The sequence below is a fragment of the Pyrus communis genome, chromosome 16 (assembly GCF_963583255.1).
Source record: "Pyrus communis chromosome 16, drPyrComm1.1, whole genome shotgun sequence".
Taxonomy (NCBI): Eukaryota; Viridiplantae; Streptophyta; class Magnoliopsida; order Rosales; family Rosaceae; genus Pyrus; species Pyrus communis.
The window spans coordinates 4,758,595-4,880,490 of record NC_084818.1 but is presented as its reverse complement, the minus strand read 5'-3'; the positions used below and the strand labels follow the sequence as shown (position 1 = coordinate 4,880,490).

The 121,896-nt window shown below is 37.8% G+C and overlaps 22 protein-coding genes and 1 pseudogene across 25 annotated transcripts; 11 read left to right on the top strand and 12 right to left on the bottom strand.

The window, feature by feature from the left end:
• Window positions 1–1,706: 1,706 nt before the first annotated feature.
• On the bottom strand, window positions 1,707–4,617 carry LOC137720179 (laccase-12-like). The gene is made up of 5 exons (XM_068459196.1): window positions 4,063–4,617; window positions 3,782–3,933; window positions 3,313–3,686; window positions 2,173–3,138; window positions 1,707–2,067 (listed from the first exon to the last, which is right to left on the bottom strand). The coding sequence occupies exons 1-5, from the start codon at window positions 4,189–4,191 to the stop codon at window positions 1,937–1,939; spliced, it is 1,752 nt and encodes a 583-aa protein (XP_068315297.1). The 5' UTR covers window positions 4,192–4,617; the 3' UTR covers window positions 1,707–1,936.
• Window positions 4,618–9,909: 5,292 nt separating this feature from the next.
• Window positions 9,910–14,034, top strand: LOC137720159 (sorting nexin 2A-like). The gene is made up of 5 exons (XM_068459172.1): window positions 9,910–11,439; window positions 11,733–11,942; window positions 12,045–12,305; window positions 13,541–13,627; window positions 13,753–14,034. Exons 1-5 carry the CDS (start codon window positions 10,465–10,467, stop codon window positions 13,831–13,833), a joined length of 1,614 nt encoding a protein of 537 aa, XP_068315273.1. The 5' UTR covers window positions 9,910–10,464; the 3' UTR covers window positions 13,834–14,034.
• Window positions 14,035–14,183: 149 nt separating this feature from the next.
• On the bottom strand, window positions 14,184–17,630 carry LOC137720157 (probable leucine-rich repeat receptor-like protein kinase IMK3). Its single transcript, XM_068459170.1, has 2 exons — window positions 15,675–17,630; window positions 14,184–15,574 (listed from the first exon to the last, which is right to left on the bottom strand). Exons 1-2 carry the CDS (start codon window positions 17,524–17,526, stop codon window positions 14,988–14,990), a joined length of 2,439 nt encoding a protein of 812 aa, XP_068315271.1. The 5' UTR covers window positions 17,527–17,630; the 3' UTR covers window positions 14,184–14,987.
• A 5,163-nt stretch (window positions 17,631–22,793) lies between these two features.
• LOC137720163 (PRA1 family protein B1-like) lies at window positions 22,794–23,739 on the bottom strand. Its single transcript, XM_068459177.1, has one exon. The coding sequence runs from the start codon at window positions 23,641–23,643 to the stop codon at window positions 23,005–23,007; it is 639 nt and encodes a 212-aa protein (XP_068315278.1). The 5' UTR covers window positions 23,644–23,739; the 3' UTR covers window positions 22,794–23,004.
• A 2,405-nt stretch (window positions 23,740–26,144) lies between these two features.
• On the top strand, window positions 26,145–27,966 carry LOC137720160 (uncharacterized). Its single transcript, XM_068459173.1, has 2 exons — window positions 26,145–27,068; window positions 27,169–27,966. The coding sequence occupies exons 1-2, from the start codon at window positions 26,218–26,220 to the stop codon at window positions 27,806–27,808; spliced, it is 1,491 nt and encodes a 496-aa protein (XP_068315274.1). The 5' UTR covers window positions 26,145–26,217; the 3' UTR covers window positions 27,809–27,966.
• Window positions 27,967–28,692: 726 nt separating this feature from the next.
• LOC137720161 (uncharacterized) lies at window positions 28,693–32,923 on the top strand. Of its 3 annotated transcripts, XM_068459174.1 has the most exons (10): window positions 28,693–28,937; window positions 29,811–30,020; window positions 30,351–30,424; window positions 30,904–30,957; window positions 31,330–31,584; window positions 31,709–31,771; window positions 32,217–32,285; window positions 32,372–32,417; window positions 32,559–32,643; window positions 32,687–32,923. In XM_068459174.1, exons 1-9 carry the CDS (start codon window positions 28,904–28,906, stop codon window positions 32,618–32,620), a joined length of 867 nt encoding a protein of 288 aa, XP_068315275.1. In that variant the 5' UTR covers window positions 28,693–28,903; the 3' UTR covers window positions 32,621–32,643; window positions 32,687–32,923. The 3 variants fall into 3 exon arrangements, with proteins under 3 accessions (XP_068315275.1, XP_068315277.1, XP_068315276.1); XM_068459176.1 differs by having other exon boundaries at window positions 30,360–30,424; window positions 32,559–32,691; XM_068459175.1 differs by having other exon boundaries at window positions 30,357–30,424; window positions 32,559–32,691.
• A 1,125-nt stretch (window positions 32,924–34,048) lies between these two features.
• On the top strand, window positions 34,049–38,618 carry LOC137720158 (protein RETICULATA-RELATED 5, chloroplastic-like). The gene is made up of 7 exons (XM_068459171.1): window positions 34,049–34,886; window positions 35,146–35,275; window positions 35,476–36,006; window positions 36,244–36,351; window positions 36,487–37,035; window positions 37,467–37,580; window positions 37,991–38,618. The coding sequence occupies exons 1-7, from the start codon at window positions 34,189–34,191 to the stop codon at window positions 38,147–38,149; spliced, it is 2,289 nt and encodes a 762-aa protein (XP_068315272.1). The 5' UTR covers window positions 34,049–34,188; the 3' UTR covers window positions 38,150–38,618.
• A 195-nt stretch (window positions 38,619–38,813) lies between these two features.
• LOC137720164 (cation/H(+) antiporter 15-like) lies at window positions 38,814–42,588 on the bottom strand. Its single transcript, XM_068459178.1, has 3 exons — window positions 41,410–42,588; window positions 40,173–41,174; window positions 38,814–40,080 (listed from the first exon to the last, which is right to left on the bottom strand). The coding sequence occupies exons 1-3, from the start codon at window positions 41,647–41,649 to the stop codon at window positions 38,875–38,877; spliced, it is 2,448 nt and encodes an 815-aa protein (XP_068315279.1). The 5' UTR covers window positions 41,650–42,588; the 3' UTR covers window positions 38,814–38,874.
• A 293-nt stretch (window positions 42,589–42,881) lies between these two features.
• On the top strand, window positions 42,882–43,847 carry LOC137720097 (protein EARLY RESPONSIVE TO DEHYDRATION 15-like). Its single transcript, XM_068459109.1, has 2 exons — window positions 42,882–43,268; window positions 43,513–43,847. Exons 1-2 carry the CDS (start codon window positions 42,989–42,991, stop codon window positions 43,677–43,679), a joined length of 447 nt encoding a protein of 148 aa, XP_068315210.1. The 5' UTR covers window positions 42,882–42,988; the 3' UTR covers window positions 43,680–43,847.
• An 8-nt stretch (window positions 43,848–43,855) lies between these two features.
• LOC137720098 (copper transport protein ATX1) lies at window positions 43,856–44,713 on the bottom strand. Its single transcript, XM_068459110.1, has 3 exons — window positions 44,572–44,713; window positions 44,410–44,485; window positions 43,856–44,209 (listed from the first exon to the last, which is right to left on the bottom strand). The coding sequence occupies exons 1-3, from the start codon at window positions 44,578–44,580 to the stop codon at window positions 44,070–44,072; spliced, it is 225 nt and encodes a 74-aa protein (XP_068315211.1). The 5' UTR covers window positions 44,581–44,713; the 3' UTR covers window positions 43,856–44,069.
• A 2,429-nt stretch (window positions 44,714–47,142) lies between these two features.
• Window positions 47,143–49,573, top strand: LOC137720841 (staphylococcal-like nuclease CAN2). Its single transcript, XM_068459949.1, has 9 exons — window positions 47,143–47,453; window positions 47,691–47,746; window positions 48,087–48,201; window positions 48,296–48,385; window positions 48,473–48,660; window positions 48,755–48,811; window positions 48,894–49,053; window positions 49,122–49,190; window positions 49,321–49,573. The coding sequence occupies exons 1-9, from the start codon at window positions 47,286–47,288 to the stop codon at window positions 49,417–49,419; spliced, it is 1,002 nt and encodes a 333-aa protein (XP_068316050.1). The 5' UTR covers window positions 47,143–47,285; the 3' UTR covers window positions 49,420–49,573.
• Window positions 49,574–50,420: 847 nt separating this feature from the next.
• LOC137720326 (wound-induced protein 1-like) lies at window positions 50,421–52,110 on the bottom strand. Its single transcript, XM_068459379.1, has one exon. It carries the CDS (start codon window positions 51,681–51,683, stop codon window positions 51,309–51,311), a length of 375 nt encoding a protein of 124 aa, XP_068315480.1. The 5' UTR covers window positions 51,684–52,110; the 3' UTR covers window positions 50,421–51,308.
• Window positions 52,111–54,988: 2,878 nt separating this feature from the next.
• Window positions 54,989–57,815, bottom strand: LOC137720321 (uncharacterized). The gene is made up of 2 exons (XM_068459374.1): window positions 57,476–57,815; window positions 54,989–56,920 (listed from the first exon to the last, which is right to left on the bottom strand). The coding sequence occupies exon 2, from the start codon at window positions 56,823–56,825 to the stop codon at window positions 55,182–55,184; it is 1,644 nt and encodes a 547-aa protein (XP_068315475.1). The 5' UTR covers window positions 56,826–56,920; window positions 57,476–57,815; the 3' UTR covers window positions 54,989–55,181.
• Window positions 57,816–58,750: 935 nt separating this feature from the next.
• LOC137720133 (alpha-soluble NSF attachment protein 2-like) lies at window positions 58,751–62,755 on the bottom strand. Its single transcript, XM_068459142.1, has 9 exons — window positions 62,468–62,755; window positions 61,559–61,608; window positions 61,398–61,470; window positions 60,789–60,868; window positions 60,100–60,251; window positions 59,562–59,721; window positions 59,430–59,477; window positions 59,215–59,295; window positions 58,751–59,081 (listed from the first exon to the last, which is right to left on the bottom strand). The coding sequence occupies exons 1-9, from the start codon at window positions 62,610–62,612 to the stop codon at window positions 59,001–59,003; spliced, it is 870 nt and encodes a 289-aa protein (XP_068315243.1). The 5' UTR covers window positions 62,613–62,755; the 3' UTR covers window positions 58,751–59,000.
• A 1,510-nt stretch (window positions 62,756–64,265) lies between these two features.
• LOC137720746 (amino acid transporter AVT6C-like) lies at window positions 64,266–67,056 on the top strand. The gene is made up of 5 exons (XM_068459862.1): window positions 64,266–65,036; window positions 65,465–65,617; window positions 65,709–65,912; window positions 66,010–66,475; window positions 66,572–67,056. The coding sequence occupies exons 1-5, from the start codon at window positions 64,637–64,639 to the stop codon at window positions 66,690–66,692; spliced, it is 1,344 nt and encodes a 447-aa protein (XP_068315963.1). The 5' UTR covers window positions 64,266–64,636; the 3' UTR covers window positions 66,693–67,056.
• A 5,693-nt stretch (window positions 67,057–72,749) lies between these two features.
• On the top strand, window positions 72,750–75,685 carry LOC137720172 (amino acid transporter AVT6C-like). Its single transcript, XM_068459187.1, has 5 exons — window positions 72,750–73,183; window positions 73,458–73,610; window positions 73,902–74,105; window positions 74,499–74,964; window positions 75,399–75,685. Exons 1-5 carry the CDS (start codon window positions 72,763–72,765, stop codon window positions 75,523–75,525), a joined length of 1,371 nt encoding a protein of 456 aa, XP_068315288.1. The 5' UTR covers window positions 72,750–72,762; the 3' UTR covers window positions 75,526–75,685.
• Window positions 75,686–75,795: 110 nt separating this feature from the next.
• LOC137720173 (uncharacterized) lies at window positions 75,796–77,753 on the bottom strand. The gene is made up of 6 exons (XM_068459189.1): window positions 77,635–77,753; window positions 77,457–77,532; window positions 77,243–77,350; window positions 77,025–77,123; window positions 76,621–76,746; window positions 75,796–76,133 (listed from the first exon to the last, which is right to left on the bottom strand). The coding sequence occupies exons 1-6, from the start codon at window positions 77,662–77,664 to the stop codon at window positions 75,961–75,963; spliced, it is 612 nt and encodes a 203-aa protein (XP_068315290.1). The 5' UTR covers window positions 77,665–77,753; the 3' UTR covers window positions 75,796–75,960.
• A 670-nt stretch (window positions 77,754–78,423) lies between these two features.
• On the bottom strand, window positions 78,424–81,724 carry LOC137719985 (ribosome biogenesis protein NOP53-like). The gene is made up of 12 exons (XM_068458971.1): window positions 81,538–81,724; window positions 80,687–80,859; window positions 80,563–80,608; window positions 80,427–80,452; window positions 80,104–80,184; window positions 79,885–79,995; window positions 79,664–79,752; window positions 79,424–79,543; window positions 79,219–79,341; window positions 79,072–79,138; window positions 78,887–78,963; window positions 78,424–78,764 (listed from the first exon to the last, which is right to left on the bottom strand). The coding sequence occupies exons 1-12, from the start codon at window positions 81,704–81,706 to the stop codon at window positions 78,758–78,760; spliced, it is 1,089 nt and encodes a 362-aa protein (XP_068315072.1). The 5' UTR covers window positions 81,707–81,724; the 3' UTR covers window positions 78,424–78,757.
• Window positions 81,725–81,941: 217 nt separating this feature from the next.
• LOC137719984 (pentatricopeptide repeat-containing protein At2g03880, mitochondrial-like) lies at window positions 81,942–85,065 on the top strand (annotated as a pseudogene).
• A 6,556-nt stretch (window positions 85,066–91,621) lies between these two features.
• LOC137719986 (transcription factor bHLH61-like) lies at window positions 91,622–93,848 on the top strand. Of its 2 annotated transcripts, none has more exons than XM_068458974.1 (4): window positions 91,622–91,860; window positions 92,838–92,975; window positions 93,118–93,288; window positions 93,391–93,848. In XM_068458974.1, exons 1-4 carry the CDS (start codon window positions 91,783–91,785, stop codon window positions 93,481–93,483), a joined length of 480 nt encoding a protein of 159 aa, XP_068315075.1. In that variant the 5' UTR covers window positions 91,622–91,782; the 3' UTR covers window positions 93,484–93,848. The 2 variants fall into 2 exon arrangements, with proteins under 2 accessions (XP_068315075.1, XP_068315074.1); XM_068458973.1 differs by having other exon boundaries at window positions 93,115–93,288.
• Window positions 93,849–106,656: 12,808 nt separating this feature from the next.
• On the bottom strand, window positions 106,657–108,205 carry LOC137719564 (BTB/POZ domain-containing protein At3g56230-like). Its single transcript, XM_068458601.1, has 3 exons — window positions 107,916–108,205; window positions 107,502–107,678; window positions 106,657–107,211 (listed from the first exon to the last, which is right to left on the bottom strand). Exons 1-3 carry the CDS (start codon window positions 108,075–108,077, stop codon window positions 106,756–106,758), a joined length of 795 nt encoding a protein of 264 aa, XP_068314702.1. The 5' UTR covers window positions 108,078–108,205; the 3' UTR covers window positions 106,657–106,755.
• Window positions 108,206–112,488: 4,283 nt separating this feature from the next.
• On the top strand, window positions 112,489–115,107 carry LOC137720092 (uncharacterized). Its single transcript, XM_068459103.1, has 4 exons — window positions 112,489–112,953; window positions 113,310–113,445; window positions 113,872–113,935; window positions 114,539–115,107. Exons 1-4 carry the CDS (start codon window positions 112,671–112,673, stop codon window positions 114,665–114,667), a joined length of 612 nt encoding a protein of 203 aa, XP_068315204.1. The 5' UTR covers window positions 112,489–112,670; the 3' UTR covers window positions 114,668–115,107.
• A 69-nt stretch (window positions 115,108–115,176) lies between these two features.
• Window positions 115,177–116,705, bottom strand: LOC137720091 (peroxidase P7-like). Its single transcript, XM_068459102.1, has 3 exons — window positions 116,466–116,705; window positions 116,188–116,379; window positions 115,177–115,902 (listed from the first exon to the last, which is right to left on the bottom strand). Exons 1-3 carry the CDS (start codon window positions 116,673–116,675, stop codon window positions 115,348–115,350), a joined length of 957 nt encoding a protein of 318 aa, XP_068315203.1. The 5' UTR covers window positions 116,676–116,705; the 3' UTR covers window positions 115,177–115,347.
• Between the last annotated feature and the right edge of the window lie 5,191 nt (window positions 116,706–121,896).

The window sequence follows — 121,896 nt, the reverse complement described above, 5'->3', positions numbered from 1 at the left end:
TAGATAGTTTAGATATATATAGATATATTATTTATTTCACAATTGAATCAATTTAAGAAAGAGGTAAACCTAAGGACTTATCAATAGGTAATGTTGCTTCAATATCCAACAATGGCCTATTACAAAACCAATAAATAAAAATTAAGATCATCTCCAATAAAGATAGATAAAGGTCTTAAAGTAAAAATAATGACCTAATTTGTCAAAAAACGCATTTTCAATCAATAGCTGGGCTATAATTCTATGGAGCTCATCAGACCATTATTTGACCAAATGGGCATCAGGCTATCCAAATATAGCCCCCTAGCCTCTTTTTTGGGGCCAACTCTTTAGTTGCAATAATTTATTCAAATTCAACGGCTAGATTTGAAAAAAAAATCCAATGGTGGTTTAACTAAATCAACCAATAAATTTAAAGTATAAACTCAAAACTATTAAACTATTAAGGGAGCTATGTTTAGCTCATTTGGTTGGAGATGATATATGACTATGGCCTAACACGAATCATTAACTTTGTGTTTTTTTTTTTTTTTTTTTTTTTTTTTTTTTGCAGGGCTATGTTTAGCCCTTTCGGTTGGAGATGGTCTAAGGTTGTCGCTATGAAAGGATTCACTTTATTGTGATTTTCAGTTATATGCTTCTGCATGAAGGAATAAAGTGATTTTTCAAGATTAACTTGCATTTTCACTAAAGATTTGTTCCAATAGTATATCACTTTCAAGATTAACTTGCATTTCACTAAAGATTTGCATTTTCACTAAAGATTTGTTCCAATAGTATTTTTACCAATAAAGTGATTTTTCAAAATTAACTTGCATTTTCACTAAAGATTTGTTCCAATAATATTTTTACCAAAAACACTTTCAATCATTTTTAAAACAGTTCTGAATGAGCCCTGATTCATTTTTGTAGAGTTGAAGAGAAATATCTCAATACATGTCTTATCCTTTTGAAATTCATATTTGTAGTAATGAAATAGTACTTTTCCTACCCCAAGTGATAAATGATTGATTTTTTTTTTTTTGACAAATAATAGTGTTATTAACTTAGTTGGTTAAATTATTAGTTATTAGAGAGGGGCAGGGGGTGCGGGTGGGGGAGAGGACCGGAATCGAACTCGCACCAAGATGTATAGACATCATTATTTTCCGCTACTACGGTAAAATGTCATCTACAATAAATAATTGATTACAAGACGGTATATATTCTTTATAAAGGAATCGTAATTGTTTGATTCTCAAGACATTCTTTGAACCAATCGTAGTTTTGTTACTTGAGGTACACATATCTTAAACAATAAAAAAGATCGAGTAAGAAACTAGACCCCCCAAATGCAAGGGAAACTCATACAACAATGAACTTAAACAACAATGAAATCATACAACTGACAAAAGGGAAATATCTCAATAGATGTCTTTATCTTTTTAGAAATTCATATTTGTAGTAATGAAATACTACTTTTCCTACCCCAAGTGATAAATGATTGATTTTTTTTTTTTTTTTTGACAAATAATAGTGTTATTAACTTAGTTGGTTAAATTATTAGTTGTTAGAGTGGGGGAGGGGGTGTGGGTGGGGGAGAGGACCGGAATCGAACTTGCACCAAGATGTATAGGCATCATTATTTTCCACTACTACGGTAAAATGTCATCTACGATAAATAATTGATTACAAGACAATATATATTCTTTATAAAGGAACCGTAATTGTTTGATTCTCAAGACATTCTTTGAACCAATCATAGTTTTGTTACTTGAGGTACACATATCCTAAACAATAAAAAAAGATCGAGTAAGAAACTAGACCCCCCAAATGCAGGGGAAACTCATACAACAACGAACTTAAACAACAATGAAATCATACAACTGACAAAAAGGAAATGAAAACCCGGTAATCGGGTATTACGAAAGTTGCTATCGAGATGATCTATAGATTCTTAACAAAGAGGCAGATCCGCCGGTGGTTGCTCGACTGACTGCAGTTCCCCAACTCCATTGTCCACCAAGAACACCATGGCCAAACCCCAGTTGATGTGGACATCCAAGTGACAATGCATTATCCATGCACCTACATATGTCAAATATTTATTTAAATGTATATAAATCTTAAAAACATTGACACTGAGTCATAATTTCAAAATAGAATAGCCTTTTTTAAAAGTGAAATTTTTACCTGGATTGTCAGCGACAAATCGAATGACTGCCCATCCATTCGCAGGCACTGCCACTGTGTTCCTCAGAGGTGGATCAACAAGGTTGAACTTTTTGGTATCAGTCTGAGCATTGAAATTTCCAAAACCCTCAGCAAGGATGTAAAAATCGTATCCGTGAAGATGGATAGGATGGTTTTCTGGTGTGACGATGCTTGTGTCCTGCAGCACAACCTGCACCCTTGATCCATACTTCAACTTGTATCCTCTAGTGCCTGACATTGGTTGCCAGAGAGAGCGACTCACATTGCCAGTGTAGTCGAATTTCGTCGGAGGGTTTGCTGGAAAATCAGCAGTGAAAACTCCAGGGATGTTTTGTTGGTATGCCTGAAGGATTGAAATGTTGTTTGGAAGCACGAAGGACACATTGTTCATGCTGGCTGTGAAGCGTGTCCCATTCGGGGCTTGGCACCTTTGGGATCCAAAATTTTTTGGGCAGTTGTTGAGTCCAAGACCAATTGTGAAGAAGAGATTTTCATCGATTTCAGTTGGGACTTCAACTTTTCTTGGACTTCTGAAACTCTTGGTGAAAGCAGAAGCAGTGTTTGTGTCATTGAAAGCAGGGAGTTGTGGCATAATTGGTTTGGCTGCTGAACTATTTTTGCAATTGGGGCTGCAAGGGGCAGACTTGTATTCAAGAATGGCAGTAGTGGTGGTGTTGTCGAATGCTGCATTTTGCGCACTGAAATAAGCACTCGCCGCCAAGTAGTACCGGGCTGGTGACTGGTCACCGGTGATTAAAACATCAGTGGTCTGCCCAGGCCCTAACATGAGAACCGTGGTAGTGAAAGGTTTGGTGTATGAGGCATCAGCACTAACAACGGTGAGCTTGTGGTTGGCCACGGAGAAGAAAAGAGGTTGGTTGAGTGCAGCGTTGATAACTCTAAGAAGGTTGGTCTCGCCGGAGTCTATAGGAACTATGACGGTGTCTGCGTACATAAATCATAATAAAAATTTACTAGTTTATACGTGGCACATAAGATTTACTTATTACATCAATTACCGGGTAAGTTTAAACACATATTATGTGCGTGGCACGTTAAACTTAGTTGTTACATCGATATCGTAATGTTTTATCAAGGATAGAATTGCAATTATGGTACCTTGGCTTGAGCAGTTGTAAAGATCACCAGGTTGACCATTGATGGTGTATGCATCAGAAACATTTGGAGCTCCTCCTGTCATAGTCGCCTGCCTCAAGACATCGATAGGGTTAGCGTTCCACCATTCACCGAGAAGAAGGGTTGTTTCGCGTTTCGGTTTAGTGAAGGGGTAGGAGTCTCCTTGTTTAGGATGAATGATGAGTGCTCCGTAAACGGTGGCTCTAAGCCATGAGCTGTGAGCATGCCACCACAGGGTACCTTCTTGCCCTTGAATTGTAAAGCGGTAGGTATAGCTCCCTCCTGGCCTAATTGGGCACTGAGTCACAAATTCTGGCCCATCTGCCCATCCAGTTCTCATTTGCCTAATCCCATGCCTGAAATGTTTATTTTTTATGAGAAAGTGAAGAGTAGATAATTTTTAATTTCTTACGTGACTGTTGAACAGCACAAGAAACATGTTGTTAGTTACCAGTGGATGGTGACGTTGTATTGAGCTCTGTTGGTGACTTTGACGATAAGAGTGTCACCATTGTTTACTTCCAAGGTTGGTCCAGGGAGCTGTCCATTCACTGTGATGGAGTTTTGGGTTTTGCACAGCCTCTTCACTGGTGTTGCTTGAACCTGTATAAGCGTATATCCCATTTAAATATTAAATAAATGGTGAGTAGTTTATTAAGTATATAAGAAGAAGAAACATGAAAGGGTCTAAAACATATGCAATTATACAAGCGATACAGAAATTAAACTTACAACAAACTCATGCTTGTGAATTTGGGGTCCTGCCAAGGACATTGTCGATGAAGCCACGAGAAGGCAAAGGCCGAAAAGGCATAACGTGAAGCGAATCTTGTTGACGAAAATAGCGTTGAGTGCCTCCATTTGTTTGAATGATAGAGAGAATGTGGTAGTTTGAGTGCTGAAGTGATAGAGTGGGGGATGCTTTTATAGTAAAATTTTGAGGAGAGAGACTGTTGTTTGGGGTCAGCAGATTAGGTTTTGATTCGAAAAATGGTCAGATTCTTGAGCAAACTTAGTTCAACCCTGAGGGAGTTGTTGCACCCACTGGCCTATACATACCAAGCGAATTATTTCTTCAATGCTTGCTTCTCAAGTCTTCCTTCTAGATGGGATTGAATAATAATTCAATAAAAGCATGAATATTGGTAATATATATTGTATTTTTGCATGTATTTTATGTTAATGCAAATACAAAAAGAGGGAAACTCCACATTTTTCCAACGCGAAAACAATCGCAACGGTCCACCGACCATAACTAAATTAGAGGCATAATTTATCAATGGTTCGTTCTTTCTCTAGTGGCAAAAAGCTGTGCATGTATACCTGCACAGTTAGCTATACCCTTAGAAAATATTTAACAGATCGACATTCGTCACATTCTGTGTTGACCATGCATATATATAGTCTTTTCTTGAAGTTAATTACATGAAGAATCAAGAGGGAAAGAGTATAAAAACCATATAAATCTTGCATGAATTTGTCGCACTATCTCCTTCCTTCCTACTGTGGTACGCGGAATCAAAAAGCAATGCGCGTAAAGTTCATGCTTTCGGGAAAAAGTAATGCTAGATAGACTAATTTGTTATACCATATTTGCATATCATGTGATGTACATGTGTCATCAATAAAAAATAAACACGGTCATCAACACTTAAATAATAATTTAATCATTAATAGCTACATATGTATAATTTATAAAATATAATTTAATTAGATGATCTCTCTAGTATTACTCAAAAAAAAAAAAAAAGTGGAAAATAAAGTAGAAATGGTCGAGGATTTAGCTAGGTTATTATTAATTAATGTTATTAAAAGTGGACCAACCAGGATCAAAACTCAAGTTTGCCGTTTGAAAGGGAAAACGAGTAAATTAAGTCATCTCTCTACCATATTATAGGTGGAGTGTGTTGCATGCACATTACAATATGTCAAGATTTTGTTAGGTCTAAGAACAACTCGGTTACAGAGAGATAGATACTTAAACAGAAAACTTAATAAATATTTACATTAATTTTCTTTAAATTAGGTAGCCTGTCACACAGCAGATACACTGGGAAGATATCATCCATGTAACTAACGTTCGTATTTCTTTTTTTTTTTTTTTTTGGGTAATTAAAAGTTTAGGGGAGGGGAAAATACCATATTTCAGGGTCAGGGCATACTACAAGCTTCTTTGAGGACTTAAGAGGTCTTAGCCTTTTTTTTGATATTTTACAGATCGTCCACTAAGAGGGATTGCTAGCAGCGGGACTCGAACCTAAATCTTAGTCTAGCAAATAGAACGATATTTACCAACTCAACCATATATAACTAGGTTTTGTATAGCTATATATGGGAAACCCTTAAGGGAAGAGATCCTCATTTTTTTTTTTTTTTATTTTTATAAAAATGGGGATTAGTTATGGAGTCTACACCACATCAAACTTTAACGATCTGAACCATCTATTTTTCAAGTTACACCTCATAGATCATCCTTGCAAAGTATTAGCCAAATCGGAAATGTTTAAGACATCTAATTGAGTTCAAAAAAAATTTACGAATACCTAGTTATACAAGAAACAATGAAATTTTATCTTAATTAAATAGACAAATGGTTTCAGATTAAACTGAATTTTTGTAAGAATGATCTATAAAACGAGACTTACAAAATAGACGGTTCATATCGTTAAAGTTCGATGTGAAGTGAGCCTCACACCTAATCTCCATTTTTATTTTTGAAAAAATAAGCATCCTTTTGCATAAAGGGCTTGCGCGCGCACACACACCAAAAGAATGAAAGATTGAGACATAGCTCGCGCGCGCACACACACCAAGAGATGAAAGATTGAGACTATAGCTATGCCCCAGCGTTTATCTTTTAGGATAAAGTAGAAGTTAGAGGAAGCTAGGAAACGACATCCTATACATATACGTTGTATATGTTTTACTATATTGATTGTAAGGGTTTGTCTCTAAGCCATTAATGGAACAATAGCATCTCAAGATTAGAAGATATTAGCAATGCTTAGTTTAGCTACAACATTTTGATTCGTGTTGTCAACTACAGTGCTTTAACTTGTAGGCAAAAAATAAAGATGTAAGGAGATTAATTGTCCCGTCAATGATTGTATAGAGACGTAAGAAGAATATATGACCTATAATGATTGTGTACATATCAATCGACGAGTCTATCACTCTTATTTATCACGTATGTGATTAGTTATTACATATAGTACATTTCGTAATACTTATTAAAATATAATTTTACTTTTGTTTTGACCGCAAATTAGGAAGCCATCATTTTTCTCTATTGTAATGGCTGGGTATGTCACTTTGTATTAATGTACAACATTTTTCAAACCGAGTCGAAGACATGCAGTATATATTGATTGGCCATAAAACTTACGTACTTCGATGTGATGGGATGATGATTTCGGAAGAGGATCCTTTTCAGATCTACTTTTTAGGAATCCTTGCATCTTAACCGTTCATCGTACATTATATGACCATATTTTTTCAGGTACTATTTATGTTTAGTTTTAAATAAAAAAGGTGAAATGGTTTCTAACTGTACGATGCATGGCGCACGATGAATGACTAAGATGTGAGAATTCCTAGAATCCCCACAATTTAGATCCACATGGGATCCAAATCTACCATACTATCATGTCACATGTACCAATGCATGTGACGAACGCTTTTAAAACGTTAACAAATGCCCCGCCACTCCCTTATAAATATAGGTATATCTTCCACTTCTAAAATTAATGTACATCTTGGCATAAAGATTTATCTCACTTTCTTATTTTTTTTTTCCTAACCTTGTGGTGTTGTTCGACTTGTTTTGTAGGTTTAGACCTTTTAAGTTTGACTTTAGAGAGATTAGGTTTCATGTCCTCCTGTTGAAATGTCACACATCAATCGTATCTATTAGAAAAGAAGAGTTTAAATACCCTAATCCCCTCTAACTAATACTGAGGTCTTTTGTAGTAAAACTGTACACCTGACGGATTGTGTATGTAATAATTACCAAGTTGGGGATAATATCGGTGTTGCTGGAAGTGGGTTATCGGCCCATCTCTTTGATAATTCTACACCCCATCCTCTCTTTTTTCATGTATATATATTTTTTTCTTTGTTTTATGAGGAGTAAAGTTTATATTCCTCCTAACTAAATGTAACTTCTTCTTTTCGTTATCAATAAAATTCCCGTCGTATTGCCGAGATTTTCTATTAAAAAAATTAGTACGTGCAAGCTTGCAAGTGATAACAATTGACAAAGCCAAATCGACCAACTAATTACCTAATTACTTGCAGACAGGAATTCAGTTAGTCGTCACTTTGAATGGAAGCATGTCATCTGATGTCCACACACCAGAAACTCGATCAGAAAGTGAAAGAAAGGAAGAAGATCGAGAGGGAGGGGAGGTGTTAGATAATTGGATTAGATAGGTAAACAAGATTACATGACAGCAATTAACATGTAGTTGGTAGAGTTTGTTATATATTGACTTTTAATTTCAGAATCTTCCCTTGACAATCCCACCCCACCACAAGTACAATAATAGAATTCGTTATGCTAAGAAACCACAAGTTTCCTTGTCAAACTTTGTCCATCTAGTACTTTTGTCTTGCTTTTTTCAAATGGGTCGATTTTTTTTTTTTTAATTTAATAAATTATTTTTATTTTTTAATGTGACCGGTTCACAAGGTGGTATACTATGTGTTATTATACAAATGGTGTAATATATGTGTTAAAAAGTTAATAACTTAAAAAATAAAATTTTTCATCACTTATATAAAAATATATAATGTACCACTCGTGTTCCGGTCATAATAAAAAATTTCTCATTTTCTTGGGTTTTCGATCGTTTTCATTGGTAGTTGCCGGTGGGTGTGAAGTTAATTACAATTCTAATTATGTCGTTAGTGCTTGCTTGACCCTAAAAGAGGACTTTTGCAAGCTTTTCACACCCTAAATGACGTGTGGGATACTTCCTTTCTTTTTTTGTGAAATGTATTAATTCTTATATCCTATAATGCTGCTCTCCTAAGCCCTCGTGTGAGAACTAAATTCATGTTAACTAAAATATTATATTAGTTTAGATTCAAATGTTTAAAATATTTAACAACTTAATAAAGTAAAATTAATTTAAAATTCATGAACCATTAGAGAAATTATAGTCTATTTTGTATTCTACTTGAATCCAACGTTTTACACTCAAAACCACTTTTTAAGTTTTACAACTTGAATACTTGTTTGAAAGGATTGTTTTCCAAAAACTGAATTCAAAACAAACTTGAAAATTAGTCTACTTCTAAAAAACACATAAAGTGAATTTTTAAAGGTTTTAAACTCCAAAATTCACTGTTACTTAGTATTACGGTCTAGTGGTATTCCTCTTCACTTGTAAGTGAGAGGTCTTAGGTTCGATTCTCGCCAAAGGCGAATTTGAACCACATTATTGCTAGCCCATTGTGAGGTTAAGCCCACACTCCCCCTCCCTTTAATGTAAATAATATCGTTTGTTCAAAAAAAAAAATTTCAAAATCCACTACTGTTTCTCTCTTCTCTTCTCACTCCCTCTTTTTCTCTCTACCATATCTCTCCTCTCTCTTGTTCTCTCTAATCTCCCCTCTCCTCTGACCCTCCAATTGAGTTGTTGTAGATATTTTATTTCCTTTTCAATTATTAAAATTTAAAAAAAAATTCAGTCTCATAGCAAACAAGTTTTTGGATCTCAAATAAAAGTGTTCTTAAAACATGTTCTCAAGAAATGTTTTGAGAAACTATGATTTTTTTTTTAAATACGACACCAAACATGCCCTCATTTTCTCGTTTTGCTTTATTAAGTTGTTAAACATTTCAAGCATTTAATCTAAACTAATATACTATTGTGACTAATATGTATATGGTCATCACAGGTGTTTCATAGTTCATACTATGCAATAAAATCCATCAAAGACTAATGCTCTATCCTTTTGTGATTCAATCATATATCTCTTCAAGTTAATCTGCAATTTGGATTGAAACTACGTGCTTCCTTATAACTAATTATGTGTTTTTGAAAAACATATGAAAAACAAAGATACGTAACGTAATAAAAGATGATACAGAATTTAACAGTGAAACTAAAAATCGGACACACTGAAACATGGTGTTCCACTTAGGGCTTTGTCAAGTGAATCATAATTGTATGGCCTCTCAACCGATCATTTATCTGTCGAATAGAATTTGTAAGTGTCCACTACCAAGTTCAATCATGCGTTAATATTGCTTCCAACTTAACCAAATAGACTCAACAATAGTGATAGGTGATAGCTCTCACTCATGCTCTAAATTATTTCGAAATGTCTCGGTACAATTAGAAGTGCGTGGCCTACTTTTAAACTTTAGTATATTGTTAATTTGAATTGACCCAAACATAAAACTCAGTTTGAATCCTTGTGAAGTCAAATCTTGTAGGCCCAACCCTACAAGATTATGATTCACTTGACAAAGCCCTAAGTGGAACACCATGTTCAATCATGCATTAATATTGCTTCCAACTTAACCAAATAGACTCAACAACAATGATAGGTGATAGCTCTCACTCATGCCTAAATTATTTCGAAATGTCTCGGTACAATTAGAAGTGCGTGGCCTACTTTTAAACTTTAGTATATTGTTAATTTGAATTGACCCAAACATAAAACTCAGATTGAGTCCTTGTGAAGTCAAATCTTGCAGGCCCAACCCTACAAAAGCTTCCATTCCGGCCCACACTGTTTCATTCCGGACTTTTTACGTTGATGCCCAACCACCTTATAATATATATTGGGCTGTCGACAAAGCCCAATCAAAGCTCAATCAAGCCTACTTGGGCCTCTCAACAGAAGCCCAATAAAAGCCCAACTCCTCATGCAGTGTCGTTAACACGTGGCAGCCTATGTGGCGGAAGCAGCGTCATAACCGCCACGTACGCAAAAGAGGTTGCCCATTGGGCCGCCCGAGTCACTCAACTCGCTACTCACTAAAAACTCACTACCTTTGCCGTGTCATCCCCGGCTTCACACGCAGCAACAGCTCTTCCACCGCCACCACCACCACCTCCCTCCATTTATTCATTTATTTATCATTAATTTTTAATTTCCCGGCAAAAAATAAGAGGGAAAATGATGAGGCAGGAAAACCACGGCGATCAGGAGGCCGACCTACATGCATCCCAAGATGACATGGAATCTCTCGTCCTTGACGAGCCACCCTCATCCAACGGCCAATCCTCGCCCTCCGCGTCCACCTCCGTGGACCGCCACTCCGCCACCGGAACAACGGCCACATCCTCGCAAGGCTTCAATTCCATCCTTGAACCCCCGTCTTACGCTGACGCCATCTTCACCTCGTTCGATTCCTCCTCATCCAACGGCCACGAAAGCCCTAGGCCCTCATCTTATCAATCGGAGCCTCCGACAAGATCCGAATTTCTCAAGATATGGGTCTCGGACCCTCAGAAGGAGCTCGAGCTCAACAATTCGCTCGTTCCCGGCGGGACCTCGTACTACACGTACCTGATCACCACCCGGACCAACATGCCCGAGTACGGCGGGCCCGGATCCGAATTCACCCTACGGAGGCGGTTCAAGGACGTGGTGACGCTGTCGGACCGGCTATCCGAATCGTTCCGTGGGTTCTTCATCCCGATCCGACCCGATAAGAGCGTGGTGGAGAGCCAGGTGATGCAAATCGAGCAGTTCGTGGAGCTGCGGAGGGCGGCACTGGCGAAGTACCTGAACAAGCTCGCGGTGCATCCGACGATCAAGAAGAGCGAGGAGCTGAGGCTGTTTTTGGTGGTGAAGGGGAAGCTACCGCTAACAAGAAGCATCGACATGGCGTCGCGGGTGCTCGATGGAGCAGTGAGGCTACCAAGGCAGCTGACGGGGGAGGTGGCTGTCGTGACAGATGTGAATGAGGCTGCGCAGCCGGCCAAGGGCGGCAGGGACTTGCTGAGGATCTTCAGGGAGCTGAAGCAGGCGGTGGTGAACGATTGGGGCGGAGTGAAGCCGATGGCGGTTGAGGATGATAAAGAATTTTTGGAGAGGAAGGAGAAGGTGGCGGAGTTTGAGCAGCAGCTTAGCAATTTGTCTCAGCAGGTATTGTTGCTAATTTATGGGTTCTTTCTGGTAATTCAACATAATTAGTCTGTTCAAATTCAAATGGTAGTTAATCATTATGATGCACGTCAAGATTTAGATGGTTGCAAGTGCCAACTGAACTAGCGTGATCATTTCGATCAAAATGTATGAAATATTTCGACTCCAGTAGGATTAGTAACGGGATTATGAAGTTAAGAGCTTACCATTTCTGTTGATGAGCATTGTCTGTTCTAAATTTGGCAATTTAGAATACGGTAGAGGAGAATGAACGAGATTTTCGGTTTTTGCAGGCTGAATCACTAGTAAAAGCTCAGCAGGACATGGGAGAGACTCTGGGGGAATTGGGGTTGGCATTTGTGAAGCTGACCAAGCTTGAGACGGAGGGAGCCATGTTCGAACCTCAAACAGTACGAGCCAATGACATGAAAAATGTGGCTACTGCTTCTGTTAAAGCAAGCCGATTGTACCGGGAGTTAAATGCACAAACGGTCAAACATTTGGTAACGTACATAAGCTATATATGCCTAGACATTAAATTTGCGGAAAAGGAGTCATATTTGATTCTCTTGTTATCTTAGCCTAATGTTACATATTTATCGCAGGACAAACTCCATGAATATCTTGGAGTAATGCTGGCAGTCAATAGTGCATTTTCAGACAGATCAAGTGCTTTACTGACGGTTCAGACTCTTTCATCGGAATTACTTTCGTTGCAGTCCAGGATTGAGAAGCTTGAAGCTGCAGCATCCAAAATATTTGGTGGAGACAGGTCAAGGATGCGGAAAATAGAGGAGCTTAAAGAAACTTTAAAGATTAGTGAGGATGCTAAATCTTGTGCAGTCAGAGAGTATGAACGCATCAAGGTAACCTCTTAAGGCATCTAGAAATTTGGCAATTCAGTTTGCATCTACGAGTTCTAGATTCATTTTGATGATAGTTAGGAGCACCCTATATAGATTTCCCCTCTTCCTTTTTATGACCTAAAATCTGCAAACAGTTATGCATTGTGCTAGTATTAGTTATTTTTAGCAATCTTACGTTTTTAAGTATATATGATGTAGTATATAGCTTGATTAAGACAATAAGCGGCTTAGCGGAAGCAAAACAAATAAAAGCAACAAATAGAAATAACAAGAGATGGTCTGGAATCACTCCAGGGGATTCGCCCCCGAAATTGAGAAGTATACCCTAGGGAGCTTTTATTCTGAGATTTCACCGTGATATGTTTTGCATTGGTGTTTCAAATTGAGAGAAATCTAGTCAATACCAACTGACGCAGAACCAAAAGTGGGTAGGTTACTTCTACACCCAAAGTGAATCTTCGAATCCACCACAGGACCCTTGAAGCAACAAGGTAAAGATAGAAGAAATACTCTCTAGAACATTCTTGATTGCATGATAAAAGAATATTACGTTAGTTCTCATAGGCCCAAGTACTAATTGAGAAAGGAAGCAACAAAACTAATCAACAAGATAAGAGAGTTATCAGATGGAGCTGTTATTCTTCTTTTGGTCCTCCGCCGTTTAAGCATGTGCTACAGTGCTACTTGCCGTACTTCAGTAGCGTGTTATTCAAATTTTAGATGGTGAAATGTGGTAAGATACACCATCATGTATAAATTGCTTTTGTGCATGCGCACATGACGGTTCTTCATTCTTACTGAACTAACATGAAAATATTTGTGTGGCTTCTGTTTCTGGCAACCAATTTTTATTTAACATTCATTCATGTCTTTCCTCTTCCTCTAGTCTTTCCATTTTCTCATGACATTTAGTGGAGGCGGGCAAATGACAAGGGATCTCAAAATTCATGCCCTAGATTCAGGGATAGGATTGGAAACACGTTGTGGTGATTTTGTTGCCCTTCATGTGTTATCTAATGCATTCAGCTCACGCTGCTGAATATTCTTTATCTTGTCATTCGATTATAACTACTAGAATTCCTGGCTAAGCAAATGTTTGTTTCAGTTTCCGTTTTGATTAGTCACAATGCCAAGCTAAAGAGTTCTAATTTGATTGGAAGAAGAAAGATCTCATTTTATACACAATGTGTTTGTGTACAAACTCGAAGCATGATTGTTGGTGAATCTACATGCAGGAAAATAACAGGAGTGAGCTCGAAAGGCTTGACAGAGAGAGGCACGAGGACTTCATGGGCATGCTGAGAGGATTTGTTCTTAACCAGGTATCTCCTGCTCTAAACCTCATTCATTGTTCGTGCTCTTGTAAAGTTTTCGCTTCAAACGGCATCTCAACTTCATTTTCTAAGTCCTTGAATAATAGTTATGGTACGTTCTTCACATCTAACAGGCTGGATACGCGGAAAAGATGGCGAATGCTTGGGAGAAGCTTGCGGAAGAAACAAGCGGGTATGCGAATGATGCCAGCTGACATTGTTGGCCGTAAAATTTTCGTGTTTAGCTTTTCATTCTGTGTCTCTGCATTTCGTGCATGTACACTAGTTACATCCCATTTGCGATATACCCCAACAAACTTTCATCCTAACCAACCAAAAATAGGCCTCAGAAGACTATTTTAACCTTCAATGCATAGTTTTTATGTTTGATCCAAGCAGACCTATGGTTGACTAGAGATTCTAATATCTACTCCCGGTAGATCGCGCTATTAGTATCTCTCTCATCACGCGACGGGAGAATTATAACATATCGGTGATGAGATGGATACTAATTTTGTGAGAGAGGGGTCTGTTTTCTTGCATTAAGTATCGAACACGGTGTCTTAGTGGATTAATAAGAACAAATTGAGGTTAAATAAGTTAATATGATTAAGACATCATCAATCATTAGAGTAGAATTAATTCGATCAATTCGATGTGAAACTTTAGCAAAACGTATGTACGCCCTTGTTCTCACTCTAAGTTGGCTTTTTTGGCAAACTATGTCGTTTTTTATGGTGGGATGTGCAATTTTCGATGATTGTCTATAAGTCGTTGATAAACTAGACTGTTCATATGCGGTTGCACGGAGGACTATTTAAACCTTGTATTTTTAATTTTTAATTAAGTATGCCTTAGAGGTTAAGGGCGAAAAAGGTAGAGGAAGAATATGGTGTACTTGGAATTAACAAAAGACTTGGTGCAAAATCGAGTGCAATGACGATTTAAGATTCTACGACCGATCTCCCTTAGCACGATAAGACTTTATCGTTATTGTATAATTAAATATGCCTTGGAATTAGAACGACCAACACAATCACAAAACTCTTTAAGTTAATACAAAAAAATCATTTGTGACCAAAATGTTACAGATTTGAGTCGTGGAAACTTCTTTGCAAAGCAAGAATAAGGCTGCATGCGATATACTGTCCCTCTCACCCTTCCTTGCAAAGTGGGAGAACCTTGTTGGGTTGGAATCGCTTATTTAGAAAAATTGTATCTACGAACACTGATGAAGTGTAACAAAAGCAAAATTAATATTCAAGAATGAAAGAATCTTAGACTAGCCATAGCCTCTTCCTAATATGCCTACCGAACCCCTTTTGCTGGAAACCATTTTTCACCCATCACTTGCTGATGGGGCTCCAGCTCAGTCATCGCCGGAACTGGCGGCTGTTTCGGGTCTAATCTCCTCTAGCTGCTGCAGAACCCGTTGAACTTCCGGCCTTGCAGACGGCGAAGGATCAACGCAATGCAGAGCTAGTTTCAGTGTGTTTAGCAGCTCGTCGCCGATAATGGAAGCGTCCCTCATCAATTCCAAGTCGAAAACTTCATTAGTCCACTCCTCTTTTACAATGGAGGCAACCCACTGCGGCAAATCCAAACCGTTCAACGGCTCACCAGGAGATTTCCCTGTAAGGAGCTCCAATATGATCACCCCAAGGCTGTAAACATCAGTTTTCGTGTTGGCCTTCTTGAGCTTTGAGAGCTCCGGGGCTCGGTACCCTAGTGCCCCGGCGGTTGCAATCACATTTGAATTGGCAGCGGCTGTCATGAGGCGGGAGAGGCCGTAGTCCGAGATCTTGGCGCTGTTCTGCTCATCAAGTAGAACATTGCTGGATGTGAGGTTTCCATGGATAATGTTCTCATTGCCGTGGAGGTAGGAGAGACCTCTTGCCACGCCCTTTGCTATTCCCATTCTTGTTGGCCAATCAATCGGAGTTTCCGGCCCTCGAGCTGCAACGAAATCAAACACAGCGGCCAAATTGAGAAAAATCAAAACCCGATAAACCGAAATTGAATACAAAGTACTTAAAATCATTTGCATTAGGCTTACCATGGAGGAATGCTGCAAGACTCCCTTTCGGCATGTAATCGAAAACCAGAAGCTTTTCTCCCTTAGGTCCCAAGTAATAAGCCCTCAGAGCCAGAAGATTCGGGTGCCTGATTTTCCCAAGCACATTCACTTCCGTCTCGAATTCCCTCTGGCTTTTCGTAATCTTCTCTCTCAATCTCTTCACTGCAACTTCACTCCCGTCCTCCAATGTCGCCTTGTAGACAGTCCCAAAAGTGCTTTTCCCCATAATCTCCGCGGTTGCGCACAAAAGATCATCTGCTGCGAAAGCCATTGGCCCGTCAAAATGCACCAGTTTTCCTCCAGCCTCTCCGCCGGATTCAGCTTCTCCACCAACTGCCGGAACACCCTTTTCAGTCCTCGCAGTTCCAGCCCTCCCCGCGCCTGCGCCATCCTCGCCTTTCGATGCAGCTCTTCCTCTTATCAAACAGCAGAGCAGAATGCAACAGAGTAAAAACAACACTAACAAAAGAACCCCTGCTGCTATAAGAATTTTATCTTTGGTACTAAGTCTGCGGCGGTGCTTCGAAGTCTCCGGGCCCTGAGGCGGGACACTCTGTGATGGTGCCTCGGAAGGGCATGGAGTTGAAGCACTGTACCCGCACAGCTGAACATTCCCGGCGAAAGAGCTCGAATTGAACTTCTGAGAGAGAAGAGCGGGGACAGCACCAGAGAGGTTGTTGTAAGAAACATTGAGGAAACCAAGATGTGATAGACCGGCAAGAGAAGCTGGAATTTCACCACTGACATTATTCAGCGACAAATCGAGGCGGGTGAGCGTCGAAATGTTGCCAAGAGCTGCAGGAATCGGACCCTGCAATTTGTTCTTCCTCAGGTTAAGAACAGAGAGGTTTTTCAAGCTTCCAAGACCTTCCGGGATGTCGCTTTCGATGTTGTTTCCTTCTAGATTCAACTGGATTAGAGAGGAGAGATTGGAGAAGCTAGAAGGCAAGCTTCCATTGATGACATTATTAGAAATATCTAAAATTCTAACCCTCGAAAGCCGCCCTATTTCATTCGGTATAGCTCCATCGAACTGGTTATTTCCAAGTTCAAGCTCTTGAAGGTCACTCAACCTGCCTAAAGACTCCGGGATCAAGCCGGAAAGATTGTTGTGGTGGAGAGAAAGGAATATGAGGGAACGTGAGCGAGAGAGACTACCCGGGATGGAACCCGACAGCGAATTGAAGCTCAGATTCAGGCTGTAAAGTTTGGTGGAGTTAAAAATGCTGTCTGGGATGTTATCAACGAGCAAATTGTTGCTGAGATCAAGATTTTGAAGCAGAGGACTGAACCCTAAAGAAATTGGGATTGAACCAGAAAGTTTATTGTTAAATAATTGAACTCCCCTAAGGCTTGGAAGGTACCCCAAAGATTGAGGGATTGACCCTCCAATCTGGTTGTCATGGAGGCTGAGCTTCCTCAGAGCCTGCAGCTGTCCCATTTTTTCGGAGATTCTGCCACCTAACCCCTTCCATGGAAGCTGGATCACAATCACCTGCCCCTGAGCGCACTTGATTCCGGCCCAGCCGCCGGAGCAGGCTCCGTATCCGCTGTCGTTCCAGCTCCTTAAGAACCCCTTTGGGTCGTCGAGCTCGTGCTTGATTGCTTGAAGGGACTGGTAGTCCGCCGCCGTGACAATGACGCCGTCCCATATTTGGGGCCGGGCCGGGTGGAGGAAGGAGAGGAGGAGGTGGAGAAAGAGGAGGAAGTGCGCGCACTTGGATTGCAGAGTAAGAAACTTCCATTTTTCCTTCTTCTTGTGGGAAATCCGGTGCCAATTTTGAGATGGGTTGTCGGAAAATGTGTGAAAGATTTGATCTTTGCTGTCCATGGTCAGAAACAGAGCACCAACAACGGCGGACTGTTTGTGTTGGATTCTAGAGAGAGAAAGTGAGAATGATGGAGAGAGAGGGAGAGGGAGAGAAGGAGGGAATGGAACAGGAGAAAAAGAAGTTGGTGGGATTGAAAGCCTGAAGGTGGGTGTTTTAGTGACGACTGGGACGGGCACGTGAGGATTCTCTGAGTTTAGAGAGAGAGAGAGAATCTTGATTGTTACTGTTGTATTGGGTGGAGAGAGAAAATGTCATGTGGGTGGCAGACGCTCTTCTTCCTACAGAAAATCCTAACGGCTAGTTTCGATTGCTGAATTCATAAATGGCAATGGCTAGGGTTTTTATATTTCTTTTCTTCATGCATTATATATATATATATATGTGTGTGTGTGTGTGTGTGTGTGTGTGTGTATGTTTGTATAATAATTCGAACATCTCGATGATCTCGTGGATGGAGGTGGGAAGGTTGAACTGAACTTGTTGAAGTTGGGGTCTTTTTTATTGCTTCCAATGGCTCCTCCTCCCTCGCCAACGGCTATCTTTCCCTCTGGCGGGTCCCGCCGTTTTAAACATCGTCAGGTGCAAAAGCCTGCAGCAACTACTACTGCATCCGGCAACTTCTTAATTTTTCTGTCATTTTTGTGGAATGACTGTTTTGCCCTCATCATCGATTCTATTAGTAAAATTAACCGATGTGGTGGAAAAGACTTACAACTCAAGTAATAACGAAAATAAAAATTGTTACTCTGCATTAAAGGTCTTAGATTTGAATTTACTCTTCTACACTATCGTTTGTATAAATAAATAACCATTAGAGGTGGTTGGTGCCTTACACGTTGACAAAATTTCTCCTATTGTAAGTTGTATACAACTATGTGACATGTGAAGAGTAAAATGGATACGTAATTATGTACAACTTATAGCGCTGATGATGATTTGACCTCATAGCGATATACAGGGCCGACCCAGGCCAATGCGCGCAGGGTGACCTTACGAGACCCAAAAAAATTAGGGGCACTAAAATTATTAGTGTGGCATATTTATATACATTTTCATAAGAGTATAAATTTATAAAATTTGGTTTAATGACAAAGAAATTTAACTAGAACTGGTGATTTTGTTGTTTGAAATTAATGAGAAGGTCTTGAGTTTAAAACACCATGTGTGCTTATTTAAATTCCAATTTTTGCAAATTTCCTTTCGTAACAGTATAAATTTATAAAATTTGGCTAAATGATCAGAAGTTTGATTAGAAACAATGCTTTTTGTATTTAAAATTAGGATGAGAGGTCCTAAGTTCAAAATGCTATGTGCATATTTATTTTTTTCAATTTTTACGAATTTTTGTTTGGTTGTTAATTTATTTTTAATTACTAGCTAGTAACTATGTGGGTTGCTATTTTTAAACATTCATTCTATTTCAAGTCTAATCTCCAACAAAGGGTAATGCGTAGACTAAATTTTTAGACCAAATTGGCAAATCATATGACGTGTAATCAAAAGGTTTAATTTGGTGCCCATTCATTATTTATACATATCCTTAAAGACTCGAAAATATCTTTATTTTTTTTAGTCTTATATTGACGAGGTTAGTAAATAAGAAAAAAATACCTCACCATTTATACAAAAACACTTTAAAAGTTCAGATGGAAGACAAAACTCATAATCTATCTACTTGTAAGCTTGAAGTTTTTTTGTTTCCTTTTCTCGATAGAAAATAAATTAGTTTTTCCATGTTTAAATTACTAAGTTTAAAGTGTTTTTCTAAATATAATGTTATCAATATCTTATGTGTAAAAATAAATAATTTTTTTTATATGAAGTGAGGACACTTTTTTTGGCGTCGCCTGGGCGGTATATCGCACTCTCTTTTAAGAGAGATTTTGTGTAGGGCGCCCGTGCTATGTCACATATTCTCTGCACTTAGGTCTTCCTAATTTGGTAGAACCAAGTTTATGAGGTCTTCCTTGTGTGCATCTTTAATGATTACCGGACTTAGATAGTCCTCTACCCAATGGATTGTGAATCCACCGTGTGAGAGTTCAATTCTTGTCGTTCGCTGACAAATTCTAACCGTTTATGTGGCCATTAATGGATGATGGAAAACCAAATGGCTCGAATGCTAAGAAACATTGTAAAGAAAGTCGTCTTAACAATCATAACCGTTGTACATAAGAATTTCTCTTTTATTTCTTTGAGGAGGAGAAAAAATAGGAAGTCATCTTAACAATCATAGCCGCCGTACATAAGAATATCTCTTTTATTTCTTTAAGGAGGAGGAAAAAATAGGTGAGGGCTCGAGAAAGTGGTCCATTACGGCTTAACCTCTCGTTTCATCATTCATGTTGGAAAACAAAAATGTTAGGTTTTGACTATTTGAGGACTTGGGCCCGACCTCATTAGCCAATGGAAGCGGGCCACGTCATGGTCCCCTCAAAATAGAGAAGTTTTAGAATGATGTGGTGGTCCAGATTTTTATTTAATTTTTGACAGAAAGAAAAGATAGAAGAAGAAGGTACATCCTTTTCTCGTTTTATTTTTTGTTGCGGCTGATGAAGAAGAAATCATTTATTTTAGAAAATTTTAACGAAAAGTTTCTAGTACTGTTTATTTTAACAAAAAATTATATTTTTACATTAAAAAGTCAATAATTGTACTATTTACTTTAACATTTATTTTGTTATTATCGTTAAAACTTAAAGTTTTCAAGTCATTTTCATTAGTTTTCCTTTTATTTTATTTTATTTAAAACTTATAACGGTTTTGGAAGTACCTTTGAAATGATCGATAGTGATTTTAACATAATATTTTTGGAATTAATCCTTAAAAAAATTACAAATAAAACATGAAAAAACACCTAAGTACTTTTAAAACTCAAAATGTACTTCCACTCATTTTAAATGGATTTCTAAACGAGCTCGAGGCAATCATCATATTTCACAATGATATGGTTTTTCATCAAAATGTACTTCGACTCAAAATAAAAGGTAAAATGAATAGTATAAGGATTGACTTTTTAGTGTAAAAATGTGATTTTTCGTTAAAATAAACAGTATCGTAAGTTTTTCGTTAAAACTTCCTTTAATTTAAGCAACTGATTTTTCTATGGGGTTTGATAGTATGAGGAAGTACGAAGTTCACTTTGATTTCTGTTTTTGGGTTGGCCCAAAACGCACAACTGGAGAAAAGTTTGGGCAGGGTGCCTAATTACATCATCTATGAGACACCATTCACAATAAAAGGGAATTTCTAAACTTCAATTCGCGAGATTCTCACTTACAACCAATACATAATTTCAATGGCCACGTAATATGACGATCTAGTGATATTTTGTTTCACTTACAACTAACATGTATTACGTTCAACTCTCGCCATAGGTGAATTCGAACCAAATTACTATGACTAACCCATTATGAGTCTTAGTTCACACCACCCAGACTCATAGTGTAGATAATATTGTATGTATTCAAAAAGACATAATTCAAGTAATGTCACCTATTCAATAGATGTTTATCCTGAATATTAAGCGTTTGCCATGTGGTAAATTAGTGTACGTTCAATTTTGTTCTGTTTTGAAAAAAAAATAGAATTACATGATGTAATCATAGTACACGTATGCAAGTGGTTTTAAAATGACTGAAAACGTTTTTAGTAAAATTGATTTAAGTTCCAAAAGCATTTTTAGTGCTTTTTGAAAGAAGCACAAGCACTTTAAATGATTTTCCAAGATTCACTTGAATTTTTATTAAGAATTAATTTCAATCATTTTAAAAACACTTGTAACCAAGCCCGTAGTTAACATCAATAGTCTAGTGCCACCTAATTTCCGGTAGATATAAAGGTGGTAGTTATTCGATAATAACAAACTGACCTTGTTAAGCTATTCAGTGTATTCATCTGGTAACAAGCCAACCAATTGAACACAATCAACGAAGCAAAGGAATCACAAGAAGCATTATTCATACTATGATATTGCGGGTGGGGATATGGCGACACAATCGACCAAATATAATTACGTGTCGAGCTTATAACTTCTCACTTACAAATAACGAGAAATACCAGACCCCTAGTACTAGTGCCGGTATGAGAACAAACATTAAGACCAAGAAACATGCATAAAACAAAGTCATTGTTCCGAAAATTTATTCAAATCGAGGACCGCGGGGAAATAACAGATATTCATTCGAAGCAATCAGCATAGATGTTATTAACTCAAAAATGCGGGACAAATCTTGCAGGATGGTTTCAGAATGAGAGCAGCCGGTCAACTGGCTGCATTCTGTCGATTGATCAACTACTCAAACCCCGCGTTTAAGAAAATCCCGTCTTATGACTACTTCAAATCAAAACAAAATAAACGAGTATAGTCAAGTGCAGCTAACAAGTATTTCCCCAACCTAACAATGAATCAATGGTGCAACCCACCTGGCTTAACAACGCTAGCCGGCTCAACTTATCTACCAGAAACAAAACATGGGCACAAAGAGAGCATCGTTTCAGAAATAATCGTATTCCCGTCAATTTGGCTTCATCAACTCTAAACTTAACAAGTTTGCGCTTAGTTAATCATCATAATGAAATGAAATTCTATCAACACAAGATGTTTGAAAACCGCCATGATTGAAACCACCATTACACCCTCCAACCGTGTCGTCAATGGCGGATCTCCGAATCCAATCAAATATTGTTATCATCCCACAATTCAATACCGCCATGACCAAAACCACCATTACACCCTCCAACCGTGTCATCAATGGCGGATCCCCAAATCCAATCAAATATTGTTCTCATCCCACAATTCAATACCGCCACGACCAAAACCACCATTACACCCTCCAACCATGTCATCAATGGCGGATCTCCGAATCCAATCAAATATTGTTATCATCCCACAATTCAATACCACCATGACCAAAACCACCATTACACCCTCCAACTGCGTCATCAATGGCGGATATCCGAATCCAATAAAATATTGTTCTCATACCACAATTCTAATACCAATTGTCGTACTATAACACACCCAACAATGAACAAGTACATTGATGCTGAAGTTTTTCTTATCCGATCGAAATTCTAATGAACTTAATCTAAACTATGGAGAGGAAGCACACTGCCCCGGCTTTTCCTAAGTTTTCAACAAACAAACCTTCATCCAGTTCTACACAAATTATTCATGTGAATCTGGAAAATCAAATTACTCATGATTAAGCACTAATCACCAAATAATCAGAATAATGAAATGAATTAATAACTAAATTCATCATCATCAAAATTTGACTAAATAAATAAAACAGAAATAAAAACTTCAGGTCAAATCTACATAAAACCCTACAATTTCCGCTCCAAAATTCCCCAATCAAATTAAGTTTCTTTAACCCTACAAGAATACCAATTGCACAGATCAGTACACAAAGGGTTTGGCCTCACCAACCTTTACAGCGATCAATCCGACGCGTGCTTGAGACGAGATCCAATTAGACACGTCCGGCTACGGAGGCAGCGGCAGACGAGGTGGCGCCGCCGAGGAACGAGAGAAATCCGGCGTTGGCGGGCTCCTGCTCGTCGAGGAACAGGTCCTCTGGAACCCTGAACGCCCCGTGCGCGCAAACAATGGCGAATCCGATCAACAAAGCCGAGATCAGGAGCGAGCCGACGCTGGACATGAAGACGACAACCACGGTCAGCACGACGAGTCCGATTAATGTTTCCGCGTCGGAGAAAGTGCGGCCGAGGATGACCAGGGGCTGATCGGACGCCCGAAACAGGTAGAGGAAAGCCCACGCGCCGAGGAGGGAGAGCAGGACGACGAGAGAGAAAGGATGGGTGAGGAGAGAGAGGGCGAGTACGAGGGTGAGTAGGGAAACGTAGTTGACGCGAAAGTAGGTGAAATTCTTGCGGATCCGGGAGTAGGCCTCGGTGAGGGAGTCGGGTCGGGCCAAGGCGCTCCGGTCCACGAGCTCGTACCAGGGGCGGCGCTGCGAGAAGCCGTGGCGGACGGAGGAGGATAAGCGCGAGATGAACGCGCGGAAGGCCGGCGTGGCAATGGGAGGCTGCGATTGGGCGGCGACGGTCGTTTGGGAGTTGGAGATCGGGAGTGTCGGTGGGGCGGCCATTGTTGGAGCGTGGGATGGCGGGTGTCTTGGAGGGATGTTTTCTATTTCACGAGGGAACAGGAGTCAACAAAAGCTGTTTAATTGGAGCGAATTTAGTTATGGTGATGGGGAAGGGGGTAAAGATCGAGTATTTGAAGGTGTACGCTATCTAATCTTAGGTGGTCGCTAGTCAGAGAAGGCCCAACTTCAATCTTGGGCTCAAACCAAAACAGCCCAATGTGAAAACTTTTATTGTCATTTTAATGCATGGAAAAACTTTTAATGTAATTGTCGCACAGTTACGTGATGTTAAAATTCATGAACGTATTGGTAATATCGCTTTCCTCACATGATGATGCTTTGTCAAAGGGCGGGTGTACATTGGGACCACGGTAGTCCCATAATGACCCGGAGTTCTAGAAATAAAGTGGAGGTCTTCCAAAGATCCTCGAATATTTAGTACGGATCTCTTTTGTGCCCAACAAGTGTTTGAAGTAATCCATACTAGGCGTATCTCGATAGATTACGTCGGCAACACTTTGCAAGTTCTCTCAATAAGCTCATCATATTGCTTTGGCATATATTGATATCTATTGACATATACGCAATATGGTTTGACTGATGATAATAAACGTGCTCAGTTTCTATTTAAAAGACTTGAACTTTAATATTAGGACCCCCAAGGTTCGAATCCTGGATACGCCACTTGCTGTATCTAAATGGATTGCGATGAGTATAACAATGTGATAGTCACACTGACAGTGATATCGTATATTGTACAATAACCTAATTAGATATATGACGGTGTTATCGTGCCATCACACTGAAAAATATTTATCATACGTATAGTAAGTAGTGTTGGAGAAGTCAATTAGGCATGTCTGGACTATATGAGGATATATTCACATTCCTACACAATAGGAGTATAACCGGATATGCTGCGTGGATTGGATACGTTAGGCCAAACACAGTACTTGACGCGTTTCTTCAGGGATTGGTTTAAGTTTCGGTTTGGTCTAACTTTGATCAACTCACGTCAAATAAAAAGCTTTAAAATATTCTCCAAAACTCGGAAGCGGCTGCACGTAATTCCGGATGCTGCAGCACGCTGCATATCTTTCATGGGAAACACGGAGAGAGTTATCTTTCATGGGAAACACGGAGAGAGTTTGCTTGCCCTAGTTATATACATGCATGCAAGTTTCATATATATATATATATATATATTATCCATCTCAGATCTAACTATTCTTTGTCAAACATCGCAATTATGTACTTCGAGAAGACATTCCAAATTATCATCACATGACGTAACTATATAAGCTCATCATTCATTTTTATTATAACACGTTGGTTAAAAATACAACATCATAGTCTAATGATATCACGCACAATTTTTTTCTGTAAATGAAGAGAATGCATTGCTTGGATTGCACTGCATCACCCTGTCTACATAGTTTAGGAAGAAAGAGGCGAGTCATGCGTTCACTTATATCATATCACCAGTTGTATGCAAATTAACATGTTTCTATATCTCTTATCTCGTAACTAATTACATGATGCAATAGATTAAAATCTAATTGTACATGTACAACCAGAAGTTCGAAACTAGTTCAACTATATGAAACAAGGTCATTTTTATTTAAGATTGATTGATACTTCGTCAGTAGTTTGTAGCAAAGGAAATACCTAGCTACATGTTGTTCCGACGTTATCAATACAATATTAATACACTACACCCTTTTTATTATAAATAAACGTCCTACAAACAGAATTTATGCAACTGAATTCACTACTGTATACAAACTTGCATAAGCTTCATGTGCTCATAGACTGTTGACCAAATATTGTAATTAACCAAAAGTAATCTCTATCATACACGACAGCTAACTACTTTATTAAGAAATGATTCCTCTTTGCATTATTTTTTATTCTGTTGGATTACAATCAAGATATGTAATCCGAGTCAAAACCCATTAGCCACAATGATTCAACTTTGCATTCCTTGTTCGATGGCTAGTTGAGATAGATTGTGACCAATTAAAATTGACTTAAATCCATCCTTTAATTTGTTTGTTATTGTAAAATGTAAGATGGATAGGATTGAACCTGATGGATTATGAATCGATAATAAAGTAAGTTATTTAACATATCCTTATAAATGAGTTATAAGTCATGTTTATAACCTCCCCGTCAATCCATTCATACCGTTAAAGCTTAATATCATCTAGCTCACCCAACGTTGCTGAGATAATTAACCAAATCTTTTTTCTTCTAAGTTAATCATGCACCAATTAAAGGTTTGATTAGACATTGACTATATCCATAACATGATACACACATCAATTGCATTTTTCTTGCACAACTTTCCATCCAAAGGTTTCTTCACCAGTCGAACAACATCCAACCAATTATATGCTTTTGCTTTTGACTTTTCGTCACATCAGAATCTGCTTTTTTCCGGTTTGCTTCCATTTACGCAGGAAAGTGTTTACAAGTCTATAAAAATGGACATCATGTTTCAAGTCCTTAATTAAAAGAGAAGGAAGGATATTAGTTAAAACCTAATTAGTTTTAACTAATCTGCTTAGTTCAATGGCTTCTTGTGGCTCTCCTGACATATTTTCCTGGATTCAAACCCTCCCATCGATCACTCAATGGCCAACACCTTCCATGTCCATATCCATATGTTCTTCAAGTTCATCACAACCATCTCTCAAACTCTCTGTTTCCAAAAATCTCCAAAACCCTACTTTCTCTTTTGCTATACTTGCAGACTTCAATCTCCCCATCTCCCTTTGGACCTCAAAGCAGTTCAAATTCAACCCTAAATCCACCAACTTAATAACCCAAGAAGCACTTTCCAGCCTCTTAGTCAATTTCATTGAAGATGTCCTTCGTTACGGCTCGAGCAAGAACAATTTCCTGATCAAATTTCTCAAACTCGACTCCATTGCCAACTTTGGCGATGTTTTTAACCTCGCATTTGTCACGCTCGTCTTTCTAGTTTGCATCTATGAAGCCCCCGCAGGTCTCCGGTCGGGATGGCTCAATACTCTCAAGAATTACTTGGCTAATTGTTGGTCAAGACAATCATCAAAGACCCTAATGAAGTTATTAGGATCCAATTTGGAGGAGGAATGGATGAGGTCAATCAATCTTGCAATCACTAATTGGATTCTTGAGCTCCAAGCCACCCAAGGAGCCCTCATGAAAACACCTTCACCACTCTTCTCTTATGGTTTTTCAGCATTTGGGTTGTGGAAAGTCCAATTGTATTGTCCTCTCATAGCCATGGACGTTGCAAAATCCAGCAATCTCTCTGTTGATGAAAGGCTCCAATTCTCTCTGAATTTCCACCAGCTTGAGGGTGTGCTTCAATTCAATTACAATGTCATGGTTCAAGAGAGGTGGATTGATGTGATGCTAAACATCGATAACATAAGGTATCTTTTGCACTCATATTATAACACATGATCTGATTATTTATACCATGTAGATCAACAAATTTTTTGCCAAATTGATCGCTAACTCCAAAAACAACAGGTGTGATGTGATTAGTCTTGTGAACGAGAGACTAATGAACGAACAAGGCGCGGGGGTAGCTGAAAAGCACTTCCCTTCAAGAATTTCATTACAAGTTACTCCAACTACACAAACCAACGTGCTAAGCGTTTCGGTGGGCAAGTCTTCTGAAAACCCTGCAATAGAGATCGGCAAGGAAAAAGGCATAGAAGGCTCGTTCGAACCCCCAAACCCTTACTTGGCGCTCAAGGTATCAGCTAGCGAGACCATAACAATGAGCTTAAAACCCTGGAAGTTTGAGGAATCAGTGTACGGATATAGCGCAAATTTGAACTGGTTTCTTCATGATAGTGTGGATGGAAGAGAGGTCTTCTCTTCTAAGCCATCAAAGTTTCAATTGATCAACCCTAAGGCTTGGTTCAAAGATAGATACTCTAGTGCTTATAGGCCTTTCACAAGGCAAGGAGGGGTTGTTTTTGCTGGTGATGAGTATGGAGAGGGTGTGCTTTGGAAGGTGGACAAAGCCGCCATGGGAAGAACAATGGATTGGGAAGTTAGAGGGTGGATTTGGTTAACATATTGGCCTAACAAACATAAAACATTTTATACTGAAACTAGAAGGTTGGAATTTAGAGAAATCCTCACCCTTACAATTGCTTAATTTCCCTTTGGAGCCAACAATTACTATTGCTTAATCTAGGATACTCATTTTCAAGTGTAATTTGATTTGCATTTTTACGGCAATAACGTACTTCGAATTGATTTGATCTTATTGCCTTTATGTTTTTTTTTTTTTTTTTTTTTTAAATTGATCTGACTTTTTTATGCAACGATATATTTACACTGAATAAGTGGGGCACTAAATTAGTTGTGTACTCGTCATTTACGTGATTCGCATATAAAAGCTCTCGCTTAGTTGCATATTTCTCTAGTTTCAAGTTCGAACCCTCCCTTCTCCCACATCCGAAAAAATGAAATGTCTCGTGGAAGAACCAAGCTATATTGGGGTTAAAAAATATAAAAAAACTAACGAAAATTCCAAAAAAAAATTCCTTTTTAAAGGTATAGTGAATAATATCAGGGGAATGTATAAATGTGGTTTTTCGTAGCAGAAGTGTTTTGTTAAAACTCCCAAAAAATATTAGGCTAATCGAACAAACTTGTCTGGCTCCCACATCGTAAATAAAGGAAGAGGATTCTCTCCGGATCCCTTCTATCAAATCTTATCAATCAATAAATCCGAATCCTTAAAATTTGATTCAATGGCTAAACTTATTATAAATTTTTTAAAAATCCCTTATTTTTAACCATTTAATTAAATTACAAAAATCCGAATTAGTAAATTGACAGGATTTTGTGAAAAGGGATTCGTCCGTAAATAAAGAATCACTTCATGTACTCGTGTCAGTACACATGTGCAATTCTGCAACCCGCCGCACTCAATACTTCCTCGATCAAGGAGCGACGGATAAGTGCCACGTGAGAGGGAGCACACCCCGGCGCAAGTTAGCGACAAGCAATGAAAACTTAAAACGGAGAAACTGATGGGGGAGGCGGACATTTCGAAGATCAATCTCCCCAACAACTGTGCTTAACCAAACACACCGCATAGTATCGCTTCATTCTCTTTAAGCTCTCGATTTTGCCCCCAAAACTTCTCTATAAAATTATAAATTCCCGTCTCGTCCCGATTCCACCGTTTCTGGTTCGTCCAAATCACCGGAAATCTCTCTCGTCTGCATTTTCCTTTCCGCCAATGGAGTCCTCCGCCGCTCTCCGATCCTTCAACTGTAACTCTCTCTCTCTCTCTCTATGTTCATTCCTACATACATGCACACATGATATAAATTTGTATATGTTTGAAGCTTAAGCATTAGTGTTAAACAATTTGAGCTTCTTTTTTTTTTCTCGAAAAAAACAATTTTAGCTGTTTAATTGTCTTAGATTTTGATTTTCTGAATGAATTGATTCATGAGGAATCGAACTGTGGTGATTTTTTAGAAGAAATGGAAGAATTGAGTTTATTTTGATTGGTTCTGGAGGATTAAGCTTAGTTGGTTCTTGCGCACACTGTTTTCGTGAAATTAAGGTAATGCTAGAAGAAATATGGATGTTGAAGTAAGAAATTAGGTTCCAATTGTTTGAGATCTGGTGATTTTTTTTTGTTTTCCTGTTATCTTCAACCGGCACGGATTTGTATGATGAGGATAACGAATATAGACATCGTTTTTTTTTCTTCCTGGAGCTGAATGGATCTAATTTAACAAAGCATGCTGAATTGAAACTTGTTCAAATGATGTGGTAAAACTTGAATTGTACCGTCATTTGCTTCATTCAGAAAGGAGTAGCGAATCCACAAGACATACCGCGTGAAAAGGCTTATATGGGCCTTATCTCTTTGAATGCTGAATTTTGAATGCAACATGACAATTTTTGTAATATTCGTCGTTGTGTGAAACAATTTTACATATTGCCTCGTAATCAATCATTCAATTTTATCATTGCATGAAACCGTCCTGTTTGGAATAATAAAGCATGCATACGAAGGATTTGAAATTGTATATGCATAATCTTTCTACGTTACTTTACGAAGTGAAAACTGTTCAGTGATCGTTAAACTTTGATCAATTGTTGGAATCTGACATGACAATGTCACATTTCAGGTTCTGTAGGCACAGTTTCCCATGTCCGGTCCTTGCTTGACAAGCCTGGTATGTTGCCTGTGCACAATACCAGAAGGCCCGTGCCAAGTAGGTCATATTTCCAAGGCTCGTTGGTTAGTGAGAAGTTCATTTATTCTTCACAAAAGCGAAAGGGAGTGCTAGTATCATGTGTGAAGACATCTGACGCTACCAAGAGTGAAAATTCCAGCGGTATGTTTATGTCTAAACAATATTCAGTAACTAGCAAGTTTGTATTTATGAGTGCAATTTGAATTAATCAATGACTCGTGATGTTTTCTCTTGGATATTTGTAAAGCCTGATTTCCGTTACATTGTTACATGTGAAGATAATTTTTTTTTTTGGAGAGAATATAGTTTACATCTGGATCTGGATCTGATTTCTTTCTTTTTAGTTTCTGTTTCTTAAACATTGGCTTATCATTTTTCTTTAAATTTGCTTATACATGCTAAAATGTCAATATATCAAAGTCTTGAGTAAAACTTTTAATTTCCATCTTAAAGATATTTGATGTTGGGCAGTTTCAGCAGATAGTAAACCACAAGGCTCATCAGAAAAAGCTACCCAACCTGCAATTTTTCCTAGAGGATTTGAGGTGAGAATATTTACGATTTTACATAAACAAAAAAATTAATAATTGAACCAGGAATTCTTGATTTTGTTGTATGACCTTTTGTTCTTTGTGATTGTAGCATAATTAATTATTTCCTTCATTAATAGATTTGTGAAGGTATTGTATGTTAACAATTCAGAATTTCACATAGAGAGATTAATCATTATATATTAGGGTTATACTGAAAGTAATCCTAAATCTTGCTTTGTTATGATTGCTTCTTATGTTATGATATTGCAAATTGTTACTTGAACGTTTTGATGCAAGATTCTCAACTGAAAATTGGTATAAATTTGGTCGACTTGTACTTCATGCTTTAGCTTTGTCCCCGACTGTGCTTCAACTATGCTTCTATCTTATTCATTAAAATTTTATTAGATTCTATTCATATCGATATTGATCCTGCTTCTAATGCTTTTGCACAACCGTCTGGTTTGACACGTAGTTGTCTTTATCATCAGGCACTGATGCTGGAAGTTTGTGATGAGACTGAGGTTGCTGAACTGAAACTTAAGGTAAATATCAACGCCCATCAAGCAAATTGGTACTCCTGAAAAATCTATTGTTGTTGCTTCATGTGTACATAAAGCATGATTTTATAGTAAAAACAAAGTCAGATCTTTGTTAAGAATCCGAAAAGCACTGCGTACTCAATATGTTAAGGTAATGATGAGTACATTTTTTAGTGTATCCATGGAGTTAAAGGCATAGGGGACATAAATAAAACATTGTAGTGGTAGATCATGGATTGAACACCTGGTTAAAAGTTCATTAGTTCTCTCGGGCTTCTACTATTTTACTGGGGTGTCTAGAGTTGATTGTCATCGGCACATTTTGGTTTGTATTACGTTCTCTTCTTTGATTGGTCATGCATATCTTTGTGTTAGGTTGGAGACTTTGAAATGCATTTGAAGCGGAACATTGCAGGCACCAGTGCCCCAGTGCCTAGCATCTCGCCAGCAACACCACCTCCTGTTCCATCTGCACCTATGGATTCAACTCCTGCTCCCCCTCCAGCATCACCACCAAAATCTTCTGAAAAAACCACTCCATTTACAAACGTATCTGCAGACAAGTCATCAAGATTAGCAGCCTTGGAGGCTTCTGGTGCTAATGGATATGGTCTAGTTTCTTCTCCAACGGTATGTGTTGTTCCTATGTTCGAGAAACAATTTGGTTCTTTAACTTCTTTTACTCTGTCCAGAACAATACCTACGATATATCATCTAGGGCTCACTTTCATCTTTCATTTCTTGCTGGTTCCAGGTTGGTTCATTCCGCAGGGGAAGAACTGTGAAAGGAAAGAAGCAACCTCCTATCTGTAAAGAGGTATCACTTGCATACCAATGTTTGGTTCAACATTTATTTATTTATTTTTATTTTTTGCTGTAATTTTAATAGGAGATTCACCTAATATGTCATTCGTGTGTTATCTAGAAAAATATTTCTACATACAATATAATGCTCCCAGAGGATTCTTCTAAACTCGTCATTTAGTTGGGTAAATTAAGAACTCAACTGATTAGTAAGTACACATATCTATCTAGAAGATTGCGTTTTTGGTAATAAGATTCAAGTCTGAATAAGTCCCACTTTACAGACTACCACCGATTCTGTGGGTGCTTTTATTGCAACTGCTATTAGGATTTAAGTCTCATAACAGTGTCTCGGAATCTTGATTTCTTATCCAAATACTGAATGTAGGAACGCATTTTGTATAACCAACTTGGCAACATAACATCAATCTCGCTTCTCTTGATTCCAAACTTTACAGGGTGATTTGATCAAGCAAGGACAGGTAGTTGGATATGTGGATCAGTTTGGCACCGAACTTCCTGTGAAGGTACGTTTTCCATTTCAGTTCCCTTAAATAGCAAGTGTTTCATGATAGACATATCACTCATGCCGGATTCTTGATGTGTTGAGCAGACTGATTTGGGTGGAGAAGTTTTGAAGCTCCTCTTCAACGACGGAGGTATAGTTACTATTATCATTTTTCAATCCAGTAGTTTAATGTTATCAAATTTGTCATAAATAGGGTCGTATATTGTGAACTTAATCTAAAAGGCTACGATGGCTCTCATATACGTTTATTTGGATTGTTAATGATTTGCAGAAGCCGTTGGTTTCGGAGACCCCCTTATTGCTGTCTTGCCCTCATTTCCCGGTATCCAGTGAGCTCCCTCTCTCTCTCTCTCTCTCTCTCTCTCTCTCTCTCTCTCTCTCTCTCTCTCTCTCTCTCTCTCCCTGTAATTGCTGTTGAAGAGCTCCGAAGCTTTGCAGTTTTCCAGAGTCATTATTTCCGTCGTCTATTTTACCTTGTCGCATTAGAGGTCAAGCGTATTTTACGAGTTGTACTTTGATATTCTGGTCAGTAAAATTGACTGTTGTAGTCTTGTAGATCAAGCAATAACTCGATTGAGCTTGTATAATCGTTGTGTTAGACGTACTGTTTTGTTTGTTGTAAGAGGTTACATGCTAGATTTGTTTGCTAATGGAGGAAAACTTTACCACTAAACGCAGCTTTGTTCGGCAAACATCTTTTAAAAATCCCTGGGTTTCAAAAATTCTTGGATGAGACTGTTACACCGGCACATAGTGTTAATGAAAGACTTAGAAGGGTTATAGAGAGAGTATATCTGCTATAGCCAACGAGACAATGTTGATGCATGCCTCCTGCTCGGCGTTCTAATTAAGAATCAACAAGAAAACGAAAACAAATACAAAGGAAGGGCTAACAAAATGTTTTATATTATTTAGACAATGGTTCTATAATGCGCTATGCTAGTCGGACGGCAGGTAGGGACATAAAGAAATGGATCATCTTCGGATCATTTTCATCAAATTCTACCAATCAACAAATCCAGGTCTTCTTGTTTTTAGCTGTTGGATCAAATTTCAAAGGATTGAATTTGTTGATTGGTAGGATTTGGTAGAAGGGATCCGGAGAGGATCCCTTTTAGAGGCCTAAAGCCTAGGCAAGGGTCTAGGCCCTTTTTTAGCTTTAATTTAGCAAAATATAGTGACATAAATTATAAAGTATTACAAAATATTGAAAATATAGAGAACAAACATGCAAATAATGAATGTTCATCTAAGCATTCAACAAGTCTATTATAATTTATTGAAAAATAAAATGTAGTTATATATTTTCTATTTAAGTAATAGTCGTAACCTAGGTAGGGACGCCTAGGCAGACCAGACGAGCATCTGGACAAATCTAGACACAATTTCTTAATCTTAAACGCCTAAGAATTAATCAGTATAGTGGCACCGTAAACGAAGATTTTTATAACAATGATTTAGACCAACAAAAATGATTTAATAGGAGAATTGTATTTGGATAAAATTGACATAACAAAATGTTCAAATTGGCACCACTCAAAACTTGTGTACCTGGCAGATAAGAATGAGAAGGTCAAGAAAACTCGGATAAAATTGATATTTTATTTGGTAAAAAAAAAAAAAAAAAAATTAAGGAGGAGGGGAGGCCACCGCAATCCTCTTTGAGACCAAATTGATAAATGTTTTGTTTTTACCATCCAAAAAAGTATTTTCCAAACATTTTCGAATTTATGTGACAAAGAAAAACTCAACTATTGAAGGCGCGCTAAAATATTAACGAATAACGTACAGAAAAAGCCCTTATTTCTTAATATCGGAAAATTCTCTCTCTCTCTCTCTCTCTCTCGCGGAGAGATGTGTGACTGAGCAGTTGAGCATTTGCGCTCGCGGCGAAAACAAAAATGAAGCCCCACGCTAACAGAGGATTCGCCACGACTGGCCCGCTTCACGTAACATCTCCTCCACGAGCCTCGCCGGAGCTCTCTCTTCGCCGGCAATTACCGGCCACAGTACAATTTCCCCGGCGAGTTTCATACGGTAAACGCCGCCGCACCAGCATCTCCGCAGTTCTCCGCCGAAACCAGCCCGAAATTTCAGATCAGGATACCGGTAGCTCAGTAGAAAATGCTGATTATTCTGACGAAGCTCGACGGGGCCCGCTCCATACGAGGCGGCACGTGCTACTCGCGCCGACGCTGGCGCTGGGCGCGTGGTTTCTGAAATCGACGGTAGCGAGCGCCGAGGACGCGCCTTTTACATCGCCGCCGCCGTCACCCTCGCAGACAGTACCGGTGCCGAGAGCAGAGGAGAAGGAGGAGGAGGATGCGATAACGTCGAGAATATACGACGCGTCGGTGATCGGAGAGCCAATGGCGATGGGGAAGGACAAGGGCAAGGTGTGGGAGAAAGTGATGAATGCTCGTATTGTGTATTTAGGCGAAGCCGAACAGGTTCCGATTCACGACGACAAAGAATTGGAGCTGGAGATTGTGAAGAATATGGGGAAAAAGTGTTTGGAGAGTGAGCGAGCATTATCTTTGGCTCTTGAAGCATTTCCTTGTAATCTCCAGGACCAGCTCAATCAGTACATGGACAAAAGGTTAGGAAGCACTTCTGTTCATAAGCACTTTTGCAAGAAGTGTTTTTATTAAATGCGTACTGAAATTTCATATCTAAGTGCCTGAGTAGTAAGGAGGTGCTTCTCCATAAAGCACTTTCATGATGCAGAAGCATTTTAAATTTTTTTGCTAAATGCTGCCAGAAGCACTTTTGGTTGTTGGAAAGCGAGTTACAATTCACACTGGCATGTATATTTCCGTATTGCATATATTGATGTCTGTGTATATATGATGGCACAGCATAGATGGAGAAGCTTTGAAGTCCTACACATCACATTGGCCATCTCAACGCTGGCAGGAGTATGAACCTCTTCTGAGTTACTGTCGGGATAACGGAATTCGGCTTGTGGCTTGTGGAACTCCACTCAAGGTACTCTTAAACTTTGTTCTTTTAACTTGTAAGTCAAATCAACTAGCATCAATGTATGATGGTATATAGCTTATAATCCAAATTTGAAAAATTGGGTAACATGAGAAATGTGAGTATTTAAGATTGTATTGTAAGATTGTTTGATTCTGCCTTGTAAATTTAGAGGGTGTGCAGTAGGTTAATGAGTGAATAATTCGTAGGTTTTAAGGACTGTCCAAGCAGAGGGAATTAGTGGGCTTTCAGAGGCTGATCGAAAAACATATGCTCCTCCAGCGGGTTCAGGCTTCATATCAGGCTTCACTTCTATCACACGTAGACCACCAGTTGATTCAAATTCCCGGAGTCAATCTGCTCCTTTTGGGCCAAGCTCGTATCTTTCTGCGCAAGCAAGAGTGGTTGAGGATTATACTATGTCCCAGATTATTTTAAAGGCCATGGTGGATGGAGGAGCAAATGGTATGCTAGTGGTGGTGACAGGTGCAAGCCATGTTAAATATGGGATTAGAGGGACTGGGCTGCCGGCCAGAATTTCAAAGAAGTTGCAAAAGAAAAACCAAGTAGTTATATTACTTGATCCTGAAAGACAGCACATACGACGAGAGGGAGAAGTTCCTGTTGCTGATTTCCTGTGGTATTCTGCTGCCAGAACCTGCAGCAGGAATTGTTTTGATCGTGCTGAAATTGCTCGAGTTATGAATGCAGCAGGCAGGAGGCGAGAAGCCCTTCCACAGGTCAGTAGGGTTCTTTGCCAATTTTTAACTTCCAAGAAAAAAGAAGGATCATTCTAAACCACATCAGTTGCTTATTTAACTAAAACTTCACCTTTTTCAAATGGCATTTGGGTAACTGGGGTGAGGTGTCTTATGCAGTGGCTTTGCACATTACATCTGCTTTTCGAAAATATCAACTGACTTTAATGGTGTTGCTTTCCATCTCTCGAGAACACTAAACTGTGGCATGCTTTTCAGGACCTTCAGAAAGGACTGGATCTTGGTTTGGTATCCCCAAAGGTATTACAGAACTTCTTTGATCTGGAGCAGTATCCTCTTCTAGCAGAACTTGCTCAACGTTTCCAGGTGTGCGAATTTGAAACTTTTGATCTTTAGAATAGTTTGTCATATTTATATCAGATCGAAAGGTGAAAACCAATTGATGACAGTGAAGCAAATTCTGAAGAGCACACAAGTTTACTATTGCTCATCTTCGTGCAGGGTTTCAGGGAAAGATTGTTGGCAGATCCTAAATTCTTGAATAGATTAGCTATAGAAGAAGCTATATCATTAACTACTACTCTCATAGCACAGTATGAGAAGCGCAGAGAAAATTTCTTTGAAGAGCTGAACTATGTTTTTACAGATACTCTAAGGGGATTAGTGGTTGATTTCTTTACAGTGTGGCTTCCCGCCCCAACATTGTCATTCCTTTCATATGCCGATGAGATGAACGCGCCTGATGGCATGGATGCCATTAAAGGTCTCCTTGGGTCCATCCCAGATAATGCGTTTCAGAAGAATCTTGTGGGGAAGGATTGGAGTATCAATTATAGACTTGCATCTGTGTTTCTGGGTGGTTTAAAATTAGCTGGTGTTGGATTCATTTCAAGCATTGCGGCTGTTGCTGCCTCAAATGGTTTGTTTGCTGTTCGCAAATTCATTAATCCAACTCTGATTAGTGATCAGGAAAAGAAAAGAACTCCAATACTTAAAACAGCAATAATTTATTCATCCTTTCTCGGAACATCAGCAAATCTCCGTTATCAGGTAAAGAAAGTACTTGCCATCTTGTTTTCTTCTTTTATTCTTTTTTTGAGAATAAAAATGGAAGATACAGGGAAACAGTTTTTTTACAGTAATGGTGAAACCCATGAGAATGAATAAGGAAAATGGGTATATATCTCAACATTCTTGTGAAACCGATGCCCACAAAAATTCTTTCTTTTTTATCATTCAGCCAACCCCACTTAGTGGGAAAAGGCTTTGTTGTTGTTTGTTGTTGAAGTGAGAGCCAGCTACAACCTGTGGGACATCCAAAGATTATAAATTGAAATGAAGCTCATAACGTCAACCAAAGATTATCTAGGACAAGTTTTCTCTTCAATATAACAAAACGAAAGCATATTTATACATCGTAAATTCTTAATCATGTCTTATGTTTCCTTTTGGCATTAACTTGAAACTTAATTCTGATGCAGATTATTGCTGGAGTAATAGAGCATCGAATTTCTGACGAGTTTGCTTCTCAAACATTACTTGTAAATCTGCTGTCTTTTGTTTCTCGGACAATAAACTCGTATTGGGGAACTCAGGTCAGAATCATCTTGATATTCTGCAAGTTAAAATTCCTTTAATTTTTCAAAGATCAACTTAGCCATGGCAACCATATTATCACTCTTACTGGAAGCATAAATACCTGGCTCATCCCGTTACTGTATTTGTAATTATGGCCGCTATGTTTTTAAAGTGTATATTTGTCAGAGTGGAAAGTGCAGATCTTTTCAGAACGTCTTTTAGAAAATAATTTGTAGTTATGTGTGTATGTGTCTTAGAGTATCTGGCTTGTCCCACTATTGTATTAATTTGTAATTATGTAGACTGATGATAGTGCACTGTTGTTTATAAAAACCTTTGGTAAAAATCGTGACACACTTAGTTTGTATGCCGTTAGATCAATTTTTCTCCCAATGTCATTTTCAATGTTTCATTTTTACTGCTGCAGCAATGGATTGATCTTGCACGCTTTACTGGACTACAATCTCAGAAGAGCGAGTCATCCTCTCACCAAATGCCAGAAATACCCGATTCTACTAACCAAATGCCAGCACTGGAAGGTAACAACACGGAGGAGACAAGTTTAGATGAAATCCAAAGTAAATGAGGTGATATTTTCCCACTTTAGATCTTCATACTAGTTTGCAGAATTTTCTTTAAAATCTGCTGGGAGAGATCTCAAAGAAACGGATTTTGGTCCTTAGCTTTACATGTATCAATTCGGTTACGTCCCCTGTTGTAAATTCCTTAATGTAATACAGTTCTGTCAATATTGGTGATCACTATTACAATTCTGTCAATTTTGGTGATCACAAAAGCAGTATTATGGAATTAAATGCTCAGTGCGTGAGAATAGTTTCCGAATCTCATCTAATCTGTAGGTAGGAGGTACTAGGAAAGAAAATAGATTGAAATTATCTCATAAACAAAATGAATGGAGAAACCTCGACGTGCAAATATTTTCTCTTCAACATTTGGACATTTCTCCCCAGATGTTACTGAACTAATCGAAATATCAGAGACTGATACTTTGCAGGTGATCCATATGCCGCAAGGGGACGAGGAGTTGATTTTCTGTCAAAGGTTTTTTTATGAATGTACTAGTATGTATGTAGAGGATGAATATAAATTCTATCTTTGGTTAATAACACTCCCTTGTTAAGAGTTTTGTTTTGTTTTTTCCTTTTTCTTCGGAAAATTACATTATGTTACTCTTGAAAAACAAAGTACAAAAAGAACCCAAAATGGTATCATTTACAGAAAAATGAATGGGGGTTAAGTTGATAGAGAAAAGAAGAATATGAGAAAGGAAGAGTTTCTAAACTCTATTTCCTATTCATTAACTGTAATTGTCCAGGATCCTCTTACTGTTTCCTCAGGTGGTGCATCCTGAATTAGTGGTTCTCTGTCAACTGGTTGATTCCGACTAACTGGTTTCCCTCCTATTCTCTGTTGCTGCAACACTAGTACAGAAACTGAGCAATGAAAATCCGAGGAAGCAAGCATATCCCCGATGATTCCAAGCTCCGGGCACTCACTCCACTCACCAAGCCCCGAAAGAAGTGGGGAGTCCTGATGGTGCATGCCTACCAATATCAAATCAAAACAATCCACCATTGATTTGATAACAGCAGACAATCTTGCTCCATCTCTTACCAGCTCTTCCACGACAACAAACCGCTCATTGTCTGCATTAGCTAGCCGGTATTCATCAACCAGGTCAGTGTCCCGCTTCCGTTCTTTACTGTTTTCATCACCAAAGAGAAGCAACCGGGCAACTGTTAAATCCACGCTCCGATGTCTTGCCATGCGAGCACCATAGGCTAGTGCCTCTGCATCGTCTGCACCACCAATGAAGATCACAGCAACATGGAATATATACTGGCTGGTTAGAACTGACACCGTCCCTGCTAGCAGTCCCCGGTCAATGAGAATTCCGACCGAGCAAGGCGCCATTTCGAGGACATTCTTGTTCATGGACCGGAGAGCTCGGTTCACTGCCCCAATGCTGCCATCTACTGCCCATTGCTTGTGAAATGGCAGGATCACCAGGTTAACCCTATTCTCTAATGCTACCCGGCAAACATCCTCATGCATTGTTATATACTGTGAGATGGAAGTGAATGCTTGGAGGGATACGCACCCTTCGTTATGCTGCTCGTACTGCCTCAGTGCTTTGACAATATGGCAGGACATGGCTGTATTGTTGTCCAAGTTGTCATGGGGTTGGTGTGCCACAAGAATAGGGTTGGTTCGCCCCACAAGCTCGGTGAGGACGAGTCCTATGACTGCAACAGGGTTCTCTTCTGTGGCATTTGATATCTCCAGTACGTTTATGACAGTGGGAACATTGTCGTGGTTGTCGATACAGGCCAGGATTTGGAGCTCTGACTCGCGCTTCAAATGCTGGATAGTACTTCTTTTAAGTGCTGTGTATTTGTTTGAAGGATCATAAAGAAACTTTATCAAAGGTGTTACAATTGCTGTCATCACTATCACTGAGAACACGGACAGCGCGAATTCTTGATCAGTCAGAATCTGTAAAAGATTCATCATATCATCCGAGGTGAGCATCGTACTGAAAACAATTAGAGAAAAAGATAGTTTAAATTAGTGATTGAGATTCAGACCTTGCCTTGCTTCCAGATATTGAACATAACAAGCTCAGTGATGCCTTTTGCGTTAAGGATAATGCCGAGCACAAAAGCTTCATGTGTAGGGACATCAAAATAGGTGGCTGGTAACATTACTGCTCCTATCTTCACCAGGGCAGAAAAGAGAACAAGAAACCCCATAATCCACGTAGACTGAGGATTAATCCTGAAGATGTTTGTCCTCAGCCCGCTATTGGCAAGGTAACTTGGGTAGAACAATCCTGTAGCCATAATTTCCAACTTCATCACCAATGCAGATCCCAAAGGTGGCCCTTCAGGCACGACAAAACCAAGCACTAGAGGTCCCAGCAGGTAATGCTGGCTGACGAGCTCACTGAGAAATCCGCACACAAGAACAAACAGGAAAATGGTAATGATATATGACTCCTTGACAGATTTCCCTTCCTCTATACGGTTTAGCATCCATAGAATTGTTGGCCTGAACACATATATAATCGAAAGAATAAAAACTGCTGCTGTTATTATTTCCAAAGCTGGAACTAACGCACTTTTTGTCTTGTTACCCAAAATTGCCATGGCAATCCCAACCATGCTGATGCCAATAACATCGGCAAACATTGTTACAGAGAGGGCCAGGCGGCCAAGGTCTGTGTTCATTAGCTTGAGCTCGGTTAGTAAACAACCAATCACAGGGGAACCCGATACAGCCTGTGCTGCAGTTATAGTTGGGAGAGCCGTCTTAAGGGTCTCGTCCATTGCAACATATTTTCTCATTGTCATGGCTAGGCATAAGGGGAGTGCCAAGGTGAAGAAGAACATTGAAAGTGCAATGGCAACCACTCTTCGTTCAGGCCTTATCATTCTGCCTGCATTCATCTTCACTCCTATTGAAAAAAGGAAGAACATGAGGCCGAATGTTGAAATAGTTTCAAACACATTAGCGCCTTTTATCGGGAAGATGGTGTTTGCAATTTCCTTTCTGTGCCCCAGAAGTGATGGCCCAAATATTACACCACCCTGAAGAAGGTAAACATTTTCGATTTGTTAGATACACACGGAATATATAGCTACATAATCATCCTCTGTTCATACAGAATAATACACGCTGATTTTCGAGTTAATTTTATGCTGTGCTTCCTTTTAATTTTACCCTTTTTAATGCAACAAAAAGAAAGCATGGCGAATTAGTTCATATAGAAATGGTGTCCAAATGTAGGTACAGGTTTTGTTAATGTAGAGATTGAAATCGTACAAACATCTGAGAAACGATGGTGGACTGTCCCATGGGTTTGAGGCAGAGATTGATCAACTGGGAAACAATGGCAATGGCAGATAACTGCAGCAGAAAAAGAGACGTAGAGGATCTGAGAGGGTTGTGATAGCGTCCTAGTCCACCGGAAACAATGCTGCCGTGGGGAGCTTGGCACACCAAACTCACATTGTCTATGGCCTGTTCTATATCTGTAACCAACGTATTTATCTCCAAGCCCATCTGGGCTGGGCACCACAAGGAAGAGGAAGAAGAAAAAGAAAGGAAGAACGAAAGAAAGATACTGAAAAATCGAAGAAAGAAGAAGTGAATGCAACAGGTACCATACACAAACACACAGAGTCGGAGAGAGGAATGGGAGGTGAAGCTGATATTTTGGGAATTTAAGTCTTTGACGGGTGAGCTATATCCTACAAAATAGATAATCTAAATTCGAGCTTTTAGAAAACTGCGGGTGTTTAGCTATAGCATGCATGATTATTCTATATATTTTTTTTTAATTTTTTATTATTTATTAACCTAAATATAAGGTAATTAGTAACATTAATCCAAAGATTAATAAGGCTACAATTTTATTGGCTACAAGGTGATAGATTAGGAAAGAGCGTACTGATACGACTGCTAGCTAGTGATTGATGATGTTAACTAATGAAGCACTAGAAAGAAGAATTGGTTAATTTTGATTTATTTGGATTTTATGATAATTAACGTGGTCACATTAGCAAAAGGAGGTGTGCTCGAAAGTATCTAAGTTTGAATCTCTCCTTGCAGTTTAAACTGAATTTTAACTCTCCACGATACTCATACCCATTCGTCACATGATTTAGCAACCACAATTTGGGGAGCAACTCACAATACATCGTTATGGTGCAACTCAGTGTCTATTAGACAACGTCACATGAAGCAAATGCAGGTGCGTTATACCATTAGCACAAAATGGAGTTTTAGCTAATTATACATTAGAATTCCACCTTTCAAGAGCGTATTATGGTTAATGTCAAAATCAAGATTGGAGATTTTTCGAGAATGAACCGGCTCATAACATAGCTCTAAATCTTTAGTTAAAAAAAAACACACACACACACAATGACTACTAATAAGGATCAAACGGCTAAAAATCCTGGAACAGGACATGAAACGATGCATTCTAGGATTCTCCAGTGAGCGGATAAGACCGAAGTGGCTTTCTCGTGGCATGAAAAAACAGTGGGCCTGCGTCACTCTCTGCCTATATGTCACAAAGTAAAGAAATTTCCAGGCCTCAGTGGGCAAATTGGGAAATCCAGTAAAACTGCGGGTAGTTACCAAAAAAAAAAAAAAAACTGTGGGCCACTAAAAGTGAGTAACCGACCAATCCCCCTATTTTTACGCTTTTAAATTAAAATATTAACTAATTTGTCTGCATTTACTCATTAATTTGCCTATTTATAGTAAGATATTTCCACTCTTATCCTTATCCGCTCGTTCATCTCCTTAAACGTATCACTCTCTCTCTCTCGCTCTCTCTCTCAGCGACGTCGTTTCGAGATTGACAGCAAGCAAAGCAAACAGCGAACTGGCCATGGACGTGATCTCCAGGAGCGCGACGACGTCGTCGAATCTGAATCCCAACGCTCCGATGTTCGTGCCGCTGGCGTATCGGACGGTGGAGGACTTCTCCGCCGAATGGTGGGCCCTGGTTCAGTCCTCCCCTTGGTTCCAAGACTACTGGCTCAAGGAGCGCTTCCAAGATCCCCAAAACGACGCCGCCTTTCCCGATATTCTTGATCCTGACCTCCTCCCCGACATCGACGCCTTCTTCGACGACGTCGAGAACCACCACCACTCCCCCCGCACTCAGCGTAAGTATTTCTAACTATAACTGCTTCTAGATCATAGAAGCACTTGTGCTTTCCCAGTAAACAATCCAAATGCTTTTTCAAGAGTGAACAAAAAATTTCAATATTTTCCAACAAAAGCACTCCTAGAAAAAGCAGCGGAAGTGCTTCCTACAGAAGCAGTCCCTAACGAGTCTAGTACCTTTCACTCTGAGTCAACTCGATCGAGTTTCCGATCTGACTCTGTTTAAAATCTTGTGGTGTGCAGCGGCGGTGGAGGAACAAGAGAAGGACTTGAAGAAAGAGCTGGCATCGTTGGGATTGCTGAAATGGCGGAAGGGCCGACCCGCGGCGGAGGTGCCGAGGTACATCGAAAAGGCTCCGAAGATTGTCAACGTGAAAGTGAGTCCGAGGCCGATTCAGCAGCCGCGGTAGACCGATTCGGTCGGCTCTGGATCACCGAGTTTGATGTAGCCTTTTTTTTCGTAGATAAAGCATGTATCCAGCTTTCACCGTCTGTTCATTTACATGTGTTCTACCGCTTGTAACTTTGATTTGAGCAATAAATTAAATCTAATTAGCGACTAATTAGATCTTGTTTAAGCAACTAATTTACTCTGGGAAGGAAAATTATTATTTAAACAGAAATTAAATTACAAAATTGAAGGCTGTGAGAAGCCTGATTACATGGGCTGCAGTTTAGCTCGAGCGGTTAAGAGTATTCATCTCTGCAGTGAAGATCGAGTCTCTCCTGACCGTCCGATCGAAATATTTGATTATTTTCCGTTTTGCTAGCAACTGAAGGCTGTGTGATTAAATTCTGATTCAGGAGGTTGCTTGCTCTCCTTCCCAAGTGCTTGCCATCTTTCCAATCTTTTGAAGAACCCTAACGACTTCTTCCTCCGTAACGTTTCCGGTCACCGTGACCTTGTTGAGTTGTGTGTCCACGTTGTATGTTTCAATATCTGCTAGCCAGAAAGAGCAGAAGCAATCAAAAAATTGGTAGGAAGTAGTTTAAGGGACATGTTATTTGCGAGTGTTAGGATCAGTCGTGCAAGCGCGCAAACTAGTTATGGTTGTTCTTGCTTCGCTTGTGCGCACATTTACGGTGTGGATCCTGACGCTCTTCACCGTAGTTTAAAGCATGAAAGTAGACATGAATTACCTTCAATCTTCTTGATGGCCTTCAAGATTTTCTTGATGCATTCCTCGCAGTGCAAGCCCACCTTCAATTCCACCACCTAAAACAACAGAAAAATAGGCTCCATTAGTTCAATCAAGATCAAAAGCCATAAAATTTCAGCAATTTAAGATGGATCTGGCTTACATTTCCCATTTAATCTTGATGGATTTGAGCAAAAAAGTGGAAACTGTTGAGTGTGGAAAGAGGTGGAAGGGGGAAGGAGAAGAGATAAGGGTGGTCGTTCTTGATGTGTTATCATAGTGAACCGAAAGTTGAGACATATTAATAAACGGTGGTGAATGAGGTATTGGATTCTTTAATTGATTGACTGGAATTTTTTCCAAAAGAGTAGAAGTGGCCGCAATCAAGAAAAGACGAGAGATTTAGACATGCGAAAATAAAGATCTATATATGCTCTGATTAAAATATGCGGTTATGAGACAGAGGATCAAAGCAATGAGATATTTGGAATAAACTCAGAAAATACATAAGAGTTCTTGAAATTAACAAAAGACTTGAAGCGATACCGAGCGCAACGACATTACAAAATTTATACAGTCGACTTCACTTAATGGAATAAAACTTTATTGTTATTTTAAATTTTAAATTTTCCACTTTGTGTAAAGCTGCTATGTTATTGATTTCTGGCTTGAAAGCAACAGGGCCATGTAGGGCGGGCAAATATCATGAAAGCTGCCGGGTTTGGTTGGGGCAAAGAACGGGAATATATTGTTTTATTCAAAACTTATTCAAGAACGAGGGCCCATTATATTGACGATTTTCATTCAATACGCGTCCACATTAAGTGCTTAAACTTTGCGAAAAGTAATAATTTTGGTGTTTAAAATTATCGACAGTGGTGACGTATTTCTAAAAGGCAATGTATCGTTGTAACGATGTGAAAAATTGTATGTACTTTGTGTCGACATGTATTTGAAGGAAACCGAAACTTTGGAGGGTTGCAATATTCGGTTCACACGGAGAAATGCACAATGAACCGTGAATTTTGGTGGAAGAATAACATGGGAAAGGACCACTAATAGTCTTCCACCATGAACATTTCTTTTTATTTTAATTTTTTTAAGGGCATTTTCGAGTTCATGACCCCAACTTAGTGCCATTATTACTTTGCTGTCATCCATTGTTATGTTTTTTAATCAAAATAGTCTCTGAAATTAGCATAATTTTTTACTTTAATCTCTGATAATAAAAATTAAAAGTGTTTCCTGAGTTTGTCCAGCGTTAATCATTTTGGCTTACTGTGAAAAATTTATCAATATCCTTATAAATTGATAGACTTTGTCCTTAACGAAGATATTGACAATTTTTTTATGAAATAATCAAAATGATTTATGATAGATAAACTTATGACCATTCCTATCAATTTTCATTGTCAGAGATCAAAATAAAAAAAGAAAAATTAAGAAAAACTAATGAAAATGGCTCGAAAATTTTGAGTTTTAATGATAAAGACAAAATAAAGAGTAAAATGAATAGTACTAGGATTGACTTTTTAGTATAAAAATATAGTTTTTCGTTAAAACTCTCTAAAAATTATGCTAATTTGAACCAAACGTGAGTGGACAGTGTGGATGGAAAGGAGGCCCATGACTTTTCTGGCAGGTCAACAGATTTTGTTGCAGGCCTTGAGATTGGAAATCCTTTTACTCTTGAGGTACATGAAAGCTGGGCTTCTTTAGACAGTTGGGCTGAAATCCTTTACAAGCCGCTTATATTTAATCTGACTACAACACTCATCACATGTATAATTTTTTTGCATACATTATTTTTTATGATGAGCGGTTAAGATTTAACTAACTCTTTTTAGTAAAATCTTAACCGCTTATTATTGTCTTTTGATGCTTAGGAGACCCAAAAAAGATATATCTTTGGTCGCATAGCAGTTAGTCATGTGCAAGTTGCGTAGACAAAAAAGAAATAAATCATGATAGTATACTTGTAAAGCTTATTTAGCTATATACAATTATACAGGGGACGATTTGTGGCACCAATTTCTTTTATACAATTTTTTATGGGACTCAAGATTCGAATCGCTGATTTTTAGGTCTTTCTTCAAATATCATATGTCTTCCAAAAATCATAAATCTGAAATCATATGAAGTCTGTCTTTTTCTTGTGTAGTTTATATATTTGGGGAGAGGATCCTCTTCGGACCCAAACTCTCCCAATCCTCCTTCTTCTTTCTTTTCTGCTGCTGCTTCTTCTTCAATTCCTCTTCTTCAATAATCCTTCTCCTTCACTCCTGGGTCTTCTTCTTCACTTTTTTTCTTGTATGTTTATAGAAAACTTCTATATAGAAGATCGTCAACGACTATTACGACGTTGCTAGTAACTAGCTCCGAAGAAGCCACGATGCTGACTTTGAGAAGCACGACGCCAACACGGCCTTTAAAGAAGGATCCGGAGGGTTTGGGTCCGGAGAAATCCTCTCCCATGTATTTGGGTCTTTAATCATGTAAATAAGTTGTGTTTTACTAATAAAGTAACCCCTTTACCAAAAAAATAAAAAAAAGACTGATTTCAGTAACTAACCGAACTGAACAAATATCTTCCAGTTGGGATGCTGACATTAACCGTTGACCAACAACACCACAACACGCCACGTGTCCAACTGTTCAATGATTCGTTGCGTCCTCTCTCCGCTTCCATATCTCATCGGTTGGCAATTTCCTGTTTGCTTCATCCAATTCACCAAAAACCAATGATTTATTTATAATCTCCTTTCCATCAACCTAAAAAGTCTTCCCTTTTTCTTGCTTGTTCAGCTTCTTCTGGGTCCAATTACTTTACAGCTCTGAGCCTCCGGAGGCTCAGAAGATTGCTGGGAAATTTGAGAAATGGGGTTGTTGGGAAGCTTCATAAGGTTCCTCTTTGGCCAATGCTGCAAACCCACCACCACCGGCGGGGACTACTCTGATCCACTTGGCCATCACGGCGTCTCCGCCACCACTGTCGGCGTTTCGGCTCTTGCCCAAGACCTCTACAACTTCGAGATCACCTCTCAGGTAACCTTTTGACCACTAATTCAACCGTTCAATCACTTTTTCGGTTCTTAAGGTCGGAAATGCAGTTTGTTTCTTCGCAATTCTCGTTCTTTCGATATGTAAAAAGCTTAATCTGAGTAAATGGATGATGATTTTTTGGTTTTTACGTTTCTGGGTTTTGTTAATTTCGATCGCATTTTCTTAAAGTTGACTTTTTTTTTTTCTTCTTCTCAATTTTGTATATTTGTGATTTTTAAGGTCCCAGAAGGGCTCGGTCAGCATGTTGTCTCGTCCAGGAAAGCTCAAGCTAACTGGTAATTACTAATTAGCAAACGATTTGCAATTTATCTCATTAGTTTGTTTGGATGTGCTTTTAAAATTACTGAAAGTTTTTTTTTAGGGAAAATGTTTTTTGGTTCCAAAAGTACTTAAACTTATGCTTCTTCCAGGAAGCATGTAAATATTTTTTCAGAATTTACTTGCATTTTTATTAAGAATTGGTTCAAAAAATATTTTCATCAAAAACGCTTTCAGTTATTTCAAAAGCATGTCTAAACGGGCTCTTAATCTGCAATTATGAATAAAAAAGGTCAGACTGTGGAGAAATTTATATCCATATGAGTTAAATTTCTGTAAATTCCCAACTTTGTAAAGGTATAGAAAACTAGTTGTGACATGGAGGGAAGCAAAACCGCCACCAAGAACACCCGAAGAAGCGGCTAGTCTTGTCATACAAACCCTGAAAGGACATCGAAAGGCGGATGTTGAGGTACATTGCCACAAAATTCCGACCATTACATGCTTTTCACAACTTTAATGAAATACAGTAACGTAAAAGTGCTTTTGTGATTGCTTATCTGTAGGGTGTGTTGGCTTTCTATGGCCTCAATATTTCTGCTGAGGATCCAACATCATTGCCTAAAGGAGTAAAGTTTGAGTTCCAGACGCTACCTGTAATATAAACTATTGCTTTTAACCACAACCAGGTGCCTGCAAAGTAGTTAGGAATTCTGATAGGTGATTCACTTTGATGAAACCAGGTTGATGAAAAAGCGATTGCAGATGGCGATACAGTGACGGTCTATGTCAGCACAGAGGATCCCAGGGAGTCATCCTGTGTTCCGAGCGATGTGCAAACAGCTGCCATTGAAAGATCAGAAGCACGCGCCGTGAGGAACTATACAAGGGCAGATGCACTTCACCAGAAGATCATTGATGCTGGATACCGGTTGGATATTCATGTGCCGCTTGCATTAACTTCGTTTAATTAATCATTTCCAATGCAGAAAAAGGTTTCTAATTGCTTTTCCCCCTCCATTCAGGGTACTGAACATTGAAAACGAGGAGGTCCTTGCCCGAAAGTATAGGATCCGACTGAGGTAGTATCATCTGTTTATATGATTTCAACTAGCTGCAACATATCCTACTAGTGAAAGTTAATTGAGTCTGAAGAGAAAACAGGGGTATAGATGCGCCGGAGAGTTCAATGCCCTACGGAAAAGAAGCCAAACAGGAGCTGGTTAAGCTTATTCAGGGCAAGTGCTTGAGGGTTCTTATCTACGGGGAAGATCGTTATGGACGCTGTGTAGGCGACATATACAGCAATGGCACATTTGTACAGGTATTATATGGCAGCTAACTTTAATATAGCACCAACAAGTATTGATATCCGTTTACGATCTCATCCAGGAAGTAATGCTCAAGAACGGGTGTGCATGGCATTACGCAGCCTACGACAAACGCCCAGAATTCGCAAGGGTGAGTAGAATCGTACAAATTCTGTATCTTATTTGATGAAGTGCGCGATTAATACAACGAAAAACTACATAATGTCAGCAAGAACTCGTATAGAGCTACATTTGATTTTCGCATGTTTCAATCACAACAGTGGGAAGAACAGGCTCGGACGCAGCGAGTTGGGTTGTGGGCTTCGTCAAACCCTGAGAAGCCATGGGATTGGAGAAAGGATAAGCGTGAAGGCAAATGAGGAGCTATTGTAAGGAAATTATTCAGAACATAAGATTATGTCTGTAACAGCAAGAAAGTAGGTTTATATAGGGCGAAAAAGAGGTGTCTCTGTCTCCGGACGGTACAAACATACACATCATTTGATTTTTACAATAAGATTACGCATATACTCAGTCGATCTCCAAATGAAGGGTCAAAGAGCCGAAAATAGCTCGAAAATCGTCTTCAGCCGAGAGCTAGGGCAAAGGGCTCGTGGGATCCACTGGACAAAAAAGGACCAAAGGGCCAACCGGCTGGCCCAACTCAGCCAACCAGCCCTTCGGGCTGGCCAAAATTTTCATTATTCCTGTCGGTCATATCCGACAGCATTGTATTTATTCATGTCGGTTATATCCGACAGGAATAGTAGGGCTTTTTTTTTTTTTTATTTACAAAATTTTTAAATTCTATATTTTTTTCCTATAACTTCCTAAGCCATTATATAACATTAAATTAAATTAAGTAACATGAAACAACATTAAACAACTTGAAACAACATTACACAGTATGAAATAACATTAAATTTAAATAATAAATTATGTTTGACTCTTTGGCCCTCAGTTGGATACGATTTTTTATGACAGAGCTAAAATGAGCCCTATGGCCCTTTGACCCTTGGTTAGAGATGAAGGCAAATATGGTCATGTACTATTCATTAAAATATTAATATCTTGGATGACCATAGGGTTAAAATGAGCCATCATGACTAAAAACAAGTCTTCTGGCTAGCCTTCGGTTGAAAATGATCTCATATATCTTTTACTTTGTCATTGTTGCGAACAAATCCATATGTTTTATTGTCAAGTATAGTCGTGAAAACTTCGTGATCTTTCTAAGTTCATGTCTTTCGCTTTCTTATAATGAATTTTTTTTCATCTGTTATAGCAATTACAATAACACTATCAGGGTGGGAGATAGTACCTGGAGGCGTATCACTCACTGTCCTAACGAGCCATGAAGAACACATTCCATGAATGTTTTCGTCATTCGTAGTAATGCCCCTAATCAAATGCACAGCCCATCAAAACCCAAAAGCATATTACTTTGTTTGATTGATTGGTTTTGTCATTGATGGGAAGGACACTTGCTTCACCGATCCGATTCCAAGACTTAGATCCGAAGCATCGTTGTTGACAAGGGAGGGCTAAAGCAGTGTTTTATAATGTTGACATATAAATTAACGTTAAATAAGCATAATATTTTATAACATTTACATTGAGATTAATATTAAATTACGAGATAACAGATAATCAATAAAGAGTTCCGCTTTAAAAAACTTCTTAAGGTTTTTCTTTTCAATAAACTTGGCTTAGTCCTACACGCCAAATCTACCTTAATATCTACTTCTTCTTTTCACGTTTTATTTAAGAAAAATTTATGAAAAAAATTTGAAAACTTTGAGTTTTAACGAAAATGATAAAATAAAAGGTAAAGTGAATAATACAAAATTTAATTTTTTATCGTAAAATTATGATTTTTCGTTAAGGTAAACAGTACGGAAACTTTTCGTTAAAGTTCCGTTTTATTTTGTCTATTCATATTAGTATTAGTATAAAAATCGAAAAAGCTCCAAAGATTATTAAGCAAACACGTCTTTATTGAAATAGAAGAGTACCATAACACCGCTACAGCCGCGTCCGGATATGACCAAAAGGACCTCGACCCCATGGTTACACCAACACCAGCACCACACACAATCTAACTTTCAGAAGAAAAAAAAAGAAGAAAAAGGCAAAAAGCGAAAAAGAGTACAGTAGGACTTCAGCTCATAACGAGTAATAGCCAGCCAATGAGGCTATGACACCTCAGCTCCCGCTTATTTAGTAGTACTAGACTCCACTGCACAGGACCGCAGGGGATTATGGCTTTTTAAATTGCGAGGACCAGACCCGGCATGGACTTCCCGGCCCGATTGGAGACGCTGCTCTCCCAAACCGACGGGAGATGGAACGAGGTAATCTCGGCCGCCGACGACGACGACTTGTAGGAAAACCCAGACGAGGATTTATCGGAGGAGGCGGGAGAGTTTCTGTGGCTGTTGTTTCCGAGGCGCGTGACAGTGAGGGTAGTGTTGAAGTACTCGCGGACGCCGGTGACTACACCACTGGCGACGGTCCAGGCGTGGACCCAGGAAATGGAGCAGTCGCGGTCGCAGCCCTCGACGAGGACGGTGGGGCCGAAGGAGGCGATGGACTCGGGGACGAACTGAAACGATTCGTTTTGGGAGCCGGTGAGGAGGCGCATCAAGAACTGGTGGGTCGGCGGACCATGGAACCACCACTCGAGGTCGGGGGCGACGATCTGGAGCACCGTGTCGACGTCGCGGGAGCTCAGGGCGTCATAAAGGGCGAGCACCACCCTTCGATTGCTGGACTCAGCGTCTTCCAGAGCTTCCAGAGAGTTAGCCAGTTCTTGCCTAGGCCTCTGTGGCGGGTTTAGAGCGAGAAAGAAAGGGTTTTAGAGAGAGAAAGTGGAGGCTTTGGAAGGAGAGATGGAATTGGGAGGAAATGTGAAGTGGGATCTCTGGTAAGGAAATGAAGGTGGGGTTTTATAGCAGGTGGATGGTGGAGGTGCCAGGGGAGTATGGCCCTTTCACCGCCAATTACGCGGACATGGCAACGAAAATCCAACCTTATCGTAGGCCAACTGGCTCCTCTTCTGATTTTTTTGTGGAGGATCGTGAAAATTTGTGAATCGTGTTCTATCATTGTATATTGTAGAGTTAGTTTTCGTCAATTACAATTTTTATATGATTTTAAATAAAAATATTTAAAATAATTTATGACTGAATAATGTACAATAAATGATTGATTAAGATTAACGAATCCTAGATCTCACAGGAGGATCCAGCGAGGATTCGGATTCTATTGTAGGGATAAGGTAGGGGGAATGAATGATGTGGCGTGCTCTTATAGGCTTGGTGGTGAGGAACAGCTGGCATGCGATGGAGTGGCCCTTAATTTTCAGGCACACGCATCGCCAGGGAGAGAGGAAGGTGAGGGAAGGAAGCAGTCGAGCCAACTTTTCTTGACCATTTTGGCGCCACCTGTTTCTTCTCTTTCCGTTCGGGACCCACCTAGTTCCGTTACTCCGTTAATGTATCGGTGGCTCTAAAGTCTTACGCCATTGGCTTCGTGGGTTACTAAACGTAAATTTTTGAATTTATAATTGTGTGATTTATATCTTTTAAGTATTCGATGCTTTGTTATATTCTAGAAAAATTGTTCATTATGATTGAAATTTAGAGAGTTTTAACGAAAAATTCTCGATATTGTTCATTTTAACGAAAAATCATATTTTTACACTAAAAAGTCAATCATGGTACTATTCACTTTTACTCTTTATTTTGTCCTTATTGTTAAAACTCAAAGTTTTCAAACATTTTTCATTAGTTTTTCTTAAAATTTATTTTTGCAAATGGCTCTTTACCATAATAGTGAAGAAGAATGTTGTCCTTGCATCACAGCGTGCATTCGAACTTCGTTGGCTTCTTAATCCGACAAATCTATCGTTTAAAAAAAAATTTTGTTTTTGTTGATAAACTTGCCCTTTTTCAAAATTAATATTTATTTTTTTAATAAAGAATATATTATTACTTTAGTTTACACTACCAAAAAAGTTTGAACTAAGAATGCAGAACAATCCATCACTTGCAAAGTTTAGTTGAAATTGAAATGTTTCTAGGGTCATGGGTAAAAGTATGTTAGGTTTAAGTTTCGAAACCTTCCAATATAACAAAAAAATAGCCGGTGAAACCAAACATCTTTTAGATTAGTTGTCGGGGTAATTTACCTACAGTCTCGCACTCTTTTTTTTAGACTCGATTTGATTAAGGGCAACTTTCAAGGGTATCTCACATTTTCAAAGGGCAACCTCAATTCTTCCATGAATTTTTTTTGAATTTGAGAGCGTTTGACCCACCTTGTCCCAAGGTGCATCCATCTCTTGGCTTGAACAGCTCCAAGTTTACCAATGTCCATACGTTTCTAATCATGCACTCTTTGAAAACAGCAGGTTCACAGTAAAGAAGAAGTTGAAAGGCAAATACAAGTGACGATGACTCATCGGCATGTCGCAAAGGATGCCACCGCAGGTAAATAGTTTGGAAGGCCACCGCGGGTAAAAGCGACAAAGACCGGCACTAGTTGTGCTTTCAAGGAAAGTGGATTATGATATTTATATTCTTCTCAAGTGGATTATGATTCTCAGCCAAGTGGAACAAAACTTTGTGGTTAATACAGATACGGATTTAAAACTAGGAAATTTTAACGAAAATTCTCGATACTATTCACTTTAACGAAAAATCACATTTTTACACTAAAAAATCAATCATGATACTATTCATTTTACCTTTTCTTTTGTCCTTCGTTAAAACTCAAAGTCTTCAAACCATTTTTATTAGTTTTCATTTTAAAACTCTCATTGGACTCCTTCATTACTTACCTAAACATGTCCAATTTTCTCTTTATCCTTTAACAGGTGAAGAACAAGTGGAAGCATTATTAATGTTTTAATCTCAATCATTGATATGAAATTCAAGAGTTAGTGACTAAACGAACAAAACTCTTGTATTTGATATTTGAAAGGAACATGTGTTTCCAAAACATGAAAAACGAGTTGGTCAGGCCACTCTCGCACGAATGGAACCTTGTCCATTGAGAGTTGTATCTACGTGAGTTTGGATGGTGCCCAAATACAGTGGGCCTGCTCCTTTATAAGAATATATGATCATCCAGCTAGTCATGTTGCCCTACTCAAGTTTTTCTCCCTGAATGGTAATTAGCCAAGCAATGTTTCTTAACGAAAACACACTTTACTTTCCCTAAGCTATAGGATCAACTAAAATGGTAATGCTTTCGGTACCGGCCTTCATGGCCACTTTTGGCAGCTCCAACACATAAAGAGATAAAGTTCTCACTAGTACTAGTACACGCTACCAACTTGTGCAAATAGAATCAAGAGACAAATAAACTAGAGGAGTACAGAAGGAGAAAATGGAAGTGCGAGAAACTAACTTATCAGTCTCCTTACCTAACATTCGAACTTGGGAAATCTTCCTACGACAAACATCCTCTATAAATTGTACGATTGGGCCGAAAGAGAAGAAGCTTCAAGCTATTACTCGTTCACATTTACATGTTAACTCGTCTTAACCTTTAAGATTACTTCTTTTAGTAACTGAAGCTATAATTCATCTATTTCATTGCTAACCCAAGCCCCTAAAGGTGGAACCACCTGAACTCAATACTTCAAGAGCTAAAAGGCAAGCATCAGTTATGGTAATGGAAAAAGAAAGACGAGCTCTGAAGTTGATGAGGCTTTTACAAAACCATGTAAATGTCATCAAAACGTCTAAGCAGCCCTACCATTTTCAGAAACTCGACGACAAATACAGCTAACTTGACAGGAGTTTAAATCAGATGTTTCTATCTCAATAGAATCAAAAGAGAATTACTGATTCAAACACAGGCAACTTAAGAGTCCTAAGTCAGATAAAATAATAGAAAGAGAGAAATGGGCAACTACATCTCTCAGAAAAGAAATATTGCTCGGTAGTAATAATAGAGTAGATAATTTCTCAAGTGCTATTAAACTATCAACGATCACAAGTTAGCTAAAAGTGAAAAAGAAACTGAAGAACGAAAAACATTTATGCATTTGAACACAAAGAAAAGAAACTTGTTTCAAAATTATACTACAGAAATTCATACACAAATCATAACGTTATCTTAGTTTTTGGGGCTATGTTTCTTCCCTTTGTATCAATGAAGGCGCAGGTGGGGTCATAGTTTCATCCTTACCTCTTACATGGGACTCTTCTTTCACTGCTGAAAGTCTGCTTGGACTCAGAGAACTACCGATGCCATTCTTGGTTGGGCTTAAGTAGTTCCCCAGAGGAGAATTCGGACCAGATCTAAACTCAAGCGATCCATCTTCACGAGGCAAAGGTGAAATTGGTGGAAGGCTTTCACTTTCCTGTTGTTTTCTATAAAACTTTTCTTCCACAACGTCATAGGAATTCCCGGTCCTCACTTCCTGAGCAAGAGAGCACCAACTACAGCAAAGCCACAACGTGCAATCAGAGAGTGCTGGTTTACCAAAGCAGAAGTTATAAGAAGGCAAATTGAATCTCTTTCTCATTTGGATCCTCCAAAAGCCACCATAGAGCAAACCAAATAGACATAGAACTAGGCCAGTAACTCCAAGAGCCCCCCGAACAGTGTCATTGTCGATATTAACAGCAGCCAAGTTAAAAATCCAGAACGGAGCGATGCAAAACAGAATAAATGTCATAATATGAACATACATGTTCCCGAATCCAAGCCTCTCCATATTCCACCCGAACACACAAAAACTACAAAAGAGTGAAACATACGCTATAGATATATCATCCCAAATGTCAAGTACTCCTCCGCTCCATTGTGGTTTACTCTCAACGACTCGTTGTTCAGTCCTAAATGCGAAAGAATATTTTCTCTCAAATGTTTTTGACCTTAATTTTTCTGCTCCTTCACCAGTGCCGATTGGAACCTGTGCTTCCTCATCCACTTCTAAATCATAATCCTTCCCGAGGGGGCTGACAATGTTGTATATGCCAGCAAATGCAGGTGCACCAATAGCAAAAGATACACATATTGCAACTCCTATCGGTGGTCGTTGAGCTCTTCTGTAACCCAGGTTTAAACTACAAAGTGCATACTGAGCAAAGCAATTCAGATGAAGCAGGGCAACAACAACCATCATGTGGGCCCATTCGTGGGGCTTATAAGTCCCATTTTTACAGTAAACCTTTCGAAGTCTGGAAATGTCTTCTGGTTTCCATCTACACAGAAGTACAAGGTGGTAGAATCGCTTCGGATGGTTGTACAAACACAAAAGAGTAAAAAGTGCATTGAGAATTTGATTATTGACTTCAAACCATGCATCTCTCTGGGACTTCTTGGGTATTGCCTTGTTCAACATTCCAGTCATCACAAGGAACAAAATTGCACCCGAAACAGCAACGCAGACGATCCACGCAAAAAGAGCCATGTTCATTGGGTTTCTAATCCATTTTTTGCCCATTTTCACGAGTGAAACCCAATCAATTTTCTTAGAAAAAACCTCATGGATTCGTTCTTTAAAGCCATGGCCGCTTGAAGCCACAGATCGTGACATTTCATCTCTCTCCTCAGCCAACCGCTTGAACCTGGCAGATGCAGAGCCAAATTTGAAGAAACTAACTCTATTAAGAGGAGCATCAGGAGGGAACCTTTTCGGAGACTTCTCATTGGTTAAAAAAGTCTTCCGGGATGCTGAAACCTCAAAGGGGATTTGACCCATCACTTCACTACCATTCGATTCTTCAATTTCCTCATTGTGATTTCCATTATCAGTCGAAACCATTCTCAAATCAAAGAACAATTTTCTTCCAATCGGTGTCAGAGATTCAGGGTTGTGAAATCAATTTCGCAATGCGCACTCTTTCTTCAACGTTTCCACTGAGGTTAAAATTTGAACACAAATCAATACATTGAATGTGATTTCTAGTATACACAACTAAAAAGCATTATCGGAAAGAAGAGAAGCAAGGAATCTACAAGTTAAAAAATAAATAAATAAAAACATTGAAACAGAAGACTTTCAATCCCCAGGAAGCAACCCAAAAGAACCAAAACCACTAACCAAGGCTGAAATTTCACATACAGAATTAAACCCAATTCATTAAAACACAAAATATGATCAAAAGCTCATGATATACAAAGAACAAGAGGCTGCCACAGTAAACCCTCATTAGCTATTAGCTAATCATCAACATATTTAATCAATACCCATGATTTTGCAAGGAAAAAAAATCATCATACTTCAAAAATCCAGAAACTAATTTAAAAAAACCCATATTTTCATCAAAACAGTGGTCAGATGTACAATTGAAAGGCACCCAGAAAGTTAAATTACACAGTTTAACTAAAAAAAAAGAAAAGAAAATTATCGATGCCCAGAAAAAAGAATCAAACCAACTTTATGCAAGTAAAAAGGCGGAGCTCAAGACATACCTAAAAAATGGCGGAGAAACCAGAAGAAGCCATGACTGTAACTTTTCAAAGTCTTTCTTTTTCCCCCGAAGACTTGTTCTTTTGTGAAGAATCAAAGACCCTCCATTGAAACAGAAATAGGGGTTGCTCAAGTTTCCAAAAACAACAAACCGCCAAAAGATTTTGCAAGTTACAAAAGGGTCAAACTTTGGAAAGCGGTTGGCGGAGACCGAGATAATCTGCAAAACGGCGACTGCCGCACGAATTGCTGGCCAAGGACTGCGTCGTTTGATGAAGTTTCCCTCTGACGGAGGTCAAAGCTGAAGGCTTTGAAAAGCAGTACCATGGGGGCAAGGAATGCAATTAAATAAAATAAGTAAAAACAATGTTGTGTTTGCTCTGTGTATTCGCGCTGGACGGTGGGAAATTATTGTGGCGCGTGGAAGAGTGTGATTGGATTAGAAGTTAGGAATATTTGTTTGTTGATAAAAGTTTTCGAATTTTTTTCATTATTTTTCCTTTTATGATAAATATTAAGTGCGTGGTCAATCATCGGTTGATTAAAATATAGAAATTAAAAAAAAAGGAGAAGATGAAAAATCAAGTGGCGGACATTGGAGTCATATCTTATAGGTAGAAGAACCATCAAGTTATCCAAAATGGAGAGATGGCAAGAAAAGTGGAACTTGAAAGGGTGGGACTCATCCATTGCTGAAATTTGACACAGCGAAAATGACTGAGAACTCGGCTTTTACTTTAATACTTTGTCTTTGAGGTTTTGGTGGAGAACCACGACGTGAATTAGACTGATTGATTAGAAAGATGCACTAATTTATGTGTTAAAATGGTTTAGAATTTCACTCTTTGTCGGGAAATAATAAGGACAAGGTTTTGGGTCGAATCATATGCGAGGGTAGGAAAAGCTCGCGTGCAAAAGGGGAAATAGATAATATTGCAAGTAATGCATACCCAATAAACAAGGAAGACTTAGTTGCACTGTTGAGATACCACAGTGACATTCTAGATTAATAATACAATCTAAAATAACATGCAGACAACACAGAGACTCCCTCCCATCAGAGCCCTTTGTCATGTCATGAGTACAAATCGGATAGAAATCAAAATTCCGATTTGCACTATATTCTTTTCCCATACATTGTTTAATCATGTTCGTTATTTTCGGTTGATTCCATTCAATCCAATAATCAAAAGGGTGAATAATATATATAAAGTTTAACCAAGCGATGCTCATGTAATGGACAGGTTGACACAAGGGTTAAAGTGAAGAGTGGTGCATCAATAGAACCCCATGCATTTTAGAAGCAAACCCAATTCATACAGTGGTTTGAATATACACACAAATTACAATCCGGCGGACTCACAAAGATCAATTAAAGTCGAAAACACAGTGATTAAATCCCAAATCAACTACAATTTAGTTCCAACACATTGCCAATGAAGTGTAACGGAACGATGTACGCGTAATATAAAAACCGAATCTTACAAATGGAGAAACCACACAAACATCATTTCATAATTTTTCAACTCAGGTAAGATCGTCCTCCTCGAGTTCCTTGGACTTCAGCTTTTCCTTCACTCTCAGCAGCAAGGTTGTCTTCCATGAATCCTACACGGGAAATCCAACACCGAACATCAAAATATCGAATTTGAGTAGATTATACCGATGGGAAAGAAAACACAGAGAATGCAATAGGTGTTTATTGAACTTGGACACGTAACATCGAATGGAAGAGACGTACCAGTGGGGTCATACTATCAAATTCCTTGACCACGTCAGTGAACTTCGCAATGTCTTCCTCATCAATTGAAGCGGCAATATCCTGCATAAAACACGACGATGACTTTCTCAAAATTACTACCTTGTTAAGTGCTGTTTTCATGTTTTTTAATCAATCAACATGAAACAACTAAACATCATTAAACTGAAAATACTTCCAATATAATAGTAACTCACCGCTAAGAACCTGTATTCCCTTGTTCCTGAAAAAGTAGGATCTAATTCCTGCAAAAGTACAAAAAAGTATGTAATTTTTCCAACTGATAAGGTATGCAATATCAAAATCCTAAACAAGAGCCAAAGTCAGACCTGATATCGCTCTAATGCATTGGTGATTGCAACGACATCTCCTTTGCAAAGTTGGCAGATTCCAGCATTAAGAAGATGCCCCTTAACTCCATACTTAAGCAAGTTGTTGTTGAGTGAGTGCCGTGCAATTTCTTCATAAATTTCAATAGACTTGGGGTACCTGCAGAATATAACATATTTGTCGGTTATTTACCAGCATTTGTATCAATGAGAAGCTATAAAGAGGTCTCCTAGATAAGCAAAAAAAAGCGTTTCAAGCTTTCTGCTATTACCTTCTCTGTGATTTGGAGTAGGTTATAGCTTTGTATCGAGTATGGGAACCGAGATAGAAAACTAGAAGGTTCTAATTAAAAAACAAAAAAAACAAAAAGTAAAGCCGTAAAAGCAAAGAATGTACACAAGATGTTTGTGTTATCAAAAGTATGAGTATCCCTTTTAAACTGGACAAGGTTTTAAATAAAAAGAAATCCCCAAGTAATGCTGGAAAGTGGCAAGAATACACAATGTTTTTGCCTTTAAATGGTGGGGAGAGACTTACTGTTCAATCTGTGCAGCAAACTGAGCAACTTTCTGCTTGCACTGGTTGGCCGATGTTGTTACTTCTTCATTTTGGAAGAAATCAGCTGCCCTTTCAAAGAACTCCATAGCCTTCTTAATATCTTGTTCAGATTCATATAGTTCAGCAATTTCCTGCATGGAAAATATGTATCCCATGTCAAATAATGACTCCTATGGTTTCCACAGCATCATATACTACGATTGCATTCAGCAAGAAAAGCATCAATGCCAAGAGTACAAAAGATGAATGCTTGAATTAATTATTGTCATCACCCCTGCCCTTCTCCCCTTCTCCCTGTATATGGGGTTAGACATGAATTCTCACCTTCCATTATTTTACTATTACATACTCTTATCTCCTATCAAATCAATATTTTGGATCTGTTCGTAACTGATCCCATGTTAGTCTTTGACAGCTTCTTTGATCTTCTACCTTCTATGTTAAATAATTCTCTTTGGTTATGGGTGAACTTACACGGCTACAATGTACATGTCTTTACTGTTTCTCTTATCTGCATAGTACTACAAACAATGGCAGAATGACAAAGGGAACGGCATATTGAGAACTTACAAATGGGACACCAAATTATAGCACACAATTGCAAGAAGAAATTTAAAATATCATCTTTAAACAAAAGATTGATTCTTATATAGCTGGAAAAACAATACCTTATAGTATCTTGCAGCCATATTAAGCCTTCCAATATCACACAGCATATTTACCGCCTGCTCTAAGCAAGAAATGGCCTCTGCAGAAGACCAGAATGAAGTTACAGATTACAATTAAAATTATCCTAATCAGAAATGAACACAATGGAACAAGAAGGATATAAATGGGAATGAAATGCAAGTAGAAATGGTGTTATACCGTAACTGGACCAAAAAAATAGTCATGCCACAAAAGTACTACTACCATATTACAATAAGATAAACCAAGGTAAAAGTAGTAACACTACCAGCCGTTGTACCCAAGTTGCTTAGTTTGATTTAAACTGTTTTCCTAACAAAGGTATTTCTTCCAAAAGATCTGCTACTTATGGTGCACTAATATAACAAGTTCTGTATTGCTAACGTAAAAAACTTGACTCTATGTGATGTATCCAAAAGGAGATGCCAGACTGAAGTTCTCTCTGTGATCCATCTCTTTTGCGGAAATGAGAGGCAAAGCAAACAGTTTGGCTGATTCTCTTCATTTCCCAGATGATTGTTTCCCCTTCCAGGACTTTGTGGGCAGTGAGGAAGCATATATGTAAGATGCAACATAATACATATACATACCGTTAACATTTGTTTTCTTGTAGCAATGTGCAGCATCAACATAAGCTGTGGCAGCTTCATGTTTGCTTTCACTCTATAATGGAAAAACATTGCTATCAGGTTTTGTTAAAAAACATTAAAAATGAAAGAAATTGCCTAGTCCAAACATCAAAACCACTAACCTTCAAATGACAGTTGGCCAACTTGACATATGTTGCTCCAGCTTTGTCCCCTGAAACACCATTTTGTAAAGATTAGAAGCAATTGAAGTGGTCACTGACAAGATCTTGTTTCAAGCAACTCAAAAATACTGTAAATTTTGTATTTCAAATAGCCACCACAGGAACAAAACGATATGAGATTTGTGTGTGAGAGAACGAGGCATCAGTTCCATCATATTGATATTACAACAAATACATGTGAACCATACGGTTTTCCATGCCCATCAATTGTAAGGATCCATATCCCAATTTCATCCTTTTCATAAAATTGCAAAAAGAAAACGCCGATACTAAGTTGGAACTAGTTGTAAATTGAACACCATTTGTAGATTTATATCTATCTTCTCTTAGGAAAAGTTTGGAATTTGCTTGCTGCTACCAAGATTTAAAACATTTAAACAACCCAATCCAACCTTCAAACAGTAAATCCAAAACAAAATCCAACACGGCTTATACCAATAAGCCTATTCATCTGAGCGCCGCTCCATTCATTGTTCATATCATTCAAATCAAGACCTCCAATTCAAACAAAGTTCAATCCTTTCCAGCAAAAGGAGATCAGGCAAACCATAAAATTCAATATTTAACAGAATTTTTCACCAGATCGAAGAATTCACAAATTTGCACTACATAAAAAAAACTGTAAAAAAAGGGGAAAATCCACATTCATCGATCAAACCCATGATTGAATCAATGCAATCGCCGCAGATACCAAAGACATCAAAACCCCCAATAAGAGATCCCCAATTATTAATTTCTTCATTTTCCTTCCAATCAAATTTTCTCGGGAAAAAAACACACCAATAAACCCAATGAAAAAAAAAAAAAAAATCAAACGATCGGAAGGAACGCAGAAAGGGGAAAACTCACAGGATTTGGCAAGCTTGTAGGAATTGGCAGATTTGTCGAAGAGTTCGGCGGCGTCTTCATGTTTGGACCCGAAAAATCCCCAGCTGTTCAGTTTCTTCTCTGCTTTCTTCTCGAATTCCTCCGCCCTAGCTAACTGATCGCCCATTGTTTTTCAAATTATTTTTTTTCCGAGTTTTTCTGAGCTCTGGAGATGGAGGCTTAGGGGGAAAGGAAAAACAGAAGTTGCGGTGGGAAATAATCTTTGTCCAAGAAAGTTCTAGAAGGTTTCTTTCAGGGACGGAGTCACGGAAGACGAAAGGTTGGTCACGCTTGTTATCTTGGACGATTATTCGTCTCGTTATATTTTCGCTCAAAAATGGTAATAATTATGTCATTTAGTGTTGTATTATTATTAAAAGTAAATTTGAATCATATTATTATTAATTTATTGTAATGTTAAAATTATTATCCTCCCTTTAATGTAAATAATATCATTTGCTAAAAAAAAATTATAATAATTGTTTGAGGCAAAAAGATGGCCCCTCGCACAGCTCCCCAGGGGTTTGAAACTTTGGATGAGGGTTGTTGTTGATTGAGTTCTTGTTGCTTAGTATGCTGTGAGAAGAGTTTAATGTTAGTTTGAAAGGTGCATTTGTGAGGCCTTAGGTATAGGCCTTGAGGCTCGTAATCAAACTAACAAAGTGTTAAGAGTGTCACTGCTATCTCAGTATAATAGATGTTGAACATATGTGTTTTAAGTCAATTACTTGCGCCTCAAGTTACTCAAACTTTTTGTTATCAAAGAATTGTCGCAGATGGGTTAGGTTTGCATTAAGTTCTTTTTCTTGCCTTGTAAACAAGGACTTTTAGTTTATAATCTTGTATTTTCAAAACGAAGGGAGTTCAGGGCCCTTTGAACCACTTCCTCGATCCCAGTTTGTTTTTAATGAAAATAGGTTTATTAACTTAACCAGATCCGAATGCAAATGAAACTCTTAGGTAGAAAACAGTTGGTAATAACTTGAATACATGTTGAAAAGTACATTAAGTGACATATCTACTAAATTAAAGGACAAACAAAGAGACTCATGCAAGATTTCACCTTGTCGGACAAGGTCGAACTTCTTGCAGCCGCTTATCTTTGAGTTGATAGACGTTATATGCTAAAGAATGATGGATGGTAAACAGGTTCTACATGAAGAAATTGATACTATAACACTAGGGAGGGTAGCAAAGCTTTTATACTAGACAAAAGATGACTTTTCTAAGGGGACTATTGCTAAAAGGACTGAATCTGGGTAAGTTTCAGCTTTTTCTGGGTGCAAATTGGCTTGAGAGCAGAGTTTGAAAGTCTTTTGATTAGTTGGTTGAGTGTCATTGTCTCTGGTGCTTGTTTCCCCTTTTCTAGGCGATTTGGCCCTACTACCTTGGCCTTGTTATTGCCCAAAAACTCTTGGTGGGTAGTGAGTCATCAGCTATTTACTTGTATTACCACTAGAAAATGTTTTTTGGCTAATAGTAAGTTGGTTCCTGTCATCTGTCATTTCAATTATAGGCACATGGTCAAATGGGCCTCGGGCGAGTCTTCATTCAATTTGGCATTCTTGGGCCTTGTCACTTGTAAAACCCACTGTTAAATATTAACCCAAACAATAATTACTCATTTTAAATATTTAACAATAAAATTCCTAAAAGGATTTGAAAAAAACAAAAAAGAACCATGGCCCAAATGTGAATAATGGAGGCCCAATCTCAAAAAGTTTTGTTATTGGGTAGATATTTGGGCTCATCAACTACTTGGAGATCCATAGATAAAGTAACCCAACACCCCAAAATTATGCTCATCTTCATTCTGCAAGAACCAAGAAATGGAGGGATTCGACGGCGGTTGCTGGGATTATTGACAACTAAGCGACCCCGAAGAAAGCTGTTCCCTCCCTCCATTGCATTGACTAACTTAAACAAGTGAGAATTTAATCTTCTCAATCTTTTTCTTTCGTATTGATTTCGAGATTGGTAAACATCGTCGGAGTTATCAAACCGTCGAGTCCCAAGCCGATTCCGGTAAGGTCGGATTCGGTCGAGGGAGTTCCGATCCGGTTGAGGCGGTCCCACTAAAAAATCTCACAACACGAGAGTTGTCAACTATATATTCCCCATCCAAAACATCACCTCCCCAAAGACCAAAAGATGGTGAAACAACAAGACACCAATGGAGGAGCTCAAGTCCTTGCCCTTCCACTCTTACAGGACCCCAAGTCCTTGGAAGCTCAAACTTCGTCACAACAAGGGGCCTCATTTTCCGGGGCTGTCTTCAACATATCGACCACAATGATTGGTGCCGGTATCATGTCGATTCCGGCAACCACCAAGGTCCTCGGCGTAATTCCTGGCTTGCTTCTGATACTGCTGGTCGCTTTCTTTGTGGAAGTCACGGTGGAGTTCCTGCTCAGGTACACCAACTCCGGTGAGTCTGAAACGTACGCCGGCATGGTGGGGGAGTCTTTTGGGGCGTGGGGTTCGGTGGCTGTGCAGATTTGTGTCATTGTCACCAACCTTGGTTGCCTCATCATTTATTTCATCATCATCGGTAAGTCAAGCTTTCTTCGCCACCTTTGCGTTATCCCTAAGTAAGGAATAAAACAAGAAGACCAACTGGACCATGCTGTATTATAATGGAGGTTTGGTGTCTGATAGGGACATGAAATTATCCCATACTTCCCATATCTTTTATGCAACTGTAACGCTAAAGTAGCGGTATTCCAAATCAATTACGCTATATCATGTGATCAAGTTAAGACACACGGTGACACTTAACAGACTCTGAGTACTGTCACTTTAGCATTCATTTTAGGACATAACCGAAAGATAACATTTTGTAATCTTTATTGGACTTGGTATTTAATTCTGCATTGAAGAATTAATCATTTTGTTATCAACTTTAATTACAATTAGTCTATGTAATTGATGTGTATACTGAACACAGTAACGAAAGAAAGTTTCTTGCCTTGGTTTTAGGGGATGTGCTGTGTGGGAGTCAGTCTGGAGGAACGTTGCATTTGGGCATTCTGCAAGAATGGTTCGGCATCCACTGGTGGAATTCTCGCGCTTGGGCACTGCTCTTCGTTGCAGTCTTCGTGATGCTTCCGTTAGTCTTGTTACGCCGAGTAGGTCAGTATACTTGGATTAAATAGTTGATGCTGAATGGTAAATGTTAAATCAGGTTACCCTAGTTTGTTCGTTGCTTGTTGCCTAATTACAGATTCACTAAGGCACACTTCGGCAGTATCCATTCTGCTAGCAGTGCTTTTTGTTGTCATATGTTCTGCAATGGCAATTTACGCGTTGTGCAAAGGGAAGACTCAGAAACCGAGGTTGTTTCCAGACTTCGCAAATCAAGTCTCGGTGTTTGATCTTTTCACCACCATCCCAGTTCTTGTGACAGGTTTCGGATTCCATGTCAACGGTGAGGGCACATGACTTTCAGTCTTAATTATGCTGTCTATATATGAACCATCTTATGCAAAAGATGGTAAATGTGCTATGTGTGCGAATGAATGCAGTTCATCCAATTCGAGCAGAGCTCGGCAAACCATCTGATATGAGATCAGCTACTCGGATTGCTCTCCTGATCAGTGTTGTCATTTACTTTTCTATCGGATTCTTCGGATACCTACTCTTTGGTGACTCAATAATGGACGATATTCTAGTAAACTTCGATCAAACTTCTGATTCCACATCCGGACAGATAATCAATGACGTTGTTCGATTAAGCTACGCAGTTCACCTCCTTTTCGTGTTTCCTATCATGAACTTTTCCTTGAGGGCCAACATAGATGAATTGCTCTTCCGAAATAGGCCTGTTTTAGCCCAAGACACCTCAAGATTTCTGCCCCTCACTCTTTTCCTGCTCTCCTTCACATACATTGTGGCAATAGCCATCCCAAACATTTGGTATTTCTTTCAGTTCATGGGATCCACCACCGTTGTTTTCCTCTCGTTTATATTCCCGGCATCTCTCATCCTCAGGTACAAACTCCATCTTCCTTCTCTATCCCGCGCGCATGCTTACTACTTTCTTTTGTGACTAATCTAGCTTGATTTTCGTTTCTAATTTCTCGACAGGGATGGTCACGGTATATCAACGAGGAGGGACAAGATCATCGCGATTTTCGTGATTATTTTGGCCGTGGCAACGAGCTCAATTGCAATATCCACCACTTTGTATAATTCTGCTAAAGGTTAGCCAGCTATTGAATTCGAACAACTAATTGGTAGATGAGGGGCATTGGTTCTTGCAAGCCACAAAAAATCTGCTTTACTTTAGAAACATTTGAATTCATCAAATTTGTATTTGTTGTAATTATATTTGGTCATGAAAATGTGCAACAACTTTGATACATCAATGTGCAAAGAATGTTGATTCTTAACCAACTCAGTTCATGGAGAAACTTCGGTCTAATCGCGGAATTACTCCACTCTCTCTATCTTAGTCACCATGTGATAAATGAAAGAAAGATATATATATATCCCGGTTACATGTAAGAATTTCCGGATATTACAACTCTGAGGATTTGTTTGGGACTATATGAACAAGAACATGCTGATGTGAAGGGGGCATGTGAACACATTTTGTATATTATCTTACAAAATTATTTGTCTTATCTTTTTATCTTCCACGTCAGCTAAGAAAGAAACAGAAAGAAAGCAAATACATCAAGAAAAGCATGCTCTTGAAACAAGCCTACTATTAGTGGCATGCTTATCTTGCGTTGTTGCTACTATTACTTGCTTTATATGTACCACGTTTATTAATATGAACAATCTGATGCGTTCAAATGTCATCCACCTGTTTCATAAAATTATAGAAAGTGAAGGGACCCCTAATCCACCAAACTTTCCATACACCCACTTTCCTTTTTGCTTGCGGCATCTCGTATACTTTCCAATTTGCAAGATTTCATTTCATACATACTTGTCCTAAATCGATTATTATCGTTGTTGAATCACACGATGATGGTTAAAGTGAGGGTAAAGTAATTATATGAGTCTTTTCAGTCTTCAAAATGGTGCAATACCATGGCTTTGAAACTAGCCGGTCCTTTTTTTTAAGGAAAAAAAAATTCACGTTATAACACAGTCACGTAATATAATTAATTCACTTATATTATAACATATAAATTACTTATTTAATATTATAACTTAAAGTGTGACATCCCACATCGTCCAGGGGAGTGATCCTTATATGTATATTCTCATCCCTACCTAGCACGAGGCCTTTTGGGAGCTCACTGGCTTCGAGTTCCGTAGGAACTCCGAAGTTAAGCGAGAAGGGGGCTTGAGCAATCCCATGATGGGTGACACACTGGGAAGTTGCTCGTGAGTTCCCAAAAATAAAACCGTGAGGGAATGGTAAGCCCAAAGCGGATAATATCGTGCTATGATGGTGGAGCGGGCCTGGGAAGTGGTCCCGCCCGGACCGGGATGTGACAATTGGTATCAGAGCCTTACCCTGGTCGCATGTGTGCCGACGAGGACGTCGGGCCCCTAAGGGGGGGGGTGGATTGTGACATCCCACATCGCCCAGGGGAGTGATCCTTATATGTATATTCCTATCCCTACCTAGCATGAGGCCTTTTGGGAGCTCACTGGCTTCGAGTTCCGTAGGAACTCCGAAATTAAGCGAGAAGGGGGCTTGAGCAATCCCATGATAGGTGACCCACTGGGAAGTTGCTCGTGAGTTCCCAAAAACAAAACCGTGAGGGAATGGTAAGCCCAAAGCGGACAATATCGTGCTATGGTGGTGGAGCGGGCCCCGGGAAGTGGTCCCGCCCGGGGCGGGATGTGACATAAAGTATATGGCATCCAACTATATTATTACACATGAATTGGTTATCACACATTTTCTAAATGTGTTATTTCTTTTGAGAGCATGTAGAAGAAGGGGCGATAATTGTTCTAAATGTTACAAAACGAATATGACTTATTATATTAACACCTCACAAATTATTGAATAAACCATACATACTTAATACGCCTCACATTTGCTTTTTCACTTAAAAATTATCTTAATACACCCCACATAATTTTCCATAATACCCCCACACCCCACATTCTCAATATACACATTATATTTTGAATGTGTTATTTCTTTTGAGAGCATGTAGAAGAAGGGGCGATAATTGTTCTAAATGTTACAAAACGAATATGACTTATTATATTAACACCTCACAAATTATTGAATAAACCCTACATACTTAATACGCCCCACATTTGCTTTTTCACTTAAAAATTATCTTAATACACCCCACATAATTTTCCATAATACCCCCACACCCCACATTCTCAATATACACATTATATTTTGTACATACACCCCACATTTCTCAAATCTTATAACACTCATTTTTAATTTTTAGAGACTGAATCTAACCATTTGGACGTTTAGTTTGCTGAAAGATTTCAAATCTTCTGAACATTTAGTTTGCCGAATGATTTCAAAATGATGATTTGCTAGGTAGGGTAACATCAACAATGGCTTCATTGTTAGATTTAACTTCGTGGTATGCAATTTTTGTTTTGACTTTCATGAACTTTATTTCTGCAATGTGGAGCACTTGGAAAACATTGGTATCCATTACTTCCAAACACTGAGAAATTGGAGAAAAAAATTCTTGGACGAATAAAGGTAAGGAGATTTCATGTAAACTCTCATTGTGATCCCTAAAAGATAAATATGAATATAGAAGTTTAAATAACGCAACAAACGCAAGATTAAATAATTATCGATGTCATCGAAATCACTAAAACAATGAAAAATATGAAGTCTTACCTCATGTGAAGCTTCCGAAACATCGATTTCGTGTTCCATTCATCAAAAACCTAATAAGCTAAAAGTGATTTGGGACTATATGAACAAGAGAAGGATATACTCCGCTCTCTCTATCTCAGTCACCACGTGATAAATAAGAAAAAGATATATATCCCGGTTACATGTAAGAATTTCCGTATATTATATCTCCTTTGAAGATTTGTTTGGGACTATATGAACAAGAACATGCTGATGTGAAGGGGGCATGTGAATACATTTTTGTATATTATCTTACAAAATTATTTGTCTTATCTTTTTATCTTCCACGTCAGCTAAGAAAGAAAACAGAAAGAAAGCAAATACATCAAGAAAAGCATGCTCTTGAAACAAGCCTACTATTAGTGGCATGCTTATCTTGCATTGTTGCTACGAGCAAGCCTACTATTAGTGACATTGGCGCCCTCCTTTGGTCGGAGAAATTTCATATTCGACTCACAAAGATATATATAAAATTAAAAAAAGAAAAAAGAAAACAAAAACTATACATATTTGTAGCTAATGAGTTGGATTTTAAGTTGTCGATAATTATAGCTCATTGTAGATTAGTTAACAATCTATTGTAGAAGTATATCTATAAATATCATATTGTTTGCCCGAGTTAGCGTTTGAGAAGTTTCAAGACCCCCATCCTATAGTCAAAACAAGTCATTGTTATTGATCTAGCTAGTTAACAATAGATTAATTCAAAGGTCCGACTCTGAAGCAGTGCATGTAGTGTTACAGTAATAAAATAGTGTTACAATGGTAAGAGGAGAAAACTTTTATTTTTACTTGCTTTATATGTACCACGTTTATTAATATGAACAATCTGATGCGTTCAAATGGCATCCACATGTTCCATAAAATTATAGAAAGTGAAGGGACCCCTAATCCACCAAACTTTCAATACCAATACCCCCACTTCCCTTTTTGTTTGTGGCATCTCGTATACTTTCCAATTTGCAAGATTTCATTTCATACATGCTTATCCTAAATCGATTATTATCGTTGTTGAATCATACGATGATGATTAAAATGAGGGTAAAGTAATTATATGAATCTTTTCAATCTTCAGAATGGTGCAATCCCGTGGCTTTGAAACTAGCCGGTCCTTTTTTTAAGGAAAAAAAAATTCATTTTATAAGACAGTCATGTAGTATAATTAATTCACTTATATTATATCATATAAATTACTCATTTAATATTATAACTTAAAGAATATGGTGTCCAACTATATTATTACAGATGAACTGGTTATCACACGTTTTCTAAATGTGTTATTTCTTTTGAGAGCATGTAGAAGAAGAGGAGATAATTGTTCTGAATGTTACGAAACACATAAGGCTTATTATATTAACACCTCACAAATTGTTGAATAAACTCCACATACTTAATACACCCCATATTTACTTTTTCACTTAAAAAATATCTTAATACACCCCACATATTTTTCCATAATACCCTCACACCCCACATTCTCAATATACACCTTATATTTTGTACATACACCCCATATTTCTCAAATCTTATAACACTCATTTTTAATTTTTAGAGACTGAATCTAACTATTTGAATGTTTAGTTTGCCAAAAGATTTGAAATCTTTTGAACATCTAGTTTGCCGAATGATTTTAAAACGATAATTTTCTTGGTAGGGTAACATCAACAATGACTTCATTGTTAGATTTAACTTCGTGGTACGCAATTTTTGTTTTGACTTTCACGAACTTCATTTCTGCAGTGTGGAGCACTGGGAAAACATTGGTATCCATTACTTTCAAGCACTTAGAAATTGGAGAAAAAATTGCTTGGACGGACAAAAGTAAGGAGATTTCATGTAAATTCTCATTGTGATCCCTAAAAGATGAATATGAATATAGAAGTTTAAATAACGCAACAAACGCAAGATTAAATAATTATCGATGTCATCGAAATCACTAAAACAATGAAAAATATGAAGTCTTACCTCATGTGAACCTTCCAAAATATCGATTTCGTATTCCATTCGTCAAAAACAATTTTTCTCAATCAACATTTGTAGTTTCATTGGTTAGAGTTTTATTCAACAATGGAGGGTGGGAGGGTTTTGATAGTTGAAAAGATAAATAATACGCTAAAAGTGATTTGAAATGTATTTATTTATTTTTTTTAACCTAATAAGGTCAAAATTATCATTATATAATTAGATAAATAAGTCATTTAATATTAAATTTTAATATAATGTGCATTCAATATTTTGTGAGATACTAATATAAAAAGCCAATGAATAAACACTTTACCCCTTAAGCTAGAAATTCTCTACATGCGTGTTCAAATTCATGTGTTTCACGTGTGAAATATTCGTTCATCAACAAAAGTCGCATCGACCTTTTTCTCGAACAAGGAAAAGGAAAAAGAAGAAGAATCTGATCAACCCAAAATAATTGTTCTGTCACATCTAAGTTTTGGCACGATCAACATGCAAATTATATAAGATTAAAGCTTCACACTTGTTGAATTTTAAATCAAATTTGCTACTGGTAAGGCTAAAAATATGAGCAAAATAGCCATTAGATTTCATTTTAGGCAAATTAATTAAAATAAACGGAATAAGGTTGCTCACCACCTTCAAGTGATTATAATATTCATCGTCTTTTTATTACAATTGGATAAATTTAAATTTTGAGATACATATAATGAATAGACAGAAATTTTAAAATTTAAATTAATTTAATAATAATAAGTAGGGTGGTGAGCAAAAATGCACCAGGTGTTCAAGATGAATTCAAGGCCCGTATCTCACACGTCACGTCCTGTGTTTGGTTCCTAGCACTGTGAATTACACAATTGTAGACATGAGAGTTGAAATGATTTTGTGAATCTTCTCGGCCCCTATAAAGATAGACAGTGCAGCAAAACCACCAATTGATCCTTTCCAAACAAAATAAAAAACCTAATTGATTGGTTGAAAAATTTGCCAATAAGGACTCCTCCTCTTAACCATTGACTTAAAAGGATCTGAATCCTCTCCTGAGCCCAAGGAGAGGATCCTCTTGACCAAGCAGTGTGGACCGTTGGATTTTCATCCAACGGTTATAATTAATATAACTTTAAAAGGACCCTCCTATTTGTAGCTGTTGGATAAAAATCTCACGACCCACACTGCTTGATCAAGAGGATCCTCTCTTTAGGCTCAGGAGAGGATCCAAATCTGATTTAAAAACCCCCAAAATATTTTCACTAAACAAAATCAAGCACATAACCCACTTTTCCATCCAAGTACAATTTCGTCATCTACCGTGATACCCAATAATAATACAACTCTCCAAGCTGTCACTAAACTAACCTAAAATTCCAATCCTACCCTCCGTTAAACATCCACAAATTAACCACACTCGCACATTAACGGCATTTTGGTAAATTAAACTGACCCCTTAAAGGAGTCATCACATATTTATATATACACACAAAACTATTAAAAGCTTTTCATGTACAAAAAGACAACATACCCCAAAACACTCTCTCTAGCAGAAAACCGAGCAGCCATCGGAATGTCGCCGGCAGCCGGAGCTCACGTCCCACTTCTGTCGGACAGAAAGCCGGTGAGGCGGGGGTCGGTGTCCGGGGCGGTGTTCAACGTGTCCACGAGCATAATTGGAGCCGGAATTATGTCCATACCAGCAACTCTCAAGGTGCTTGGTGTGATACCGGGTTTTGTGCTTATTGTGATCATTGCTTTGCTGGCCGACGTCTCGGTGGAGTTCCTGATGAGGTTCACGTATTCCGGCGAATCCACGACGTATTCCGGCGTTATGAGGGAGTCTTTTGGGCAGGTGGGATCGGTTGCCACACAAATATGTGTCATGATTACTAATCTTGGGTGCTTAATTATGTACCAGATTATAATTGGTAAGCTTCAATTTTCTTGGTTTTTTGGGCATTTTCTGTATCTAAATATAGCTTAACAAGAGTTTTTATTTTTTTTATTTTTACTATTCTATATTCTAAACTACTTCGCATTTATCGGGACGCGAATAATTACTCGCATCCATCGGGACACGAATCAAATTGGTTACTGGGATGGATACGTTGTCCTGATTGTAGTTGACTAACTTAACTCACGTATACGAGCTTAGTAAGAATTAAAAGGATAATTTTTTTTTTTTTTTTGTTTGTTTTTCAGGGGATGTTCTATCTGGAAATGGGTCTGCAGGAGAAGGACATTCAGGAGTCCTGCAAGAGTGGTTTGGAAGTCATTGGTGGAACTCCCGTGATATTGCCCTCCTATTCACACTTATTTTCATTTTCCTGCCATTGGTTTTGTTAAAGCGAGTAGGTCAGTAAATTTACCAAAGTACACAAACCCTTTTTTGTTAAATTTGTATAGAACTTTTACTGTGGTGTTCCTTTGTGGCCAAAAGGTCAGAGGTTTGAATTGTGGAAATAGGCTATTTGCAAAGTCCTGTAAGGCTGCGTACGGTAAACGCTCTCTTTCCATCCTGGCAAAACAATGGACCTTATTGGCTTGGGGTCGCCCCAACTTTTACTTGGTTGTCATGATAAATCTTTAACATTTTAGGGGGTTTTTTTTTTGCGAATTTTCTAATATTTATTTGTCGATTTGCAGAATCCCTGAGGTTCAGTTCGGCCATATCAGTTCTTCTTGCTGTGGTTTTTGTTGGCATAAGTTCAGCCATGGCAATCTATGCAATCTTTGAAGGGAAAACCAACACCCCAAGATTGGTACCAAGCTTGGGCAAACAAACCTCCTTCTTTGACCTTTTCACTGCTGTCCCAGTCATTGTCACAGCCTTCACTTTTCACTTCAATGGTAAGAAATGTACAATTTAAGTAACAATTTACAATGTAGAACATATGACACAAAGGATTGAAGAGAATTCAAAGAATTCTAGGGACGGAGTTGGAAATTTCCACTGGGGTGAGCTATAAATTACTTTTTTTTCAAGGAGTGGCTAGGGTAAGATGGGCTAAGGATTTCCGAGATAAGGTGGGATAATTTTCACTAGATAGGGTTAACGTCCTAAAACTTAGCACTAAATACCTAATTTTCTAGACGTTTGCACTAGGTTGGAACGTGCCCAAGTCTAAGGACTTTTGCATGTCAAGCTGCTCTTCGATCCATTTTGCTATTTGTTCTACGTCAATTTACTATTGACATCCCAAAACTTTCTGACCATTGCGTACTCTGATTGACTTCATGAAGTGCACCCAATTGGGTTTGAGCTTGGGAAGCCGTCGGATATGATATCAGCGGTCAGGATCTCACTGGTGCTATGTGCAACCATCTACTTCTCCATTGGACTGTTTGGGTACCTTTTGTTTGGGGATGCAATCATGGCTGACATACTTGTGAACTTTGACAGAAGCTCGGATTCAGCAATGGGGGCAGTGCTGAATGATGTGGTCAGATTAAGCTATGCCCTCCATCTGATGTTGGTTTTTCCTCTCTTGAACTTTTCTCTGAGGGTAAATTTGGATGAACTGCTTTTCCCCAAAAAGCCGCTTTTGACCACAGATACTAGGAGATTTCTGCTTCTCACTCTTGGCCTGCTGGTTTTCTCTTACCTGGCTGCAATTGCCTTCCCAGACATTTGGTACGTTTTTCAGTTTTTGGGATCAACTTCTGCTGTCTGCCTTGCCTTCATTTTCCCGGGTGCAATTGTTCTAAGGTACTCTCTCTACTTTTCTTTTATTAACAACTCTCTCGTCTATGAGATTTAAACTTAGGACTTGTTTGGGACTCCTTTTGAAATAGTTGAAAGTGCTTCTGGAGCTGTTTTTTAAGGACGCACGTGGATTTATAATAAAGATCTCAATGCATTGCTTGTAAAAGCACTTCTAATAAAAAAGCTTACGAACAAGTTTTTACAGGTCATAAAAGCACTTTCTAGAGTTGCTTTCTAAGGAAGCACATGAAATTGATCAAGATTTCAATGTGTTACTTGTAATAGCACTTCTAGCAAAGACCCTTACGAACGAAAATGCCTTTTATATAAGCATTTTCAAACAGACCCTCATCAAGAAAGTACAAAGTGCCGCTCGACCAACTGGTCACATGGTCTCTCCTGGAACTTGACAATCTTTTTGTTCTATGAAATTACAGGGATGTACATGGCATATCTACAAGAAGGGACAGGATCATGGCAACTGTAATGGTAGTCCTGGCAATAGTAACAAGTGCGACTGCCATTTCCACCAATGTATATAACTTTTTGGGGAACAAGTCCTAATTGATTTTCCATTTTTGTTTTCACCATTTTTGTTGTCGTTGAGGTGGCTTGTATTTTCGTGTATTGTTTCTACATGCATTCTCTAAGTTTGTACCAAAAACATAAATCAAACGGCATTATGACCAAATTCTGGCATTTTACAGATCCATTTCATCGACTATTGTTTGAATATGCAATGGTTTTCTAATGTCGAAATAGGGTTTGTGCACGGGTGAAACATATGTGGAGAACTACAAATAAACTTAAAACTAGCTAGCATGCACATGCGTAGGAACAAAAAGGTGATCATTCATATGAGTTAAAGCCAATTTGCTGAATTCAAACTTTGTTTATTACATTTAAAGGAGGAAAAGGAAGATACAGGGCATACCAATCTATTGTTGCACATCGAAACATGGCGTTGTAGAGGTTGTGATGCCAGCCTATAATTGAAGATTAATAATCTAAAGACCTTGAAACATCTGCGGTTGGAAAATCGTATCTCTGATCTTGGAATCTCCTGAGTAATCCCAACTTGTATTTCTCGATTTCAGCATTCTCCAGAGAATCAGGGGTGGATCTGATAACTGGGATAGCCCCAGCTTGGTGTAAAGCTCGAAGAGCTTTATCTGCAGTTACAGAAAATAGATTGAACAACCGAAAGAGATAAGAGAGAACTGGTTAACACAGCGTTAATATAATCGTATCCAATACATTATGCGAAAGCAGCTTTCGGAAGTTAACGTTTTGCAGAATCACAAAATTAATTTTGTTAACATGTATATTGTTTTCTAAACACTTCTATCACAAACTCTTAACAAATGCTGAAAGTGAACTGTCAGTAACTGCAATTATTAAATGCGTATTACTCTTACAGGTGAAATACTCTCAGCAACAGCTATGTTGTTTCAAAATGTGAACGTACGTGGCATACAATATACACTTCGTGCATCTCCAAATGTTTTAAGGCTACACTTTACCATCAGGAATGTATGATGGCAGTATCTTTAGCATCCCGGAATTTAAGTTGATACACACCTATTCTATAAAATTAACAAAATTTCAAGGTATAAACATAGGCGCATGTAGTACCAAATGTGAATGAAAATGTCTGACCTGAGGGTGATAAAGCGGTAAGAGCCTTCAAAGCCTCCTTCCTTGTGCTGTCATCCTTAGCGGCCCCCAACATATTCACGAGCTCTTGAGCACCACCCATCTCCACAATTTTCATTCTCCTTTCATCTGTAAATCAAGAGAAGACATAAAAATTTACAATCTGATTTCACAGCTGGAGATTAGAGAAATGAAATGAGCACTTATATGTTACGCAGCTCAAACAGAAGAAATTTTCTGAAAACGATTCCAGGGCAAACTGTAAATGGTAATTTCATTACCAGGTGTGCTATACATTATCAAAAGTGAATTGCTTTACCAACAAGGCAACCAGGTATACATCTAAATGAATGAGCTTTCTCAAAATTAGACACTGACAGAAAAGAAAATCGAGCAACGAAAGTTACCATCAACCGCAAACTGAGCCAATCGAGAAGCCCCCATTCTCTTAAACAAAGGATCCTTGACTGTCAACAGCGAAACGGACTGTTGCAACAAAGTATCCCCTGGAAATGTAGTAAAATACAAGAGTAAAATCAAGCAAAAACCGAGTAACTGACAAATTTCTTATTGATTCATAAATTAAAAACAAAAATTAAGATAAATTAGCTAAAGATTACAATACCCATATAAGGCATGATGTTGTAAGCTACGCAAGTTGCAGTCCCAGCAAATATCAGCTTCAACATCCATCCAATTTTTCTTTCAGCTTCCTCTTCGAGGGAGAGTTCATCTGCAATCCAATACCAGAGCTCAATTTTCCTTCATTTTCTCATCAACCAAACAGAAAATTACGGAATCAAAGATGAAATCTTGAGATGGGCAAACATTCGAATTACCTCTGCCGTTGTGAGTTGAGAAATTGCGGGGCGGCGCATTGCGCACCGGGCTTCTTGTACAGTAATACTTCGAATACTGATCAAGAAATTTTCACATCACAATCAGAACGGAGAAGTTCGAATGAAGAAAAAGAGGAACGGAATGTTGGACGGAAACCAATTCGAAGAGGGAGCTTACAGCGGTGAGCTTGGATGCTAACGTGCGCATGGTGCGAAGAGGTGACTCCTCCGAAGCTCGGTGCAGTGGAACCGAAGAGCAGGTCCGTCTTTGGACTCCCGGGAAAGTGTAAAAGGGCGAAGGGTTCTGTTACTTTTGGGTCTAAATCCAATGGGCCTTTTACTTAACAATCCAAAAATAAAATTATTTTCTCTTTAAACCTTTTTTTTTTAATTTTAGAAAATTAATTTGTTTTTCTATTTTTAATTTTAATTTACACTTAAATTTTAATTAAAGTTTTTAACTTTTCACTTAATACTACAATTTAATGATATTCATTTTCACTTGTAAGTGAGAGATCTTAAGTTCGATTCTCGCCAAAAGCTAATTTGAACCACATTATTATTAGCTTATTATGAGACTTAGTCCGCCATATTATCCTTAGTGTAATAATAACTTTTGTTAAAAAAAGAAAAATAAATAAAAATTTTAACTTACGTCTAGAAAAAACAAAATAAATAAAGTTTTTAGCTTACGTGCAAAGTGCCAAGTACAAATAGGAGAATTCAAATTTATGTGCATGGTAGAAGATAGTAAATTTGAATTGAGGACAAAAGAAGGATCACACTACTCAAACCAACTATAACTGATTCCGTAATTTCTTATATTTAATTTACATTCCTCTACAAAATTATAATTCTCCTCTATTTTTTTTCTTTCCAATTTTTGGTGTATGTCATTGACTCATCATGTAACGAGACTCGAGAGATATACAATTGAAGATAGCCAAAAATCTTTTGTACGACGAGGTTAATGTAACTCATTAATTTAATTCACCTTGTAACCAAAAAACCAAAAAGGCACTGGCATCATACATATTTTTGTCGATTACAACTGGATCTATTTTTGAACTACGAATTTGGGCAACAAATACAGAATTAAAAACAGAAAAGGAGTAGGATTAAGATAACTACAAAACTTTTGAGCTCGACTGTCGACAAAATCTGCTGATCACCGTAGCTGATTTCCTTACAACACGAAGTCAGCAACAACAAAGCCTTATCTCACTATATGGAGTCCACTGATTATCCATGAACAAGAAAAGATGAATTCGGATCCACGCTTCAGATCAAGAAAAAAATCTCTATTTCCTGTTGAAGTTTGTGCAGGAAAGGAAAAAAAATAACAAGTTTGATTAAACTTTCAAGTCAAAAAAAGTCCAATGAACCCCCAAAGAAACCTGGTTTAAGAGATGAAGAGAATGTTGGCAAACCTTTTGTTCGGTTTTGGCGGGATTAATCCTCTTTTTTCGAGGCTCTTGAACCTATCCTTAACAAGGGTGGAACAACCCTTTTGGGAAAAAAATGAAAGAAGCAATTAGACTTCCCTGTAGTCTTGTCTGAACACAAAGAAAAAGAAAATGACGAAATTTTTTGTAAGCAAGAAAAGTGCATGTACCTTTAGCTTACGGAGGGATCCAGTTATTTCTTCAGTCAAGAGGACTTGAACCGGGGCAGGCTCGAACCTGTAATAGAAGTATTACAAATAGGAAGATAAAAACACAAATGATACTAAATGTGTGAGAGAGCATTGCTTAAGACATACTTATGTTTCCCCAATCGCGGGGGACATGACTTTCGTTTTTCTTCTTTAGCTACAACTCGTCGAAGATGTCTTTTATGCCTCTCCTCGTCCTCTTTAGCTATTTCCTCAATGATATCTGGTAAGCTGTGACCAAAGGACAAAGCAATTATTAGAATGTAATCTTCACCAGCGTCCTCTAGAGACAAAAGTTGTATAAGTATATTACCCATCAATTTCTTTAGAAAGCTTCTTGGCCTCTCTCGCTTCTGCTTCCTTTTTAAGCTGTTCTTTACGCCTAGCTCTCTTATTTAAGATGACTGTTGTCACCCTCTTTGTTTTTAAAGGCCTGCACCATGTTTTTTTAAGCAACATGAGTCGTGGCATTTTAGTTTTGATGGCCTTATAATGCATGGAACAGAACATTAGCAATATAAAAAAAATAAAAAAATAAAAAAAATGGGCTCACCTTTTCTCAGATGCAGCATCCCCATTCTCATCCAAATTATCTGGATTCATATCATCATCAGTGCCTTCATCTGCCTCGAGAAAATACATCTAATAAAGTACATTAGTAACGTAAGGTTCACAGTTATGTACAAAAAAAATTAAACTAACATAAAATATTTGTCGTTATGACTCCCTATCTGGTTTATTGTGACAAAAATGAAAGGAACATAAGACACTCACTTCTTCTTCATCAACAGCCTCCCCAGGAACAGTTAAAGGAACTGGTTGAGGTCCTAGCTCTTTTTTATAGACTTTCCCCATTTCTTCTGCAACAGCATGAGCCAATGTTTCCTGGATTGAGAAAACGAGGCAAATATGAGAGAACTTTATGCCATACAAGCTAAAACGTTAACCAACAAAAAAAAAAATAGTACCAATGGCAGATAATTAAGAAATTACCTGATGACTTTCAAATGTGGGATTGAATGAGGATCCTGGAGGCTCAACTTCTACGGCAGGAATAATTGATGGCTTCTTCATCTTCAAAAATTCAATAAAATCTATCAACTAAGAGCCATGGAATGTTTGCTAAAACTGTGACTATTCAAACAATAACACAGCAGCCAAATGCTGCTTCAGATTCTATATGACTCCTAGATAAGATGTGATCCATGATGCATCTTAGCACATTACCACTAGTGGAATTAGAGTTACAGAAACAGACAAGAACCAATATGAACAACAATATGATCATATTCTTGAACTTAAACGACGAGCTTTACCTTCTTGGTTTTTTTGCCGTCGTCACCTGCATGAGAGTTAAAAACAGTCAATGTAATGCACAGAACCGTATAATAAAAGAAGAAAAAAAGTAATAAAATAGTGGAAACAATGCAATGGATGTTAAGGTTGAGGAACCTGTATATCCCCATAAGTCAGCCATGCCAGAATGCGAGACAGAATCCTGTGAGATTTCAAACTAAAATTAATACAAAACCGCTAGAACTAGATAACGTCTGCAGTTTTACAAATAACAACTGACCTTCGGACTCCATTCAGATCCATCCATCAGTTCTGGAACCTTTTTATGTGCTTTCTTGAATTTCTTCAGTGTCGAAGAAGGTACTGGTTGTACAAATGGGTTTTTCTGCAGCATGCTCTCAACGTGGAGTACTTTCTGTCGATGTTTTTCAATCTTCCTCTTCACCGAAAGATCTGGTCAGACCAAAGCACACAAGTTCAGTTCCACTAACTAACGAAAATGAGTAAGAAAACTGAGAGCGTAAAACAAAAGAAAGGAACTGAACTGGATCAAACTCGTAAAGTATACTTATCAATCAGTACCTATTGGACTCACTCCAGATTTCTATACAGTAGTCAAACCCGGATTGAATACAATGAGATTCATTCGGAGCTTTAAACGACAGATTGACTAAATTCTATCCAAATCCAAGCATAACCTAGAAAATCTACCACTCCGATTCCCATTCTGTTTCCCGCCAAGCAAAATGGCGCTCATTTTCTTCCGGAAAAAAAAGAAAAAAACAGTTCTTCGTAAAATATCAGAGTTTGTTTCACCATCACATGAAATTAAAGAAAGCTCTTTCAACAGAAAATGCAGCAAACCAATCAAATTTACAACACACAATAATGTGAAATTCCAATAAAACTCTTCCATTTATTCGTTGGCTTCGTATTTCGATAAGTTTAAACCAAAAACCCCAGCTCAAAACAAATTCTAATTTCCGCACCAATTCACCTCACAAGTCCTTAGAAACCCAATTAATTCAATGTCAACCAGCTTGCAATTGCAGGAAAAGGGGATTGATTGGGAAATTTGGAAAACCCAAAAGGGCATGAAGGTAAAAGCACCGTGGCGGAGAAAGGACGTACCTTTGGACTTGTCTTCGAAGAAGAGGGACTCGGCGGGGGCGGAGGCAAAAGAGCCGCCGGAAAGAGCGTCCTTGGTGGACTGCTCGAAGAAGTCGTGGATGTCATCGGTGCTGATGTTTGCCCTCCATGCCTTCTTTCCCTTCCTGGAGGTCTTGGCTTTCTTCCCCATAGCTTTTCTCTCTCGTTGTGAGTTCCGAGTTCCGAAGTGCGCTGCTTTCTCTGTGGGTTTAGGGAGTGAGTTTATAAACCCTAACGGCTGAATGGCGGGAGAACGACGTCGTTACTTCGCTAAAGAGTTTTTCTTTTCTTTTGTTTTTCGTTCTATTGGTGGGCTTCGGAAAAGATGTTTCCGATAACACTACTCCCTATGGGTCGCACTGCCTCCGCAGCATCAGCAACTTCACCACCTCACTGTGGTCACTGGCATACAACAATCGGCTAACTGCGACGGAAGGCCATGGGTGTCCCCGTCAAACTGGGCTTTCCTCAACCTGCTCATCCTCTGGTTCTTCCCGCCTCAACTTCCAAAAACAAAGTAAGCAACTCCATCTCTCTCTATCTGTGTTGCTGTTGTGGTATCTCTTTCTTTGTTAACAAGAATATCAAATTAATTTCTTGCAGACTAAAAATTCAACTTTAATTCATTCATCTCCAACAACCCAGAAACCAAATGGAAGCAAATTTCCCAGCTCAGCTTCTGTTGATGAAACTACGAAAAGGTTTCAAACTCAACCCTTAATTGATATCCTGCGTGGTTGTGAGGACATAGGTTTTGTAGGGAATGTAAAGTCTGTTCATGGGTTGGTTTTAAAATCCGAGCTTTCGGACGGGGACTTGTTGGTGGTGTTGAACCATGTAGCTCATGCCTATTCGAAATGCTCGGATTTCGACACAGCTCGTCGAGTGTTTGATGAAATGCCGCAGAGGAACATACTTTATTGGATGGTCATGATCGTTGGGTCGACAGAGAGCGGCATTTTTCTTTATGGGTTTATGTTCTTTTGTGATATGGTGGACGGTGGAATTTTACCGGATAAATTTGCCGCGATTGTCCAGACATGCATTGGGTTAGATTGTATTGAATTGGGGAAAAATGGTGCATGCGCAGGTTGTTGTAAGAGGCTTTGCTGCTGATACTTTTGTTGGTGCATCTCTTCTTAACATGTATGGAAAGTTCGGAAAGGTTGAGGATTCATGTAGGATGTTTAATACCATGACAGAACATAATAAAGTTTCCTGGACTGCAATGATTTCAAGTTTAACTTCAAATGGCCTTCATTCTGAAGCATTTGATCAATTTCTAAGAATGCAGAAAGAAGGAATCACACCGAATTTGTATCTCAAAAGCAGTCGGGAAGTTAGGTGATCTTGACAAGAGCAAAATTGTTCACAGTTACACATCTGAATTGGGCATGGAGTCCAGTGTTCTTGTAGGAACTGCTCTTATTGATATGTATGCCAAATGCAAGTCTTTGTCTGATGCCAGATCTGTTTTTGACTTGAATTTCACCAGTTGTAAAACCAATCCGCCATGGAATGCAATGATCTCTGGCTATTCACAGTGCGGTCACAACCAAGAAGCATTGGAGCTCTTTGTGAGAATGTGCGCAAACAATATAGAACCAAACAAATACACTTACTGCAGTGTTTTCAATGCAATAGCTGCGTTGAAATGTTTGCATGTCACTGGATGGTTTTAAAGTCCGGGATAGAAATGAAAGTTACAAGCATCTCCAATGCAATTGCCAATGCATATGCCAAATGTGAGTTGCTGGAAGATGTACAGAAGGTCTTTGACAGGATAGAAGAGAGAGATTTAGTATCTTGGACAACACTGGTGACTGCTTGTTCACAATGTTCTGAATGGGAGGATGCACTGACAGTCTTCTCAAAGTTGAGAGAAGAAGGCTTTGCACTGAATGAGTTTACCATTTTTAGTGCGCTTGTTGCATGTGCCAGCTTTTGTTTCCTTGAGTATGGTCAGCAAGCATGGCCTGCTTTGCAAGGCTGGCTTGGACACAGAAAAGTGTATAGAAAGTGCACTAGTCAATATGTATGCCAAATGTGGTAATATAGCTGAGGCGCAAGAGGTCTTTGAGAGGATTTCTGAACCGGATACAGTTTCATGGACTGCTATTATATCAGGCTATGCTCAACATGGGCTTGTCGAGGATGCCCTTGAACTCTTTAAGAGAATGGAGCAGATGGGTGTGAAGGCCAATGATGTGACACTATTGTGTGTTCTGTTTGCATGCAGCCACCGTGGTATGGTAAAAGAAGGCCTCAATCATTTTCATCAAATGGAAAAATCATATGGGGTGGTGCCAAAGATGGAACATTATGCTTGTATTGTTGATCTCTTAGGTCGTGTAGGCCGTCTTAATGATGTAATGGAGTTCATAGAAAGGATGCCAATTGAGCCCAACGCAATGGTCTGGCAGACTTTGTTGGGAGCATGTAGGGTACATGAAAATGTTGAGTTGGGGGAGATTGCAGCTGAGAAGATTCTTTCGGTCACACCAGAATCCTCGGATACCTGTGTTTTCTATCCAACACTTATATCAGGACAGGGTGTTATGAAGATGGACTTAGTCTGAGAGATGTGATGAGAGACCGAGGTGTGAAAGAGGAACCAGGCTGTAGTTGGATTTCTGTGAATGGTAGAATCCACAAATTTTATGCAGGGGATCAACAACATTCTGAAAAGCATGATATTTACGCAAAGTTAGAAGAGCTGAGAGTGAAGCTCAAATCCATGGGTTACATTCCAGATTTACGTTATGTATTACAAGATGTGAATTTGGTAGAAAAAAAGGGGGATGCCTGGATGAGCTTGCTGAATAGAAAAGATTAATACCATCAATTTGTTCAATATTTCTTGTATAAGCATGTCAAGTTGGGGGGACAAAAGGTTCAGGTGTGGTATGTATGATCAACCTAAAAAGAAGTGGCAGCAACTAAGAGCAAATGAATCTTTAGATGATAAAATTCCGAGGGCGGAACTGCCATGTACATTCAATGATTTTTTTCTTTAGCTGCTCAGCTCTTCTTCATGCTTGGGAGCGGAGTATCGAGGTACATGCAGGCTACAGATGAAAAACTATGAATGCCAACTGAATATCATTGTGCAATTGACTATGGTGGATTTTTGGCTTCTTTGATCACAGATAATTTTTCGGGCACAGGAGATGTACTCAAGGGGCTGTGTATAGGGTGGGTCACAACTATTCACCAACATCCAGCGATACAAAGCTATTGAACCGTACAGCTGCACCGGATTTCATACCTCGTGATAAGAGGTGCAGAGAAAGGGTATAAAACTGCCTAGTGGAAATCCTATTCTGAAGTCAGGCTTTTCAACTCATTTGTTTAGGGTTCAGCTTTGTTTTATGTAATGAGCTGGATAAAGGAGGTTGATTACTTTTCCTGAATTTTATATGCGGATGGGACATATTTTATCTACAACACTGTGTTTACTGAAGGAACTCACATCAAAATATCAGTGAGGTTCAATCATTCATATCCACGAACTGCACCATGTGATGCATCCAATTCACATGTCATATCAATTGTGTCGTTCACTCATACTATATCTTATAGAGCAATACACCAACCATCATGTGATGCAAGCACAGCAGATAGAAGCGAATTAAAATGATAGATATGATGGATAGGTAGTGTCTACTATCTCCTAGTGTGAGGAGAGACTTGAAAGCCCTAATAACTTTGGTTCTAGTACCAGCTTACGGCTTAGACACTAGAAAGAACAAAGCTGCAGAGACTCTTAAACAAGAGAAAGGTACATAAAAACGAGTTTACAATTCAAATCTCAATATGATAATTCAAAACAACCTCCCCTTCTTCTTTACAAATACAAGTATTTATAGGCTTACAATTTAAAGTGAGAAATATGAAAAGACAAAAAAAATAAATAGAAAATAAAAAATAAATAAAGGCTTACAATATAACTTCCAAAAAATTAATTGATTTCATAAAATGTCATTAACTTAGGAATTCCATAAGCCACAAATTTAAAGCCAGATCATGCATTATAACTCAAAAAATGCATGTATTATATTATAAAACTTAAATTCTAGTTGTTAGTAATTTTATATAATAACGCCTCTTTGGCCTGAATCATCATGTGACGGTTTGACTGTTACACTAAAACAATTTCTCTTAGAGTTTTTCTAGTATGGACCAGAGCATAAGATACATTGAGATAATTGAATACTCAATCTTCATCTACCGAATCACTAATCGCACCTTTAGTTGTTCATTCACCTTGTGGTTGATGCTATGTGTAGTCTCATTCTAGAATTTTCCTTTTCTCTACAAGGTGGCTAAAAACTTTTTACTCTTTTGCTTTTCCAATCTCCAACCCAAAATCTCAACAGTGTCTCCAATCTTTGTGGGGCTTTTGCTTAAGCTTGTGGGGCATAAGAAAATTTGATAGCCAAAACAGGACATGAACACTAAGAAAGGCAGCAATCTGTGCCTTTGAAACAGCATTCAAAATCTACAAAAAGACAGCAACCCAGTAGTTGAAAACACCCTTCCTTCTGAGATGTCTCTCTTGCTTTGCTTGTACATATATATACATGTATACATTATATATTCAGATACACACACACACATCTATCTGGTCTTAACATTTCTGCCATCTCTGGGAGGATCCTTGCAGGTTCCAATTTACATGTGATGAACAAGACACACATAGCTAGGGACACTTACATATGATGCATATGATCCAGGTTTCTCTGCTTTGCTATGCTCCATGCAACTTTTGCAAATTATTTTCTTTTCTCATCACTGTAATTACAATTATGTCATCTTCGATGCCTACAACCAACCCCGTGACCTCTATTTTTATTTATTTTTATAATTTTTTTTTTTTTGGTTTGTATAATTTTTATTTTGTTATGTGGGTCAAGATCAATGACTCAGTGCGGTTGATTGCTCAACTCTAAATAGAACATTAGGTGCCCCTTGCGACTTAAGGCCATGCATAAGGATATGCTACGAGAAATATTAGGAAGAACATTTATTTAAATTATATTTTCTAAATCACATGACGTGGATATTGATGATTGAATTATTACTTAAGTGTTTAATTAACGAGCTTATTCTATATTTGTGACACATTATATGATCCATAAATGTGATCTAAATATGTGGTTTTCCTAGTGTTTTCATAATGCTATATATTCCATTATTTTGTGACACATTTATAGTCCATTGTTTTGTTTGTCGTAATTGATACGTAGGTCACCTCCAAGATGATGAGTACATATTTCTCAAGAGAGTTTTTAGTGTGCCCAAAATACGGGCACATACGTTATATGTCATTATACAAGTGGAGGGACATAATCTATATCTATATTCATCATTATATTCACCATATTCACCTCGATTTCAAAAAGCTAGAGCCAAAATATATATTGAATGCCCTAAACCACAAGGATGCAAAATGGGATGCAAAATGTGACTGACCCTTAAATATATAGTACATGCCTCATATTGTATCACTATGGTGGCTCTTTCGATGAATGCTATGGATATTTTTTGAAGCGGTATTGCCCTTCTTGTGGAGACGAGTTGGTTGGTGGTTTTCTTTTCAGATTAGTTAGTTTTTAAATTTTTGTGATATCCCCGCTTCACACACTCGTGATATCTTGCTACGGCAAGTTGATGTGGCCTCGCTAGTTTTAGTAATGGTTTTTGCTTGCATGTAATGTAAGATGTGTCGCATCTATGTCTTTTTGGCAAATTTGTACCATTTGTACTATTTGCTCTTAGCTCTTGTGGCAGTGCAAAATAAGGGTTTAACTTATTTGTTGGTTGAATTTTCTAATTAATTAAGAACATATATTACACAAATGAAAGTATAAAGGTTATTAATTTAAGAAGAAAACAATGCATGCCGATATCATTTTCCAAATATTTGGCAGAATATTTTTTTTTTTGGCTTGAAAAAGGACAAAGCAATATAGCTGTATGAAGTTTTTGGCTGATTTGTTTGCATGGGTGCTCTCTTTGCACACAACAAGATTTTTACAGCAAAGCAATTTGTAGGCATTATATATGTAAGCTAAAAATTATGGAATGACGAAGTTCCGACAATGACCTTTTTTATTCTTGAGTGTGTGGCGATACATGCACAATGAAAATGACCTTTTCTTCAATCTATTTAACGAATTAATCATATATATATATATATATATATATATATGTAAGTATTTATGCATGTAAAGAGATGTTTTAGTTTGCAAGTAACCGCATTTAAAGAAAATGTGGACATGCATTTGATATGTGATCTATATGTTGTCGTTATTGTTGATACCGTTAATATTGTGCTTGAAAATTTAGTTAACAACAACTTAGAATGAATATATATATATATATATATATATATATATATAAATCATGTGTATGTATGTGATATGTCCAACCAAGAGAGGCACTTATCACTCAACTTTATACTTCAATTAAATTTTGTTTCCATTGTCACACTTGCATGTGAATGTACTTTCCCGAAGTTCAACTCACGTGAGTTTTTGCTAGCAAGAGCCACAAGAATCCTATATATACATACTACTATGCTAAAGGATAATTTATTTATTAAAACAAATAAAAGAATATTTCTTGGACACAATGTTTATGTATTTGTATGTGATAGTAACTATTTCTTTGGTTTTTTTCGAAGTGAATTACAAAATTTTGGAACCATATGAAGGAGCACAGATTTGGTGTCAAGCTCTATGTGGTGATTGTGGCAAGGCTTGTCATTATATGGGTTTTTTTTTATTCCATTTTCAAATAATATGGAATGTCACGAGAAGCATTTCTAAATAGAGTAATACTTTTATTGTTATGCCATAATTAACTTTCATATCACTTTTCTAATTGAGATTATTATAAACAATTAAGAATTTTATTGTTGCTGTGATCTCGCAAATACAACGGAGTTTAGCACGTACATATGTTCTACGTTGATTAATTAAAAATAAATAAAATATAAGCACGATTGTCTTAGTCGGGTTTATACCCCCAGAGCATTCCATTATGAAACATGTGAATGAGAACACTCAAATCCTTAAAGAATCTTCTGCATCAGCCTCCAACTTTTTGGCAACTAACAAGCCCTAAGATGAGTACGTAATATACGTTAATTTATCACCCTCAAATCGATGATAAAACAGAGCTTAAGATAATTTGCCTTGGGAAAATAGAGCTTAAGATCCTTTGCCTTCGTGTTTGAGGGTGAACTTCTGTGTCCGACATCGTCCTATCCGATATATTAACATCGCCTAACCCTCTATTTACGTGTAGAATTAATCAGAATGAATTAATCCATCATCATCATCAACCAAATAGAAATTGCATGCATATATCCTCAGGTTTTCAAAATCAAGTAAAATGGTTAAAAAAAGGGGTTACAAAAGACCTGAGAAGAATTGGACAGCACCGAACAAATTAATAAAAAGAAATTAGTCTCTTCAATTTGATAAAGAAATGCTAGCTAATAGGTTTCAATGGTATCAAGACAAATTATTGCTTATCTGTTTTAACTTGTTTTTTTCCTACTTTTCTTCAGTATATTACGATACCGATAAGCATCAGGTCACGCTCATTGGACAAACTTATTGAACTTCAGTATTTCGATTCATGCCTTTCAGCGTATTAATTACAAATGGTGGACATTTCATGTACGGTGATAAAATAAATTAACCCATTACTACCTGATCAGTAAAATTTATGAAAAATCAAATCAAGATTCTGATGGATCTGTTTATATAATACAAAATCAAAGCACATGCAACCAAAACTGGGAAAATAATTGAGGGAAACCCTAATTCCTGGAAATAAATTATTTTTTAAAATAAGCTAAAGGAAACCGTAGAAATTGATCATGGAATGTGTCAGGGAAGTGCACAAATTATACATTCTTATGGAGGGCAAAAGACAAGGGTTGGGAGCAGGGTATGTGTATGGAGAGTATTGTTTGGTTGTAATGATTAATGGGCACACATGTGAATAGAGTTGGTACGTGATTTGTCTCTGTGGCGAATGGAGACAATGCTCGAATCAACAAGGACTAGCTAGTAGGGAAAACTCTTGCTCTTAAGCCTCCTATACATGTACATTTACATTATACATATATACACGTAGTGACTAAGTTTGATACATAATATAAAGGTCTCGTGATACATAAAAAGTACATAAATATATTGACTGCAGATGGAAATTGGAATTGTACTTGCATGCTTATTGGTATTTAGTGCAATGTTCTTTTTCCTCATCTACGTAACTGTCCATGGAAGTAAATATATTTTTGGAAATATTTGACTAATCCTTTATAAGTTTATGTGCATGCGTTGTCCAAAAGATAAATGAATTTCTAATTCAATTATATATAACTCAGTCTGATCAGCAAGTTGCAGTGAAACTTCATATACCATGCAATGGATATAAATTATAAGTAGACTTAGATTAATGATTGATAAGTATAAAGAACAAGTAGCTAGTGAGAACAGGATGAAATCTACTGTCCTCATGCATAAATATTTAATATTATGAATCTATGATTGTATGTTTATATGAGTTTCAAAAAATTAAATTAAATTAAATTAAAGGGAGCATGATGAGCAGATATGAGCTTAACCAATTTGGCCAGGTTGTATATATGTTCCTTTCCTTGCACTCAAGTTTGAATCATCATAATTAATGTAGATTATTTCATCATTTGTCAAAAAAGGTATAATTAATGAAATTGAACTTGAAGGCTAGAGATGATGAGAAGGTAAAAATGGCACGTGTAGAGAGAGGAAGAGAGAGAAGGAGCGGACAAAAAGGGCAAACGGAGAGGAGGGGAAGAGGCTAAGCTAAAAAAACCCCCCGTGAGGAGTGTTTGGAGGCATTCCAGAACTCACAAACTAAACATATATCGATCATATTTTGTTGCTTCTCTTCTCATGCACTTGTTTCGATGGCTCGATGGCTGGCCTATTCCACAAATCCACAGTTGCCACTCCCACCTGATCCCTCTATCTCCATCACGAGATTATGATTCCCCCATTCCTGCCCGCCCTTCACTTCTTTTTTTTTCCCTTTCTACCCCTTTCTCTGTATCATTTTCCCATCTATATTCACTAATAATTCATAATTTTGGTGGATGCATATATATATATATATATATATATATAATGAATATTCAGAATGAATGAAAGACAGAAACTCTGTTTTGTTTTCAAGCTTATATCCGACCCTAAATGTTTTCTAGCTTATGATCAAGTGGCCTTAGCTTTGTGCATATCAACTTGCAGACTACTCCAAAAACATGCATGTGAAACTGATCACTCTTAATATCACTATTACTGTTTTTATCACCAGATACATAATATACAGAATACTTGGCTTTATAATTTAAGACATGTATATACAGGTAAGAAAGAAAACTCGTATAATATATACTATTCTTAAATTATTAATCATTAGCAACTTTGCAGATATGATCTATGATTTTATGCTGAACAGCTTGAATATTATGTTGGAAAGTGCCCATAAATTATTAGTTTAGGACACCTGGCTTGGCGTGCATTTCTTTAATCAAGGACATTAACGTGATCTTATATTATAAGATGGTTAACTTAACTTTTATATCTGAAAATTATTCAGCAATAATTGATGAATTCCACTTTGTCATGTATATACATGATATGATGAATATGTATGTTTCATGTTAAATTAAGTTGTGTAGTGAATAAATCATGTTGAATTCCACTTTTTCTGGAACCATTTGGTCTAGTGCCTAGTTCTACCAACAAATTAAGTAAACTTTAGGTTTAAGAAGCCCATTAGTATTAATATAAGAATAAGACAAATGATTAGTTATGTGCAATTAATCATCCTAAGGATTAACGAGGAATGTTATCCCTTGCCATGCGATATAATATGGGCAAAAAAAGGAAACAATTTTGTACTATGAAATAGAAGGGCATGTCAGTAATTGCAGCTAGAATCTATTATCTATTTGTCCAAACTCGAAAAAAATAAACTGAGGCAGTCATGTGCAGGGAAGAAAACAGGTGATCATATAGATTTGAGAGCTCATCGCCCTCTTATAAAAAGCTTTCAGAGCTTTTCAGAGACTTGTGTAAGGAAGAGAGAGAAGAGGGGCAAGAGAGAAAGCTGGTAAATCTGAAATATATATCGAATCCGATATCCTACTTTTTCCAGGTTTCCATGGTTTCTAGGGAGCACAAGAGGGCAGCACTCTATGAGAAGCTGCAACTTCTTCGTTCTATTACTAACTCTCATGCTGTAATTCCTCCTGCTGCATTCATTTCTCAGGGTTTCCCTTTATCGTATTGGCCTAAATTTCTCCAAGTTTTATATATACTAAACCACACTTGTTCTTCCCATTAACACAAAATACATGCAATTGGTTTCATTTTTGTGCTGGCTACCCCCTGAATATATCTTATTTCTGCACCACTCTCTTGATTTTCAAACCGATGAAGAATTAATATTATGAGTCGACCAAGATTCATGGTCACCTAGCGACCAAGAAATCATGGTCATCTGGCGACCAAGAATTCATGGTCATCCACTTTTAGATTTGATATCAAAGGTTGAGATTAGAACAACAAAAGCACATCATTTATTCTTCACCTTTGATATCAAATCCAAGAGTGAGTGTGATTATACTGTTTCCTTGTTGCTTGATACCATGAGAACATTTATGTTAATATTATATACGAAAACAATTTATTTCTGTGGTTTGTTAAGCTTATCAAGAGAAACTGAAACAATATTATAAGTAGTGTGCTGTGAGTCGTCAAAAGCTAAAAGTTCTAACAGTTAGTGTGTATGTTTGTCTCTCTGATGGCTGCCATTCGATAGATATTCATTTTCTGAAAGATCTCAGTATCCCATATGTTATCTTGATTACGGTCGAACTTTAGAATTAGATTAGTTTCTATTTGTGTAATTTACATAAATCTATATATCTAAAGAGAGAGATCAATTAATTTGGAATTTCATTATAAGTAGCAAGCCGTCAGTTGTACCCATGGCAAGATGTTCTTACATGACTGTACTTCTTTAATTATCTAAATCTATGAGAGAGACAGTGTGTATATATGTATACATATATGTTGATTATATATATATATATATATATATATATATGCGTGTGCCTCTGTCTGTGTGTGTCTGTGTGTGTATATATATATGTTCATTATTGATATCATCAAATGTATATGACAGTATAGTTTTTGTTTGTGCATGTGTCGCAGCTAAACAAAACCTCAATCATAGTAGATGCCTCCAAGTACATTGAAGAGCTAAAACAAAAGGTGGAAAGACTGAATCAAGATATTGCAAATGCACAAACTACTTCTTCATCATCAAGTGACCAAAATCCATTGCCTGGGGTACTTATACAGACAGAATTCACCCTTTTCCATATCCAGTACTATGATCAATTTAATCAGTATCCTTTTTAGTTGTATGGGTAGTAATATATAATGGAGTTTTAATTTGTTATAATTTGTACATGTCCTTATTATTCAGCAGGTTACAGTGGAAGCCCTAGAAAAAGGATTTCTGATAAATGTGTTTTCTGAGAAGAGTTGCCCAGGTTTGCTTGTGTCTGTACTGGAAGCTTTCGAAGACTTGGGTCTCAATGTCCTTGAAGCTAGGGTTTCCTGTGCAGACAGTTTCAGGTTACAGGCAGTTGGAGGAGAAGTAAGACATTTCAATTCCTCTCTATATATAAATAATTACTGCAAGAGAATTATATACATATTAATGACAGCACCTATAAGGTTATTTCACTTTGATGTATAGAATGAAGAGGAAGGTGAGAGCATTGACGCGCATGCAGTAAAGCAAGCAGTGGCAGTGGCTATAAAAAACTGGAGCGAAAATACCGAAAATTAGTAATCAAGATTCGGTTGCTATACATAACTACCTATTTATGTTCATGATGACGATGATGATCATTTTTCGCTTTCTTGGATAAATATCCTCGTTTGGCTTCTCTCTTGTTGTAGCTAGCTAGGTTGGCATGATGATGTTGATTATCAAAGAATTAATCAAGCTTCAAACAACGTAATTAGACCAGTTTCGTTGTAGTTGTAGCTATAGCTGGCTAGGATGGCTGAATGCGTTGATTATGAAGGAATTAATAAAGCTTTAAACAACTTAGTTACGAATGTTTGATCAATCATATATAGATCCTCTTAATATGAATGGGATAAATTAGCTCCTAATTAAACAAAAAAGAATAATTAATTATTCGACTTCGGGTTTATCATTATCAATAATTCTGATTCTCTAGTTGATTAATATATTAGATGTTGGATTTTTGGATCGGTGGGCCCGTGAGACCCCACTCTAACAACACCGATACTGTCCTTAACTTTATCACTGGCCTAATCTGTTAGGTGTGGAGTTTTATCACAAAATACCTCGATATTAGTTAGAGTGGGGTAATCATATTTAAACCCCTTCGTTTTATTTTCAACCACCGATGTGGGATTCCAACACTCCCCCTCACATGTAATCCCATTTAGTGGTTTACATGTGGAGATCCACATCGGCAATGTTAGGATTTTGGCTCGTCAAATATGTCCTAATTGGTTTATGATTGTTTTAGGAAAATTAGAGGAATACTGATTCTTGTCCTAGAGGGATTAGGAAAGAATTTCAGTTTTCCTTATTCAATTTAGGTTTGGATTTCTAGAAGTCTATTTGGATTTGGATAAGTGTAATTTCCTAGTCCACTTAGAAATAGAAATTCAATCAGCCTTGGGGCGTGTAAGCAGACCCTATGCCTATAAATAGGGTGCGGCAAGGCTTAATTTTTAGAGAGAAAACAGCTAAAGACAGCCGAGAGTTTTGAGATTAGTTATAGGGTTTGCAAAAGTTCTGTAATCTCTATTATTAATCAAATGTGTGGTGATTTCTCTACCTAGAGAAATCACAACTGAATGTAGGCAAAAGTTATACCGAACTAGTCTAATTCGTGTGTGTTTCTAAGTTTTGCTATATTTGCTAGTTTAGTCTATTGTTACATTAAAGAACAAGGTCTAGTGAGCATGTTTTTCAACAATTGGTATTAGAGCTAGAATCAAGGTGTTCTACGATGTCAAAAAGGAAGATGAATGCGGATCCAGAACCTGCGTCAAAGCCCTTTGACGGCAAGTATGACTTCACGGACTGGCAAATGATGATGAAGAACGTACTGATACAGTAGGATTTGGACAATGCACTCGCTGGTGAGAAGCCAGAAAACATGATAAAAGTAGCATGGACTAAGGTTCTCAAGAAAGCCAAGAGTTCCATCAAGATCCATCTCACAAGATCAGTTCGGTCACACATCACCTAAAAAATGACTACCCAGGAAGCATGGGAAAAGTTGAAGAATGTTTATATGGGCAAAACCGTGTCCAATAAACTTTTTCTAAAAGATGAACTATTCGGGCTTTGACTAGAAGAAGTAGGTGATATTGAATATCACGTATGCAAGTTCCAGAATTGCATAGCTAATCTTCAGAAGGTCGAAGAAACTTATAAAGATGATGATATGGCTATCATCTTGTTGAGGTCTCTACCTTCGTTTTTCAAGCATTTTCGAACAACTCTAATGTTTGGCAAAGAGTCCCTGAAGCTTAAAGACGTAATTCAAGCTTTTTAGTCATATGCTAAACTGGATGATATAACTGAAAGCTCTCAAGGCCTTTATGCCAAAGGCAAGGAGAGGGGGTGGGAAAAGATAAAGGAAGAGAAAACTGGTAACAGAGGTAGGTCAAAATCCAAGAAAAAAAAAGGAAAAGAAGGAAGGTTGCTTTGAATGTGGTTCAGCCGATTATGGGAAGAGGAACTTCAAGATTTGGAAAGAGAAGAAAGCCAAGATGGAAGAAAGCTCAGGTTCAACTAGTGCAGTCACTGAGCGTGAAAGTGACGGAGAGCTTCTTTTAGTAACATCAGGCTCCAAGGCTTTCACAAATTGGATTTTGGATACCGGATGCACGTTTCATATGTGTGTAGTAAGAGAATGGTTTGATACTTACCAGGAAGTCATTAGTGGAGAAGTCTTAATGGGGGGCGATTCTTCATGTCTTGTAAAAGGAATCAGCACTGTTTGAATCAGAATGTTCGATGGGATGATACGAGCTTTGGGGAACGTCAGGTATGTCCCTAGACTAAGAAAGAATTTGATTTCCTTGGGTACTTTAGATAAGGCCGGTTATGGGTACAAGGCTAAAAAAGGAAGACTCAAGGTAACCAAAGGATCGCTAGTGGTAATGCGGGGTGACCTACAACCCAATAAGTTGTATAAGTTAATTGGGACCACTATAGTCGGGGGAGTAGTTGTTTTTGTAAATCAGAGTGTAGAAGACAAGACTGAACTCTAGCATCATAGGCTCGGGCATATAAGCCAAAAAGGGTTGCAAGAATTACACAAGCAAGGCCTGTTGGAAAGTGTGTCATCTTGCAAACTGGACTTTTGTGAATACTGTGTTCTTGAAAATCAAAGACATGTATCATTCGCAAGTAGCAGTGCAGATAACCAAAACAATGAGCAACTTAGCTATATTCACTCAGATGTTTGGGGCCCTATATCAACTAAATCAAATGGTGAAGCCATGTATTTTGTTGCTTTCATGGATGATTTTTCTAGGAAGGTTTGGGTTTATTTCATGAAGCAGAAATCTGAGGTTTTTGCAAAGTTCAAGGAATGAAAAACAGAAATCGAGAATCAAACTGGAAGAAAGATCAAGTACCTGAGAAGTGACAATGGAGGTGAATATACAAGTATGATTTTACCGATTACTACAAGCAGAAAGGCATCATAAGGCACTTCACAGTAAAGAAGAATCCCCAACAAAATGAAGTTGCTGAGAGGATGTACCGAACTCTTATGGAAAGAGAGAGGGAGATGAACATGCGATTTCATGCAGGATTGCCTGATAATTTTTAGGTAGAGGCTGTTAATCATCCAAGTTATTTGATTAATAGGTCACTGTAACATCCCATATTGCCCATGGGAGTGGATCCTGTAAGCCTTATATGTATATTCCAATCTTTACCTAGCACGAGGCCTTTTGGGAGCTCATTGGTTTCGGATTCTGTAGGAACTCCGAAGTTAAGCAAGTTCGCTCGAGAGCACTCCCAGGATGGGTGATTCATTGGGAAGTTCTCGTGTGAGTTCCCAGAAACAAAACCGTGATGGTGTGGTCGAGGTCCAAAGCGGACAATATCGTGCTACGGTAGAGTCGAGCCCGGGATGTGACAATTGTAAGATCCCACATCGCCTAAGGGTCTGGATCCTGTAAGCCTTATATGTATATTCCCATCTTTACCTAGCACTAGGCCTTTTGGGAGCTCACTGACTTTGGGTTCCGTAGGAACTCCGAAGTTAAGCGAGTTTGCGCGAGAGCAATCCCATGATAGATGACCCACTGGGAAGTTCTCGTGTGAGTTCCCAGAAACAAAATCGTAAGGGTGTGGTCGGGGCCCAAAGCGGACAATATTGTGCTACGGTGGAGTCGAGCTTGGGATATGGTGGGGGCCTGGGCCGAGATGTGACAGTCACCATCTACAGCTCTTGGTTTTAAAAGTACAGAAGAGGTATAGTCTGAGAAGCTGGTATACTATTCCAAGCTCAGGGTGTTCGGCTGTAATGCTTATGCACATATTCTAAGTGATGAAAGGTCCAAGCTTAAACCGAAGTCTACACATTGCATATTCTTAGGTTTTGAGAAAGAAGTTAAGGGTTTCAAGCTTTGGGATTTCAACAACAGAAAAAAGGTTGTCAGTCGAGATGTTGTCTTTGATGAGACAACCATACCTCTAAATAAAGTCAAGAATAGTAGGGAGAAGACGGACGATGCTGAAATTGAAGCAACAAAAATTCCATTAATCAGTTCAGATGAAGAAGCTTAGGTGGAGCAAATCGAGCAAGAGGCCGAATTTGATGGTTTTGAGGAAGAAGAAAAGCATCAGCATTGTTCACTAGTTAGGAATTAGTTGGAGCAAGAAACAAGACATATTGAAGACACTTCAATCCGCCAGACATCCCAAAGGGTTCAAACTCCAACCAACAATCCACCTGCATTCCAAAGATGCATAACATTGGACAAACCTAATCGAAACAAAAAGAAACCTGACAGATTTGGGTTTGACCAAGACAAAGTTAATTATGCGCTTAACATTAATCAAGGAGATCCGACTACTTGTCGAGAAGCTATAGCAAGTGATGAGCGAGATAGTTGGATAAATGCTATGACATAAGAAATTGAGTCTCTTTACAATAACTTTGTTTGGGAGTTGATTCCTAAGCCCAAAGACAAAAAGCTAGTTGGATGCAAGTGGGTATTTAGGAAAAATGAAGGCCTACATGAATAAGATGTCGTGAGATTCAAAGCGAGGCTTGTGTCTAAGGGGTACTCATAAAATGAATGAGTGGATTATGATACAATCTTTTCACCTATAGTCAAGCATACTTCTATCAGATTGCTTTTAGCAATGGTAGCTCAGCATGATATGAAGATTGAGCAGATGGATATGAAGACATCGTTTCTTCATGGGGATCTAGATGAGACAATTTTCATGGTTGGTTTATTGAATATGGAAATAGAACCTAGTATGTCAGCTAAAAAAGTCCCTGTATGGCCTGAAACAGTCTCCAAGACAATGGTACAAAAGGTTTGATTCATTCATGCTGAAAAGCAATTTTAGAAGATGTTTATATGACTGTTGCATGTACTATCATGTGTTCCAAGATGGGATGATCATATTGTTATTGTTATATGTGGATGACATGCTAATTGCTTGTCAAGACAAGTTTAGAATTCAAGACTTGAAAAAGATGTTGAGTGAGGAGTTCAATATGAATGATCTAGGTGCTGCACAGAAGATCCTTGGCATAGAAATTCAGAGAGATAGGACCGTTGGAAGGATTTGGATATCATAAGCCAAATATATTCAGAAAGTTCTTGAGAAGTTTAACATGTATGAAGTAAAGGTAGCTTTGACTCCTTTGGCAACTCACTTCAGGTTAAGTTAGCAACAATGTCTTAAGTCTAAGGAAGAACAAGAAGTAATGAAGAAGGTGCCTTATGCTAATGTTGTGGGCTACCTCATGTATGCAACGGTATGCACACGTCCTTACATAGCGCAAGCAATCAGTGTCGCTTCCAGATACATGGCAAATCCAGGAAAACAACATTGGGATGCAGTCAAATGGATTTTGCGTTATTTAAAGGGTTCTTGGTGACAAAGGATTATGTTTGACAGGTAAAAGGAAAGTGCAGAGGTGTTAGGATATGTCGATGTCGATTATGTAGGGGACTTGGACAAGAAAAGGTCAACTTCTGGTTATGTGTTTACATGAGCATGAGGACCAATCAGTTGGAGGGCACTTCTACAACCAATTACAGCTTTATCGACCACAGAGGCAGAGTATATTGCATTGGCTGAAACTGGAAAGGAAGCGATTTGGCTTAAATGTTTAGTAAGTCAAATGGGAATCACTCAAGATTGTGTGAAGCTTAAGTGTGATAGTCAAAGTGCCATTCACTTGGCAAAGATTCAGGTTTTTTTCTGGAATATCAAAGCACATTGAAGCAAGGTATCACAGAATTAGAGATTGGGTGGAGTCTAAGGAAATTTGGATTGAAAAGATTCATGCGGATGACAATGCTGCAGATTTCCTTACAAAGATAGTAACGGCTAAGAAGCTCAGGCATTGCTTGTACTTAATCAATCTCGTTGATTGATTAAAGTAGAGCACATCCTCACTTGAGGTGCAATGAGGCAAGAAGAAGATTGCCAAGGTGAAGACTTTTGAAGATTTCCAAAGCTACTTCAAGAAGGTTCAAAGATACTCTGGGGTGCAATGATCAAGACTTGGTTTGACTCACCAAGGTGGAGATTGTTAGGATTTTGGTTCATCAAATATGTCCTAATTGGTTTAGGATTGTTTTAGGAAAATTAGAGGTATACCAATTCTTGTCCTAGAGGGATTAGGAAAGAATTTCAGTTTTCCGTATTCAATTTAGGTTTGGATTTGGATAAGTGTAATTTCCTAGTCCACTTAGGAATTCAATCAGCCTTGGGACATGTAAGCTGACCCTATGCCTATATATAGGGTGCGGCAAGGCTTAATTTTTAGAGATAAAACAGCTAGAGACGACCAAGAATTTGAGATTAGTTCTAGGGTTTGCAAAAGTTCTGTAATCTCTATTATTAATCAAATGAGCGGTGATTTCTCTACCTAGAGAAATCACAACTGGACATAGGCAAAAGTTATGCCGAACCAATATAATTCTTGTGCGTTTCTAAGTTTTTCTATATTTGCTAGTTTAGTCTATTTTCGTTGGTTACATTAAAGAACAAGGTCTAGTGGGCGTGTTTTTCAACATGCAATTGAAACTTAGAGGTCGGCTCTATGTTAAGAGTCCATACTTGTTTTCAATCAGAGGTCGGCTCTATGTTAAGAGTCCATACTTGTTTTCAATGGAACTCATAATCGGCTCTATGTTAAGAGTCTTTCAATGGAACTCAGAGGCCGGCTTTCTGTTAAGAGTCATGGCTTGTTTCCTTCTTGGTGACAAGCTATTTGGCTTGCACGGGCCCGACCTTGACTCTAATACTATGTTGGATTTTTGGATCGACGGGCTTGCGAGGCCCCACTCTAACAACACCGATACTATCCTTAACTTTATCACCTGCCAAATCCGTCAGGTGTGGGGTTTTATCACAAAATGCCTCGATATTAGTTGGAGTGGGGTAATCATATTTAAACCCCCATTGTTTTCTTTTCACCCACCGATGTGGGATTCCAGCATTAGAGTGCTTGTAAGCGGCAGAGTGACCATAATCCACTGAAATTCAATCATGCTTTGCTTCAGTTCCACTAAGATAAAATATTTACCGTGCTACTGGAAAATCAAGAGAGTACTAAGAGTAAGGGTCCAAGAAGTAGAATTTCAAGCGTGCCTTTGATGAAATGAAGGTCCTATAGTGTAAGGGTATGTCAGGGCCGGCCCTGAGGGTGTGCAAGTGGTGCCACCACATAGGACTCCCAAATTGGAAGAGTCCTTGATTTTTCAATTTTACATGAATATACGTATATATACCAATATGTGTAAAAAAATTATAATATCAACTGTTAGCACAAGTGGTACTTATGTTTCTCTGAATCCGTTTGGGAATGGGTACGAGGCTTTGCCTACATCAATTTTTACTTCATTATTATTAAATGCATAAGCTTCCATAAAAATAATATAAAATTTCCACAAAACTAAAATAAAAATTCTAACCCTGGACCTTTAAGTTTTTTGTTTTTTTTTTTGAACCAATGATATTATTTACGCTAAGGGGAAGGGGGTGGGCTTAACCTCACAATAAATTAGCAATGATGTAGTTCAAACTTGTCTTTGGCGAGAATCGAACCTAAGACCTCTCACTTATAAGTGAAGAGGAATATCAATACATTGTAGTACGAAGTGGCTGGACCTTTAAGTAATTAAGAAAAAAAATAATTCACCTTTTTGTCAGTTGATTTGTTATATTTGTTTGTGCTATTAGAATTTATAGAAAGCAAAACTGAAAATTGAAAATTAAAAAAAAAAAATTAAACTCGCAATTTGAGGGTCTCTAATTCACTTTCGCACAGGGCTCCTAAAATCTCAGGATTGGCTCTGGGGTACGTAGTGGTCAAGGACATTTCGTTTCATAGTGGTTGGAGTACTGTTGGTTTATGTAACCGAAGGCCCCAATATGATTGGAGCTATATCATGACCAAACAAAAAGTGAAAATGATTAGAGAACAAGGCTTATCTTGCAAGTAACCAATAGGCAATAACAATCCCACACCCGCCTTGGTGGTTCTGAATAAGAAATCTGTATTAATTATATGAACGTTATAATTTACTAGACCAATAGTTTCCGAGACTTTAAAAAAAATAGATCAAAATAACGTCTAGTTAAATTAAAATCTACATGTTAGCTACAAACATTCTTATATATATGGCTCACCTTCACAATACATATAACAATGTCAAATCGGCAAGATCCATAAATTAACAACATAAAATACTAACCTGAAAAGAAGCCAAGTCCACTAGACGCAGCAGTAATTAAGTGTTCTTGCACAGCTACAATGCACGTCCCGTGAGGAATTTAATCTTCTGACAGTTAATCACCTTCAAGAATTTTGCTTCATCAAATTCAAGCATGTTTGTCCATCTCAAAAACGTCCTGGATTCCGCAAGTCATAATTTCTTTTCAAGCATATGTAAATGAACATTTTCTGATAATTAAGAAGTATTGACTAACGCAGTTGGATAATTAGGGCATAACTATTAGTTTATGGGGTTCGATCAAGGTCGCGCTTATGGCGGTGGCTGATGACTAGGTGGAGGTTGCATTGCCGGAGAGAAAATGCTGCAGCAGTACGCTATAATTTATATGGCTTATTTAATTTTTCCAATAAAAGCAGCGCTGCAGACCAGAAGCAGAATCAATAATACTGTAGTGTGTGCGCTCTTGTGTTGGCTTGAAGGAATGGAAGTAGGATTGTTTATTAGGTTTACTTTTCGAGTAAAGTTATTCTTATTATATTTTTATATCATATTTTCATACTAGTTTAGGTGGCATTTGAAGTGGACAATCACATTATTTGAATTAATCAGATTTTTAAATTTAGTTAATTATTTAATAAATTAATAATTAAGAAAAATTAGTTAATTAAATTATGATTGTAGTATACGAAGAGTTTTTCTCCTTCATTTTCTTGAGTTTTGCAAATTTTTCAAATGATGTGGCTATCTACATCAGATGCCACCTCAGGTGGTATAAAAACGTGGTATAAATAACATTACTCTTACTTTTCTTCGGAGGACTCGTTTTCAAACTCCTTGTAGGCCTCTTTGACTTTTGCAAAAGAACCAGGAGGTTAAAATTATGTTTTCCTTAATCGGTTGTTGTTTTTTTCATTATTTTTTGGGCCAGAAAGGAAAATCTTTGGCATGAAAACAGTCCAAAATCCATGTATAAAAACTATGCCCTTGTACATATTACCACCACAAGTCAACCTCCAACGTTGGCTAATTCTTCCAGAATTGATATAATGCTTCGTATCAACGAACAACCGGGGCCTAAAACTAACCCTAGGCCATCGACAAAATTGATCCCACATCCCAATCCCAAACCCAAAACTCGGTATCAAAATAAATAACCCTACGTACGCCATTATGATTTTGTGTGTGGCCTTGTGCTGAAGGAATGGAAGCCTATATCCTTGTCAAAGTAGAATAAATTTCATGAATAGCGAGTTCGTTATCATATTATTATGATAAACACATTATGTGGCCAGCCCTATAATTCCTCACCTCTTAGTATAAGTATATCATAATATTTAGAAAGAAAAATATATGTACCCTCAAATGTTGGCTATTTCACTTCATTTCACAATTGATATAAAGTTCGTATCAACGGCCTAAACTACACCTGTTAATATATTATCCTATTATACTCCATATCTGTTCTTATCCTATTGAGCCTATCCCGTTTAAATATAATTAGGTCATTTAAATATTTTGGGTTATTTCTTGAATATTTAGGTCTCTCTCTTCAAATTTACGTCTCTTTCTTCTCATTTGAATATATAGGTCTCTTTTTTCTCCCCTTTTCTCACCATCAACACCACTTATGAGACCTGCTCTTTAGTGGTGGCACGGTGAGGTTCGGCCCAGTTCCACTTTCAAAATTAAAACCGAAATCAAGAAATATCAACATTTTAGTTTGTTCCGTTCTATTTAAATTTATTACTAAAATCGTACCGTTCAGTTCATGCTGGTTCCAATTTGGTTCATGTCGGGTTACAGTTCCGAATACTAAATCATTTAAATCTTGCAAAACTAACCTAAACTCATGTGTCATGCTTCATTGACCTATGCATAATTATTATAAATATTTCATTGATCATGCCCAAAAATAAAATTGACCATTGATGTCACTATTAGTAAAGATTTTATTGAGCTTTAGCCAAATAACCTTTAATTTTAACCATCCTCCGAACTCATTGTCGACCATCCAATCCAGACTTGAACAATGAATCCTTTAAAATCTGCAAGCGTAAATGTGGATGCTTCATTGCAAATGTATCAAACTTGTTAGAGGAAACTACTTCACTCTTGTGTTCGGCAATGTATTCCAAGGCATTCATCTTCAATCTTTTGCTGGCACGAGAATCCGCAAGCTCTAAAACATCAAGAACATTGGATAAGTTCAAGTGACGACCACACAACTCCTCCAAGTATGGGATTTTATATTTTTGGGCTGCTGGCGTCAAGGAGTATATATGCTTGCTAAACCTTTCTTCCGGCAACTGCCCGTGGTAGAGAAATTCCAAGAGAGACTCAAGCTCCTCATGGTTGGTCATCTCAGGCAGTGTTATACTTTGAGACGAGTCTGGAGTAATAGTGTCCAAGATTTTTGATCTAGTCGCCTAGATTAATAAATTATGCTGATTAATAATTGATATATATTGTCAAAGAATAATCATATCAATAAAACATTTGAAAGCGATTGTTTCAACAATTTGGTTTTGTAAATTGATTAATTCAGCCTATTTATTAACAGATCTAGAGATAAAGGGAGAAGGGGTTGCCAATATGATTTTATGTACACGAATTGAAGGTCCAATATTATCACCAGGAAGGACAAGTAAGTCACTGCAAGCAAGAACATCTCCATATGCAGGCCAGGCTAGGAATCAACTTCTCCGTTTGTGCTTTAACTTCTTTGGCTGATTCTAACACCCATCCTAACACGTCTTTGAGAGTCTGGAGGTAAGAAAAAGAAAAGGAAAAAAAGGAATTAGTCAAAATTAATCATCGATACCAATTTAATAAAAGCATGTCATTGTCATCGATACCAATTAATCTAACACGTCTTTAAGGAAAACTTTTAGTTCGGAAGACTGAGCAGGGTTGCCTAGTCCTGCTCCCTAACCCAACAATGCCATGTCATTGTCATGTGCTGATTTTCAGAATTGTAAGTCTTGATTAAAAATATTCAATAGTTTATATCCATTTTTCTTCAAGTAAGATTATGAAACAGTGAATGCCAAAGACAAGAGTGGAAAAAAAAAACCAATTACTAAATCAAGCCAAACGAATCATAATTATGAACGTAGCGAAAGGGGGCGAGAGAGAGAGAGAGAGAGCTTGCCTTGCACAGTTTCGCGTGAGGAGGTATAAGCTTATTTATGGTATTCCTAACGCTCATGAATTCTTGAAGGCATTTCAGGCATATGTAATTATCTGCAGAATTATTATGATAAATTTTTTGAGTTAATAATCCTGATGGATTAACTGATGTCAAATGCCCAGGCTGTGGCGTCATAACCGGAGATGGATATTGCATGGTAACACTGTCTGACCGAGATTGTTGAAAGTGTTGGTCATGACAAACGCTGCAAAACCTGTACGCCATTATGCCTTGAATATTTTCAAAATCTCTTGAACAATAAGACTAGAGAGAATTTCAGAGTTGGAGTATGTCAACTTAGAAGAATGGTGCGTGTGCTCTCGTTGACATGAAGAGGATATTTATATTTTCCAATCTTTTAGGTCAATGGGCTAGGGTTTTCAGTTTTTTTCTTTTTTCTTTTTTTTTGGTCAAAATGGGTTTTGTATTGGTTAGGTTTTCCTTCCCTTTTGTCAACGTTTTTCTTGTAGGATGATCTGTGGGCTTATATTTGTTTGTTTGTTTTTTTTTTTTTTTTTTTGGATAAATGTGGGCTTATGTTTGTTTTTGTGCTAATTAGGGCTGATGTATATGTGTTTGGAATACCAAAAAACGACAAATATAATTTTGGATTTCTGCAAAAAGGCCATCTACAATTAAGCCCTTCATCCTCACCTAGTCTATGAAAAAACCCCCATGCCCAAGTTTATAAAAAAAAAAACCCATTTTGACTTTTCAACGTAGCCCTAACCAATTTAATTCATATAAGTGCCATTGTCCGAATGAAAACGGAACACCTAACATTTTTAAAATAACGTACCAACGTCATTCTCTTCTCGCATATCACAGAATTTTTAGTTGTCTGGAACACATACATCATATGTCATTAAACAAGTGGTGAGATATTTCTGTTAAAAAAAATTAATAGCTTAACAAATAAAACATCATTTCACTTTTATAATGACATATAGTGTACCACCTTTGTGTCGGACATAATGTGTACTGTCTCAAGTTTACTAATTAAGTTTTTGGACTCAATTTCAGGTTGGATTTCTAGGTCTTGTTGGATCACTTCTGACAAAATCCATGAGAAATCACAACAGACACCTACAAATTCGAAGAGACGGTCGACGATCAACAAGAAAATGGTGATTAGACTAGAATTCGAATTGAAACGGGAAAGAACATGAATAAATCAGTAACATCCAAGCCATACATGGAGGCAAACCGATCCGTCCAGCATTTCACAGATATTTGGATGAATATTTCTTTAATCAGACCTCAAAAACATCACAATAATCAAACGATCATTTCTCAGAGTGCTCTACATGGAAAGTAATTTGCTTCTCTGGTTGTGGACACAAAGAATTTGAGGACTCTGAAGCTTTTCAAGTCCGCTGACGTTCGGGATAATCTTCAGCAGTTGACAGATGGAGCAAATGGCATCTATGTTACGATCCATTTCGAAAAGCTTCTGGTCAGCTATGTAGGCCTCGCCGCCATATCCAATTTTGCTCGAATCTGCGTGAATCCAACAAAAGTGAGAGAATCCATTTGACGCACATGGAATCTTGATGGTGGAGTCGATTATAATGTACAAGTTATCATGTAGATACGTGTAGGTCCATATATATGTAACATCCATGGCTTATCCCATGGTTCTATGGTTAAGCTAAAATTTAACAATATATTTCATATATTGATTATGTGAATTTTACAGAGTAAGGTTTAAATTTTAAATGTGGAGAATGCGTTCCGCAAAAAATTTTCTATCTTGAACACAATATTACTTGTACGTAGTAATATTTGAAGATAAAAAATAGTAAACAAAAATTACACACGTTCTTACTTAGGTCAATTTAGATTTACATTACTCACAAAATTGTAAGAACTCCACACAATTGATTGTGCGTGCTGGCTTTGTCTAACTGATCTTTGACTAATATATTAGGAAACTGAATTTCTTTTGGCGTCCATTAATGATGCCCTCGAAATCTGTACACATAGATGCGGATTCTTAAGTGCAAAACTATCATATTTTGCAGAAAAAACTATATCATGCATGTTTTTAACAATGTAGTCCAACGCATTCTCCTTCAGTTTTAGGCTGGAACAAACATCCGCAACCTCTAAGACATCAAGAGCATTGGCTGGGCTCATAGACTTGAGCATATGACACTCACATAGCTTCTGCAAGTACGAGATTCCGTACTTATCAGCTGCAAGGGACAAGGAGTAGATGTATTTGTTCATCTTATCTTCAGGCAAGTCTCCGTTGTAAAGAAATTCCAATAGAGACTCCAGCTCTTCATGGTTCAGCTCAGGCAGTTTTACGGTGTCGGTTGCTGGAGCTTTGCACCCATCTGAGTCTAGAATGTTGTTAAATACTTCTGATCTTATTGCCTACAGTATATTAATAACAAAAATTTAAAAATTAGGAATGGTTCCTCATTGAACAGTAATCACATGTACATACTCTTAAATATTGCCATTAACTGCACAACAGACAAAAATATCATGACATATCAACAACCTTATTGACCACATACTAACAACTGTAAGTTCAACGATATCATGCTTATCGACTACTTATCAACCACATATCAGCATTTAAAAAATGAGGTTAACCACAACATACAAAAACTTTCATATGTAATTGATAAAACATTGCTACACAAAGAGATGAGAGTCACCAGTAAGGCTTTATGGGCGGGAATTGGAGGGCCGCTTTCACCAGGTTGCAATAATATGTCAGTGTGAATTTGATCCCTAAATGCAACAGAAAATCCACTTAGAAATCTAATCTTCTCACTGAGTTCTTCTGATTCTGCTTTCATGTCACGCACCCATTTCGACACATTTTCAAGAGTCTGTAAAAGAAAATAAATTAGCAGCACATAAAAGACACTATAACTTGAGTTTGTTCTTGATTAACTTTGCTTTTCAACTATTGTATTTTGATTTGTATGATAGGATTTTGTATATGCGTATGTAACTATAGTAACTACGAAATGAAGAGGATGAAAAGTTGAAACTCAGAGTGTGGCTAATAGAAAAGATCAAGCATATATATAAAAGAGAGAAAAGTTTGGAACCAGATAGCTTGCCTTACACAAATTTGGTTTTTGATCAGCTGGTCCTTGAGCAGTTTGAAGCTGTTTATTTATGAAGAAGATAACGCTCCTAGCTCCCTCATAGCATGTCGAGCAAATTACATTCCTCGGAGGCCTTAGCATAACTGGCATAGAAGTACAAATGGTGCAGTCCATATCTGCCTACAAAAACCTTGAGGAAACCTGGATGGTAGGGAAAGAAGAAGAAGCTTTATCTTGTTTTGGTGAGAAAATCTTGACGGGACGAGGGGAGTTTTCTTGTAGTACTAAAAGAAGAAGAAGAAGCTGATTCTTCTTTTCAACGTTCTCAGAATTTAAGCAAAGGCTTTTCTGTTTCCCTTGCTAGCTAGAGTTTGTTGGACTTCACCTTATCCTTCAGTTAATTAATTTGAACAACCATGATTGGCTTGAGTAGAATATTGCACTATTTTGTATTTGAGTGAAATGACTAAAACCAACCTTGAAAGTTCAGAGGAAAGTCACTTGAAAATGGCAAGTTGGAGGGCGTAATGGTCAGTTAGGGAAGATTGGGAAGTTGGTAGGCCAATTCTTTTGAGTGTGTTTTAATTTAAGATATATAAGGAATAAAATAATGGGAATTGGTAACTGATGGAATTGGAATGTTAGGAAGAAGAAAAGGACTTTCCAACCTTACAACAGCAAATATGTGCTAAGCAAAGCACGTCCTAATAACTACTTTAACACTAATAAACTTCCACAATTAGTCTACAATATTTCATTGACCTAAAAAATAAGCCAGCCTAGCTTGTCTGTACACCACCCTCCAATATGATTGGACCGGTCATGATTCATCATCACCTTCATGCTGGGTAGTCCTTCGACGGGATTAAAGATTGCAGTAGGTCGTGGATGTAATTCTATCAGGAGTTGTTATCGACACTAAAAGAAGTCGTTCAGCAAGTACAATTTCCCCACTCGTTTTTGAATAGTAACATATTTTTAGTGTTGATAACAATTTTCTTTTATTACCACGTTTTGTATATACAACGCATGTGAACCAATTCGCTTTCCCTTAACTAGACCAGATTTTTCTCTTTTTGGGGAAAGGTTTTAACGAGACCATTCTTTTTCACCAAGAACCCACAATCATCCTTCGAACTAGTTAGGATGAATTTCATTATTTTTCAGTTCACACGCCTATTTTGACCTCCTACACACCCTTGTTAAATTTTGATGATTGATCTTTTTTAATTATTTCAATTTGACGATCAGAAATTGAGAGGAGTGTTTGGAAAATAAAAAATTAATGTGTGGATAGTACTACCCATTTTTATCCTAATAAGGAAGGGGATTCGAACCTACTGGAATTGATATACGTAGATAAACCAAGCCTCCTTATATATATGGTGTACAGTACAGCAACTAATAAAAGTGAAATAAAGAAACTAAGATAGAATATTGATTAAGAGACAGCGTACACATTAATGTTCAGATTAACTCTTAAGTAATTAAGATCAACTTAATAGTAGAAATGGTCGAATTATGCAATGGAGTACTGACTTAGGCAGGTGCTTATTGGAGAAGCATTAGTTTTCTCCATGGTGGCGGGCAGCTGCTTAATGCTCCTCATAGTAATGGTAGACTGCTGCACCAGATAGGACAGCCAGGGTCAAGGCCTGTGCGTGCATCCTAGCATGTATAAGCCTCAGGCTTGGCTTGAGGGGTGTTCTTGTTCGTGAATAGGCTAGAGATGCTCCAACTGCTGACGCCCATATTCCTCCTGTAATAATGATTACACAGAAACAAAGAGATTAATTAACATTGTTATTAATCCCTTCTAATCTATTTTAAACTATTGAAGGGGGGTTTCAAAGTTAGTTGCAGTCTTGCAGAGAAGCACACTGTTCTAATAAACTTAACTATTAAACTGATAATACGTGTTAGGATTTATTTGGAAGTCCTTTTACAATAACTAAAAACACTTCAAGATTACCAAAAACGCTCCTAACAATATTTTAAAGCGCTTATGAAATTTAAAAAAAAAAGAAAAGTATATTTGAAGTGTTTTATAAATAAAGATAAAGTACATGTTCAAGAAAACTTTAGTGTTTTTTTCCTTCAGAAAGGGCTTACATTTTTGTTCAAATAGTAATGTGCTTCTAATACAAGTGTTTTTACTAGAAGCGTTGGTGGACAAAGTACTTTTTGAAAAAGCATTTTTAAACGGATTTGATATTAAAAGAGAAGGAGATTAAAGTAGTGCTGGTTGTACTCACCAATGCTTGTAAGCTTGTGTTCTGAAACCCAGGACTGAATTGCCTCCATTTGAACTTCGATTGCTTCTTCTTCTCCTTCTGTTGCCAACCAAGTTCTCAGAAAACTGATAAAGCGAAACCTATGAGTAAGTTTATAAGGTGGAATGGAATGAAGTGGAAAGCAAAGGAGGGTTGGTACCGTATTTATATAGATGAAGACGATATCAGAAGCAGCAGGGTTTGTGTTGAGAAGTGTGCTTTTGATTTTTTTGATTTGGTGTGGCCCCTGGTTTACGTGGTTTTTTCTCTTTGCTTGGAACACTGGAAACTGTAAACCAAATGCCACACGGACCCCGGACCCCGGTTTTTAAAAATCTTCAGTGGTGTGGTGCATGTCTGCTGTTTTTTATATCCACTTTCAGAGTCTCAGACGATGGTTTGCTAACACGTGGTTCACACTCACGTACCGATCAAATCATCGGATCGCTAAAGGAGATAAATTTTTTAATATGCGGATAACACTGTTACAAAATATTGTTACTATACATGTTATAATTTAAGTGTTCATCTGAATAAAGAGGAATTCAAGTTTCTAATTAACGATGTAGTGATATTTTGCGGACCAATGTATAGTATGTTACATTTACCATTACATAACTTAATTGATAATTATATCATGATCATAGAAATTCAACATAAAAACGAAATGTCTATTGTAGATATCTGACGCATTTTCTCTTTTTTTTTATTCGAACTTGAGACTAGTAATGTAAGATATATCGTGATCAATGGGAGAAAAAAATATTTTATGAATATAATACATACTCACCTAGGAAACTACCTTAGGATTTGGGAAATCATAATTTTTTTTTGTTTGTTTGTTTTGAGTTTGCTCTTACTGCCCATGTTAGAGACAAAAGTACGGAATCTGCAGACAATAAGCACGTGTGCGATTATTGATTAACCAAAGAAAATGTGGATTTGCCGACGAAATTCAAGGCCATTGAATTTCTTGGAGAAAAGTGCAAATCTTAGGCACACAGAATTGTTCATTTTTGCGAAATATTTTCAGAGAGGATAATTACACCAATACTTTAAGATTTTAATTAATCAATAATGATTTTCAATCACCTTTTCGACATGGATCTAAATCATTTAATCCTTCAGTAGAAATGTTAATCGTCCAAATCAGATTCGTTTGGCTAACCTTTTGGGTGCTGAAAGGGTTGACAGACATGTTAATTATCTGGGGCTCCCAACTCTGATCGGTAGGAATCGTGTTGCCTGCTTCGGGCATATTAAAGAGCAATTATGGAAAAGATTATAAAGCTAGAAAGGCAAGTTGTTTAGTGTTGCAGGCCAAGAATTGTTAGTAAAAGTGGTTGCCCAGGCTATTCCGCTTTATACTATGAATTGCTTCCTACTCCCCAAGTACCTTTGTGACGAGCTCAACAAAATGGTTGCCAAATTTTGGTGGAATGGTGCTGATGATTCTAGAAAAATTCATTGGATAGCCTGGGAGAAACATTGTTCCCCACTTGAGCTTCCATTCGGTTTCGTTTTGTGTTCTCTCCCCTTCAAGTGGAAGCTTTGGCTGCCTGGAAAGGCTTATTGTTGACGATGGAAAGAGGTTTTAATGATTTCCTTTTTTAGTGTAATTCTCTCTAGATCGTGAAAGCTTTGCTCGAGAACTCTTTGAATATGTCCAACTTGGGGCATCTTATCGAAGAGTCTAAGGCTTCTCTTTTCAAGATTACTGGAGCTTCGGTTGCCCATATCCGTCGCCAAGGCAATGGTACTGCTCACCACCTTGCCCGCTTTGCTCTTTGTACCTCCTGCTCTTGGTTTGAAGAACCCCCCCGATTTTATTGTTAATTTGCCTGCTGTTGATTGTCTTTGAGGCAGCTTCTTCTGCCGGCCTTACTTTGTAACTGTTTCTTCTTTATCAATAAAATCCATCCTACAGTTGCTTTTCAAAAAAAAAAACGTTTAATCACGTGGTGCTATTTAATTGGATGTGTGAGTTCACATATGTATCACATCAAACACATTAACATGTTATTGTACAACACTCAGATTAAAAAACCACAATAAACCGCGCTATTCAAATTTAAGAACGATATTGATCAATTCTGAATTCAAATCAATTTCGGAGACCATTAAAAAAAAAAACCCCCAAAAAAACAAATTATTTCTAAACCGTTCGGTTCGGTTCGGTATTCGGGTATGCTCCCTTTTTTAATTCAATAGACCCAGAGACACCAACCTCTACTCAGCCCATAGGTTTTTATAAAAGAGAAGAAATACTTAGGCCTAGTTTTATAGTAGGCCGACCCAACCTAGGTTAGGCCCATAACGGGGAGCACCCGCTACTCGTAACTCGGTAAAGAAAAACGACGAACCATCCAAATTCCAGATTCCAGAACAGAACAGAATTCTCCCGCCACTCTTTTGCGCCCACAACTCACTCACTCATTCATTCATATATAAAGAAGTAAGCAAATTATGAAGTAGCAAAAAAAAAAAAAAAGAAATGGAAGCTGAGCCATCGAGAAGAAGACTGAGATCCCGAAACCCTCTCTCGGATTGCACCAACACCATTTCCTCCACCACCATCACCACCGTCACCACCGTAGCCACCGCCGCCTCTTCTCAGTCATCGTCCGCCTCCACCCCCGCGCTCAAACGCCAGAATCCCAAGCTGGCCTCCGTCACTAGGAACATCCTCTCGGCTTTAACCCCTAAACCCTCCGCAGTCCCGCCGCCGATTCCGTCCACTCCTCCTCGTCCTCCTCCCGTCTCGTCCTCCGCTTCTGGTAATTTCTCTGCTCCGGATTTGGGTTTCTTCGTTTTCTTGGTTGGTTTGGGCTGCGATATCTGTTTGTTCTGGTTTTTATTTCAATTTGGGAATCTAGGGTTTTCTATGCGCTTTGGAAATTTTCTGCTGTAAATTAGTGGAAACTCTAGAAGAACAGTTCACTTGGAATCTGTTTGTTTCGAATGTTAATTGTAGCCTGAATCTGTTGGTATTAGTTGAATTTGTTGCTTTGTGTTCGCAATTGAGTGCATATTTTGAATTGAACTTGATGCTGTTCTTACACTCAGCTGTGCATTTTCTTTGAAAATCTAAGTGGTTTGAACCTTATTGGTATATTCTGGTTTTCGAGTTTAGGTACGAGCGATCGTGAGGCTCTTGAACCTTGTTCAGCGTATACTCGAAGACAGACTGCAGTAAAAAGGAAGGGTAAAGGGAAGGAAAATGCTGGATCCTGGAGTTGTCCTCCTGCACCAAAGACCCGGAATGCTAGGTAAGTGTCTAATTCCCGTGTAGTGCTATGGATTGTAGAAGTAATGGGAGGGAACGACGTCACTGCTTGGAGTTTTCAAAAGTTAGATGCCTTGCTGTAAGAGGTTATTCATCAAAACATTGTAGGTTGTTAGTACAAGAATATGATAAGATATTCATTTTGAGAGCAATACAACACCAACCAAGCCTTTTCCCACTAAGTGGGTCGGCTATATGAATTGTAGAACGCCATTGTGCATGGTTTTGCGCCAAGTCTTCTGTTGTCCCACTTGAGTGATCTGCTGAGACTACTGTAACGCCTTGCTGTTTCTTGAATGAGAATACTCTAAATACGCTTTTTCCTTTGGCACGCTTCTATTTGATATTCTATTTGTATGGGTATTGTTAAAGCTAATGCTTCTGTGTGTCTTCCTCCCATTCAAAATAGGAAACAAACAAAGGAAAGCGGACACAACAGTGCATCCAAGGAATCATTGGCTCCTCACAAAAAGGTTTGTTAACGTTTATGGTAACTTTCCCGTTGTTTCGTGTAGAAACTGCTAGTTTTATCTGGAGTCTGGTTCCTACAATAAATTGATCAGTTCTGTTGTGCTTTCATATCAGTCCAAAACAACATTATTCCATCAGAGTTAGAATTTCTATATATCGACAAGCCTGTCAAACAACATGGTTCTGTATTGACACCCAAAGAGCATGTCTATGGCAAGATTCGTTCTTCACTGTGAGGTTGAGTCTTTTGGGCTACAGTTTGAGAGATAACGTCTCTTTCAGAGTTTTGATTCCGGCAGCAGATTTTTTGAGCTGACTTTTCTTTATCGTCTATTTGTTTTTATTTCTATGCTAGTGAAAGACAAAAAGGGAGGGGATGTAGTCCACTTAATACTATATGGTCTGTTTATCGTTTCACTTGTTTAAACAATCCTCAAACTTATAAGTGACCTTTAGTTTGTTCTAGCAGGTTTTGTGTTTGTTGAAACGAGTTCATGTTATTTTCCTATCTGTACAGCCTGCGGTGAAATAAGTTACGTTCCATTTTACAATAAGGTCTGGGTTTATAGTTATTCACTTTTAATTTGTTTGTGATATTTCTACAGAAGCAGCGTGCAGTACCAGCTTCCGAGAAGCAGAGAGCTTACTTAGAAGAGATTGAGGAGAAGAGAAAATACTTTGCAGAGATCGATGCATTTGAACTGTCAGAAGAGGAAGTTGATTCAGTTGAGTAGAGTAAAATGGAAGAGCTATATGGTGCATCGTATAGAAAAAGCAAGGGAGCCAAAACCCGTTGTGTTCTCTGTGTAGTCACAATAGTGTGCAATCGACTAATTCTGATGTAACTACCACCGCTCACCAATTTACATCAATGTAAGTCCTTGATAGTTAGAACACTTTTATCTCTGTGTACAGTCAACTCGAGAAGTAGAGATGAAGGTTGAGCAAGTAAATGAAAGAAAGTATGAGAAAGTGTAAAAGTTTCCTAAAGTAGTGGAACAATCACTGGACCCTTTTTTGGTAGCGTCTCTTTAACCTACTTAATTTTGTATCGGATTTGATTTGATTTGATTGTGTAAGTGAAATGAAAGCATAGCTGTTAAATGTGTAGTGACATGTTTGGGGCATTATAGCTCAAGTAGTTTTTGGACTCGAGTTTGAAATTCTCTCCCAATATCATTTGTGTAAAAATAGATAAGTGTGGCAAAATTAAATAAAATTTAAACAGAAAACAAAAACCACAAATTTAAATGGAAAGTTCGACTTAGAATAACATCGATAATAAGTTTAACTGCCCACATTATGGTTTAGTCGCATTTCTCCGACTTATTTTTTTATGTCCAAACACATGAGTACTTTTATACAAATGAAAAGATTTTCGCACTCTATTCTCTATCTATGAGCTCATAAAATTTTAGTTCACTTTTCTGCAATTAGTTCTGATTTCGCCCTGCCTTCCCGTAAGAGGATCGATGTTTCCCATTTTGACCATGGCCACGGCAAAGTCCTTGAAGAATGTGAATGTGTTACTTGCATAAATTTTAACCAGTGCACCAGTAGAAGTTGTTCCGTTGAAGAGCACCTGGTCTGAATGAAGAAGTCCCTTTTTTTTCAACAAATTCTTGTAGTACAAGTTATCAAAATGTGTTGGGGTCTGGAGGTCAAGTCTTGCAAGGTTATTGTTATTTCCGCTTCTTGGGCAAATTCTCTGCAATGAACTGGCAAAGGTGGCGTTGATGGCGGAGTCGTTGTAGATGCGTGGGCGGAATGATGTGCATCTTGCAAGGCCAATTGTGTGAGAACCCGAAAGAGCGACCAAGTCCCTTAAGGAGAGGCCTTGTGCAGAGAAGCTTGAAATTAGAGCACTTAAATTGGAAGTTGGTGGAGGAATGGAGGTGTTGGCAGCACTTCTGCTAGCAGTGGTTGAATCTCTTCTTCCCAAACCAACTTTCCATGAAGGACCTCCCAACTGCAATTCCAAAAGTATTAATTTACATGTAAAAATAGATGCCAATGGAGAAGATTTATGACAATGTTAATTGAAATTTGAGATTTTGGAGGAAGAGATCAGGGAATATATGCACACATGAACGAGTTATAGACTTGAGAGACACTAAACAGACAATAAAGGATACTAAACCGTATTATGTGTATGGTTTCTTGTGTGTTTAGTGACGGTCAGTTCCATTTTTGATGAAATTTTTTGTAGCCAGTTCATTTTGTACATGTTTCACAAGAAATTAAGATAGGTTACATGAACTGTCGAGTCACGCGCAGCAAGAGCTAGAAGATCAGCACATGAGACTACTCCGGGGCATGCTTTCTCAAGCTTGGCTTTAATTCGATCAACAACTTCAAATCCTCTAATGGAGTTGTTGTTAGGAGCTGCTGTTTTCTCACCAACAAAGCTTGATGTATCGTCCAACAGCACCGACGCATCACAACCCTGAGATTAAACAAAGAAAGTAAGCCAACCCCTTCAGTTAAGAATGGCTGAACACGAGCACAGTAAGTGAAGGTAAATATACTTACATTGACGAAGCAATCGTGGAAATGCAGACGGAGCAAGGAAGCTCCGACGCGCGTTTCATTTTTTATGGCTGCTATAACTCCTTCTTGCACAATGGACAATGCTTTTGGACATTTGGATTTGTAGAAATTTTGAGTGAGCTTGCAGTTGGATTCAAGAAATGCACCAGCAAAGACAAAGATAAGTAGGAATAAGTGGTAATTGGAAGCCATGTTACACTTCTCTGGGCTAGTAGAAGATCACACACACACATTCATATAAAGGGGATGGATCCGTGACACCATTTTTACACAACTTTTGGCATACGTTTTTGTGAGATCCACTTTGTAATGTATTTCCACAATCCGAACCATCTATAATTTAAGTCTTATCTCAAAGATTATGCATACAAAAAATCACCAAAATCTGAAACCATATGATTGTAGATTAAGAGTTTAGGATCTTTTTTTTAGAACTGTATTGCTCTATTTTATTCACTACAAATGAATGTCTTAATAGTTTTTGAATTTGTCTAATTTTTTGCAATGAACATCTATGAATGATAGTCTAAAAGATAAACGATTTAGATCTTTAAAATAAATTACAAAGTGGACCTCACAAAACGTGTCTAAAAAATATGTAAAACAATGGTGTAATATATATATATATCTTCATGCGCTGTAACCACACAAGTCACAACTCAAGATATATATCTTCATGCCCTGTAACCACACAAGTCACAACTCAAGAGAAACCACAAACTTGATAAAGGGCTGGTTTGGTATTGCTGTACTTTGAAAAAAGCTGCTTCTACTTTGCTATGAGAATAAGCAGCTGTGAAATATAGTAGCAGAGTGTTTGGTAAACTTTTTTGTAAAAGTGCTTTTGAAAGGAAAAAAAAAGCAGTATTATACTGTTTGGTAAACATTTATGTAAAACAGATGTGAAAAAAAATCGATTTTTCTAAGCTGGGTTTTGCAGCTTCTTGTTTTTGGCTTTTTTTTTTTCACCCAAAACTATGAAAAAAAGCTAAAATTGAATGTTTACCAAACACAAAAATAATTCCCAGCTTTTTTCAAAATTACTTCAGTACCAAACCAGACCAAAATCACTTGAGAAACCAACAAGCTTCATAAAGGCAGACGAATCCTATGTAAATTATTTTTCGTTATTGGGAAAGCGACTAAAGTAAAGCTGGATTGATACATATATTTTGCTTTGGCTAATTTCATTGTCTAGGAAATAATTTTAAGATCACTTGCGTGTCAAGATTCGCTTCCTGTATTTGTCATTTTTTTCTTTCTTGTCCTAGCTTGATAATGCACAACATAAGAGACTTGTGGCATGTTTATATCATGAAAATTAAAGGATTGGGAAACTTAAACGTAGAGAAGTAAGGAAAGAAAATCGAATTAATTAGTCTGATTTCGTATGTGTTAGTAAACATAGAAAAAAGTTAAGTTAAATGATTCAAACGTCATATATATTGTGTAGCTATGACATATTGCTTGGTATCACTTATGGTTTGTAAAAGTCCTGAACATTAGTAATCACTAATATTCAACAAAGGAAAAATTGAAAGTTAGTTTTAATTTACAATCGCTTACTAAGAGTTACAATCTCTCACTATCTTGCTAGACAAAACCTAATAAATCGTATACCGTGTAAAGATGAATATAAAAAGATATCAATGAGATGAGTAAGCAATTAAATAATTTAATTAAACATTTCTTATTTTTCTATACAAATCCAAATTATTGGACCACCTTTTGGCTTTGTTATTGTCCACACTTCCACGTTAGTCTAGTTTATGTCTTTTAGCTCGAGGAAGGGCCCCTGCGGACAGTAATGTCCCTCTTTTGAGAAACCTGTAGTTGCAGAGTCATATAGAGGTTCCATCACGCATGCATGCATCAAGAAATAGAGGCTTTATCGCAGCGCTGTGCCAAAGTTCGGCACTACGTACTAGAGAGATAGTTGTCTTAATTCAATCCTTCTCCAACTAGTCTCCAAAAAAATGTGCAGTTTCCCATAAAAAGCCGGCTAAAGTTCTTGTTAGGACCCAATATATATCGTTGAAGATTTATAGCATATATTGGTTTTCGAGCTACTTTTGGTCATCTGGTTCTAAATCTTTCGGTTGGAGATGGTCTTACAAGTTTTTGGGCATCGTTTTTCTATACAAACCGATTATACACATACCATATCCTTATCTTGCAAACCGGCTTGTAGTGTTGAGAGTGTTAATTTAACATTCTAATACGACATCGGAACAAAAGTCTCTCCCTCAAAGATATGCTTATTGCCGACACTTTTACTTTTGACTTTATTCCAATAATATTTTGGGAATGCCCAACCCATTTAAAAGTACCTCATTCACGAGCCCAAATGAACTCTCCCATCGCTGTGTCGTTGTTGAATTTTAACTAAAGCCCATATGCCAAGTGGAATAGTCACAGATGAATCTGATGGCCTGTTCATTGTGCCATTTGAGATATATTCTCCTGTTTTTCTTTGTTTGCCAGAATTGAAAGGCAAAGGGAGCAGCTTTTTCCCCTTTCTTTTCTCGTTTGTTTTTATCTTTTATGATAGTGCTGCTGCACGATACAATATTGCTCGAAGTTGACCAAATCATTCATTCGTATATATATATGTTCACTTCATTATCTAATCCTAGAGTCCATCTAGCTAAAGCTAGCCAATTATATCTTTGCACCATTTTGGCATTTTCCTCAGCGATCGAATACGAGATATAAAGATTCCAAATTCATATGGGACTGACTGTATGCTTAGTTGCGTGCGATTTCTCATGTCAAATTGTCTCCAACTGCATGCATGCGTGAATGTTTATCTAAACCCTAACCCTAAGAGTCTATCATTTCATTTCGACAACTCTCGATTTAAATTGAATGCTTATGTGTTCTTGTTTCACATAAATTTCTGTTGCTTTTTATTTGTTCGTACGTTCTTGTAATTACATGAATATAACGAAAGATGGATACAAAAATGGCTGGACGTGCAGCTATTGCTGTAGGAAGCCAAGGACGTTCATTGACCTTGTCGTTGTTGTTGTTGTGGGTTCGAACAGCGATGTTGGACCAATTTCAATAGGTTGCCCGATTATTGCGACGACTCTGCGCAATTTGCAAACGTTCCATGCAGCACCCGACTTGGCAATAGATCATCATTTTCACCCATAAAACTCGATATATATACTTCAACTAAAATAAAAAATTAAACAGAAATACTATCTTGTATAACTTATACTATTTTGTATAACTTGCTAACTTAGGCTTCGGAAGGGAGAATGAGGCATGAATGATTGCACAATTGGCAATAGGAGCATGGGCTGGATGACTGTTGATTTGTGCATGAATAATGGTCTGTCTAAATGATTAATATTTTGACTGTTGTAGAGTAATTATTGGTATGACAACACTGTAGATGAATAATATCTTGTCAGTTTATTGTTGAACTTGTAAGTGGAATGATTATTGGCACAACAACTGCACCGTAGATGAAGAGTACTTTGTCGAATTATTGTTTGATTTTCTATCCTGGATGAATAGTGGTCCCCAAAATCAATTTTAACTTCTGGTTAGTTTACTCATAAGGATCTTGGCTGTCTTGACCATCTAAACTTATGCTATTCTTTTATTGGTTCAGTTGTAACTGTTGTGGCCAACTTCTGGGAGGAAGCATTTGAAGATTCAGAAGACAAATCATATTCATTTTCAAAAGTTAACTGGTTGATTGGCAAGTAGCTGATAAGCTAAATCTGTAAATCCTGCGGCTGACTTTTCTTTTGAGGAAGATGATTTTGACATTGCTTGGAGGGAAGATGAAGGGGAAATCTTTGAAAGTAATGTGTTAGAGGAACCCAAGATTGCTCAATTGGAAACTTTTCGAGGACCTGGTTAATGATTCGTTGTTGGTTGAATTTGTCCAGTACTTGACTGAGATGACTCTGAAAACTTCTTTATAGTTGACATCTTATTCTTACTTTAAGACCCATCTCACTGTTGTCTTTCTTGTATTTGTACTAGAAATGCTTGAATTTTTTGCATGAGAGTTTCTAGATTTACAGTGACTGTTGGCCCATGAGAAATCCACCACTTGGAAAACCAAGCTAAGAAGTTTGGCCTGAATTTACTTTCAAAATTGATAAACCATGAATGACTGAAATCCTCAGTTTGATAAAGAAAAATGTTAGTCCATCCGTCAATATAACAATAGGAATTATACTAAATATTTGGTAGCTGGGAATGGAGAGGTTTGTGTTGATGAATGAGAATACCCCATTCTTGACTTTTCCGATGGGGATGGAATGGTAAATAATTTTGGTTTGGTCATTGGAACTCCTAATTGGTTAATAGATATTGACTCTGTTTCAAATAAGATGTTTTTGTAAGACCATCTCCAACCAAAGGGTCCAGAGGGTTGAAAATAACCCGAAAACCGTCTCCGACTGAGGGATAGGCCAGAGGACTAGTGGGCCCCACGAAATCTGAAAGGGCCAAAGGGCCAACCAGCTGGCCCAATTCAACCAGCCCCAGGCGGGGCTGAATTTTCATTATTCCTGTCGAATATGACCGACATCATTGTATTTATTCCTGTCGGTTATATCCGACATGAATGGTAGGCCTTTTTTTTTTTTACAAAATTTTTTATTATTTTTTTTAATTCTATTTTTTTCCTATAACTTCCTAAGCCATTGTACAACATTAAATTAAATTAAGTAACATGAAACAACATTAAACAATACGAAACAACATTAAATAACATTAAATTTAAATAATAAATAATGTTTGGTCCTCGGTTCGAGATGGAGGCAAATATGGCACTGAACCACTGCATGAGTAAGGGATAAAGGTTAACTCTTGTTTTACTGATTTGAGTTAGGATGGAAGCCTTCTGGTTGGCTGATTAGTATTAGGTTTCTTTCCTAACATCTCTTCCTGCAAGAATTCTCTGTTTGAAAACCGGGGAAGCAATGTTGGCTGCCTTTTAAATATTCAATATCAAAATAAAAAAAAGCTTCGTATGGCTTGCTATCTTGCTAAAATTTGCTTTGATGCAATAGTTTGAACGCTTTTTCTAAAACATGCTTATATAGTGTTCTTGCAATCTTCTCTTAATAAAAAAAAATGATTTAATAAATCATCTTAAAATTTTGATATATATAGTACTATAGATAATATTTTCTTTTTAATAAATCATCTAGAATGCTTAAGATTAATTAGGAGTGTTGGATGTATTATGATATATAGGAGTGTTGGATCATGCATATCTTAAACTTAATTGGTTTGGCCATACCATCAAGTTGGTAATTTCAATATTATGTGGCTAACTAGTAGTACAAGAAAAAAGGAAAATACTTCCATCCACTTTAATTATGAACTAGTGTGCTATTTTGTTCATCCACAAGTGATTAACGTATTCTTCACGTACACA

Excerpts from the sequence above, each read along its gene's own strand:
- LOC137720179 (XM_068459196.1), bottom strand. The coding sequence starts at position 4,191 with ATGGAGGCACTCAACGCTATTTTCGTCAACAAGATTCGCTTCACGTTA. Across the intron at positions 3,139-3,312 it reads TTACAACTGCTCAAGCCAAG|ACACCGTCATAGTTCCTATA; the intron begins GTACCATAATTG and ends TTATGTACGCAG. Across the intron at positions 2,068-2,172 it reads ATTTGTCGCTGACAATCCAG|GTGCATGGATAATGCATTGT; the intron begins GTAAAAATTTCA and ends TGACATATGTAG.
- LOC137720159 (XM_068459172.1), top strand. The coding sequence starts at position 10,465 with ATGATGAGGCAGGAAAACCACGGCGATCAGGAGGCCGACCTACATGCA. Across the intron at positions 11,440-11,732 it reads TTAGCAATTTGTCTCAGCAG|GCTGAATCACTAGTAAAAGC; the intron begins GTATTGTTGCTA and ends CGGTTTTTGCAG. Across the intron at positions 12,306-13,540 it reads GAGAGTATGAACGCATCAAG|GAAAATAACAGGAGTGAGCT; the intron begins GTAACCTCTTAA and ends ATCTACATGCAG.
- LOC137720157 (XM_068459170.1), bottom strand. The coding sequence starts at position 17,526 with ATGGACAGCAAAGATCAAATCTTTCACACATTTTCCGACAACCCATCT. Across the intron at positions 15,575-15,674 it reads TCTTGCAGCATTCCTCCATG|CTCGAGGGCCGGAAACTCCG; the intron begins GTAAGCCTAATG and ends ATTTCGTTGCAG.
- LOC137720163 (XM_068459177.1), bottom strand. The coding sequence starts at position 23,643 with ATGGCCGCCCCACCGACACTCCCGATCTCCAACTCCCAAACGACCGTC.
- LOC137720160 (XM_068459173.1), top strand. The coding sequence starts at position 26,218 with ATGGCTTCTTGTGGCTCTCCTGACATATTTTCCTGGATTCAAACCCTC. Across the intron at positions 27,069-27,168 it reads CTAAACATCGATAACATAAG|GTGTGATGTGATTAGTCTTG; the intron begins GTATCTTTTGCA and ends CAAAAACAACAG.
- LOC137720161 (XM_068459174.1), top strand. The coding sequence starts at position 28,904 with ATGGAGTCCTCCGCCGCTCTCCGATCCTTCAACT. Across the intron at positions 30,021-30,350 it reads CAAGAGTGAAAATTCCAGCG|TTTCAGCAGATAGTAAACCA; the intron begins GTATGTTTATGT and ends GATGTTGGGCAG. Across the intron at positions 31,772-32,216 it reads AACCTCCTATCTGTAAAGAG|GGTGATTTGATCAAGCAAGG; the intron begins GTATCACTTGCA and ends CAAACTTTACAG.
- LOC137720158 (XM_068459171.1), top strand. The coding sequence starts at position 34,189 with ATGAAGCCCCACGCTAACAGAGGATTCGCCACGACTGGCCCGCTTCAC. Across the intron at positions 34,887-35,145 it reads AATCAGTACATGGACAAAAG|CATAGATGGAGAAGCTTTGA; the intron begins GTTAGGAAGCAC and ends ATGATGGCACAG. Across the intron at positions 36,007-36,243 it reads GGCGAGAAGCCCTTCCACAG|GACCTTCAGAAAGGACTGGA; the intron begins GTCAGTAGGGTT and ends CATGCTTTTCAG.
- LOC137720164 (XM_068459178.1), bottom strand. The coding sequence starts at position 41,649 with ATGGGCTTGGAGATAAATACGTTGGTTACAGATATAGAACAGGCCATA. Across the intron at positions 41,175-41,409 it reads CCATCGTTTCTCAGATGTTT|GGTGGTGTAATATTTGGGCC; the intron begins GTACGATTTCAA and ends TACCTTCTTCAG. Across the intron at positions 40,081-40,172 it reads ATATCTGGAAGCAAGGCAAG|ATTCTGACTGATCAAGAATT; the intron begins GTCTGAATCTCA and ends AATCTTTTACAG.
- LOC137720097 (XM_068459109.1), top strand. The coding sequence starts at position 42,989 with ATGGACGTGATCTCCAGGAGCGCGACGACGTCGTCGAATCTGAATCCC. Across the intron at positions 43,269-43,512 it reads CCACTCCCCCCGCACTCAGC|CGGCGGTGGAGGAACAAGAG; the intron begins GTAAGTATTTCT and ends TGTGGTGTGCAG.
- LOC137720098 (XM_068459110.1), bottom strand. Across the intron at positions 44,210-44,409 it reads GGCCATCAAGAAGATTGAAG|ATATTGAAACATACAACGTG; the intron begins GTAATTCATGTC and ends TCTGGCTAGCAG.
- LOC137720841 (XM_068459949.1), top strand. The coding sequence starts at position 47,286 with ATGGGGTTGTTGGGAAGCTTCATAAGGTTCCTCTTTGGCCAATGCTGC. Across the intron at positions 47,454-47,690 it reads ACTTCGAGATCACCTCTCAG|GTCCCAGAAGGGCTCGGTCA; the intron begins GTAACCTTTTGA and ends GTGATTTTTAAG. Across the intron at positions 48,202-48,295 it reads ATCGAAAGGCGGATGTTGAG|GGTGTGTTGGCTTTCTATGG; the intron begins GTACATTGCCAC and ends GCTTATCTGTAG.
- LOC137720326 (XM_068459379.1), bottom strand. The coding sequence starts at position 51,683 with ATGCGCCTCCTCACCGGCTCCCAAAACGAATCGTTTCAGTTCGTCCCC.
- LOC137720321 (XM_068459374.1), bottom strand. The coding sequence starts at position 56,825 with ATGGTTTCGACTGATAATGGAAATCACAATGAGGAAATTGAAGAATCG.
- LOC137720133 (XM_068459142.1), bottom strand. The coding sequence starts at position 62,612 with ATGGGCGATCAGTTAGCTAGGGCGGAGGAATTCGAGAAGAAAGCAGAG. Across the intron at positions 61,471-61,558 it reads TGGCCAACTGTCATTTGAAG|AGTGAAAGCAAACATGAAGC; the intron begins GTTAGTGGTTTT and ends TTTCCATTATAG. Across the intron at positions 59,082-59,214 it reads TTGATAGTATGACCCCACTG|GATTCATGGAAGACAACCTT; the intron begins GTACGTCTCTTC and ends TTTCCCGTGTAG.
- LOC137720746 (XM_068459862.1), top strand. The coding sequence starts at position 64,637 with ATGGTGAAACAACAAGACACCAATGGAGGAGCTCAAGTCCTTGCCCTT. Across the intron at positions 65,037-65,464 it reads CATTTATTTCATCATCATCG|GGGATGTGCTGTGTGGGAGT; the intron begins GTAAGTCAAGCT and ends CCTTGGTTTTAG. Across the intron at positions 65,618-65,708 it reads AGTCTTGTTACGCCGAGTAG|ATTCACTAAGGCACACTTCG; the intron begins GTCAGTATACTT and ends GCCTAATTACAG.
- LOC137720172 (XM_068459187.1), top strand. The coding sequence starts at position 72,763 with ATGTACAAAAAGACAACATACCCCAAAACACTCTCTCTAGCAGAAAAC. Across the intron at positions 73,611-73,901 it reads GGTTTTGTTAAAGCGAGTAG|AATCCCTGAGGTTCAGTTCG; the intron begins GTCAGTAAATTT and ends GTCGATTTGCAG. Across the intron at positions 74,106-74,498 it reads CTTCACTTTTCACTTCAATG|TGCACCCAATTGGGTTTGAG; the intron begins GTAAGAAATGTA and ends GACTTCATGAAG.
- LOC137720173 (XM_068459189.1), bottom strand. The coding sequence starts at position 77,664 with ATGCGCACGTTAGCATCCAAGCTCACCGCT. Across the intron at positions 77,124-77,242 it reads CAACATCATGCCTTATATGG|GGGATACTTTGTTGCAACAG; the intron begins GTATTGTAATCT and ends CTACATTTCCAG. Across the intron at positions 76,134-76,620 it reads TACCGCTTTATCACCCTCAG|ATAAAGCTCTTCGAGCTTTA; the intron begins GTCAGACATTTT and ends CTGTAACTGCAG.
- LOC137719985 (XM_068458971.1), bottom strand. The coding sequence starts at position 81,706 with ATGGGGAAGAAAGCCAAGACCTCCAGGAAGGGAAAGAAGGCATGGAGG. Across the intron at positions 80,860-81,537 it reads CTTCGAAGACAAGTCCAAAG|ATCTTTCGGTGAAGAGGAAG; the intron begins GTACGTCCTTTC and ends TGGTCTGACCAG. Across the intron at positions 80,185-80,426 it reads ACGGCAAAAAAACCAAGAAG|ATGAAGAAGCCATCAATTAT; the intron begins GTAAAGCTCGTC and ends GAATTTTTGAAG.
- LOC137719986 (XM_068458973.1), top strand. The coding sequence starts at position 91,783 with ATGGTTTCTAGGGAGCACAAGAGGGCAGCACTCTATGAGAAGCTGCAA. Across the intron at positions 91,861-92,837 it reads CTATTACTAACTCTCATGCT|CTAAACAAAACCTCAATCAT; the intron begins GTAATTCCTCCT and ends CATGTGTCGCAG. Across the intron at positions 92,976-93,114 it reads ACCAAAATCCATTGCCTGGG|CAGGTTACAGTGGAAGCCCT; the intron begins GTACTTATACAG and ends CTTATTATTCAG.
- LOC137719564 (XM_068458601.1), bottom strand. The coding sequence starts at position 108,077 with ATGGACTGCACCATTTGTACTTCTATGCCAGTTATGCTAAGGCCTCCG. Across the intron at positions 107,679-107,915 it reads AAAAACCAAATTTGTGTAAG|ACTCTTGAAAATGTGTCGAA; the intron begins GCAAGCTATCTG and ends TTTCTTTTACAG. Across the intron at positions 107,212-107,501 it reads CCGCCCATAAAGCCTTACTG|GCAATAAGATCAGAAGTATT; the intron begins GTGACTCTCATC and ends AATATACTGTAG.
- LOC137720092 (XM_068459103.1), top strand. The coding sequence starts at position 112,671 with ATGGAAGCTGAGCCATCGAGAAGAAGACTGAGATCCCGAAACCCTCTC. Across the intron at positions 113,446-113,871 it reads CCAAAGACCCGGAATGCTAG|GAAACAAACAAAGGAAAGCG; the intron begins GTAAGTGTCTAA and ends CATTCAAAATAG. Across the intron at positions 113,936-114,538 it reads CATTGGCTCCTCACAAAAAG|AAGCAGCGTGCAGTACCAGC; the intron begins GTTTGTTAACGT and ends ATATTTCTACAG.
- LOC137720091 (XM_068459102.1), bottom strand. The coding sequence starts at position 116,675 with ATGGCTTCCAATTACCACTTATTCCTACTTATCTTTGTCTTTGCTGGT. Across the intron at positions 116,380-116,465 it reads TCCACGATTGCTTCGTCAAT|GGTTGTGATGCGTCGGTGCT; the intron begins GTAAGTATATTT and ends GTTTAATCTCAG. Across the intron at positions 115,903-116,187 it reads CGCGTGACTCGACAGTTCAT|TTGGGAGGTCCTTCATGGAA; the intron begins GTAACCTATCTT and ends TTGGAATTGCAG.